Genomic DNA, 144,179 nt, shown 5'->3' on the forward strand with positions numbered 1-144,179 from the left:
TCTATGTCACGACAACTTCTGTATAGCTCCTATACGCCTATAGCTTCTCTCTACATAGCTTCTCCGTGGTGAGGACACTACACTTGCCTCCCCTCACACAGTTTGACAGTGTTTATTTTGTTCCACTCAAGATCCTAGAACTACAGCATCTTGGACAACTTTGAAGGGCCACTAATAGTATGTAATAGTTTCCTGGAGTTGCCGCAACAAATGAATGTACACTCAGTGTCTTAAAACAACAGAAATTTATTCTCTCTCAGTTCTGGATTTCAGAAGTCTGGTATGCAAGGCTCTAGGAGAAGATCCTTCCTTGACACTTCCAGCTTTGGGTGATTCTAGGCATTCTGTGGTTTGCACCACTCCAATCTCTTCTACTGTCTTCATGTAGCTCCTCTGCCGGTCTCCCTCTGCCTTTCCCTTGCAAGGCAGCTTGTCATTAGATTTAGGGCTCACCTAGTTAATCAGGATAATCTCATCTCAAGATTCTTAATTTAATTATACCCGAGAAGGTGCTTTTTCCATAGTAAGGTCATTTTCACAGTTCTAGGGATTAGGGTGTGGACATATCTTCTGGGGGCCACCATTAAATTCACAGCACAGGGCCTGACGCTCCAGACAGAGGGAAAGAGGAGCCAGTAGCTCTGGGGGGCTGAACTTCTCTTGTTTCACCTCGGGCCTGCTCACCTTTCACTGTGGTTGCAGAGTGGGCTGCGTGGCTCAGCACTGTCCCCTAGAAGACGAGCCACCTACGTCTATGAAGATTCACAGAGACCCAGGGATCAAGAGAAGTAAGTCCAGACTTCCTGGGCTGATGGCTGGGTCCCCATGAGGTAGTCTGTCTGTGCAAGGTCAAGATGAACGGTCTTAGCCCTTTTGAGGAACTCTGAAGATTTCTTGACAAGCCTGGATGCAGTCCAGGTGGCAAGGCCAGGAGCCATTCCACCCACAGCTTAATGGGCCCCAAAGAGGAGAAACAGTTGTATGATGGGACGTTCAGGGGAACAGAATATGGGTGCCGGCTTAGCTGTGGGTTCAGAGGAGTCGGTCAGACTAAGTCAGAGGGGACAACTGCACCAATGCTAGTGAAGACGGAGACTGCAATTGTGGGTGACAGCTAATCAAGCTCTCCCAGCAAGCCAGGTGGTGAGGCAGAGCAGAGCCAGGCCCAGGAACTTCAGGGTCATGGGAATAAAGACCTGCCTGGCAGGAGCCCGAGAGAAGTCATGAACCAGGGGTTGTGAAGAGACCGGAGCAGGGGACATGACAAATTTTACTGACAAGGGGAAAATTTTAGCTGCCTTTTAGTCCTGTTTTTGCCACTCAAAGAAGGGCCATGTTAGGTTTCTCACAGGGAAGTCAACATTTAATGGCAGGAGACCTTGATGTCAGCCCTTTGACAATCCAGCAAAGGAAAACAGGAGGCCTGGGCTCTCCAGCCTGAAGGGTGACCAGGAGTTCTCTTCTCTGTCATCCTCCAGGGACAGGGCAGCGCACTGTTCTGGTCAATACACTGGTGTCCCATGCCTGCCATGTAAGGCACACCCAGACTTTAGAAATATAGGGAAATACTGTGAACAGTTTTGAAATTTAGTGGGGTGTCTCTCCCAGCTAGCTCAACTCTCTGCCTTTGTCTTTGACTAGGCGATTTTACAACTCTGTAGAGATAGATGCTTGCCTGTTAGAAACTAATGGTAATAATCTTGTCTGCAGGAATGCAAATTGCGTCCAGTGGATGCAGCTGATCCTCACCCCGTGGACACTGAACAGCTGTGCAAGTTTTCATCCACTTGTCCATCATTTCAGCATTCCTAATCTGACCACAAAGGGGTATATTTTTGAGTTCCTTTTGGAACTCTTTTGTAATATTCATTGGTTCTCTTGTTAATGAGTTTAATAAAAATCTTTGACATGGGATCATTTTATATCTGTATGAGAGTAATGATTTTACCTTTTTTTTTTTTTTTTGAGACAGAGTCTCACTCTGTCGCCCTTGGTAGAGTGCTGTGGTGTCACAGCTCACAGCAACCTACAACTATTGGGCTTAAGTGATTCTCTTGCCTCAGCCTCCCAAGTAGCTGGGACTACAGGCGCCCACCACAACGTCTGGCTATTTTTTGTTGCAGTTGCCACTGCTGTTTTAGCTGGCTGGGGCCTGGTTCGAACCCACCACCCTTGGTATGGGGCCAGCACCTTACCCACTGAGCCACAGGAAGCTCCCAATTATTTTACCTTTTTATTAAAAGATATTCTTCCTTCTTAATTTAATTGTTTATGACAGGTTAATGTGAGAGTATAAACAACTAAGTTACATGTTTGCATTTGTTTGGGAGAGTTCCTCTTGTAGTTGTGTCCTGCGCCCCAGAGGTGTGCCCTCTGCTCTACATTATGCCCATTAAGTGACACAGGCACAGGCTTTCTACAGCCATACCACCCTGAATGAGCCTGATCTCAGAAAATTATTCCTTGACAGAGCCCAACCACTCTCAACCCGTACCCCAAATTAGACTACTTCATCTCATTTAATTTCCTCCACAACAAATACTGTATGTTAACAGATTATATGATCGAAGTTTCATATGTATGCAGAATGTGACTAAACCTTGCAAAGTAGAAAAATTTTCAAAAATTTCTTTCTTCCTTTATCTTAAAGGCAAAGTAGGCTCAGTGCCCGTAGCACAGTGGTTAGAGTGCCAGCCACATACACCGAGGCTGCTGGGTTTGAATCTGTCTCAGGCCCGCTAAACAACAATGACAACTGTAACAAAAAGTAGCTGGGCATGGTGGTGGGCACCTGTAGTTCCTGTTACTTGGGAGGCTGAGGCAAGAGGATCGCTTGAACCCAAGAGTTTGAGGTTGCTGTAAGCTAAGATGGCACAGCACTCTACTGAGGCCGAGTTGAGACTCTGTCTCAAAAATGAAATAAAATAGGATAAAATAAAGGCAAAGTATTGGCTGGGCATGGTGGCTCAAACCTGTAATCCCAGCACTCTTGGAGGCCAAGGCAGGTGGATTTCTTGAGCTCAGGAGTTAGACCAGCCTGAGCAAGAGTGAGACCCTGTCTGTACTAAAAATAGAAAAACTAGCCAGGTGTGGTAGCAGGTGTCTATAGTCCCAGCTACCAGAGAAGCTGAAGCAAGAGGATCTCTTGACTTCAAGAGTTTGAAGTTTCTGTGAGCTCTGATGATGCCGCAGCAGTCTACCCAGGGTGATAGCATGAGATTCTGCCTAAATAAATAAATACATAATTAAAGGCAGAGTATTGAGAAGGACCAGACACATGCATAAAAACTTGCCTTTCCTGTTCTTCAGTAATGCTCAGTTGTTCTCAAATTTAAAGCATGTAAAAAGTACTGTATAGAATTTTATTTTATTAATTCATTTTTAGAGGTGGGGTCTTGCTATATTGTCCAGGCTGGTCTAGAACTCCTGGGCTCAGTGAACCTCCGACCTTAGCCTCTAGAGTAGCTGGGTGCATACCACTGTCCCAGGCTTAGAGTTTTATACTTATGACTGGGAATACTGTTAATAAAGAGATTTAAGATTGAGATTGTGGAGAAGGGGGATATGAAAGGTGAGGTCTATCCATTTGGCATAGTTGGGATGGCCAACAAAGGGGATTGCCTGCAGAAAGGGGAGAGTGTCAAGTTCCAGTTGTGTGTCATGGGCCAAAATGCACAGACTATGGCCTACAACATCACACTCCTGCGTAGGGCCACAGTGGAGTGTGTGAAAGGTCAGTTTGGCTTCATTAACTATGAAGTAGCAGATAACAAGAAACTCTTTTTCCATGTGAAAGAAATTCAGGATGGCATTGAGCTACAGGCAGGAGATGAGGTGGAGTTCTCAGTGATTCTAAATCAGCGCACTGGCAAGTGCAGCAGCGCCTGTAATGTTTGGCAAGTCTGTGAAGGCCCCAAAGCTGTTGCAGCTCCCAGACCTGATAGGCTGGTCAATCGCTTGAAGAACATTACCCTGGACGATGCCAGTGCTCCTCGCTTAATGGTTCTTTGTCAGCCAAAGACGTTTCAAAACATTTTCATCACCCCCAGAGAAAACCCAATAGCCATTAAGCAGTCCCTCCCCATTCTGCCTTCCTCGGTGACCACCAATCTGCCTTCTGTCACTGTGCCTCCACCTGTTCTGGAATCATACTGCGTGTGACGGAATCATGCCACGTGACCTAGCAATTCCGCACCTGGATAGAGACCCTAAAGAATTGAAAACAGGTGTTCAAACAGATACTTCTACACAAATGTTCACAGTGGCTGTACCCATGACAGTAGAACCTCTGTAAGTTGACCACCCAAAGGACAGTAACGAACTGGTCAACTTATGAAGGTGGTCAACATAAGGACCTAGGCCTGCTATAGTGATACACAGATGTGGTACATGTCTGGTCTATGAACTTAAGGAGGTGGTCAATGCAGGGAGGTGGGAGACTATGGAGGTTCCACTGTGTTGCATTTTCCCTGGCCTTTCCTAGGCACTCTGCCCAGTTCTTTGTCATCCGACAGATTAATCTTTTTTCATCTGGGCCGGATAGGCAAAAGCCAAAGTGCAGATGGGGGTGGGAGGATGGCAGGAGCAGCTTGCAGTTATCACCATGGGGTCCTGCTCCCTGAGCGTGACAGCTCCAGTGATTGGCGGATATTGTCCACTTAGGGGTACTGGACAATGATGAATCAAACATACCCAGAAAGGAGAGGCGTAGGGGACACTCTGCCAGGTGGTTCTCGGAATTTGCAAAAAGCTGGGTGTGCCTGTGCGGAAGCCACAGAAATGACACTTGTCCAGAGTCCCTCCAGCTTGGAGATGAGTGTTGCCTGGAAGCAGGTTACATAAGGCAGCTAGATTTCCAGCCTCAGGCAAAAAAATGTGCATGAGAACCTGCCTAGGGATGGGGCATGGTTCCTGTGATCATCCTGGTCACTGCCAGTAATGAGACCAAGGTTGGCAGACCCCACAGTAATGCAGACCTCTTTCTAAATCTGTTCCCAGCCCATTAATTGTGAGGCGTTTTTATTCTAGCCTTGTGTGGGCTCCGGGCCTCTGTTAGCACTGCAGTCCTGGTTTGCAAATGCAGCCGAAGCTGAGGCCTTTTCCAATGTTTTCTTCCCTGCTCTCATTTCCGGGCAATTATTATAAAGTGCACTCATTATCCTTACAACAGTTTGGAGATTAAAGCTTAATTTGGTTTGTTATTTCTGTGGCTTTGCCTAATAACATTTGTACCTGTACCAGCCCCACTAGGCCATGCAGCCAACAGCTCTGTAAATCAACAGCAGCTGTACTTTGCATCCTCAACTTTTTTCCTATGGTTTAGCCAGAAGCAGTTTTCGTTTTCTTTTTCTTCTTTTTTAATTTTTTAAATTTATTTTTTATTAAGTCTTTTGTACATAGATCATAAATACGTTTATGCCATTTTCAATGTGTTGATTATTTGTACAAATTGGAGTGCTTACATCATACTAATCAACATAGCTTTCACCTCATTTACCCAATTATAGCATTAGGACATTTGTGTTCTACACATGATAGGTCCAACTTGTACTTGCAATGTGCTCCATAGGTGTGGTCTCCCTACTATCCCCTGAAGCAGTTTTCATGACAACATTTTAATGGGTCACCACAGTTTGCTGCGGGGACAACTGTCTCTGTACCAGGAAAAATGGGGGACATTCTTAAGAGAAAAGCTGGCCTACAGGAAAGATCAGGCTTGAGTTGTAAAATGCACTAGCTTGAATTGTTTGTTTCCTTTGTTGAAAGCAAATTCAAATGGAGCTGGGCTCCTCTTCAGGTGAGTCCTGAATGAATACCATAGTGAGTTGGAAACTGAGCAGATGTGGGTTCAAATGCTGACTCTGCTAGTGTTCCATGCGGACAAGTCTACAAATCTCTCTGAACTTCAGTGTACTCAACTGGGGCGGGTAGATAAAACTAGACTTACTGCGAAATTGAATGAGATCATTTATGGAAGTGCCTAACCCATAATAACAGGTGCTCAACTATGATAACATTATTATTCATTAGTACTAATAGCTGCCCCTAGGCTGAGTTTGGCCAAAAAGGGTAAGGCAATTTGGGGATTATTTTAATTTTAGAAGATAAGTTTTATGGGAACTAATAAGACTTAATAGACCTTTCCAGACTCTACTGCAATAGAGTCCAGATAGGACTGGTAGGTAGGTAGTCCTCCACTCGTCCAGGTAGGTGGCCTATTTAATCATTTAGCCAAGTCAAAGCAGTAGTTTTAGATCCACAATTTGTCGGTGGGGTGGGGGTGGGTGCTGAGAGGCAATGTGCAGAGGAGCCGAGGGAGGCTGGAGTAGGATAGGACAGTGCCGTGAGAACGAGCTGTGTCTTCCCGTGTGCATTCGGACTCTTTGGATGCCATGCGAGTTATCCAGATTCTTTTCTGTATTTCAGTCATTCAACAGATGCCAGCGGAGCACCTGCTCTGTGACTGGCTGCTAATCCGGTCCCTCACTCGCATTCCTACCTCCTTTCTGCCTGCTGTCCTAGGAAGGTCACCGTAAAATAACACTCTATTTTCTCCCTCAGAAGAGAGAAGGGCACTGAAGATGGCTAGAGGACCACGTGAACAAAGAGAGTATCTAAAAAGGGAAAGACAGTCAAGTTAGGAAAGGAGAGAGAATAGAAAGAGACGGCCTCTGTTTAGCAAAATGCCTTTTACCATGGGCACACTCCGCTTAAGCCTGTGTTGCTGAAAATCACCCCAGACAGGCAAAGGTGGGGAAGTCTAGCTGAATAACTCTGGCCAGAATTTCCCAAGGAGTTAGGAGATTGCACATTGTGTGTGTGTTGCAATGTTCCTCCGTTCTCTAATAGAAGAAATGCTTCCCTTTTGCCCAACTACACTCAGGCTTCCTTTGTACAAACAGTCCCTCAGTCAGGCTCAGGGGACTCTGGAGAGATATGGGACTGCCACAGAGCACAGCTAGGGGCTCACTGGGCAGGATGGCGAAGGCAGTGGGCAGAGGGGAGCTGGCGCCTTCAGCCTGGCTTGCTTCTTGCTGCAGCCTGGGAAGGAGGGACATGGCAGAAACCATGTTGGTCAGCTTCCCCCGCCCCCACCTTTCCCTGTCTTTTCAGCATTTCTCTCCTTTAATTCCCCAATATTCAAAGACAAATTCCAACTACCAGCAGTGCCCTTATATTCTCAGCATGTGAGAAGAGTGTTGCTGGATACCCTCTGGGTAATTTGTTTAATTAAAACTCAGGACATATGTTGGTTCCTGGTATAGACAAAGAAATGGAAAAAAAAAAAAGACAGGTCAAGGGAGATAATTACCCATGTCCAGATCCATAAGCTCTGCTGATTTCTTGTGTTCTTTATTAGCTAAAGAAAAAGTGGCTAGATTGTTAGTTCATTCAGTAGCTTACAGGCAAAAGGTATGGATTGAACATGGTGCAAAATGTTCAGCAAAATGTATGACATATCTTTTTATATGCTGGGTCCCTATTTGATTAAAATGGAAATTTAATTTATACTGTCTTGGTTGGTTTTGCAACTTAGATACACCAGCCACTAGAAAACAAGCTTCTGAGACTTTGGAAGTGAGCCCCACTGTTACGCTATGACTATTTTTATGCTTAGTTGGCAAGGAATTGGTGATACAGTTGGGTACAATATTTAGTATTGTGTTTAATATTATTCATCTATGTCTTCTGACGTTCAAGTGAAATGGCTGTGCAAACTATACAATATTCCCAACATTTCCCCACCCCCCCAGCAAGACAACCTGTAATCTGCTGGTTTTGAAATTTCTATCTACTAGATCCATTGTGTATGACTTTTTCCTATCCTATTTATAAATACCCACTTCAAAGCCTTCATTTACTCACTCAGTAAACGTATCTCGAATGGCTGTTACATGCAGATATTGCTATTGGTGTAGGAGTCACAAAGTTATGTCCTTCAGGTGATTCCCCCTTCCTTCTTTAGCCAGTCAGCCACCTGGTAACACTCTGTACCTTATTTAGTATTTTAACAAATTAAGGTTTCCTAGAACACCCTGAACCTTGATATTTAATTAGAGAAACCTAATAGAAAAGCAGCCCCTCATTGGGTACAGGGGTGTGCACCTGTAGTCCCAAATACTCAGAAGGCTAAGGCAGGAGGATCACTTGAGTCCAAGAGTTCCAGGCTGCAGAGCACTGTGCCCGTGACTAGCCACTGCAAAAGAGCCACTGTCGCGTGGGCAACAGCAAGATCTTATCTTTAAAGCAAAGAAAGAAAAGTGGCCCCTGTACACTCTAGATTTTCATTTACCAGCTTGTCAACCCCATGGAAATAGACTGTCTTCTCCCTAAGGGGTCCAATATGATCTTGGGTATGCTTTTTATTGACTAGGCGTCTGGGTTGCATGACCGTACTTGACCCTGTCTCTGTGGCTGGGGGTTGCTGGGCTCTGCTTGGATGTGCTTGTAGACACATGCCAGCAATGTCTACTCACAGAGGTGAGGGGATGAGGTTCTCACAACCACATGTTTTCCTAAAGGGTAGTTCACCCAAAACAAGATACGTAGGACAGTCAAAACAAAAGCATCAGATGGCCACTAACTAGTCTAAACCTCCCTCATGGTACCAGGGGTGGGATACCTAATTGCTTACTCAACATCTCCACTGGGATGTCCCACCACATTCCAAGTCACCATAGAGAAAACCCATCTCACTGTCCTTCCCCCACAAAATTACATTTTTCTCTGCATGCCCCACCTTACTGAAGCATGCAACAGTTTACCAACTGCTCGAATCAGGACCTGGTCATTGACTTATGGGCCTCAAACCTCCTCTTTTCCATGGTCAATGTCATCAGGTCTAAAACATTTCTTGTCTCTCTGTTCCTCTTTCTTAGCCTTACTGCAATCTCCTTGGTTCAGATCCTCATTATCTGTTTCCAGATGACTACAATGGTCTCCTAACTGGCTTTCTTCCCTTTAACCTTGCCCTTCTCCAATCCAAGTCGGTCTTTCTGTAATTAAAATACAACCACGTCACTCACCTGTTTTAAATCATTCAATAATTGATTACCATCCCCTCACCTCTGTGAGTAGACATTGAGCCCAACCAAGCATATCCAAGCAGAGCCCACCAACCCCCAGCCACAGAGACAGGGCCAACTACTCAGTGCCTTCAACATAAAGTGCAAGCTTTTAACACTTGGCATACCACACTTTACCTCTTACACAAAGCCCCCTCCTCTGGCTCAGGAACTGTTCCTCTGGCTTTTACAGCCCACCTGCACTACTCTGATAATAGACTGTAATGATTGCTTGCTTGCCTGACTTTTTCCCTTTATCGGAGTCCTTCGAGGCTGGAATATTGCAGGTTGGCTCATTCAACGCCCATCCCAACCCTTCATAGCTTGCTTTCCTATTTGAGCTGAAAAGTTAAAAATTGCATTTACAAAACTCCCTTGCAGCCTGGTTATAGAAATGTGATGTAGATTCCATCAATCTATATGAGACTTCAATTAGAAGAGAGCAGTGCAGACTGAATCTTCTGGTAAGCTTGCTACCAGAATATCTGGCTCTTCTGGGGCAGGTAAGAGTTGAGTTTCTAGGGTCCAGCCCCTGCAGTGGCCATGACAATGGCACTTTCACATCTCCTTGATGTGGTTGGTCATTTGCCTTAGTCTGCATGGTTCTTTTTTTTTTTATTATTGTTAAATCATAGCTGTGTACATTAGTGCAATCAAGGGGTACAATGTGCTGGTTTCATATACAATCTAAAATATTTTCATCAAACTGTTCAACGTAGCCTTCATGGCATTTTCTTAGTTATTGTAGAATAGATATTTGTATTCTGCCTTTAGTAAGTTTCACCTGTACCCATTCTAAGATGCACCGTAGGTGTGGCCCCACCCATTACCCTCCCTCCACCCAAACCTCCCCCCAGTCTGCATGGTTCTGAGCTACCTGTATGGTCACCCAGCCTGGCCCTGGCCCTGCCTGAGATTCTGTGAGCCACCCAATTTTTATTTTTTTTTTTATTTTTATTTTTTTTTAATTTTTTTATTAAATCATAACTGTATACAATGATATGATTATGGGGCATCATACACTCACTTCATAAACCATTTGACACATTTTTATCACAGTGGTTAACATAGCCTTTCCGGCATTATCTCAGTTACTGTGCCAAAACATTTATATTCTACATTTACCAAGTTTCGCAAATACCCCTGTAATATGCACCACAGGTGTGATCCCACCGATTCCCCTCCCTCTACCCACCCCCCCCTTTCCCACTTCCCCCTGTTGTTAAGTTGTAGCTGGGTTATAGCTTTCATGTGAGAGTCCCAAATTAGTTTCATAGTAGGGCTGTGTACATTGGGTATTTTTTCTTCCATTCTTGGGATACTTTACTAAGAAGAATATGTTCCAGCTCCATCCATGTAAACATGAAAGAGGTAAAGTCTCCATCTTTCTTTAAGGCTGCATAGTATTCCATGGTATACATATACCACAATTTATTAATCCATTCGTGGATCGATGGGCACTTCGGCTTTTTCCATGACTTAGCAATTATGAATTGGGCTGCAATAAACATTCTGGTACAAATATCTTTGTTATGTTGTGATTTTTGGTCTTCTGGGTATATGCCCAGCAGAGAAATTACAGGATTGAATGGCAGATCTATTTTTAGATCTCTGAGTGTTCTCCATGTATCTTTCCAAAAGGAATGTATTAATTTGCATTCCCACCAGCAGTGCAGAAGTGTCCCCTTTTCTCCGCATCCACCCAATTTTTAAATAATGTGTTCTTTATGCTTATGTAAACTAGTTAGAAAGGATGCTGTTGCCTGCAACTACGCATCTTGATTGATATAGATGATGTCAAAAACATCTTTGTGTTTGTTGTACCCAGCACAATGTCTGAGTCTTAATAGATACCACATGCCTGTTTCTTGATGAATGCTTGTATTGATACCTTTTTTTCTTATTTGGGGGTATTTGCTGTTTGATAAGGGAAGCACACATGAAAATAAATATTTCAAGGCAACAATTCTAATAGTTATGCATGGAGTCTATGCAAATGCAAAGATGGGAGTACTGGGGATCCCCGGGAAGGTCACACTTGAGATGGGCCTTTAGGAATGAGGAGCAGTTTGGTAGCTGGACAAGGAGATGAAGGTCATTCAAGGCAGGAGAATGGCTTCTGCAAACACAAAGATGTGAGGTGGCAGGACATGTTTTGGGAATGGGTGTGCTTACACAGAATTTTCCAGAGAGGTAAGAGATGAAGATGGAAGGAAGGGAAGCCAGGGTCTGAACAGCAGCAACAACTCTGAAGGTGAGCATGGTAGTGCTTTCTAGATGCCTGATACCGAAACTATGCCACTTATGTACATTATCTCATTAAATCCTCCTCATCATCATTTTTATAGGTAAATAAAATAATTTTAATTACTTATTTATTTTTTTTTTTTGTAGAGACAGAGTCTCACTTTATGGTCCTCGGTAGAGTGCCGTGGCATCACACAGCTCACAGCAACCTCCAACTCCTGGGCTTCAGCGATTCTCTTGCCTCAGCCTCCCGAGTAGCTGGGACTACAGGCACCGGCCACAATGCCCGGCTATTTTTTGGTTGCAGTTCAGCCGGGGCCGGGTTTGAACCTGCCACCCTTGGTATATGGGGCCGGCGCCTTACCAACTGAGCCACAGGCGCCGCCCAATTTTTTCGTTTTTCATGTCAATGTGAAAATCTGTATGAGTAAGTAGCTTTGATTGGCAAAAGATGGAAAAGTCCTTGAAATTAGTTGTAATTCCAACTTTTTTGCTTTTGTTTGATGCGGATTAAGTTTTAATTTTATTGTTCTAATTAAAAATGACTATTTAGTTTCTTAAGAACAGAGACACTACTTATTAAAACACTAGACACAAGGGAACTCATCCAATTGCTTTGCAGTTTCCACCGTTGAATATTTTGAAAGTAAAGTAATTTTTCCAATTTGGAAATATAGTATGAAACAAAAGTGCTTTATAAAAAATTAGATTATTCAAAACACACAGTATGCACTATAATAATATTGATTCTCCTTACTGGTATTACTCTCATTTTACAGGTGAAGAGATTTGCCCAGGGTCATGGAGTTGCCAGTGAAAGAATTCATGTTCAAACTGAGCACTCTCTAATAGACTGCTAAAAATAGACTTTATCTCCTAATTAATGAAACCAATGAAGATTGGACAAAAATATGATTAGACTGCCGTGGCCAAAGAATTAGAGAAGGGGAGCTTGACTGGAGGGACTTGTTAAGAATCTAGAGGAGAGATGATGTCAGCCCCAGCAAGTCTGGGGTAGTGAGAATAGGGAGGATTGGGTCTATCTGAGAAATAGCTGTACAACAGACAAAACTTAGAGACTGTGCACATGGTGCATAGCTAAGAGTGAGGCCAAGGCGGGGGGCTTGGGCAGCTGGGAGATGGTGGCACCAGCAGTGAAAAGAGGAAAAACAGGTGAAGAAGCTGGTTAGGGGCTGAGTCATAATTTGGGTTTTAGATGACTTAACAACACTAGCTCGGAGATCATCAAGATGTCCCTTTGCCCAAATCTGAAGTCCCCAGGACCCCAAGGCCTGGTGTCCTGGGTGCCTTGGCAGGCATTCAGGCATGCCTGGAATCTGGCTCAGCGTTGGGCCAAGTGCTCACACTGCCTCATGCTGCTGCATATTTAAAATCACTTGTCAGGCAAAGGAGCTGCGGAGAAGAAAGGCTGGGCGAGCATCTGCACCATTCAATAATTCAACGCAGAGCTGGTCTTGGCTGCAGACTTACCATCACAAGGAACGTTTTTAAAGTCAAACCCAATTTCCGTGCTAAGTCATGCCTGAGCAAGCTGGACAGATGCCAAAAGGCAAGAGAAGATTCCAGACCTCTTTATGCCAGGCCCTGAGAGATGCGGGGTACTGCATGATAAAGCTGTCAGTCTGGTCAGAGCAGCCAGGCGTGTGACTCATTTACATATGTCACTTCCTTCATCATAATTTGGTCCATGGGCCCCTAACTCCGAATCCTGTGGGCATACAAAGCTGTCCAGCACAGACTGCTACTACCAGCTTCAGGCTGTGTCTATGGGAAGGGTGTCTGGCCCTATGTCCTCCACGCTTGCACTGCTCTGGTCCGCTCACAGCCCCTCCATCTGGGACCCAGCTCTTCTAAGAAAGGGGCATTTCCAAGGAAAGCCACAGGGCTAGCTCTTCTGTGGGGCTGGGCTGGGCAGTGGAGGGGGTGGGCTGCAGGTGGGGAGAGGGGAGCTGCGGGAGCTCTGAGGGGACTGGCGCAGCCATTTTCCAGCATGTTTCTGTTCCTGGGGTGTGCTCCTCTGTAGCCACCCCATGGACAGGCCTTGTGTGGGGCTGCCTTTTCCTTGCTCCCCTCTTGCCCTGCTTCTGGGCCTCCTGGGTTAGCCTAGCACTTGTCCTACCCAGGCTTGGGGTCAATTAATAAGCCAGGGCACAGAAGGAAACCTCCATTGGGTGCTTATGAGCCTACCCACCCTGCCCAAGTTAGGGTATTGGTGTTTGTTGAGCAGTGAACTGCCTGGTTAGGCTGGATTCAGACTTTCATCCTTTAGCTTTATTTATTTATTTTTTTTACTTTTGAGTTGGTCACTGGGCAAAGCTGTTCCCCACAGGAGGAGTCTGGCCTGGGTGCTCCAGCTGCTTTAGACTGCTGGCCTCCCCAATGGCCAGAGGGCTCCTTATCTCAACTTGTCTATAACCCGTTAGCAGAGCCAGCAGCTAGAAGAAACTAGGAATAACATAAATGTGCCCTTTCCTTGCTAGCTGGTGCAGCTCTGCATCAGATCCAGGCTTAGTGGCCAGGATGCAGAGTAGACTTCAGCCCCACCGGCCCTTCCTGCCAGCTTCTTTGTGCAGGGCACCAGCTATGTGGCTGTAGGCGGGGCCCTGCCCATGAACAGCGCACCAGTGTGCTGTGATGTGCCAGGCGGTAGGCTGGGCTTTAGAGACTCTTCTGCAATCCTCACTCCCACCATCACTAGTACTTCAAACTTACACAAATGCTGATATTAAGATGATTTCACCTGAGAATTTGGTGAAATTTCACCTCAGTTCTCACTGAAGCTCAGTATTTTTCAGTTCTTTGGGAGGTGCCGACTGGGCCGGGCTGGATTTCCAAATGCATGTTTCAGCAGCCCTTTGGGCAACTTTGCACCTGGGTCCCATACCTGCTTCCCTGCCCATGCAAGCCAGTCTCTGGGTGCTGGCGTCCCAGGCCCTGTGGCTAGACCTCCCTACCATTGCCTGTGTCCCAGGCCCAACCCAGTCCTTCTCAGGAAACTCCTCGGACATTGGCTAACAGCCAGTGTCTGCCTTCTTTCCCCTCATGTTGGTTCCCTGAGTTTGGACTTACCTGAGAGTCCCATCCAGGGAGTAACACAGTCTCACCTGTGCTTTCAGGACCAAACCTCTAATTTTTCCTGACTCTGTCTGAATTTCAAATCCAGTCTTGCCACGTGGGCCTCCTCATGTGATTACATCTGGATCCAGAGTAATCCTTGACATCTGGAGGGTCAAAACAGTGGTGGAAGTTTAAGAAACCTGGCTTCCTTCATGCCCTTTGGTAATTTTGAAGCAAGTCCACACATTATTTGATACATCTCTCCTTGAGTATAAGCTAGATTTAGGAAGTTGCTTCTTAAGAACACAATATGGCTTTTCCTTGCTTTCTTTCTTTGATCATTCATTCCGGAGGAAGCCAGCTGCCATCCTGTAAGGACACTCAAGTAGCCCTACGAAGAGGTCCATGTGATAAGGAGCTATGGCCTCCTGCTCGTAAAAGTCACTGGGTAAGCCACCTTGGAGTGGACCCTCAGATGAATGCAGCCCAGTCAATGTTCTGAGTGCAACCTAATGAGAGACCCTGAGCTAAAACCACTAGCTAAGCCACTTCATAAATTCTAGCTCTGTGGGATAATAAATGTTTATTATTTTAAGCTGTTCAATTGGGAGGTAATTTGTTACACCGCAATAGATAACCAGTACACATGCTCAAGATGGAACTGGAAGGAGATGTGGTAGGGGTCCCCCCAAATGATTTTCGATACAAGGAGCTTCCATATCATTTAATAGCCCTTTCTTAAGGGTATCACATCCTAATGGCTTTTTTACTTCCCTGTCTCTCAGAATAACCATAAGCTCTTCAGAGCAGGAATTGTGACTTAGTCTTGATTTAGCCAAGTTATAAGGATATAAGATTAAAGGAGCAAGTAACGTAAAATGCTTTATTTTTCTGCAACTTACCTTAATATCTATTTGGGGTATCTGTTCTGAAAATGGCAGAAATGGCCCACTGGCTTTCTACCTCTCAGATCCTGTAGCTCTTTGGGGCCCTGGGAAGCACTCCATTTACTCTGCACCTTATAGGACCAGTGTGTGCCATGAAAAATTTTAAAGACCACTCATTAAATTATCTTCCAGAGAAATTCAAAGTATAGTAAGTATATTCTTTTTTTCCTCTTTTTTTTTCTTTGATTAAAATCATTTAAGTGTGATGTGAAGTTTAACTGTAGGTTCCAATGTAGTATGGGATAAAAAATGTAAAAATCAGGGTAGCGCCTGTTGCTCAAAGGGATAGGGCACTGGCCCCATATACTGGAGGTGGCGGGTTGGCCCCTGCTGAAAACTGCAAAAAAAAAAAAAAAAAAGAAGTAAAAATCACTGCTGTAGGATGTGGAAAATTCTGCTGGGTGTTCTCAGGCCTGCTGGGGCTTTAGAAGGTTTGTCACTTCGGGGGCTCATTTCTGGAAAGGAGGCTCACATCTACTCCCCAATCCCCTAAAAATTTAGGATTTACCCCAAGGGCTAATTCTCTTGCTTTCATTTTTGCTTTTAGATACTTACCTCTGACTTCCCAAATCTGTTGTTTAGGACTAGAGACATTCAGGGGTCTGTGTGTGTGTGTGTATGTGTGTGTGTGTGTGTGTGTGTGTGTATGGTTTTTAAACTTCAAAAAAAAAATAACATTTTAACCTACAGAAAAATCAGAAATCAGCAAAAATTTTGTGTACAGAAAAAAATTAAAAATAAAAAAATTAGAGACTTGGCACCCGTGTAGCACAGTGGTTATGACGCCAGCCACATGCACTGAGGCTGGCGGGTTTGAACCCAGCCTGGCCCAGCTAAACAACAATGACAACTGCAACAAAAAATAGCCAGGCATTGTGGCAGGCACCTATAGTCTTAGCTACCTGGGAGGCTGAGGCAAGAGAATCGCTTAGCTCAAGAGTTTGAGGTTGCTGTGAGCTCTGATGCCACAGCTCTTTACCAAAGGCGACAGAGTGAGACTCTTTCTCAGAAAATAATATGACACCTTTAGTATCCTCTACCGAGGTTAGATAGGTGTTCACATTTTCCATGTGTACCTTACATCCTTCTCTTTTTAAAATCAAGTAAATCACTGGAGAGAGAGCCAAATACCCCTAGTCTCCTCAGCTCTTTGGAAGTAATGACTTTGCCGAAGCCCATGTTTTGTTACTACCTGTTTATGCATTTAAAAAGAGTTCATTGGGCGGCGCCTGTGGCTCAGTGAGCAGGGTGCCGGCCCCTATACTGAGGGTGGCGGGTTCAGACCCGGCCTCAGCCAAACTGCAACCAAAATATGGCCGGGCAGTTGTGGCGGGCGCCTGTAGTCCCAGCTGCTCGGGAGGCTGAGGCAGGAGAATCGCTTAAGCCCAGGAGTTGGAGGTTGCTGTGAGCTGTGTGACGTCATTGCACTCTGCCGAGGGCGGTAAACTGAGACTCTGTCTCTACAAAAAAAAAAAAAGTAAAAAGAGTTCGTTCTATTGTTACATACATTAAAAAGTTTTACTTACATAGTATCATATTGTACGTATTTATTTGTCACTTGTTTCTATTCCATATTATGTTTATTTTCCTTATTTTTAAGGTATAATTTACGAATACATAAACTCCTGCATGTTTTGAAAAATGTATCCAATCATGTAATTACCACTAAATCAAGGTATAGAACAGATTCTTCACCTGAAAAAGTCACCACTAGGACCTTGATATTCTTTTCTTTTCTCCTTTTTTTCTTTTAGAGGCAGGGTCTCACTCTGTTGCCCAGGTTGGTGTGCTGTGGCACATTCATAGCTCACTGCAGTCTCCAACTCCTGGGCATAAGCAATCCTTCTGCCTCAGCCTCCCAAGCCACTGGAACTACAAGTATGAATCACCACGCCTGGCTCATTTTTAAACTTTTTTGTAGAGATGGGGCATCATTATGTTGCTCAGGCTGGTCTCAAACTCTTGGCCTCAAGCAATTCCCCCTACTCAGCCTCCCAAACTCTGGGATCACAGTGTGAGCCATCACACCCAGCCAGGACCTTGATTGTGGCACACATATATTAGGGTGTATAAAATGGAAAGCCTACCCTTGCTTTTGAATCTTGGGTATTTTGTCTGTCTTTTCTGTGATGTTATTTTCTGCATGGAGCAAGGGATGCCTGAGAACCAAGTATTGGAGGACAGCTAGGAAATTCACAAGCAGAAATCTCAGTAATGCCCCCAAATTGAAGTCCTAGGGCATAGCCAAAGACAGAGCCACAAGAAATGTTGGTCAACTAGTGAATAAATAAGTGAATAAATGAAGCAACTTATGAGTAGAATGGCAGATAGGGAATCGTTCTTTTCTCCATTTTTCCTGGGTACCAGGAGTCACCAAGAAGCCCTCAAGGCCAGGCGGCTGTTCCTCTATGCTCCTCTTTTGGGCTGTAGCCCTGCTCCTTTGGTCTCCAGCTGCTGGGGGAGATGGGGACTGCCTTGAGCCCCAGAAGCAAGGTGTGTTCCTGTTCTCCTATCTACGGTATTGCTCAGTGAAGTCCAGCAGACCCTTCCTGGTTTGTGAGGGGGTCTCTTTCTAGGCCCACCCCTGACCTTGCCCGCTATCGTTCTCCCAGCCAACCAGCAGCCCAGTGCTTTTTCTCCTCATGAGAAGTAATGAATGCCCTTGAGCTCTTGAGTATAAAAGTGTCACTGAAGGTCTCTTTTAAGCTCTGTGAACTATCAACTTAGCTTTTCCAGAAAGACATCAATGCTCCCTCTTTACCTCCTCTGCAGCCCAAGGATCTTTGTCAGCAGCTAAGGTTCCCAGTATGGTACATGTTTTCAGAAGGCAAAAGGGCCCTGATCGCTTAGTGCACGAGAGGTGGACGGAGTGAGTGAGTAAAAATAACCAGCTGTACTTACCAACCTGACCTGGCTGTGACGCTGCCATGTGACTTCTCAAAGCTGTTAGAGGAACAAGCCCTCTTGTGGGAGAAAGCCTCCTTGCCCTTCTCCGAGGCCCATATTTTTATGGTGTCCTACAGCTAACTGACCTAGCGAGGCTCTGTCTGCATGTGGCCATGGTGGTGACATTCTCCTTGCAGCTAGGCCGGGAAGACAAGATGACAGCAACAGAGTTGGCCCAGTATTCTCCGAGACCCGCTGTGCTGGAGGCAAATCAATGTAGATGTCTGAACTGGCCTTCATTTCCCATCGCAGATCTTGCCAGCGAGTCTCAGGGGATTCTCACGATGTAACTTCCGGACTGAGGTGTGCTCTTGTGTGAGGGAATGAGGCATATGGGTTCCTCCATCTCATTGCTTCCCCTGATGAAAAAGAATACACAGCCTGGTCTTGGGAATTCTAATTTGCAGAGGGAAAGGAACAGGTCTACTCATGGCATTCACTTTCAGGTTGCATGTACTGGCTCTGCTCAGGCGGGCTGTCCATGGAGGGTTTGTTGGCTTTTTGCTTCTGCTAACTGGTTACAGTAAAAAAAATCAAGACAGAATCTCTGGGCTTTATTTATTTGTTTATTTTAGTGATGAGTTCTCTGCACTCTGTCACCCGGACTGGAGTGCAGTGGCTTGATCATAGCTCACGGCAGCCTCCAACTCCTGGCTCAAGAGATCCTCCCCCCTCTGCCTCCCAAAGTAGCTGTGTCTATAGGCAGGCACCACCACACCTGCTAATTTTTTTTAACTTTTTTTTTTTTTGTAGTTTTTGGCTGGGGCTGGGTTTGAACCCACCACCTCTGGCATATAGGGCCAGCACCCCACTCCTTTGAGCCACAGGCACTGCCCTTTTTAAACTTTTTATAGACATGGGGTCTCACTGTGTTGTCCAGGCTGGTCTGGAACTCCTGGCCTCAATTGATCCCCCCATCTCAACCTCCCAAAGAGCTGGGATTACAGGCATGAGTCACCATGCCGGGCCAGAATCTCTGGGTTTGAAAAAATGCTTAGCTAAAATATGAAGCAGGGCCTTTCTTCTGCCCCATGAGAGGCTGGCAAATCTCTACCAATGCTCAGTGGAAGCAAAGCCTCTGCAGAAAGAAAGGCCACCGTTTAGGGCTCCCCGGGGGAGGGGCAAATGTGCAGAACTGCAGCCCGCAGAACATTGCTGAGGGCCGAGCTTTGGTGATTTCCAGTCCTTATGTGCTGCAGAGCAAAGAAGACTTGCTGTGTCCAGACTGTATAAATATTGAATAAGGCTGCTTGGCAGATCAGAAATCCTTAAAGAGTTGGAAAAAGGAAAAAGAGTTAGAACAGAAGATGGTATCAGCAAATTCTGACTCTCAGCTAAGAGTTAATACAAAAGTCAGCAACAGAAGGAGAATGGATGGGATCAGGCGTGGCGTCTATGCTTGGCTTGGAATTTGTACATGCATCACTTTTAAGGTGTAAGTTGTGCAGGAATTTAACTGTCTGGGTCAGAACAATTAGGAGGAAGGAAGCGTTTGTCTCTTGGTTTGGTTTTTCTAAGATTTCCTTCTTCATTTGGAAGTCCAGCGTGTGAACTGGAGGCTGCTGGTCTTGTTTCAACCTTGCTCACTCACGGCAGGAGAGTTCTCTACTGCCCTCCTGGCTCAAACACTCTTGGGGACCTTCCATGGGTAGGCCATTCTCCAAGGGATCCCAGTCAGCTTAGGAGTCATGTTTTCTAGGAACCCGTTCCTGACACCCTAAATGTGGACCAGGCCCCTCTCTCTGCACCTCCACAAGGCCTGATGTTTGCTCCCATCCAAGCACACTGTCTATGGGTCCTTCTCTCCCGCTGGACTAGAGCAGGGGGTGCAGATTCCACTCCTTACTCACCAGGATATCTCAGTCCCTAGCACAGTGCCAGGCAGGAAGCAGATACTCAAGAAGTGGGTATTGAATAAATACATGAGAAAGGATGTATAGGGGACCTCAGAGGAGGGTTTGTTGAACAGCTGCCCCCAGGGCCAGCCCTCAACTAGAAGGTTCCTCTGAGCTCTTAGGACTTCTCTGGGTAGTTGCTGGTATCACTCAGGAGATTAGACCAGGATACTCCTCTGTAAAAGCTAAACCCTGGGTTTTAGCCTCTGCCCTCTCCTTTCCTAGTAGTACCCACTGATCTCATAACTTGTTTGTCTGGAATGTAGCACACTCAGAAGGCCACCAGAAAAGGCATGCAATGCTCTTCCTACACTGTGGTGAGCCTGGGGACACACCTTTTTGGCACAAGTGGTAGGCCCACTGTGTGGTTTAGGGCATCTCATGAAGCTCTTTGCAGGCTTTTCAATTTCTCTCACCATCTCTGGCTGCTCTAAGCCCAGATTCTTGGTGTTTTCTGTCTTTCTTCCTATTTTACCTTATTATTTCCTTGTCAAAGGCTGAGATATCGCTCACTCTTTCTCTCCTGGACGAGCAGGGAATTTTGAGGTCAGGGTCCCTAGGTTTCCAGTTGAAATCCTTTCCTTATAACCCCTGAAAAATGCTATAGGCCAAATCCTGAGTCTCCTCTTCTCATATCCTGTCCTTTTTAGTGCTCTATTCTCTGTCCTCTGGTCCCCACTGAATGCATTCACCCAGGCCTCTAGTCCCCTCTGAATGCATTCACCCAGGCCTCGCATCCCATCCAAATTTGCAGCCCCTAGGCCATCCCTTACAACTTCTTCCTGCAGAGGTTCCCTCACTCAGTCTCACCTTCCCCCAGGCTTTACATCTGCTCCCTGCAAGGTCTCCCACTGAACCCCCCACCCCAACTTCTCAACGTCCACTGCTTCACAGTTACTTGGCTAGCCTGGATTTCTCTCGCTGTAATTTGGAGAAAAGACTCACAGTTTTAAATGGTCACTCTCCTCTGTCCTCACTTGCTCTTTCTAATGAGAAGATGCCATAGGCTTGAAGAAAGTGAACAGGAATTTACCAGGAGGCGAAAGGGAAAACCTCATTCCAGGAAGAGGAAAGAGCCAACACAAAGGCCCCAAGGAAGAGAATGAATGAAAAAGGGACAGCCAGAAACCTGGTGTGACCTGGGATGGGGTGGGGCCCTGGGGGGTGGGGTAGAAAGGCCTTGTCTTACAAAGAATTTTATGGGGAGTCATCAAAAAACATCTTTGGACAAGAGAGTTACTCATTAGCTCTGTGTTTATATTAACTGTTCCTCTGATCCCAAAGAACTAGTCTTGTAATTGATAAGAAAGTTGATGAGAAATATTAACAAGAAATTGATTGTTATAACCCCGTAGAAGAATGAACAAAAAGTATGATTAGTCATCCACAGAAAAGAAAATACAACAGACTCAAATATATAAAAGATACTTGACCTCACTCAAATAAGAGAATAACAAATCAATTCTCTACTGAGCTACCATTTTAACTTATTATATTGACAAAAATCCATGAATATGTAACACATTGTCACTCTCAGACATTGCTAGTAGAAGCGTAAATAAGCACAACTCCCATGGAAAGCAATTTGGCAGCATCAACTCAAACTGTAAATGCTTGTCCAGCAATCCCACTCTTCTTTTTCTGAGATGTGCTCTAGAGACAGACTGTATATATGTGAAAGAGTGTATACTCAAGATCATTAATTACAGCATTGTTATAAGGGTAAAAGGAAGCAGCTAAGTATCCATCCATAGGATACCATTGAATAGATTCTGGTCCAATCATATAATAAAATACTGTGCAGCTATAAAAAAGAATGGAGCTGTGCTCTGTACCAACAAGGGAAGCATTCCAAGACTTCCCCGACATGTCATTAAACGAGTAGGAACCAGGCAGATAGGGGATGGGAAATGAGGAGACTTTTCACCGTGAACCTTTTCATACACATTCCCTTGGGTTTAAATTGTGCACCTATGGACTCTATTCAAAACATTACATTCAAAGTTTATTTATTTGTTTGAGACAGAGTCTCACTCTGTGCCCGGGGTAGAGTGCCGTGGCATCATAGCTCACAACCTCAAACTCTTGGGCTCAAGTGATCCTCTTGCTTTAGCCTCCCACCACAACTCCTGACTAACTTTTCTATTTTTAGTAGAGATGGGGTCTCACTCTTGCTCAGCCTGGTCTTAAACTCCTGAGCTCAGGCAATCCACTTGCCTTGGCCTACATCAAAAAAATTAATTACTTGCTCCCATAGCATTTCTTTCAGAGTAGTTCTTCCATAGCCTGACTGCCCGGAAGAGCCCAGCACCTGGCCTTATGACTTATAAATCATGTCCAGAGACCCACAGGTGTTAAAAAACATCCTCCCAAACAAATTCATGAACGTCTTCAGAGGGCAGCAGCTGCGTATCGCCCAACTGTAAGTCGTTATGATGCTCACAAGGTTGAAAATTGCCCCTGGTCTTCCAGGGGACCCTGGTGTCTGCATTTTTCTATGTGCTTCTTTCTTGTGCCAGTCATCTTGTTCAGGTGGCGTCTCTATGCTGGGTTTTTTTTTTTTGTATCTTCCTTACCGGGGCATCCGCCACATTAGATGACCTGGCTGAGGAATTCTGTGAGAGCTGGACATCCTCTTCTGCTTTGTGATCCCTTTTCCAGACTCCGAACATCCCGCATATCAGATGTAGTTGACCAATTTAAACACCTTCTAGAAACATTTAAAATGACTCAGTAAAAATCCTTCAGACATGGAGCAGCTGTGCCGGAGAAGGAGCCAGCTAGTTGCTCACCACTTTCTCAGAAGTGTGGTGGAAAGCACAGTGTCCCAGAGTTCCAGGAGGTGAATGGCAAAATCTGCCTAGCAGGCCCTGGGGTTGGGATGTGATCACCCCAGAAGAGGGCCAATTCTGTGCACAAAATTGGTGCACAAAAGTGGTGTGCACAAAATTACCCCTTGAGCACACTCAACCAGAAATTCTCCTAGGAGAGGTTGGGTCTGGGCTGCCCTTCTTTCGGCCTTGTTGCTCTGTGTCTGTGACATCTGTCCCTCAAGTCTAAGCTAACTTACCGTCCATACTTCTTCAAGCACATGCCAAATGGACAATGAATAAGTTCAAGTCCAGCGAGACTGACTCAGTTCGCTACTCTGCTTCCCTGAAGCTGACCTTTTATAAGAGTCTGTTGTGTGTAGCTTGTTTTATTTCCAAAATGAGAGAGCTCTGTACCTTTGATTACACATATGAAGTCCCAGCCAGTTACAAAGTCCTAGAAGACAGGAACACCTGTTTGCCACCTTTGTTCAACTGCAGTCACCAACACATGGCCTACTCTCCATAAATACTTGTTGAATAAATGAATGAATGTGTGGTTGAGTGGATCTCTATATATGTAGATCACCTCTGTCCAATAGAAATTTCTGCAGTGATGAAGATGTCTGATACAACAGCCACCAGCCGTGTGGCTACTGAGCTTTGGAAATGTCCATGGTGCTGGAGGATAATTTTAAATTTTAATTAATGTGGCTAGTGGCAACCATTTTGAGCGGCATTATTGTAGACTATTGGCTTCCTAATTTGATCATCTGCATTGATAAACTGTGTATCCTTCTCAAATTAATTCTTGTTTCATGAGGTTCAGAAACTTCTAGCAGTAGTTTTAGAAGCAGTGATCCCATGATCACCACAGGCTTATAAATGGAAGTCAAGAGGAGGAAGAACAAATAGAAATTTATTCCACCTTGCTTTCTTCTGAGAAAGCCTTGGGTCCCTTAGGAGTATAAACAGTCAGCCTCCGGGTTTATGATTCACTCAAGAGCCACCCCTGTGATTGACTGGTTTAAGCTCCTGCCGGTAGGCCAGACACGGAATCAGGGCTGAGTCGGAGGGAAGAGTGCCACTTGGTGAGTCATCTACACCATTTCTCAGAACAGGTGTTCCTTGGCGAGCCTCCTGGGAGGGCGCCCCACCCACCCTGCCTTTTCCTGCAGGGGGGACTGCAGCTCATGGACTGGCATGTTCCATTCCTGTTCAGGATTGTCTGAGGTGGTGTGGAGTCACCAGGAAGCTGATGAGGAATGAGATCCAGGGGTAGGTCTTGTGCTGCCTGGCGGGGGCTGGGTTCCCCGGGTGCACACCAAATGGCACCCCAATAATGCTAAATGAGCTCCCTTTCTTCAGCACTTGTAGGGCTGGCCACATCCATTATTGCCACTGGCAGAAAGTGGGGTATTTTCTGACATGGGGTACCTGGTGTTTGGCAGTCACCAGCAGGGGTTGGGTGGAGAGAAGGTGTCTAGGGTGTATATGTCTGCCCTAGGTGCCACTGTCCTCTAACGGGGGAACAGGACAGAATCTCTACATCCAAGGTGAGCAGTGTTGGCATCTGCCTGCCGAATGGAGGCAGTTCCCCAATTCCCCTGTTCATGACAGAGCAAGTCATGAACGCCCTGGTAATGCCGGGTCACTGAGCCAGAGAGCCAGGAGCTGCCGCATACTTGGCTCTCACCCCTCAAAGATACAAGCAAAAAAGTGCATACCACCTGGCGTGTCCCAATCCCATGCCACACCATCCTCTCTGGGCAGCCCTGCCCGCTTGCCACCTCTCCTGGGGTCCCTGACATAGCAGAACTCCCAATGTGCCTAAGGCCAGGGCAGCATCTGGGCGCAGTCTGCTGTTGGTGTGAGCCATCTTCTGGAGCCCAGCATTGTTTCAACATATTGTACACACCCCACAGGCCCAGCAGGCAGGGCAGGGGAAGCCCAAACGGTATGTGACAGTGAGAAGCGCTGATTACCAGTTGCAGAAACAATGCCTCATTCGGGGACTGAGGAGGTGCAGAGGTAGCTTGTGACTCCGCACTCATGGACCCCACCCTCCTCTCACTCGGCCTCTTCTTCCAACAGCATCTTCAAAATCTGTGGGGCCAGGACAAGCCTAGGTTTGGAGAACAACTGGTGTCCCAATTGTTGCAAGAATAATGTGCTGACAGCATGGCAGTCTAGTGTCAGCTTGTCATCGGGGCCTTTGGTTCTTGAAATTCCCTCCAGCTGTGCCTAACAGTGCTGCGTTCCAATTACCCTGCCTTTTTGGAGCAATTCATCCTTGAGAATGGTGTGGCTATTTCTGGGTTAAGTGTAACTGAAGAGGCTGGTGTGAGTGGATCGCCCTGGCCATTCTAGAAGACTCCTTTCAGATTTCCTGGAGAACGATTGTCTCTGCCTACAGTTTGTGGCTCTGTGTATTTCTTGAAAGTTAATGCCTACAAAATTATTCCCTAAATAATTTAATTGAGGGCAAGTCTATCTTTGCAGCATAGCCACAGAGTTTTAGATTTAAATAGCAAGAGGAGAACCTAGGGATCACAGCTCATTTTAAGGGTGAGCGAAACAGCACCAAAGGTTAAACAATTTGGCCAATGTCACTCAGATTATAGACAGAGCTACTGGAATCTTGAGGAGAATGCATAAGTCAGTGAGTTGACATTGGCTTCAAATGGAAACAGGGGGCTTCCTCTGAACTCCTCACTTAGAAGAAAGGGTATGGATTCAAAATTATTTTGATTAATATTTTCCTTTGCTTCAGTATCAGATACCCTAAGTCTTATCATCTAGTTAGCAGGATAATAATCTGTTCTCACCATAAAATGTTTAGCTTTCCCTACCCGCATAGATTTCATGAACTGCATTTCCATAATTTGGAATTCATGTGATTGGCTGAACATGATTGCAGGGAAGGCTCAGATCCATTATACCATTGTGTACAAAGACGCTGAGACCTCTTGGGAGGACAACGTTCAAGGTTGTATTAAGGACACAACTCGCTCTTTCCTCTCTCTCTATTAATGTGCCTGTTACCTACCGGGAAATGTGAACTGTACAGTGTCGAGATGAGAATGAGAGGTAGACACCCTCTTGTGATTTATGTGAGTTTTGACCTGGTGAGAGATGTTCAGAGCCTCACTGCCATGGCATGGGACACGTTGTGAGATGAGCGAAGCTTCTGCATTTTCTGTGAGCCAGATGTCTCTCTCTGTCATCTTATGCTGGAAATGCAGGGGCCAGAGCCTCTCAACGTAGGGTCTGGTAAAAGGATCAGTTAATGTTTTCCACAAGATTCTTTAAAGTTTTTTAAAGTGTCCTGCTGGAGCTCATTCTAGCCCTGTTTCTGAAATAGTTGCCAGTTAAGAATCTGGCTGCCATGACCTTCAAAGGCAGGCCAGTTCTTTGGCAGGAACCCTAGTTTTGGAGATATCAGGGTTATAAACAGGTGCGTGGGCTGATAATGTACGCCACTCATCTAATACTGAATTCAACGCTCTTTAGTAAAATTCTCTCAACAAGAGTTTACATTACTTGAGCCTAATAATGCAGTGTTTATCTTCTTTGATTTCCCTTCTAATACATAGCCTGAACACATTATAGATCATAATAAACAACTTAATTTGAGTTTTTGAAGGCTGAAATTAGGCAGAAACATATACTTATGGCAAAATACATTATGTGTTGGATATGGAATACAAATTCATAGTAAAAGTACAATGTTACTTATTCAAGTTGACAGTGAGAAATAGAATAAATTTTTTACAAAAATCATCTCAGACCTGGGCATGGTGGCTCATGCCCGTAATCCCAGCACTTTGGGAGGCCGAGGTGGGAGGACTGCTTGAGGCCAGGAATTTGAAACAAGCCTGGGCAACTCAGTTAGACCCCTGTCTCTACAAAAAAATGGAAAAATTAGCCAGGGATGGTGGCACATGCCTGTAGTCTAAGCTACTCAGGAGATTGAGGTGGGAAGATGGCTTGAGTGCAGGAGTTTGAGGTTGCCGCTGAGTGATGGTGACACCGCTGCACTCCAGCCTGGGCAACAGAGGGGGACCCTGTTCTGCTTCTCCCAGATTATCTTGGTAAAAGACTTCAATTCAAAAGTCCAAAAGTTCAATCATGTCCCTCAAAAAAATGCGATGGTAAACGTTGCTGAGGAAGAGAAGTTAGCTTGGAAGGTGGAAACTTCACATTCACATGTGTGAAGAAGGCAAATAACACCTCTGAAAACTTAAAACAAAAAAAAAGTTGAGAAATGCCGCAGATATTGAATTCATCCCCGAGAATAGATGGCTCATCACCCTAACACATGTCGGAAGGATAAATGGGGCACACCTGCCAGGTGTATACACAGAGGAGGGGAAAGTGTGTCTTGAGAATGCTCTCCCAGGGCCGAGAGCCACCACACAAGGTGCTTTTGAGGGCTGCTCACATACCTGAGGCCTGACGCTCAGGGAAGCTCAGCCCTCTACAGGCACTTGCAGCCTGAGTCACCTGGACGTCAAAGAGCACCTGGCTCCTGTCGCCCTAGCTGAGTCAAAGGCAGAGTGGTGCCTGACTGCGTTAGTTTAATTTCTAACAACATGAGTGGTTCGCACCGTCTCTGCTACACGTCATGCTCTGCAGCTGGCAGGGTGGAGAGTGGGGGGCTGCAGCTCTGGAAAGTGGCATTTTCCTGGGAGACGATGGGGAATAGCTATCATTTTTAAGTCTAAATTGCTCAGCTCTGGATGATTCTGTCAGGGGAGGAGGCCGAGGAAAGTCGAAAGGAGGAATTGTTTTGCTCTCTTGGCCACTGGTAGCAGATTGGATATTAACAATAGCATGTGCACTTAAATCCTTCCACTATGCTGGAGATGTTGTCGCCCAAGGTCACTTATTTCCACTTTGAAGTAAAATGATCTAAGTGGTTGCCTTAAAATTTCAAATGCATTTTTGTGTTGGACTTTGGCTACACTGTCAGGCAAGCTCTTGGAGATGTCGTTAACTTTGGAAACTGCTCTTTTTGCAAGGACCCGCATGGCTTAGAGAAGTTAACTGATTTCTTGAGGTTCCTCTTCTGGATGCCAGACCTCAGCGTCCCTCTGACTGGCTTGTGTCCTGATTCCTGGTTGAAGCCCAAGCAAATCTTTCTCCTTTCTTTTTCTGAAGAACTCTCCCAAAATCTGGAAAAAACAATAAATAAAACCCAAACAAAAAAACACATGGGGTTAGAGTTCTGAGTGCAGATGCTGCTTTGACTGCAGTAATTTGTTTCTTAAAAATGCACCAGTGCCTTTTATTTCAGTGGTCACAGCCATCAGATCTGATGTCTGAAATACTGGATGTTTTCAGGCTGGGGCTGTCTCAGGCCAAGAGCGATGAGGACAGCCCCACAAGAAGGTGTGCTCATGGGCATGACTCCCTAGATTACCACCCGTCCCATGGGAATAGACTTCCACCCTCCTTTCTTTGTTGGGGATAATCCACAAGCAAATGAAGGGTGACTGAAAGGTGAAGGGTGCTCTCCCCAAACCCTTCTTCCCTGTCCTGGATAAGGCAGGCCTGGAGGGAGGAATTGCTTCATTTCTGAGTCAGTTAGCACACACTTGCTCTTTGTCTTGAGCTGAGCTACATAAGATCAAAAGCAGAGGAGACTTTTTTTCTTGCCCATGGGGAGCTCCACGTACCTAGATGGAGCCCAGAGGTCCCTGGTGTACATTAAGAAGGACTCGACCAAAGCCCATGACTTTTGGCAGCGTCTTTTGCTAGGCTCAGACATCTGGTGGGCACTAGACAGATGCTCACTCCAAAGGTAGTATGAGAATGTCCCCTTTGGGCCCAGAGATGAACTTTGAACTTGGAAAGGAATTTCTAAAATGTATATATTTAATTGTATTATTTGCCAATTTTAGTATTGTAAATACTCTCACCATATCTGATTTGAACCTAACAACATGATGTCAGCTGGCTTGCAAAATTCCTGAAAATTATTATAACAATAGGTGTTTGTAAATAAAACTCCAGCTCACCGCTGGCTCTAGCTCAACATAGAATTACTGAAACTGACCTAAAGACACAGAGCACTGGCTTTGGAGCCAGACAGACCTGGAGAGGATTCTATACATATCCTAATCTCTTCTTTGTGTCTCTCTCACCAGACTCTTGAATAAAACCCAGCCAGACATTGGAAGCTTCCTCATGGAGGGCCAGGCTTCCTTCACTGAGGATAAATGGCTTGGCTCAGTGGAAGGGACAGAGGCAAGTGGGAATCCCACTGCACATGTCGTTGTCAAGCATTTTCTGTGCACCGGAGTCTGTGTCAGGAGGAATATGACCTGCCCTCATGGAGCTCCTGGCCCAGGTGGAGGGACAGACAGAATAATCACTGAGTGTAGAAATAAGCAACGTGAAAAATATCCCGTAGCATTTGATCTGACAGAGAAGATCTAGTAGATTCAAGATGAGTTATAGCTACAGTTACGTGCAAAATAGAAGCCTAAAATCCAAAAGTCTGTTTTTAGCTGGGTTACCAAACCGGTGGGGCTCTGCCTGGCAGTGCGTGGATTAGCTATCCTTGCTGCCCCCAAATGGTGCGTGGTTCCCTGCTATCCATCTCGCTTGAGCTGGTGGACATGACATCTCAATCCCAGATACTGGGGGCAGGGGTTGGAATGGGGGGCCATGGTGCAATCCTACCTATCTGGGAAATACAGTGGCATTTTCAGTGCCCACCTCTGTGCCTTTGCAGATGTGCTTCCTGCTTTCTGGTGCCCCCCTGAAGGGATGTCCCCGAGGACAGGCTCCTGCAGGGAGGACTCAGGCATCAGGCAGATTGGTGAAGCTCTCTGTCCTATTTATGGGGGAGAGAGTATATGGTGGGATCTGATGGTGAGATACTATTTCTAGGGTATTTGAGGGGGTGGGAAGGAGAGAGGAAAGAGAACATCTGATTATTTGAGCCCAAGTCCAGGACCACCAAGTGAAGCCCTGAAAGGCAGCACGAGACATCCTTATCTGGAGATTTAGGGGAGCACTTACAGCTTGCACCCCGGGAATTCTCTTCCACCCTCCCACACAGCCAGAAGGATGCTTGGCAATGTGTGTGTGCCTGCCTGTCTGCTGCCTGGGAGGGGCTCCCCCCGCTAGCAACTCCGCCAGAGTATGGAGCTGTAGATGGTGTGTGGGAGTGGAGTGGGGAGGAGGCCAGGGAGGGCCTTTGCCGTTCTAAGTGGCTGAGGCATGACAGGCAAAGTGAGAGGGTACTTGAACTGTTAGCCCACTCAGAGGAGGCCAGGAAGCAATGATTTGTAAGCTCTGGGTGTGTACATGTGTGTATATTATGTGTGTGTGTGTGTGTGTGTGTGTGTGTGAGAGAGAGAGAGACAGAGGCAGACAAAAATCATGAGAAAGCAACTTGGGATATATTCATCTTTAGGAACCTTTACGCTAATCAAAATTCATTTCATAAATGTATTTATTTGTCAAATCTGACTTGCTTATAAATTGGATCATTGGTCTTGTGGCTGTTGTTATAGTGTTTGTAGATTTATTTAGAGATGTTAAAAAATAAAAACACATGCTGGAACAATCGGGACCCCTTCTCCCCATTTTTTACCCAGAAAACAAAAAGTCTTGTCTTTAGAAAAAATTGCTCTCTCTCTCTTTCCTGCTATCCTCTCGCCATTGCCATTACTTTCTCTCCTTAAATTTGATGCTCCTTTCCAGTTGACTCTATTTCATCATTACTTTGTTCATTCATCCAGCCAGCCAGTTGGTCAGTCAACTGAGGTATCGTAGGCACATATGCCATTCGTGTCTATAGGTGGGCGCTATGAAATAGGTCAACTTTCATTGTCATTTAGTCTAAGAGTTTCCTGACAGTTAATTTCACTCACAAAAGAAGTGCATTCTTCCATCAGGCAAAATGTCTGATTATTTGAGCCAGCAAAAGCCAGCTGGGATGTGCGTAGAGGACTCTCGCCTCACACTGTGCTTAGCCAAGATGACACCTGAAATTCTTCACGATGCCGCGATGCCACGATTTTCTTGCTGTAATTTTTAGTGCAATTGAAAGACACAAAGGAAATAGTGTGGTCTATAAATTAGATTGTTTCCCCCTTAACTTCCAAGTGATTGATGCCAACAAAGCAAAGGTCAGACTGGCTCCCAGATCCACACTGAGCTCTGCCTTCACGGTAACATTTGATTGCCTGAAAGCCGTCTAGACTGAGCTGGAGGAATTAAGAAAAGGGTGACGTGAATTATCCAGCGTGGAGAAGACTTCGTGAAGAGGAGTCAGGGCCTATGGCAATGCTCCTTCTACTATTTCCAGGACTTGGCACTACTGAACATGAAAAAGGCAAGGGTCCTCACCCAGAACTAGAGGTGATGATTGAAAGGTAAGGACAGGACAAAGAGACAGAAAACCCAACACAAGGCAATTTTGTAACTGGAGATCCAGCAGCCTCTCCAGATCACACTGCACAGAGTGAAGCTGCAGTTTCTCTGCGGGCCGGCTTGATTCTCTCTGATAAGCACATTTTGTACATTCCCACCACAGGTACCTTGCACTCTGGGGTCCTTGAAGCGGGAGCTGCATGCCGTCTACCCTGCTTCCCTCAACCTTTTACCCCCAGCCCCAGCTGCATGTGGGCTGCCGGGAGAAAGGCTGCATTTGGGGATGTGCAGAGGCCGGGGCTCCCTGAAGCCTGGTGACCATTTTTTGCAGAGAGAGCAGGATTCTTGCCTTAAGGCCTGCTGATTCACACGGAGAATAATAAGTCTGACTTTAATAATTCTTCCAAAAATGAAGAAATTTTCTGCTGAGGCCACCCTCCTCTTGACTTCCGCTCGAACATTAAGTATAAATTGAAATCTCTTCCCTTTTCCCCGTCAGAGGCTGCTCTGCGAAGCTGCCGAGTATCAGGAAGAATTGGCAGTGCAGTGTCTGTCAAAAGGGCTGATTTTACAATTGGGACCTGCCTGTTGTGGGTCATGAGGTAATTTCTTCTTAAGCTTCTGGTATCCAAGGAGGAAAAGGAACAGCAAAATAAGGTCTGTTAATAAAGGTGTGAGAGCCTCAGGGTGTTTGCTGTTGTTAAAGAGACCTTAAGGAAACCTGCTCCTGGGCTGAAAGCAAATCTTTGTCAAGGGTTTCATTTCAGAAGGTTCAAAAGACCCCAGGGAGAGAGAGAACAAGAGGCAGGAAGAGGCAGCCACAGGCAGGGAAGAGATGAAGAGAGGGAGAAGGCGGGAGAGCCGTGCCTTGCTGGGATGTCGCCTGAGAGTCACAAACACAGTCTCCAGCAGTTTGATCACTGGAAAAATGTTTTCAGTTAAGGGTTGGAGCCATGGAAGAGAGAAATCTCTAGATAATTTTTTAAAAGATGTGCCTTTGCTCCCGCTGCTTTGTTCACCTGGAATGCCCTTCTCTGCCCATCTTTAGCCCATCTGTTCTACATGGTTCAGTTCAAATGCCCCCTCCTCTGTGAAGCCTTCTTCCATGCCCCCAGTGAGACAGACGAGTGCTTCACCTTCTGCAGGTCAATAGTAGTAAAAAAAATTATTTTTAATTGTGGTAAAATCCACATAACAGAAAACTTACCACCTTAAACGTTTTAAAACCTATAGTTCAGTAGCGTTAAGTATGGTCACCTTGTTGTGCAACCAATCTCCAAAATTTTTTCATCTCGCAAAACTGAAACTCCATTTCCATCAACAGCAATTCCCCATTTCCCTCTCCCTTCAGACCCGGTCAACCACCATGTAATTTTCTGTTTCTATAAATTTGACTCCTCTCGGGACCTCCTAAGAGGAGTGATCCAGTGTTTGTCTTTTTGTGACCGGCTCATGGCACCTAGCATAATGTCCTCAAGGTTTATCCATGTTGTAGCACGTGCTAGAATTTCCTTCCCTTTCAGGAAATAGTAATTGGGTTTAATCTTTGTAGTGGTATTTTTAGGATGTATGTGCATATTATATCTCCCCTATAGAATTTGAAATCCATTGAGGGCAAGATCTGTCTTTCTCCCTTTTGAGTCTCCTTGTACCTATTAGGCCAGGGCTTGGCAGAGAGTTTGTGCTAACTAAATATTTGTTGAGAGGGTCAAAGGCAAATGCTACCCTATTGTCTTGAGCAGGATCTTCCAGACCTACTCTCTGTCCCTCAATCATCATGCCCCTGAAAGGCTCATCAGCAATTTAAACCAGTCCTCGTCATCCAGGTGAGATGAACAGAAAGCAACTGACATTGATAGTTTTAGGCTCGTCTTTTTACCCAGCAGCCTTGAGTCAGTCCCTCATCTTCTCCTGGCTTGAGCCTTCTGTTTCCTTTTGGGAAACATCTCCCTTGAGACAGGAAAGCCAACCCAATCATAAAAGAACAGAACGAGAGGAGAGAGGGAGACAGTTCATGCAAGAATGGAAGCTGGTGTTTAGACCTGCTGTCCTGTTTGTTTTCTGATTGTGTCATCACTTTTGATAGGTTTCTCCTCATGCGGGCGTGGATGGTAGTGGGGGCAGGCAACTGTCTTGTTATTGATCATACTAAGCATCTTTTTCACCCTCCCCCCAAGTTGTCACTAGGGGAGGTTTGCTTATTATGCAACTCAGGAACAAAAAGCCTTGCTAAAATTTGGCTTAAGATCTTGGAGAACTAAATGTAACTTCATGCTTGGTCTGTAATAGCTATTTTTGGAGTTACTTTAGTTAGCTTGGCTCTTAACCCTGCCCTTCGCCTTTGTTCTCCCACAATCATTTATAAAGGGGATCACTGAATGAGTCGAGAGGCCCTGGGTTGTCCTGGCGATGTGACCAGGGATGGGCCATTTCACCTCGCCATCCTCAGTTTCCTCATCTGTCAAATGTAGAAAACGCCACCTTCCTCCGCAGGCTTTTCTGAGGATTCACGAGGTCACGTGTATTCAGAGAGTGGACGATACATGTGGACTTTCCCCCTTCTCCTGGGGCAACTTGATGCCCCTGTACTGGAGACCGTGGCTGACTTGGCTCAATTTGGACCCAACACACGGCATCCACATTCACTGCGCTGGCCTCGTTGCTTCCCTAGCTGCCCACGACCCCACGGACACCCTATGGTAGTTCATCTTTTGGGGGGAAACTGGACTCATTAGAGAACAGTATTCTGGTGTGGAATAATGCCCTTTTCAAGCCCAGGGGAGCCTTGTTGGAAGATGGAATTTTCAAACCCACAGGAGAATTCATAGAAGAACTACCACCCACAGTTAGCTTTCTCTTGCAAGTGATTTATCTCGGTGTCAGGCAGATGGTTCTTTGTCTGCATGTGTTATTGGAGCTATTGGATCCCTGCCTTCAAAAGAGCCCTCGTTTTTTCATTCATGTCACCTTTATTAGAGAAACCTAGTCCTAAAAGGTTAGTAAACGGATGGGCTCAGTCAGCCCAGAACAAGCAGAGCTATGAAGGCAGTTTCTCCAGCCCTCTAACAGCGCCGGTGCCCTCATCAACCTAGGATGCCGAAAACCAATAGCCTGGTTGCCACTTTCTATGATTAAACTCTTCCCTCTTGGACATCAGAGAAGGAAGGGACTACTTCCTACAAAGGGGTGATTTGCAAAGGCTTCATGGACGTGTCACTTGAGCCAGGCCTTAAAAGATGGGTAGATTGGGAAATGCGGATACGTGGTGGAAGGCATTCTTGGAAGAACAGCAGCAGTGAGACACCGAAGCAGGAACTAGGACTGGCATTAATGGAGAGTAATTTGGGGAATAAGATACACAATGGCATAATAAAAATAGGTAGCATTAATTAAACACTGTGGTAGGCATTCTCTAAGTTGGGCCCCAGTGATCTCTGCCTCCTGGTCTTTACACCCTATGTAACCCCCTCCCTGAGTGCAACCTAGATTTATTGACCTACTTCTAATGAATAGAATATACTAGACATTATGGGATGTCCCTTCTGAGATCCGATTATTAAAAGACTATGGCTTCCTTCTTGAGCACTTTCTGTTGTTCTTATTCTCTCTGTGTGCTCCGAAGAAAGCCAGCCGCCATGCTGTGAGGCAACCCTGTGTAGAGGACCACACGGCAAGAGAGGGAGGCCTGCCAACACCGAGTGGTGAGGTGGGACACCTTCCTGTGGTTGTGGAAGCCAGAGCTAGTGGTGCTACCACTCGGTAGAGGAACGGTGCCCTTTCTCTAGCCCCGGGCTGGAGGTTGCTTCCTTGGTGACCATGTCATATTCTCCAAGAACCCCCAAATACAACTTTTTCACTTACTTATATTATAGGGCTGTTCTGCTCCCACTCTGGGAGATGGAGAACTCTAACCCTGTAGGTCCTCCCTTGGTCTCTGACAGGAAAGTGGAAACTCCACCCAGCCTGACTCTGCTTCTTCCACAGTTTACTTGGAGAGTGCTTTGTTTTGGGGCAATCTCAGGAGGCTCGAATTTGCCACTGCTCTTTAGTCAGGTGAGATAGTCCCTCCTTGGGCCTTTGCAGGGAGGCAGAGGGTACAGATGGGTGGGATGCTACCTGCTCAGGCCTGGGTGACTGTGGTATTCCTCCCGGTCACAGCATCTGTTGGCAATCGCAGCAAGAACTTTGACACACTAGCTGAGTCTCAAGAGGCCTATTAATAAATGCTCTGACTAAAATGAAAAACAAAGAAACATGCTAATTAAACAGAACCTTAAGAGTTAGATGTGACCTTTACATCTCAGTTCTCTGTTAACCCAGGGAATGAGCAATGCCCTAAGGCACAGAAAGAACTTATGATGGCTGAATCATGGTCCAAAGGCAACTGCTCCCTGGTGGCAGGAGGACTGGGCACTTGTCCCAGCTTTACCACCTGCTGTGTGGATGACCCTGGTAGGCTCACCTCACTCCCTGAACCCACTTTCTTGTATGTTGAACCAGGAAGCTGGTGAAGGATCATCACCACTAAGATCCTTCTAATCTTGACTTGTAGATTTATGGGACTTTGTAATTGTTTCTAGGCTGGCCTGTGAGCAGGGTACCTCCCTTTCCTGTGCTCACACAGACTCCGGAGTCCTGATGCCTCTTCTTGAAGCAGTACTGGTTTATCTGAAGCAGAGTTTCACAAAGAAGTGCTCTGTGGGTCAGAGATTAAAGCAGTCAGGGCCCAGCACACCGGGTAAAAGGGCAAAGTCTTCGAGCTATCCAGATCATTCTTAACAAGCCAGGAGTTTCCTTTCACCAGCATACACAGTGTCCTGGTCTTTAAACACACACAACAGTCCATGCAACACCCACTGGGAGGTGGGAAAAGGGTGGAACAGTGACTAACTTCTAGCCAGCTCTCTCCTTCCAGGAATAAGGCACACACTGGGGACCCACAGGACAACCCTATGAGTAGGCTCCATTTTCCAGAAGTAGAAATTCAGAAAGTGCTAGAATCAGGACTCAAAGCTCAGCTTTTCATTAATACCACAAACATTTATTAGAGTTATAGGGCCCTTGATAGATCAACTGAGTTGGCTTCAAGGTGATTTTTGAAGCAGAGAAGTAAAATGATTTACTCAGTCACATGGCTAGAGAATGTATTCAATTTGTATTATGTATTTAAACACCTTTCTCTTGTAGGAATGACTCAGGGCTCATTTTTTAAAAGTTAAAAAAAATGTAAGTTGGTGACAGGTTAGTCTGCCTTCCCTCTGGTTTCTAATAGGAACCTCCTCTTCTTTTCCAAAGGATGCTCTTTGACCCCTGTAACAGCAGGTAACAGTGGCCTGCTTGGTACTGAAGTGCCGATGTGTAAACAACCTTCCTTCTGTCTCAGGGTGGCTGGATTTATCAGAGGTGACTCACTCCTGGGGCCCCTCACAAGGACCTGGGCTGGGATTGTAGGGCTGAACAGGAACCAGTTCTGTGCCTGCTTCAGGGAAGGGCCTTGGACCCTCCACTTGACCCTATCTTCCCACCTGGAAGCTTGTCCACCTGCCTTTGGGGGAGCTTGGCCCCAGGAGTGGCTCTGTGTCTTCCTCACAGCCCTTTCCCTACAGGTGGCCGTCAGGAGCACATGACTCTGAGGAAATCAGACAGCTGGGTAGACACAGGAACCAGGGCTAGTGGTTGTGGGAAAGAAAGCAAAGGCTCTGAAATGTGAGCCAGATGGCAGGTAACCCATGACAAGGCAGGGGCCTCAAAAATCACTTGCTTTCATGCTATAAGTATTAGCAGCTCCTACCTTCAACATAGACATTTTTTTGAGAGTCACCCTGGGTAGAGTGGTGTCATAGCTCACAGCAGCCTCAAACTCTTGGGCTCAAGAGATCCTCTTGCCTCAGCCTCCCGAGTAGGTGGAACTACAGGTGCCCACCACAACGCTGGCTATTTTTTAGAGATGAGGGTCTTGCTCTTGTTTAGGCTGGTCTCCAAATCCTGAGCTCAGGCTGTCTACCCCCTTCAGCCTTCCATAGTGCTAGGATTACAGCTGTAATTCACTGCACCCAGCCTCAAGATACACATTTTTAAAAGGACAAACGATCATTTTATTCAAGAGCTCAAAGCCCTAATACTCAGTATTTTCACCATAGCCTGGCTTGGGCTCAGATGGAGGAACAGCAGGCGCCAGGAACATCAGCGCTGCTTCTCCAGGCAGGGCAAATGCCGGCCTGCCTTGGCTCCCTCCTTCTCTTCTGCCCCCTCCTGCGTTACCTCCCTTTCTTCTCAGCTGCCTCTCTCCCTACCCCCTTCTTCCTCCCACCTTTTCTGCCTCCCTCCCTTCCTCCTTCCTGTCCTACATTTTTTGAGTGAGGACCTCCTGCCAGACATGGTGCCAGGTGCAAGGGATCTAACAGAAGCAGAGACCACCCTGGCCCATGCTTTCCAGACCCTTCCAGTCCAGAAGAGAGGAATTCTGTCAAGACACGTGACGGTGAAGAGTGCTACAAAGCAAAGGCTCTAGGGGTCTGCAGGGGGGACCTGCTGCCTGACTTTCCTAGGAGGGTGGTGTGCCGGCTGATGCCTGAAAGTGAAAGGGCAGAAAGTGAGCTGAGAGCCAAGGCTTCCCAGGCAGAGGCGAGGGCTCTTGCAAAGGCCAGGAGGAAGAGCCCAGGGGCAGGGAAGGGGGCCCAAGGGCAGAGAGGGAAGGGGGCCCAGGCAGAACTCAGGATCCGAGGGGAGGCCAGGGCGCAGCACCACATGGGCCCATTGGCCACTGTCAGTTTCATCCTTATTCTGGGAGCAACAGACAGCCTATGAAGGGACTGGGGCAGGAGCGACCCTCAGGCCACACTGGGCACGTGAGGGACACCAAGCACCGTGGAAGCCATGTCAAGCAGAGTCTACGGACGGGGCATCCGAGGCGCAGGGACAGAAGTCAGGAGAGTCGGTCCTCGGTGTCCACTCCCCACCCTGTCCCAGCGATGCGCCACCGACACAGTCCCGGCACTGCACGCCCCTCTGGAGGCCTCGCACCCAGCGGGAGCTTCCCGAGCCGCCTCCGCCGGCTGACACGGCAGGTGCTGTGAGTCACCCACCTGCGCCTTGAGTCAGCGGAGGCGGCCGGCGGCGGGGGGCGGCGCCCCGGGTGGGGGCGGGGTGGGTGGCGAGTCCCTCCCCGTAGCTGCGGCGCAGAGCAGCGTTCGCGGGTCCCCTGCAGGCTGCCGCCGCCTCTCCCGCTCGCCCTCGGCGCTCCCCCCGCGCTGCAGTCCGCCGACTGCCACCGTCACCATGGCTACGCAGCTCCTCGCAAATTCCACAGTCAGCGGGTGTCAGAGCAGGGGAGGGCGCCTGCCTCTTTAGTCATCCTGTTGAACTAGGTTCTTTGAAAATCAGCTCATGGCTGCGCGTTGCAGATGCCAGGCCTAGCCCCTTCCTTACCTGCAGGGCTCCTCTGAGACACAGGACCGCATACATATCAAGGGGGCTTATCTGCAGAAAGGATGCGCCCAGGCTACCTTTTTTAAGCACTGATGCATAATAGTGTGTTAGACGTGCCTGATTAACCAAGATTTGTTAAAGGCCACCCACTGGGTGACTTGGGGTAGGCTTGTAAGGCTGTCACAGGCAACTTGGGGCCAGACATACTGGGTTCAAATCCGGACTCTGCCACTTACCAAAGGGATGAACTGGGTCAAATTATTTAACCTTGTTGGGCCTCAATTTCCTCATCTGTAAAATGGGGATAATATCCACTTTGTAGGTTGTGGTGAAGACTGAAGATAATTTATGCAAAGTGTTTGGCACATGGTAGGTGCTGAGAAATATTTCTTGGCTTGGCACCCATAGCACAATGGTTACGGCAACGGCCACATGCACTGAGGGTGGCGGGTTGGAGCCCAGCCCCGGCCTGCTAAAGAACAATGACAACTGCAACAACAACAAAAAATAGCCGAGCGTGTGGTGGGCGCCCATAGTCCCTGCTACTTGGGAGGCTGAAGCAAGAGAATCCCTTAAGCCCAAGAGTTTGCACAGCACTCTACCAAGGTGAGTAATTTTGCACTCTAGCAAAAAAAAGAAAGAAAGAAAGAGAGAGAAAGAAAGAAAGAAAGAAAGAAAGAAAGAAAGAAAGAAAGAAAGAAAGAAAGAAAGAAAGAAAAGAAAGACTTCTTGTTTGTTATCATTACAGAGTGCAAACCTTTTGAGATGCTCCACGTGTTTGCCTATTTGAGGGCAGAACAGAGAGTTTTCCCCAACACTGACTTAAAGGCTGCTGGGACTGCACATTTCAAGATGGTGGGGTACAGCAGTTTCCACTCTCTTGTCAAGATTCTCTTCCCAGCTAGGAGACATACGTGACCGGGAGTTACCTGTATAAGATGGTGAAGAGGTAAAGGAATTAGCAGAGAGGAGGAAAGTCCAAGTTGAGTGCCTGGGGGCAGGGATGGCCTTCCTCAAAGAAATTGTTATGGCTCTTAGAACCTTGGGAAGTCTGGGAAACTGGTGCTGTGGAGAGGAGTAATCCCCCCAAACAGTGGAATTATTTATAAGTATTCTGAACAGGCAGACAGACTTGCAGGTCCCGAAAGCCACTCCTCATCTTGTAGGAGAAATGTTTTCTAGAGAAATGGAACCAGATAGATGTGGTGCTAGTGACATCAGGTTTAGGGGGAAGCTGAGGTGGGGTAAAAGTGCACACTTGCTGGACCCTTCCCCCACCAAACACCAGAACAGCAGAGGCAGGAGGCTGAAGGATTTTTTCCTGCAGAAACTGACCAACTTTCAAAAAAGACCTATATATATTGATATTTGGAGACTCCTCATGAAAAAGCCCATTAACTACCTCATCACCCTGAACTAAGTCCTTGTACACAGAACTTCCAATCAGCTCTCAGCTCTTCAGGGCCTCCTTCGTAAATCTGAGAGGTAATCAAGGACCATCACTGAGGAAAGTGCCCATAAAGCCAGAATAAAATAGTCAACAAAAATAACCACAATGATCTGTGAAGGCAGCAGAAAGAATAAAAAAAGCAGGAGAAACTGAAAATAAATTATCATTAATATCATTAGAGGTATTAAGAGAAGGTCATGCTGGGCAGCGCCTGTGGCTCAGTGAGTAGGGCACTGGCCCAATTTACCCAGAGTGGCGGGTTCAAACCCAGCCCCGGCCAAACTGCAACAAAAAATAGCCAGTCTATATGGCGGGCGCCTGTAGTCCCAGCTACTCAGGAGGCAGAGGCAAGAGAATGGCCTAAGCCCAAGAGCTGGGGGTTGCTGTGAACTGCGATGCCACAGCACTCTACCCAGGGTGACAAAGTGAGAAAGAGTGAAGGAGAGAAAAAAAAAGAGAGAGAAGGTGGTGCATGCACAGGATGCGATGAAAAAGGAACACGTAGAGGGCACGAAAGAGTTAAAAATAGCAGTGTTGGAAGACAAAATTAAGGAAATTTGTCTGAAAGTAAAATAAAGGATAATAGGAGGGGGAAAAAAGGTAAGAAAATCACAAGGGCAATTCAGTAGGTTCAACATCTAAAAGGTAGTTTTAGAAAGAGAGAGCAGAGAAAATGGTGGTAAGAAAATTATCAAAGAAACAATACAAGTCTTCGCGCCCATTGCTCAGTGGTTAGGGCGCCAGCCACATACACTGGAGATGGTGGGTTCAAACCCAGCCAGGGCTTGCTAAACAACAATGACAACAATAACAACAACAACAAAAATAGCCGAGCATTGTGGTGGCTGCCTGTAATCCCAGCTACTTGGGAGGCTGAGGCAAGAGAATCGCTTAAGCCCAAGAGTTTGAGGTTGCTGTGAGCTGTGACACCATCGCACTCTACCGAGGGTGACATAGTAAGACTCTGTCTCAAAGAAGAAAAAGAAAAGAAAAGAAACAATACAAGAAAATGTCTTAAAAATGAAGAACATAAATCTTAACTAAAATGCTCCAAATGCCAAGGATAATAGTTGACAGTGACCCCATACCAAGGTACACCATTGGGGTATTGTAAAACTCTTAGAAATAGAGAGATTGTAAGAGTTTTCAAAGAAAGAGCTAAAAAGTTTATGTATCAAGAACCAGAACGGCACTGGACTTCTCCATGGCAACACGGGAAGCTGTAAGACATTGGGAAAATGATTTCAAAATACCAAGGGCAAATTATCTTTGGTTTAAAATTCTATTCCTAGCCATACTACATATCAAATGTGGTAAGCAGTATCAATAACTATCAATCAATAAAGATATTATCAAATACGCAAATACAAAAAAATTTATATCCAACGTGCTTTTTCTGGGGAGGCTACTGGGGGATGCCCCCCCACAAATGCAGAAGGTTTCTTTCCAATCTTAGCAAAAAGGGAGGGGCAGAGAGAGGTCCCAGGATGACAGGTCTAGGCAGGTCCGAGGACCAGCCAGTCCAGATGAGAGCAGAGAATCAAAAACTCTGGGAAGAATTTCCCCCAGAAGACAATGTGATGATTATGAACAAGTTCGAGATGTCAAATATTACACAAAGTGTCAACTCGCAGGGTTGTAAGAAATACGGCAAGATTTAGATGTTTGGAGAAAACAAAGCAAAGGCAAAATATAGAGGAATTATCAACCCAGGATGAAGAAAATGTTGAGAAAAAGAAATACATTTTCCGTTCACTACTTAGCTAAGCAGGGAACGTTTACTTCACATAATCATAATAATGAAAATGCTACATGTGGATTTAACCAAAAATCAATAAACAATTACATTGGAAGGACAGAAAGCACAGGAAGGGGTGGGTGATCTAAATACTCACTTATTATAGTGGAAAATATTTAAAATAAGTGAATCAAGAGAGAGCTGTATATGCTTCATATCTAAAAATATGAAGGTCAGTATTTAAAAATAGCTGGAATGTTGCAATGGTCATTTCTGGGGGACAAAAGAGAATGAGGTAAAGAAATCTGGCCAAGGGATGATTACATGTATTTCTATAGAATATAAGTAAAAATTAGTTTAAAATGTGTGGTGCCTGTGGCTCAGTCGGTAGGGCACCAGCCCCATATACCAAGGGTGACGGGTTCAAACCCGGCCCCGGCCAAACTGCAACCAAAAAATAGCCGGGCGTTGTGGCAGGCGCCTGTAGTCCCAGCTACTCGGGAGGCTGAGGCAAGAGAATCGCTTAAGCCCAGGACTTGGAGGTTGCTGTGAGCTGTGTGAGGCCATGGCACTCTACCGAGGGCCATAAAGTGAGACTCTGTCTCTACAAAAAAAAAAAAAAAAATTACTTTAAAATACAGTGAAGACAAGAGGGTTTCCCTCCCCAATACGCCTCTGGGGTGCTTTTCAGATTGATCATCATCAAGTCAGTGAATAAAAAGTGGCAGACTCATGCAGAGTGTTAGGAGAATTTCCAGAACTGGGCCTGCTATTCCTACCATAGGAAAACACCAACAGCAACAATTCAGAATGGTTCCACAGGCTTTCAAGGCACCTCAGCAAGGTAGGCACCATGCCATTCCCTGTTTTCAAAGGCAAACAATAGGACTTAGAGAGGCTCAGCACCGGATAGAAACCTCTAAGGTAGTAAGTGGTAGAGGCAGGACCTGACATCAAGTCCTTACTGGCAGATTATATTTTCTAAGATGGAATCATCCCTCATGCTCTTTTTCTATCTTTCCATCCAAGGACGGAGTCTCCTTCTCCACCTTTTGGAATATGGACACGTCTTGTGACAGTGTTGACCAGTATAATACAGTGGAAGGCATGCTGGGTGACTTCTAAGGCTAGGTCATATAGAAGCCATGCAGTGTTTGCTTTGGTCTGTGGGATGTTCCCTCTGGGAAAATCCCTTTTGGGAACCAGTTACTATCCTGGGAGGAGCTGGGGAGAAGCCTAAGCCACATGTAGAAGCCCCATAGGTGCTTCAGTCAGCATCCTCGCTGAATCAATGTCAACTGCCAGCCATGTGAGTGAGCCACCATCTTGGACATCCTTCCCATGGAGCCTTCTTCAGCTGACTCCAGCCTTAGTCACTGACTACAATTAACAAGAGAGACCAAAGTAGGACCACCCAGCTGAGCTGTCAACCAACAGAACTGCGGGAGAGATAGCAAGATTGTTTGAAGTCAATGTTTTGGGTGATTTGTTATGCAGTTGCAGATAACCAGAATGCTGTCTGATACCAAGGTCCATATTCTTTCTTCAATACCACCCTCTAAATGTTTCTCAGCAGACACATTATTAGAATTTGGATGGTTGGATGGGACAGTTTTTCTTTTGCAGCACTTCCTTGCACACCAGAGGGACTTTTAGCATCCTTGACCCTTGCCCTCAAATCTGTTACCTTTTTCCTTATACCATTGTGATCATTACGTGTAATAATGCCTTCATCTTTTTCCAAATGTCTCTTAAAGATAACATCCCCAGGTGAGATCCGCAGGTAGATGAAACCACCATGAGATAGTTTAAAACTGGATTCCAAACATACCCATGGAGAAGACAGAAAGGTTCTGTTAGCGGGAAAGGGTAGAAAGGAAAGCACACAGGGCATACTTACCAATACCCAAGCGCAAGGCGTCTCCTCTGCCTTGCTCTGACCTCTGCATTCTGATTGAGACCTCTTTGGTCCTGGTCTCTGTAAGCTTTGCAAAGACCAAACCGTGGTAACTGTGGTAATTGTGCCACAGTGGGGAAGGGTGTGGAGTACTGATGTGGGAGGGAGCCCCGGCATCATCTAGTCTAATGCTCTCATTTTACACTACACTGAACCTGGGGTGGTGTGGGGTGCCAGGCCTGCAGCTTAGGACCTTCCAATCCAGGCCCCACGTTCTTTCCACTAGGAAAATAAGGAAAGGGTTATGACTGAGATTATTCTCGCGGTAAATTGGCAAATTTACCTTTGGCATACAGCATACAGTTGTCCAAGTTGCCTAACATGATTACTAATTGCATTAGTTTACTGGGGCTGCCATAACAAAGTGCCACAAACTAAGTGGCTTAAATGACAGAGTTGTGGTCTTACTTCTAGAGGCTGGGAGTAGCTAATCAAGGTGCGAGCAGGCTTGGTTCCTTCTGGGGGCTGTGAGAGAGACCCTTACCCTCTCTGTCCTCTCTTCTGGGGGCTCGCTGGTAACCTGTGACTTCCTTGGCTTGCAGCTGCCTGAGCTCTGCTTTGGCAACTACAGAGAATCTCTGACGGTCCTCTAATCTGTTTCAGTGGACACACCTGTGACAGCTGTGACTTACCTGCTGTCACATTTTGCTTTGAAGGATCCCAGAGTATATTAGCTGATGAACAGCACCGGGAAGTATAGCTACCTGGCGGGATGATGACCTTCCGACTTTAGAAACGCAAGGTATTTAGGGAGAGGCAATGGGATTCAAGAGAATATGGGAAAAGGTTGAAATCGCTAGAAATCCTGGGAGAAGGATTCCATCATTTATTTACTTATACATTCTCTGAGCAGGTTCTTATTGAACACTACAGATGAGCCAGACACTGTGAAACAGACAAGCGATTTCTGATTGTGACAAATGGTAGGACAGCAGTCTGCTGCAATCAGGTTCAATAAGGGAGGTGACTGGGAAAGGCGGTTGAGGAGCCCTCTGCAATGGGGCACAGTGAAGCTGAGACCCGAAGGATCAGACATGGGCTGTCCAGGTGGCAGGGACAGCTTGTGCAAAGGCCTAAATCAGGGATGAATGTGTTCTGCTCAAAGGAAAAGAGCATGTGCAAGGGGTGAGGCTGGAGAGCAAGGTGGGGGCCAGGACAGGGAAATGGACGCCTGATGGGTACCATGACAAGCCCTTAAGGAATTTCAAGCGAGAAAGTAACGTGATTTAATTTCTGTTTAAAAAACAGTCATTCTCCTTGATCATCAGGATGGCAAAAATTAAAGTTTGAAACCATATGGTGTATACGAAATAGACTCTTATATTGCTGATAGAACTATAAATTAGCATAAACTCTAAGGGGAGAAATGTGACAATATTTCTTAGAATAAAAATGCACATAACTTTTGTCCCAGCAACTTTTCTTCTGTGAATTTATCCTACACACACACCCATTTTGAGACAGGGTCTTGCTTTGTCACCCAGGCTGGAGTGGAGTGGCCTCATCACAGCTCACGGCAAACTCAGACTCTTGGGCTCAAGTGACCCTTCTGCCTCAGCCTCCCAAGTAGCTGGGACTACATGCCGTGCCACCATGCCCAGCTAAATTTTGTTTTTCATAGAGAGAGGATCTCACTCTTGCTCAGGCTGAGGTATATATGTTTTAAAATCAACATATACAAAGTTATTTATTGCAGCCTTGTAAGAATTGTATGTAATTGCAAAAAAGTTGGGAAAGGGACTAAATCCAGCAATATCAACAAATGAGGATTTGGATAAGCAAATGGTTATCTACCTGGTGCACAGCTGTGCAGCTGTAGGGATTGAAGGAGTTCTTTATGTGCCGACATAGGTCAGTCTCAAGATATATATGTAGTTAGGGCGGCGCCTGCGGCTCAGTGGGTAGGGTGCCAGCCCCATATCCCGAGGGTGGTGGGTTGGAAGCCAGCCCCCCGCCAAATTGCAACAAAAAAGTAGCTGGGTATTGTGGTGGGCGCCTGTAGTCCCAGCTACTCGGGAAGCTGAGGCCAGAGAATCTCAAGGCCAGGAGTTGGAGGTTGCTGTGAGCTGTGATGCCGTAGCACTCTAGCGAGGGCAATAAAGTGAGACTCTGTCTCTAAAAAAACTAAAAATAATAATAATAATAATAAAAATAAAAGCAAGGTACAGAGAGGAGTGCAAAAGGCTTATTAAAAAATATTAAAAAGCAAGATACAGAACCAGGTGTATAGTGTACATATCATTTGTGTAAGTATCGGGGGGCGTACGTGTTTGCTTGTCTGTCAATCTGGCTCTTCCAGGAAGCAAACACCGAGATGGAATTGGAAATGCAAAAGATTTATTGGAGTAAAGGAGGACGAAGATGACAGGGAGCAGGAATAAGGCTGAGCTGCTAGACCCCAGTGCTGTTTAGTCGCCTGGAAAAGGAGAGGGAGATGGAAGGAGGATGGGATAGGAAGAGCCGCAAACTGCAGTGCAGAGCCTGTGTCAGGCAGAGCTGATCCTGCCCAGGTCCCCTGCTTGCTTTGTCATTGGCTGGGAGCAACCTGGGAAGAATCCAGCCTCAGAGTGACCACTGCAGTGGGTCCCAAGGTACACTGTCAGCTGACGCCACTCCTCGCAGTAGGCTTCCTCTTTAAGCCAGGTCTGAGCTGTACGCTCCATGGCTGCCCCAGATTTGCATGTGTGGGATAGCTCAGGAAGGATGTAAGGGCCGACAATGCAACACTGGTTACCCCCAGGGAGAGGAAAAGGAAAGCCGGGGCATGGAAGTGAGGGGCAGACTTTTTACCATATACTCTTTCCCACCATTTGAAATGCTTTTGACTCTTAATTCTGTGGCATTTAGTGTACTTAACAATATGATGCAACCATCACCTCTCCCCAGTTCCAAACATTTCATCACCCTGAAAGGAAACCCTATACTCCTTAAGCAATTACTCCTCACCTCTCTCCCTGATCCCTTCCTCAAACTTTGATAACCACCAATCTATTTTCCATCTCTATGGATTTACCTGTTTGGGATATTTAATATAGACAAAATTATATGATATGTGACCTTTCATCTATTCTTTAATTTAGCTTAATGCTTTCAAGATTCATCCATGTTGTAGCATGCTATCAGTTTCTTTTTATGACTGAATAATATTACGTTGCACAAACATACCACAGTTTGTTTTCTTTTCATTCATCATTGATGCTGTTTGGGTGATTTCCACCTTTTTGGCTATCGGGAGTAGTGTCGCTATGAACCTTTGCTGGAGTGCTCATTTTCAGTTCTTCTTGCTGTACACTTAGGAGTAGAATTAAGGGGTCATATGGTAATTGCATGTTTAATGAGGAAATGCCAGACTATTTTCCAAAGAGTCGGTATCATTTTCCTCTCCTAACAAATTGTACAAGGGTTCCAATTTCTCCACATCCTCACCAACACTTGCTATTTTTCTTCTCCCCTTTTTGGATAGTAGACATTCTACTGGGTAGACAATCTAATGACTTTGATTTGCATTTCCCTAACGATCAGTGGCATTGAGCATCTTTTCTTGTGTTTATTGTACATTTATATATCTTCCTTGGAGAAATGTCTCTTCAAGTTCTCTGCCCATTTTTTAGGTAGGTTGCCTGTCATTTTGTTGGTGAGGTGTCAGATTTCTTTACATAATCTAGATATTAGACCCTTCTTATCATTTCAATTTATTCCATGTAAATATATTACCTCCTCAAAAAATGAATAAAATTAAAAATGCAGAGGACTAGAAAGATTCTTAGCTAGGGTGTGGACAGACAATAAGTGTAAGTAGAAGCCAGTGGAATAGTCCCAAAGCTACCCCAGGGTCCTGGCTAGAGCTGGCTTGGACACTGGTGAGGACAGTGGGGATGGAGAGAATTGGGCAATATGAAATGGGAAAGATGGTGTGGGTGTGAAGAGAGAAAGGCAGGGATCAAGGTTCTTGCTTAACCTCCTGGGTGGGGGTGCCATTTACCTGGAGGAGGGGCACCCTTGGGACCAGGTGTGGAGAAGGAATTAGGGCTCGCCTTTGGACACGCTGAGTCTGATTGCCTGTGAGTCTTGTAAGTTGCTACACTGCACGGGAAGTGTTGTCTGTGAGTCTGCAATTTGGACTTCCTAAGTGATCCTTTCCCCTAAAAATACTGCCAGAATCTGTAAAGGACACCCAGACATTCCAGCTGAGGGGAGGAGGCACACTCCTAGCACGAGGAGGAAGGAGGGGAAAGGCACGGTACGGGGGGCGGGGGGGTTGAGTCGATGCCACAGAGGGTTTGGGCCTGAGAATAGAGTGACGTGGTCTGCGTCACAGAAAAGTATCTGATGGCAACACGACAAGACAGGTGAGGGGGGAGGGAAGGGCTGACGGGGTACAGGCCATTGGGGTTGGGAAGAGGAATGGCCCAGCTGTGAGCGGCAGTGGGTGGTGAGGGGTGGACTAGCCTAGAATAACTCCCAGTTTTATGGTCAAGTGACTGTGTGGGTGACAAGGCCAAGTCCCAAAAGCAATGGAGGAGGAAAAGCAGGCTGTGCTGGGGGAGGAAGGAGAAAGCGAATCCCTAATTAACCTTAACTTGACTCCCTACCCAGCGCCAGGGCCTGTGTTTTGAGGAACTTTTCTTGAGGCTGTGTCTCACCACACAGCAGCTCTGTGCTGGGAGCTCGAGAGGGTCTCGTTCTGCGATTGTGAGCGACTCTTCCCTCCCTCCACCCCCACATCAGACCTAGCACTGAGGCCTGAGGCTGTCATCATGCCAGCGGGCTCTGCCTGCCTTTCTGCCCTTGTTCCTACAGCCTTACCATGTCCTCCGGACCCTGCCTTCGGTCCCCCTTCTCTGCCATGCCGCTTTCCCTGAGCTCCGCTGTCAGTGGTCACTATCTTTTCCCCACCCTCCTGGCAGAACCAGTGGCTTCCTGCTGCCTGGGAGTTAAAGCCCAACTCCACACCCAGGCTCCCGAGTCCTCACATTCCAGATTCTCCTCTCCTTTCACCTATTAAAACATTTCTCTTCATTCAGGCCGGACAAAAGTCTTCCCCTCTCCCAGCCTGCTCGGCCGGGCTTTGTCACACACACAGTTCTGCAACAGTCTCCGGGCTGTCCTCCCTTCCAGGTAGGCACCAAGTGCCCTCCCCAGAGAGGCCAGGCACCTCCCCTGTCACCAGCCACAGCTGTGTTTGCTGGGACCCCCGCCCATCCTTCTTCCATGCTTCGTTTGACAGGCAGGAAAGACTGGGAGCACCAGACCCTGACCCGGCTCTGCAGCTCCTCTGTCCCTAGGCAAGCCACCCTGAGCAGCTCTCATTGCTGGGGGCAGGTCTGGAGGGCCGGCCTGCAGAGATCTCCCCAGACGCACCTGGGAGATTGCCCTTGTGGCATGTTGGGGGCGCTGGGGTGTCTGAGGCCACCCTTCCCTCCCTTCCTGCACCTTCTCACCTCCCTTCCTCACAGCTGGAGCCCCTGGCTCTGAACTGCAGCAAGGCAAGCGCTGGTTTGGTGCTAACACCTAAGACGGCTTGTATTTCGTTGTGTTTTTCTTTTTTTTTTGTACAGACAGAGTCTCACTTTATGGCCCTTGGTAGAGTGCCATGGCATCACACGGGTCACAGCAACTTCCAACTCCTGGGCTTAAATGATTCTCTTGCCTCAGCCTCCCGAGTAGCTGGGACTACAGGCGCCCGCCACAACGCCTGGCTATTTTTTTTTTTTGGTTGCAGTTCAGCCGGGGCTGAGTTTGAACCCGCCACTCTCGGTATATGGGGCCGGCGCCTTACCAACTGAGCCACAGGCGCCGCCCTCGTTGTGTTTTTCTAAATACCAGTTGGTGGAACTTAGGCTCAAGAGTTATGAGAAAATTGTTACTTTCTTAAATGAATCTAAAGCTCAGATCTTCCAAGGTCAGCTACAAAGGTAAATTTTCTACAGAGGAGGGCCATTTTTACCTTAAATCTCTGACTCTTGTCCTTGGGAATCAATTTTCACTAGGACCACACAAGAAGGGTGTTTAGGGAGGTGCCCTTAGCTTAGTGGGTAGGGTGTCGGCCACATACATGGCGGCTGTCAGGTTCGAACCCAGCCCGGGCCTGCTAAAACAACGACAACTGCAACCAAAAAATAGCCAGGTGTTGTGGCAGGCGCCTGTAGTCGCAGCTACTTGGGAGCCTGGGGCAAGAGAATTGTTTAAGCCCAAGAGTTGGAGGTTGCTATGAGCTATGATGCCATGGTGCTCTACTCAGGGTGACATAGTGAGACTCTGTCTCAAAGAAAAAAAAAGTGCATTTAAACAAGAAGCCACTAGTAGCATCTAAGGGTTATATCTGTTTACAGAGAGCAAGATAGCCCAGCCTGGTTGATGGATGTCCCCTACTTATAGCCCTTGGCCAAGACTTAGTCTCGAATCCCCCAGCTCGCCTCTTTGACTGTGTCTGGCCCTGGTCTCCTGGAGGAGGGGCCCACAGTGCACTAACCGCTTTGTCCTGGGTTTAGTGGGCTAGGGAGTTGGGCAGGATTCAAAATGAGGTAGGATCACCTCTGTGCCAGTTTTAACAGAGGATGAGTCTGCAGGTGTGATGTGGGCATCATTATACAGACCCTCCTGCCCTCAAATCATCTCCCCCGTCCCTTCTCAAGGTGCCTAAAATGGCTCCATCACAGATTCACCTCTTTGGGGCTCAATGACTTTTTGCCCTCCAAAAATTCCCCGTGGTCTAATAACACTTTCCCTTTGATTGAGGGTGAGACAGAGAAGAATAGAGAGTTTTAACCATTTTATTTTATTTATTTACTTTTTATTTTATTTTTTTTTTTTTGAGACAGAGTCTTAAGCTGTTGCTCTGGGTAGAGTGCCGTGGTGTCATCATAGCTCACAGCAACCTTCTACTCTTGGGCTCAAGGGATCCTCTTGCCTCAGTTTTTTTCTATTGTTTTTTTCTTTTTTTGTTTTTGAGACAGAGTCTCACTATGTCACTCTCAGTAGCGTGCCTTGCTGTCACAGCGCACAGCAACCTCCAACTCTTGGACTTAAGTGATTCTCTTGCCTCAACCTCCCAAGTAGCTGGGACTATGGGTGCCTGCCACAATGCCCGGCTATTTTTTTGTAATAGTTGTCATTGTTGTTTAGCAGGCTCTGGCTGGCTTGAAACACGTCGGCCCTGGTGTATGTGGCTGGTGCCCTAACCACTGAGCTACGGGCACCAAGCCACTATTTTTTTTCTTAGTAGAGATGGAGGTCTCACTCTTGCTCAGGCTGGTCTCCAACTCATGAACTCAAGCAATCCACCTGCCTTGGCCTCCCAGAGTGCTAGGATTACAGGCGTGAGCCTCCGCTCCTGGCTGAGTTTTAACCATTTTAAAATGTACAATTAAACGACCTCTAGTACATTCACAATGTCTTACAGTCGTCACTTTCACTTTTAACTCCAGAATGTTCATCACCCCCAAAAGAAAGCCTGTGTCCAGTGAGCAGAAACTATCTATGCACCCCGCTCCAAAACTCCTGGTGTCCACAAATCTACCTTCTGTCTCTGTGGATTTGCCTATTCTGGACATTTCATGTAAGTAGAATCAAATAAGATGTGACCTCTGTGTCTTGCTTCTTTCACACTTTCACAGTCCATCTATGTTGTAGCACATACACTGCGTTCCCTTTCTATGGCTGAATAATATTCCACTGTATGGAGTACAACATAGCACATTAGCTTATGCATTCATCAGTTGATGGACATTTGGGTAGTCTCCACTTCAGGGCTATTATGAATAGAACTGCCATGAACTTCTCTGTAAAAGTTTTTGTCTGAACACCTGTTTCCTCTTTTTTTTAGCTCAAGACTCTGAACAACTGTGAAATGAACACCTGTTTTTAATTCTTTTGGGTATATACAGTACTTCAGAATGGAATTGCTGGTCATATGGTAGCCCTATCTTTGATCTTTGGAGGAGCTACCAGACTACTTTTCAGGAACAGTTTTTTTCAAGAACAAAATTTTTTTGAGAGGGGAGAGGAAGACCAGGCATTGGGGCTACAAGAGGCTGAATGATTGCTGTAGTCAGCAGCCGCCTTTCTCCCCAGATTCTTCCCCGTCCTGTCCCCACCACCAGTGCCTGGCTCACAGAGGCCCCTGGTCACACTGGTTGAATGCACGGCCGTGGCAGAGTACCAAGCCCGCCAGTGGCAGAGACCTTCCATCTTCTCTTCCATCTTCTCAGGCCTTGCTTGGCCTCTGTCTCCTCTGGCTCTAAGCAGTGCTTTGTTCCAACGTCCCAGTCTTGGGTGTATAATGCAGCAGGTGGGGACCTCCTTACCCTTTCCAGAGCACAGTGCATGTGGAGGCTGGGCACGTAGAAGGTTAAGGCAATGGAAACGGATCAGAGCAATGCACTTGGAGACAGAGGAAGGAGACTGCTGAGCACAGTCACTCACAGGAGTAGTGCAGAGGGTGGTGACCTTGGCAGAGTGAGAGGCCTGATTGCTTTGCAGGAGCTTAGCCACTGTCCTCCTCTGCCTCTCCCTGTCCTACCCGTCTAACGACAGTCCCAGCTCCATCCTGGGAAAAGCTGATGGTGCCAATCCACCAGAAACCCAGGAGGCAAGTCTAGGGGATGAAGCAGCCCTCAGAGACAGGGAGTAGGGGAAGAGGGGAGCAGGGAGGCTTGAGAGACTTAGGGAAGAGTGAGGAGAGAGGGAGCCCTCAGGAGAAGGATGGCATCTTCATGATGGGGCCACGTATTGGGACACTTGAATGGTCTCTCCATACTTCCTGGGTCATTGTTCCCTACTGTCTGTTTTCTCAGAATAGTCAAAAGTTATTCTCCTAAAACTGGACCCAGATCATGACGCATCTGTGCTTAAAACCTTTCTGTGGTTCCCTGTATTACTCAAATTAAAAGCCAAAATCTATAAAATGGCCATATGGCCCAGCCCTCCATGATCTGGCCTCCCACCCAGACCCTTAGCTCTTTCTCATTTGCTCAGCTCTAACCTTCCTGATCTTCTTGCTATTCCCTAGACCTGCCCCAGGGCCTTTGCATAGTCTTTCCTCTGCCAATGAACTCTTCCCCTGGTGCCCACATGGCCAGTGGCCTCACCTTCGACAGGTCTCTGCTCAAATGCTACTTTCTGGGTGAAGCTTCCCTTTACCGCTATTTATAAAATAGCAACACTTCACCCACCCTCTGGTTGTCCTAATTCTCCTTTCTCTGCAGTATTTTTTCTCTATAGAACTTACAATCTGGCATACTTATATTTACTTGCCGTCTTTTTTTTTTTTTCCTTATTATGTAACTCTGGAAAGGCAAAGACCTTATTTTGTTCTCTAATGTATCCCCAACCTGTCATCCAATGCTGGGCACGTAGTAGGCATTCAATATATATCTGTTAAATGAATGAGTGAGTAAACATCCATTATTGAAAACATTTTTTCCTAAGAAATCAATATATTTTTATATGAGAAGTCTCAAAGCTCCCTTGAATTTTTGATACTTTGTTTTGTTTCATAACTCATCATTGAAAAATAATTTTATTTTCGTGGTCAGAGACTACAAAGGCAGCAGGTGGCTGGAATCTCTGAGACCCTATTGCTGTGCCCTCCTCCAATGTCTTAGCCCCTTGCTACAATAGGGGCTACTGTGGCTGCAATGATACTCTTGCAAACTGCACGTCAAATCTATTATTAGGAACTTTCCTCATGATAGCATGATGATGAGCTATCATCTTCTCATAGATAACGCTGCCTAAATTAGAAGTCAGAATTCAGTGGAAATTCTTCTGAAGTTTTGGAACTGGAGAAGGCCTTTGATAAATGGCTAACTACCACCCATGTAATGCTGACTCTAGAGAGATCCCTGACTCTGGAACACTGAATGACACACTGGGCCTTTTTGGCTCCGGAGGACCTCCTGCCCTGGGCAGGTGAGGACTGAACTGCAACTTAGCTCCCTGCTTTACATTTAGGGAGAATATGAGGCTTGCATCAAGTTGGCCAAGATACTTAGTGTTACGAGCCCAGGTAAGAAGAGTTAAGAGTGTGTGTGTGTACAGGGGCTCATGCACACGTGTACACATGCCCGTGTACCCAGAGCACTTGTATTCTGTGTGGCCAATTGGCTGTGGGTGGTGATTGTTTAGGAAGAGCAGGTGCATGCTGGTTTGGGAGTCAGTGAGACCTGGGTTCAAGCCTGTCAGACCACATGTGGGTCATGTGACTATGGGAAGGTCATTTCCCTTCTACAAGTGCCACATTTGACAAATGGAAGGGGTTTGACCAGATGTTTCTGAGACTTTCTAGTTTAAAAAGAGGGAAAAAAGAACAAAATTCTTCATTCTCCATGATCCAAAGCTGTATTCAAGTCACTGTGTTGTTACACATCGTTGAGATGTGAAGCTGCGAATTTCCACTGTCTCTGTAATGGAGGTGGCATTTTGGTGAGCTGAAGGTTGACAGGAGAGGCTTTTCCCTTCCAGCTCACCCTGTCTGGGTCCATTTACGCCTGATTATAAAGTAAAAGGCATGAGTGTGTGTGAGTGTGTGTGTGTGTGTGTGTGTGTATGTCTGACAGTGTGGGTGAGTTTGTGTGTGAGTGTGTGTGTGTCTGAGAGTGTGGGTGAGTTTGTGTCTGAGGGTGTGTGTGTGACTGAGAGTATGTGTGTGAGTGTGAGTGTGTGAAGGTGTGCATCTGAGAGGATATGAGTGTGTCTAAGAGTATACGTGAGTATGTATGAGTGTCTGAACATGAGTGTGTGAGTGGCAGTGGAGGCTGGCAGCGTGCCAGGCTCCCAGCAGGGGCGGGCAGAGAGTGTGCACAGAGGACTGTGGGGGGCGGCTGCGGCCCTGGCAGCAGACATGGGCTGTGCTTCCCGTGTGCAAAGGATGCTCCTCTGTGCTGGCAGCTTTGGGAAGTGGGGCGGGTGGTCTAACCTGTTTCTCAGACTCGCAGCGGGGTGGTCCGGAAGGTGGGGGGAGAAGGGAGTAGCTTTGTTTGCCTCCTCTTCTGACTCACTCACGGCTGGAACTTGTCAGCACACTGACAGGGCTTTTGTTTTTCAGTCACATGAAGCTGTTGTTGGATGTTTGAGTGAAAGGCACAGAACACTCACATAATCGAAACCCTGCCTCGGGGTGGGGAGAGTGTGGAATCAGTCTTGTTGTGTGAGCAATTGTATATTCCCGAAAGCCAGAAAGTATAATTTGAGGCACAGAATCTAAATAGACTTGGTATTGTATTAGACCACGCGAATGCACCTTCCGTGAGAGAGGGAGGCTGCTCCCGCTCCTCTTCATCCGCCCTCCGAGATGGGCAGCAGCTCACCTTGCAGGGGACAGTGTACAGGCACAGAGGGGCCAGGTGGTGTGGGCCTGGGACCTTCCAGGGCAGGGGCTAGGTCTTCCTCTTCTACCCTTGAGCGTCCAGCGCCATTTGGGCACAAGCTGGGTGCTCTGGAGGGGGAGCTGAAGGAGTAACAGAAAGGGCTGCCGGAGTGACCACGGGTGTGTGCTTATCTGGGGCCCCAACAAGCTCTAGGGCAGCTGCGACTCTAGCTGATAAAGGTGAGCTTTCTCACCCCAGGGCTGGATCCATCAGGTTGGACTACAAAGCTTATTGACCTTAAACCTACAGAGCTAAAGCCCCTGCCCTTGGACCACACATAGGGGCAGCCATCCACTTAGTGTCACCCCCTTGCTCCTTCAAGATTGACCTCTGTTTCCCCTCACAACCGCCCTGATTGCAAATCTTCGGTATCTTTGATGACTTCAATACCCCTGGAGATGATCCTTTCACACCCTGTCCCCTTATTCCTTGGTTTTCTCTCTCTCGGGGATGCCTTCCTGTCACTAAGAACTGCAGAGCCTTCCTAACTTCTTCACCCACCTTCTAACTTCTCAGCTCTGCTCACTTCTCCCAGAATCCCAACTCTCTCTATTCCCTGACTCGATCATGACCTAAAATCACTGACCCTAGCACATCCTAAGTGTCTCTCATCACCCTCGTGTCCTCTGTTTCCTTCCCAATTCAACGTAAAGTCCACGGTCAACTGTTATAACGACTACCCCACGCACATTATCTCCCCTCGCCTTCTCCTGCCTGCTGCCCTCACAAAACTGCATCTCTGGTTGAACCCAACCCTTTATCTACTCCATACCTGTCTGAGCCCCATGTCTGGCTCAGTCGAACATGTATGGAGAGAAGAATTATAAGCATGCTGATGGGTTTTATTTTAAATTCACAAGAGTCCTGAGAGCCAACCCACTCTCCTCGGTGACTAGTTTTTCACTTTCTGCCCTCTAGTCTCCAGCATCTGCATCCTTATACTCACTCTTGGTGACCTTGCTTCTGATTTCTCCTAGGAAATAGGAAAATCGAAGAGAATCTAAATTTTAAATCAAATCATTCCTTGTTGTCATAATCTATTTACCTAATGGCAACCAAACCCACATATGCTTCTTTCCCTTCTGTGGCCATGGATGAACTTCTGTGCTCCTTGCTAGGATTAGGTTCCCCCAGAACCTGGTGATACGTTAGTTTACAAGACAAAAGGATTTGCAGATATGAGTTAAGGTAAAGGTTTTGAGATGGTGAGATTATCCTAGATTATCTGGGTGGGTCCATTGTAATTATGAGAGTCCTTATAAAAAGGAGGTAGGGTCCAAGTCAGCAAAGCTGATATGCTGATGGAAGCCAAGAGGGTAACTGGGAAACACTATAATATATTCCCGGATTTGAAGATGAAGGAAGGGGCCAGGAACCAGGGGATGCAGGCAGCCTCTAGAAACTGCAAAAGGTAAGGAAGTGGATTCTCCCCGAGTCCACATCTGAATCAGGCTTCTGACCTCTAGAACTGTAAAATAAAAGAATTTGTGTTTGTTTTAAGCTACTAAACTTCTGGAAATCTGTTACAGCAGCAGAAGGAAACTGATACATCATTAAATCTCTGGCCAATTCTCATCAAATTTTCCTCTCTTTTGGACAATCTCATTAACACATAAATGTGTTGGGGTTTTCTTTCATCTTTAAAAGGTAGTAACACAAAACCTCTCTTACTTACACACTCTGCTTTAGCTACAAGCCCATTTCTCTGCTACCCATTGCAGCAAACTTCTGAAGAGTCTGTCTGTTCTCTCCTGCTCTGTCAAACCCACCCTAATCAGGCTTCCTACCCTCCACCCCTGCTTTTCTTAAGTTGCTCCTGCCAAGATCACAGACTTGCACCCCTTCCTTCATGGCGTCTGTGACACTCTCTTAGTTCTCCTCCTACCTCTGGGCCCTTTTTCTGTCTCCTCTTTGGGTTCTCCCATCTTTTGGACCTCTAAAGGTTGGGGTGCCACAGGCTCTGTCCTCAGACCACTCTTCTCTACTGATACTTAGGCTTGTGATTGCCAAGTTCATGCCTCCAGCCCTCCATCCAACCCAAGAACTGCACATCCAGGGACACTCTCCACATGCCCACTGAGTGTGTGACTGATGTCTTTTTAGACCTCTCTGAAACTGAGCTCCTTAGGCTATGTCTGCTCCTCCCCCAGGCTCTCCCGTCTCAGTTAATGCCCTTCTCATTTCTCAGGTGAAACTATTAGAGTCATCCTTTGCTCTCACCCAAACCCACCTCATTGGCCAATCCTTTTGACTCTACCTTCAAAACACATTCAGAATTTGACATCTTCATTAGTTCTGCCCTACTGCCACATGTCCTGTTATCTTTTGCTTGGATTAAAACAATGGTCAGATCATGTCACTCTTCCAGTTATTCCCATGAGTATAGGCCGGAAGCCTTGGGAGCCCTACCCAGGCTCTTTCTGACCTGGCTCCTGTCACCCTCTGACTTCCTCCCCTACCATCTGCCTGACTGCAGCCTCCCACCCCCCAGCGCATCCCTCGGACAGCCACACTCCCAAGCACACTTCCTTCTCAGGGCTATTCAACTTGCCGTCCCCTTTTCTTAGTTTCCTATTGCAGCTGTAATAAATTACCACAAATGTAAAGGCTTGAAACAGCATAAATTTATAATTTTATAGTTCTGGAGGTCAGAGTCCTAAAATCAAGGTGTCTGAAGGGCTGCATTTTCTCTGGAGGCTCTGGAGGTGAATCTGTTTCCGTGCCTCATCCAGATCACCGGATGCCACCAACAGTTGGCTCGTGGCCCCTTCCTCCATCATCAAAGCCAGCACTGTCACATTTCTAATCTCTCTGACTCCATCATCAAATTACTTTTTCTGACTTTGAGCCTCTAACCTCTCTCTTATCAGGACTTTTGTGCGTACATGGAGACATCCAGATAATCCAAGATGATTGCAGCATCTAAAGACCCTTATCGCATGTGCAAAGTCTTTTGCCATGCAAACTAACATATTCATAGGTTTTGGGGACCAGGACATGAACATTTTGGGGACTATTATTCAGCCCATCACATTTCTCTACCTTGAATATTCTTCCTCTAATTATTCATACATCTTCCTTGCTTCCCTCAGGTCAACTCTAATGTCACCTTAACATCAAGATCCCTTGGCTGTGCTGGGTGTGGTGGCTTACACCTGTAATCCAATACTGTGGGAGGCCGAGGCAGGAGGATCACTTGAGTTCATCACTCTGGGAGGCCGAGGCAGGAGGATCACTTGAACTCAGGAGCTTGATACCAGCCTGAGCAAGAGCAAGACCCTGTCTCTACTACAAACAGAAAAATTAGCCAGGCATTGAAGTAGGTTCCTATATACCCACCTACTTGGAAGGCTGAGGCAGGAGTATCACTTCAGCCCAGGAGTTTGAGGTTTCTGTGAGCAATGACACCATGGCACTCTATCCAAGGTGACAGAGTGAGACTCTGTTTCATAAAGAAAAGAAATAAAAGAGCTCCCTTGACCATCCCACCTGAAACAGCTACCTCCCACCTTACTCGGGCCCCCCTCCTCCCCACCCTCTGCTATTTTTGTGGCATTTGTCACACACTCACTGACATACCATGTATTGTCTTGTCTGTCTCTCCCAAGGAGAATTCAAGCTATATGAGAGCAGGGATGTTTTACTGCTAGATCCCAGCCGCTGGACTATGCGTGGCACGCTATATGAGTCAGTAAATATTTGCTGAAAGAATGAATGGCTCACAGCAATGCCAAGATCCCAGTACCTGGATATTGGGTACTCAGCTGGGCTGTGAGACCGATAAACACCAGCAATGAACTTGTATTGTAAGGCAAAGCCCCAAAAGCAGAGAGGGAGAACTGTATAGACCACTTTAAGTGGGTTCTTCATCCCAGTTGCCATGTAATGGACACTTACTCTGTCTGCCTCCCTCAGCCGACACTGTGCCTGTGTTGTCCCACTGATCCTCCTACCACCAAATGGATATGGGGCGGGGTTTCTTGTTTTTTTTTTTTTTTTTTCTTTGTAGAGACAGAGTCTTACTTTGTCACCCTTGGTAGAGTGCCGCAGCATCACAGCTCACAGCAACCTCCAGCTCTTGGGCTTAGGTGATTCTCTTGCCTCAGCCTCCCGAGTAGCTGGGACTACAGGTGCCCACCACAACGCGCCTGCGTATTTTTTTTGTTGCAGTTTGGCCGGAGCCGGGTTTGAACCCACCACCCTTGGGTACAAGGGGCCAGCGCCCTACCCACTGAGCCACAGGCACTGCCCACGGGGCAGGGTTTCCATGTTGCAGAGGGGCCTCCGGGAGTTACAGCATGAAGGGCTTGCCCTACGCACAGACTCACCTCTGCTGAGTCCAGAGCTCGCATCCTAAAGCAGATGGCACTGTCTGTCCATTCAGAATAAAAGCAGCCTCCTCTCTAACCCTGGACACAGATGCAGTGGTGCTAACATTCCTAATTCTTGCCATTACCCCGGGAAAATGAGCTGGTCAGATGCTCATGCTAAAATCAGGTGATGAATTTATTCCACTGCTCCTGTCCTCACAGAACACCTGCTGCCTGCGCTCCCTCCAGAAAGCCAGCCCCCTTCCCTAGCACACGGGGTGAGAGCCTTAGCTCCACCCCCTCAGTAAAGGTTTGTGACAGATCAAACCCCCTGCGGTATAGCGCTGTATTTCACTTTTAAATAGCTTTGATTTTTCAATCAATTCCCTAAATGCCACCAGAATACAAAGAAATAATGGGATTCCAGGAAGGTCAAATGATTTGTTGGTAATGATTGCCTGCCTCTGCATTTGGAAGCAGATGGCTTTCTTCTCTTAGGTTCTTTTTTTTTTTTTTCTTTTGAGGCAGAGTTTTACTTTGTCGCCCTTGTTTGAGTGCTGTGCTGTCATAGCTCACAGCAACCTCTAACTCTTGGGCCCAAGCAATCCTCCTGAGTAGCTAGGACTACAGGCCCAGGCCATCACACCTGGCTATTTTTAGCAACAGGGTCTCGCTTTTGCTCAGGCTGGTCTCAAACTCCTGAGCTCAAGCAATCCTCTTGCCTGGGCCTCCCAGAGTTCTCTTGGGTTCTTTCCAGGGCAGGCCTGGGAGACGTGGGCATCTTCTCTCCCTCCCTCTCTCCTACCAGGTCTCAGCCTTTCTGGCCTTCAGGTCCCTATTGCTTCTTTGTCCCAGTCCTACCCAGGAAGGACTGCCACAGTGTTTTAAACCCAAGGAGGAGTACAGCCTCAAGGCAACCATCAAAGTTTATCAAGCACTGCTTTCTGTGCATAAATTAAACTGAGTCCAGCAGCACCGAGCTCTTAAATTAGGAAGGGCAATAAGAAGAAAACAATTTCCTTGGACCCTTTTATATTTTTCCAAATTCCTCTTAATTTTTCACTTCATTCTGGTGTTGGGGGATTTTCTTTCTTTCTTTCTTCATAATGATTTTATTTCCCATAATTTCTTAGGGATGGACAGAGTCTCCAGTGCTTGTTTATTTGTTTCTCAGACCTATAAACTTGCTCTGCTCCTAACCTGGCTACCTAGAGGCAGAAGCCCAGACACTAACGATCAATTAACACAGGAGCAGCAGCTGCAGTGGCCAGCCCCACTGACACACAAATTATAGACGATCACTTTCTTTCAGGCTTGAGGCTGCTTCTCTTCCTTCAGGAGGCCTCAAAGAATCAATCACTTTTCTTATGAACTCATTCATCATTACAATGAAGGTGCTTCTCTTCACCTACAAAATCATTCAGGCTGCAGCTTCAGCCGGTTTCCTTCATATCCTTCTATCTCCCAGATTAGCCTTTCTTAGTTAGAGTTTGATTATTTTCTCTTGATTTTTCTATACTTTTGTTACATAAAATGCTCTCTTCAACACCATTTTTTGATCCCCTCTCCAATTTTCCTCTTTTTTCTAATCAGAGCTCCAAATATACTGTAGATACCAAATAAATGTTTCACATTAATAAATTCTGCATCACATGTCCTGTACCTAACAGCTTATATTTATTGAGCATTTTCCATATGCCATCTTGGTGCCAGGCACCTCCACTGCTTTTTTTCTGCTGAATACTCACCATGTGAAGTTGTTAGGGGGGCTGGGGCTAGGTGGGGGCCCAGGACACAAAATGTAAGATTTTCACTCTCAGGGTTACCCAAGTACAAGCAACAGCACCTGACAGTGCCTTACCTTGGTCCCAGCTCTGGTCATTCCTCTTATCTCCATCTCCATTTTAACATATGAGGAAATGAGGCTTACAGAGGGCCAGTCACCTACCCAAGGTCACGGAGCTAAAGAACAAAGCAGAATATGAACAAAGGACTGTTTGACTCCAGGGCCAAGCTATAAAAATTATAAAGTGTACCCAGAGTGGCCAAACAACTTCTTTTAAAGGGCGAAGTTCTTAAATATGAAGAGATAGCCAGGCACCTTCAGACCTTTGAGGAAAGTCTCTAACACAAGTGCCAGAGATCCAATTAAACAAACAGAGAAAGAAACTCAGAGAACCCTAAAGCTGAAATAATGCAGAAAGCAGAAGAAAACTTCAAATAAACTAAACTCAGTATCCTTAAAGAACTGGAAGATAGGCTCGGTACCCATAGCACAATGGTTATGGTGCCGGCCACATGCACTGAGGCTGGCGGATTCCAACCCAGCCCAGGCCAGCTAAGCAACAATGACAACTGCAACAGAAAAATAGCCGGGCATTGTGGCAGGCGCCTGTAGTCCTAGCTACTCAGGAGGCTGAGGCAAGAGAATTGCTTAGCCCAAGAGTTTGAGGTTGCTGTGAGCTGTGATGCTATGGCACTCTACCAAGGGCAACCTAGTGAGACTTTGTCTCAAAAGAAAAAAAAAAAAAAGAATTGGAAGATATTGCATCCATGAGATACGAACAGGCTAAGACAGGAGCATCCAGAGACTAAGAAAACATTTGTACAAACTAAGAAGTTCATAATAGAAAAATGAAAAAAAAAAAATTTTTTTTTTTCTGAGACAGAATCTCACTCCATGGCCCTGGGTAGAGTGCCGTGGTGTCATGATAGCTCACAGCAACCTCAAACTCTTGGACTTAAGCCATCATCCTGCCTCAGTTTTCTATTTTTAGTAGAGACAGGATCTTGCTCTTGCTCCAGCTGGTCTCTCTGGCTGGCAGATGCTTGATGCTCTCCTGAGCTCAAGCATCGGCCTCCCAGAGTGCTAGGATTACAGGTGTGAACCACTGCACCTGACCCTGACATGAGTATTTTAATAGAAGAGTTGGATAGTAAGATTGGAGAAATCACCCAGGAAATAGAATAAGACAATGAAGAGGTGAACAATAGGGGAGAAAACATAAAACCAGAGAACAAATTCAAAGAAGTCTAACCTCAAATTCACAGGAGTTCCATTCATAAATTATTAGAATTTAAAAAAAAAAAAAAAATTCACAGGAGTTCCAGAAAGAAAAGAGAGCAAAAATGGGGAGTAGGAAATTATTAAAGAAATAATACAAGAATATTTGCACAAAGTGCCTGGAGTATTGGCTAAAACAAATGTAAAATTTTAGAGCCCCAGAGATCAAAAGATGATCATAAAAACATCAGAAAACACTAAGGATCAGGAATCAGAATGGTATTCAGACTTCTCACCGTTTCACCAAAACCACTGGAAACTAGAAGACAACAGAACAATGCTTTCAAAATTCTGAAAGAAAATGACTTCCAAACTGCCAGTTAAATGTGAGGATGGATTATAAAGACATTTTTCTGACAAGCAAAGTCTAAAGAAATCCACTATCTGTGGACCCCTTTTCAAGATGTTGCTCACGGGTGTGCTTCAACAAAACAAGGGAGTAAGCCTATAAAAAGAGGCCCAGGAAACAGCTACTCCAATGAAAGAGAGAAGTGAAGAGAATTTTCAGTCAACACTGTGCAGAAGGTCTAGAGATCTCTTAGTTCAGAGTGGAGCCACCATGAAGGTCACCAGACACCTGGACTCAAGCAATAACAAGGAAAAAGACCTGATGGCTTACCTCATGTGTTTGTTTATGTGAAGTAGAATTTTAGAAGAGGTTGGGAGAATTAGTGAGAGGCACTTAAAAATCTGAGCAAATATAAACAAGGTGATTATTAACTCTGGGAAAAACAAAACATTGCACAAGAGAGGAAACGTAATTATAGTAAACTCTGAGACTTATCTATAAACAATATTTAACAATATTTGCAGAAGTATGTCAATATCAATTCTGAATATTAATTTATCCCAAACAAGTAAAATACCATACTGAAGAATGATTGTGAGTATGTAGGCACGTGTGTTTATATAATGTAAAAGTTAAGTTCTCCTCTTCCATAGTAGGAAGTTAACACATGTCTAGAATGAAAAGAATCAAGAAGTATATCACTTAAACCTGGAGAGGAAAATATGAGAAACATGTCTAAAAGAGTTGTGAGGGGCTGGGCCTGGTGACTCATGCCTGTAAAGCTAGCATCTTAGGAGGCTAAAGTGGGAGGATCACTTGAGGATGAACTTGAGGTCAGGAGTTCAAGACCAGCCTGGGCAAAACAGTGAGACCCCGTCTCTACCAAAAATGGAAGTAAAAAAAAACCTAGCTGGGAGTGGTGATGCACACCTATAGTCCCAGCCTCTTAGGAGACTAAGAGAGATGGATGGCTTCAGCCCAGGAGTGTGAGTTTGCTGTGAGCTATGATCAGGCCACTGCACTCTAGCCTGGGTGACAGAACTAGAATCCCCTCACCCCCCAAAAAGAGTTGAAAGTTCTTGCCTCTGAAAAGGGGGATTCAAGGGTGGCAACATCTTGGGGTAAGGAATCTCTGCTTTGCATTATAAAACATGTAGCACCTATTGATGTTTAAAAAGATATACTGATTTTTCAATATTAGCCTATTCAAATGCCTTTTTTTCCCCCTCATAAAACAAGAACCTAGAAAGGAAAAATATCCCCTCTTTGGGGCTTTTTGCTCTTTGAACAAAATATACTGACTCTCTCCTCTCTTCCTTTACTATAGAACAGAGCAGTAACATTAATAATCCCAAATGGCATATCATCTTCCACCCAATATTCAGCTTTAAAATTAATTTTACAGCTATGTTTGACCACATGCAGGTCATAAATTATATCGTGAAAAGCCAGTTCATGACAAATTCAAACACTGTCCACCTATCCACAGGCCCCTCTCCTTTAGGTTGAAGTTTCCCACCTTGGGTTTGGTGCCCATAGCTCAGGGGTTAGGGTGCTGGCCACATGCACGAGCTAGTGGGTTCGAACCCAGCCTGGGCCTGCTAAACAATGACAACAACAACAAAATAGCCTGACGTTGTGGCGGGCACCTATAGTCCCAGCTACTTGGGAGGCTGAAGTAGGAGAATCACTTAAGTCCCAGAGTCTGAGGTTGCTGGTAAGCTGTGACACCACGGCACTCTACCGAGGGCAATATAGTGAAACTTGGTCTCAAAAAAAAAAAAAAAAAAAGTTTCCCACCTTGCTTGGAACCAGCTGTCCAATTCAGAGGCCCCAACCTCCAATTGCCTTTTAGTCACTAACTCAAGAAATGTCCATTACACTTTCCACAATGCTCAACAGTGACTCAGCTGTCTAGAAATCGTCACTGTCTCCAAGGAATCTAAAATTCAGTTAAGAGAGTAGGCCCTGAGCAAAACCAAAAAGCAAAATAACAACAAATGACCAGTCACTGGTGAGCAAAGCAAGACAGAATTGTCTGCAGAATTCAGTGTGCAACAGGAGAAGAGAAATGTTTGAATTGCAGAGGTGGGCAGACCAGGGCACGGCCAGTGAACTCCGGAGAGGAGGAGACACCTGGCCAGTGTGCTCAGAAGTCACCCCCTGTTTCAGATGGTCTTTCTGGAGTGCCCTGACGTGGCACTCCTCCCAGCCCTCCTTACTCCCCCTGCACTAACACTGTATTTTGAATATGCTTCTGATGCTGCAGTCCTCACGCTGCATGGCGACTTGTAACCGTTCATGAGTTAGCTCACGGGCTGTGTATCTCCCTAGCCCCAGCCCCCATCTCAGCCCAAGAGCTGAATGAAAGAGGAATATTGTTAAATGCCAAGAATAACATGACATCTATGGCATAGCATGTGACACCAGAAGTGGGCCCCCTGCCCCACGCTGCTTCCCTTTCTGACCTCTGGGAGAGGGACCTGAGCTCCAGCTGGGTCTGGTACATGGTGGATCCCCAGAGCACTCTCAAGCCACCTCCCAGGCCTGGAGGGTTGGCGGCCCACATCCACGGCACTCAGAAGGCCCCTCAGGGTGATAGTCCTCCTCTTATTTCTCCCAGACACAGAGCAAGCCAGCAGTGGAGGCTGGCCTTGGTGGGGAGCGAAGCTCTGTGTGGGGCCTGCATGCTTCCCCAGATCTGGGGCTCACCTGAGTACATTCTGTTAGAGGAGACAAGACCACCCAGGAGACCGCGGCCCAGCACACCCATGCTGAAGCTGCTCACTCTGTCCTGCCTCTGACTTCCAGCCCCCTGCCAGGTGTTTAAGGGTAGCCCCCTCTATGACAGGGCCCTGATAACACACCTCCCTCCCAGGTGCCCATAGGCCAGGCTGAGGTGATGCAAGCATGTGGCCAGCACAGCACCTGGCATGCCATGCAGCTCTGGTGGGTAAATGGCACTGTGGCTGCTGTCGCCCTTATCTCCAGCCCCCTCACTGCACTACCGGCTCTCACACATAGGAGACAGAGCACGGCAGCAGCCTGAAAGCTGACAGCAGCTCTAACCATGACTTGCACTTTTCATAACTCTGTTTTTTTCTTGACCCAATTTAAAATAAAAAAGAAAGGTTTTGGTCGCTTTTCTCTTGGGCCCAGAGATTGTGCTAGTTTGCCTGGCTGCAGGTGGAATGTGTGAACTAGACAGTGTGCAGGAGGGACCCTCTCAGTAGCTGGGAAGGCCATGCTATGCCAAGGTCAGGGCCAAGGCAGCCTTCCTGGGCTCTGCTCCTGCGCTCTGGGAGGGTGTGGGGAGCACTGTGGCAGAGACAGCCTGTCTTCCTCCCACATTTCCCCTACTTCCTGACCACCCAGCTGTCCTGGGACCACCTAAGACATTTTTAGAAAATGTTCCTGTCCAGACCCATCTCTGAGGATTCTGATCTTGGTTTAGGATGTGGCTCAGTCACTCGTATTTATAAAAAGATCCCTTCTCACGCCTGTAATCCTACCACTCTAGATGGCTAAAGTGGATTGCCTGAGCTCAGAAGTTTGAGATCAGCCTGAGCAAAGGAAGATCCTGCCTCTACTAAAAACAGAAAAAACTAGTGGGGCATGTGGTGGGTGCCTATAGTCCCAGCTACTTGGGAGGCTGAGATAGGAAGATTGCTCAAACCCAGGAGATTACGATTGCTGTGAGCTATCACACCATAGCATTCTACTCAGGGCGACAGAGTAAGACTCTGTCTCAAAAAAAGAAAGAAAATAAGACCCCTTCATGGTAGTAACATGCAGCCAGAGTTGAGATGGTGCCACCTAATGGGACTTGGCTGCCGAGTTAACCACTTCCTGCAAAGTTGCACTTGGACAAGTCACTCTGCACGTGGTGGGCATGTGTGCTCAAAGTCAAGTGACTCAGGTTTGTTTCTGGCTTTGTCACTCTAGGCTGTGTGTGACCTTGGGCAAATCATCTAGCATTTTTGAACCTTAGTTGATTTATCTATAAAATGAACACAAAACAATAGTCTCTCTTTCACAGCCTTGTAGTGAGAACTAAATGAAATCGAGCATTGCATTATGGCTTTGCAGAGAAACAGAACCAATAGCTCTGGTCCAAAGGCCAGAAAAGACCATGTGCCACCTCAAAGCAGCCAAGCTTCCTCACTGGAGGAAGGGCTGGGCTTTTCCATTCAGCCTTCAACTGATTGGAGAGGCCCATCCACGTTAGGGAGATGATCTCTTGTGCTCAGTCCATGGACTCACATATAACTCTCATCCAGAAACCCCCTCTCAGTCACAACCAGAATGATGTTTGGCCACTTGTCTGGGCATCCTGTGGCTCAGTCAGGCTGACACAAAAAATAAACCATCATAGGCATGTAAAGTGGTTAGTACAATACTTGACAGGTAATTACCGTTAATTGCTATTATTAATAATTATTGTTATCACTTGGAGATGACGCTCATTTCCTGCCTAATCTTCCAAGTGGAGAGAGATTTAGGATTATTCAAGCCCCTTGGCTAATGGATTCTGCAAATTACCACATGAACAGTGTCACCCCAGGTCATTTCTTTTCTCTATACTCTCCCCAGTCCTCTCCCATGCAGGCCTTTTTTCCTCACTCGTGACAGCAATTTAGCCCCTTCATATACTGCCTTTTTTTTGAAACAGAGCCTTGCTCTGTTGTCCAGGCCAGAGTGCTGTGGCATCAGCCTAGCTCACAGCAACCTCAGACTCCTGGATTCAAGCAGTCCTCCTGCCTCAGCCTGCTGAGTAGCTGGGACTGGCTCATTTTTCTATTTTTAGTAGAGACAGGGTCTCATTCTTGCTCAGGCTAGACTCAAACTCCTGAGCTTAGGCAATCCACCAGCCTTTGCCTAGGGTTACAGGCGTGAGCCACTGCAACCAGTCCATATGCTGTTTCTGAAGTATTTTCCAGGGACTACGTCACTTCATACTGGCCTCTGCCCTCAGGAGAATCCCACAGCTGCTTCTCAGCCCGAGTGGCAAGGGGATCCATTTCTCTGGGCACAACAGGCATGCAGCTTGGGCCCTGGCGAATGCTTTGTGAGGCATAAATCCCAGACATATGTGGACATGCTGGACAATCACTCTTGCTGACACCTAGCACCTGTGTGGTCATTGGGCTTAAAAAGCCACCCTTATTTCCTTTAGGGGAAGGTACTGTGCTTTGGCTGGAGCTGCCTCCTTTCAGCCCATGGGCTGGGACCCCGTGTGGCCGTGGACTTGAGCTCACCAGCTCTCCTCCTGACATCTGCCCTGTAAAGGAAGACCTGGTGCTGAGGAGCCTGGGTTCCAAGAGATAACATGAAACAGAGGCCCGCTGAGGAGACCAGGAGGTGGCAGGAACAGGCAGGAGACTGTAAGGCTTCCCGCCTCTCAGGGCCACCTCTCCCCAGGTGTCTCTACCCGCTGAGCTGTGGATCCTGACAGCAGGGTGCTGACTGGACAGCTCTCCCCTGGGTTCTACAGAAATGGGTGAGAGGGATCCAGGAAAAGTCAGAGGCCACTTTCTGAGGAGGTGAACCATGACCTGTCATATGAAGGCTGAGTAGGCCCTGACTAGGTGAAGGGAAGAGTAGTAGAGGGAATGAACAGTGTGTGCAAAGGTCCTGGGACAGGAAGAACTTGCAAGAACTGAAGTAAGGCCTTGTGGCTGGCGAGAGGGAGTGAGAGTGAGTGTGGATCCCAGATGCTCACGTGGTGGGTGCATGGGCTTTTGAGCTGTGGTGGACCTCCCTTTGCTCCTAAGACAATTGGAAGCCACTGAGGGCCCTGGCAGCAGGAGATGCTATGGCCAGATTTCTATTTTCTGCTTAAAATCCTGTATTCTTTCTAATAAAAGCTTCCTCTCCTAACCTCGTCAGCACCACAGCCAACATGTGTCAGCATGTCTCTGTGCCAGGCAGGTGCTAAGTACTCTGCCTGAATTAGCTCCCTCTTCCAAAGAGCCCTGCTGTGTGTCCAGGGCCCCATTTGTCCTGGTCTTTTCTAGGTTCCCTCTTGCTTCTTTGCAAAGGAGTGAGGAGTGATTTCTAGCTCCTGAGATATTAGCATGGTGAGCCAGACTCACCCCTCATGATCTCACATCTCATATACTTAGAGCTGGGATTCTCACTGGGCCGGTGGCTTGGGCCTATAATCTCAGCTGCTCAGGAGGCTGAGGTGAGAGGATCACTTGAAGTCAGGAATTCAAGACCAGCCTGGACAATAGAGTGAGACCCCATCTCTTTAATAAAAGAGAGAGAATCAAGGATTCTTAGGACCAGAAGTACCCCAAACATTCATCTTGTTCAAACTCTGGTCTGCTACGTGAACCTACCCCTTTAAAAGCCACTACTTGGTGGTGAAGGCCAGCTGAAAAGATCCTTCCAGATTGAGAGCTTACGTTCAGGGCCACGAGAGGCTTCCTAATTCTTCACCCCCTAAGTGAACTACCCCAAATGGTTGGCCTTCCTCCCATTGTTGGGACTGAAGCTGCCTGGACAGCTGACCCCAAGTGCAATGTTGTCTAAAACAAGGGACTGAGCCAGGATGTGCAAATTCATCTATTATCAAGTCACCCCCTGCATTTGGTGAGCAGTTAACGAGGAGTAGGGAGCACAAGCTCCTCCTCCCTTGTTTCACAAAGTGCAGAAAGACCTACTTATGAGCCAGGCAGGAAGGCTAGAGGCTGGGGAATGGTGTCCCCTAATAACCACCAAGCACCTGGCACTTGATACACATAGTCCGTATCCTAATACTGATCCATTTTACAGATGGGGACACTGAGGCTCCATGGTTATCCAGTCCTGGTCACATGCCTCTCAAGTGACAGAATTGGGGTTTGAACCTGGAGTCATCCCTGTTCCAGAGCCTCTTTATGTGACAGTATCATCCCTTCCACTGGTACAGAGTGGTCTAAGCCTCTCTGGGCAGAGGAGCTGAGCAGAGGTGTTGTTTCCACTGCTTAGGTTAGCCTGCTTTTACAATCTAGCAGTGAGCCCCAACTGACTACTGAGATAGCACCGTGGGTATTGAGAAGCAGTCCCTACCCTGCTAATACCCAAATAAAAACCTATGTTAGCGACCCCCAAGTCCTATAGAGGCAGACAAGACAAACCTCGCCAGTGCCAAGTTATGGGGTATGCAGGGCCCTAAGCTGCAGGCTGTTATAAAAACGACTTATGGGGTGGTGCCTGTGGCTCAAGCGACTAAGGCGCCAGTCACATACACCAGAGTTGGTGGGTTCGAATTCGGCCCGGGCCTGCCAAACAATGACAACTACAACCAAAAAATAGCCGGGCGTTGTGGCGGGCGCCTGTAGTCCCAGCTACTCGGGAGGCTGAGGCAAGAGAATCGCCTAAGCCCAGGAGTTGGAGGTTGCTGTGAGCTGTGACGCCACAGCACTCTACCCAGGGCAATAGCTTGAGGCTCTGTCTCAAAAAAAAAAAACAAACAAAAAACAAAAACAAACAAACAAAAAAAAGAAAAGAAAACAACAAAACAACAAAAACGACTTATGTAATTTCTTGGTTTTCAGAATACATATTGAACACCCTTAACCTGAAAATCCAAAATCTATAATGCTCCGAAATTCAGATCTTTTTGAGTACTGACGTGATGATCAGAGGAAGTACTTATTGGTACTAGCGGGAGGTGAGTTAGCTGGGCCTCGGACAGCAAAACAGCAGCTGCATTTTCTTTTTTTTTTTTTTTTTGTAGAGACAGAGTCTCACTTTATGGCCCTTGGTAGAGTGCCGTGGCCTCACACAGCTCACAGCAACCTCCAACTCCTGGGCTTAAGGAGACCTCCAACTCCTGGGCTTAAGCGATTCTCTTGCCTCAGCGTCCCGAGTAGCTGAGACTACAGGCACCCGCCACAACGCCCGGCTATTTGCAGCTGCATTTTCACATCTAGATCTTGATGAAGAGCTCTGAGATCTAGATAGAAAATTGAGACTTCAATATGTAAATGGCATTTAAAGCTACATGAATGGTGTGGTGCCTGTGGCTCAGTGAGTAGGGCGCTGGCCCCATATACTGTGGGTGGCGGGTTTGAACCCGGCCCTGGACAAACTACAACAAAAAATTGCTGGGTGCACATTACTGGGCATCTACCCAGAAGGAAAGAAATCCTTTTATCATAAGGACACTTGTACTAGACTGTTTATTGCAGCTCATTTTACCGTTGCCAAAATGTGGAAACAGCCTAAATGCCCACCAACCCAGGAATGGATTAACAAGCTGTGGTATATGTATACCATGGAATACTATTCAGCCATTAAAAAAAATGGAGACTTTACATCCTTCGTATTAACCTGGATGGAAGTGGAAGACATTATTCTTAGTAAAGCATCACAAGAATGGAGAAGCATGAATCCTATGTACTCAATTTTGATATGAGGACAATTAATGACAATTATGGTTATGGGGGGTGGAACAGAAAGAGGGAAGGAGGGAGGCGGGTGGGGCCTTGGTGTGTGTCACACTTTATGGGGACAAGACATGATTGCAAGAGGGACTTTACCTAACAATTGCAATCAGTGTAACCTGGCTTATTGTACCCTCAATGAATCCCCAACAATAAAAAAAAAAAAAAAAGAAAAAAAAAAATAGCTGGGTGCTGTGGTGGGCGCCTGTAGTCCCAGCTACTCAGGAGGCTGAGGCAAGAGAATCGCCTAAGCCCAAGAGCTGGAGGTTGCTGTGAGATGTGACTCCACAGCACTCTACCAAGGGTGACAAAGTGAGACTCTGTCTCTAAAAAAAAATAAGAATAAAAAATAAAAAGCTACATAAATGGAAGAGACTCCCCTGGGAGGAAAACAGTAGCTAGAAAAAGGCAAAGGGCCCAGGAATGAGCCCTAAGAAAACCCAGTATTGAGCTGAGGCAGCAAAGAAGCAATAAAGTGGGTATGTGTGAGCAGGCAGCGGGATTAAAGGGTCTCAGAGAAAGAGAGAAAGTTCTAGATTCAGATTTGTGAGTCTCCAGCATCTAAGATGTGATAAAAACAAACAATGGCAGTGGATGGGAGTGAGAACAGTGAGCCTTAGAGACATCAACCTGTCAGGGGGTGAAGAAGACCTAGAAAGAGATGGTGAAGGATCAACTAGAGAAGTAAAAAGAAAATGAAGACAGAATAGTCTCAGGAGCTGATCAGTCAGGATATTTTGACTGCAAGTAATGGAATAACTGACTAAAATTGGTTTAACTGTTAATAACAGGAACATATATTCTCTTACAAGACCTCTAAAAGTATGCAATTGCAGGGTTGGTTCAGTGACTTAATAAAGCAGGCTTCACTCGGATTTTTTCTCTTGTTTGCAAAATGGCTGCAGCAGCTCCAAACATCACATTTTCACCTATAATGTGTTTTCTCCTTGTGTCCCTCGTTCCCCTTTATTAGGAAAGTAAATCTTTCTTGGAAGCTCTCCCAGGAAGACTTTCTCTCAGATTCCATTACCCCGTCCTACTATAAGGAGACTGGGAAAGTGACCGACATTTCATTCTCTATCCTCTCAAACTGATCCTCCCACTGACAGATGAAGGTAGGAGAAAGTCTGGCAATTGAGAGAGCCACTAACAGGGCTTGTATCTAAAGTCCTTAGAACTGAGAGGTTCCAGAGGAGGGGTGGTAAATAGTGTGGCTTAGTGACATGAACATAAATGCTATAACAATATAGGGTGTAGGGAACATTTCCTAAAGCAGTTCCAGGAGATTGGGGGAGGAACAGAAACTGAATTACAAGTGACTTGAGAGGGAAGAGGAGGAAGAGTGGAGGGGAAGGGGGAAGGTGATTGGTAGGAGGAGGGAGGGCATCTGGTGGGATCTTGCCTAATGTGCACAATGCAAGGGCATATTTCAAAATAACCAAGGTAAATTGTAAATGTCTTACCACAAAAAAAAAGTGAGGTGATGGTTATATTAATCAGTTTGATTTAAGCATTCCACATTGTATATGAAATCACCATATTGTACCCCCTAAATGTATACAGTTATAATTTAATTAAAAATTAAATAAAAAAAGAAAAAAAATACAAGTGACTTGAGGAATGAACGTAGATGAGGAAGTGGAATAGGTGTAGAGCAGTGGTTCTCCATGGTGTGAGATTTTGTCCCCCAGGGGATATTTTGGGTTGGTTGTCACAACTGGGGATTGTCAACAACTATCACAATTGTGGATGCTATCACAACTGTCATTATAGGGGAGTTCTCACAATTGTCACCAACGGCATCTATGTCCTTGGGCATGCCTCCCAGAAGAGAAAGAAGCACCTCTAGTGGGAAGAGGCCAGGAGTGCTACCAAATGTCCTGCACACAACAGCCCCACCACCAAGAATGACCTGGTGCAAGCTGTGTTTGACAAAGGCTGGTCTAGAAGATCCTTCCAACAGGTCGGTTTGGGAGGGAAGTAGTGTGGGAGAGGCAGTGTCAAGGAAGGTGGGCGAGACAGCAGGGTGTGTCTGAGGCCCAGAGCCGAGGAAAGGGCTAGTGATGCTGCTAAGTCGGGTGGTGGGTGATGTGGAACTGGAGAGTCAGGAGCCAGGGGGCTGAGTCAGTGTGGGGGGAGGGGCCTCAAACAGGAAGAAGGACACCTGCCACCCCAGGACAGGACGGAAGAGTGGGGCGGAGCAGGTGTGCGTCTGGAGAAAGACAAGGTGAGGGGACGGGGGAGGGCAGGGACACTGGGGCCACAAGTGGGAAAGGCCTGTGGGAGGCCTGGCTGAGGCTGGAGGCTGGGTGGGTGCTGGCTGCAGTTCTCATGGCCCATTTCTGAGCTTTATGAACCTAATCATTCTGCGTGTTAGTTTCTCCATCTGAGAAATGGGAGTAACACCTTCTAGGGCTGAGGTGAAGGTTAAGGAGATTAATATACTTAAACCACTCAGAACAGTGCTTGGCCTCAATAAATGCTCACAGGTGCCAGCAGATGCCAAGTTCAATGGAGCATGACTCCTGCCCTTGAGACACTCACAATTCGGTGAGGGAGTCAGGGCTGCTCTGCTGACCCCAACTACCAGCCAGGACAAGGACAGGATGAGGGCAGATCGCCCTCGCCTCTCCAGGGATTTGGGGGAGGGGGGGTTGGAGCACAGAAGGGCAGCCTGTACCCGCTCTACCCTCGGGAGTCATCTCCAGCCCCCGGGCACGAGAGCCTGTCTGAGGCCGGGCAGCAGTAGGTATTCCTCTGACTAGGCTCTTCTTCCTTGAGCTCATAAACATCTGTCTGGGTAGGGTAGGAGAGGCTTTTAGGATGCAAGGGGTTGGCTCTAACGAGGGCTCCTCTCCCCAGGGAGGCTGGCTGAGAAAGATCAAGCCTCAGCACTCAAGGCTGACCCCAGGCACCTCACAGCAGAAGGCAGAGCCCAATAAGAAAAGTCGCAGCCGTAAGTAGGGCACTGGCCTGGGCTTTGTTGTCTGCTAAAGACATCCGCTGCCCCCAGCGCTTTGTGCCTTTGGATCTGGCTGCTGCTCCATTGAGGCGGCAGCCTGTGATCTCCTCCTTTTGCTGGAGCTCAAGCAGAACAAGGACGGAGTCTCATTTGTCTGTCTGAGATGGAGACTTTCAGAGCTTGGAAAAATGAAGTGACAAAAGAAGCCAGCCAGCAATTAGGTAATGCCAGCCTGCCTGCCAGGCACCCAGCAAGGAGCCTGTCCTGGAGCTCACTGGTGAGCTGGGGGAGGGGGACACGTGAGTCCTGGGGCTGGAGAGGTAGTCAGGCACTAGGGGAACCACTGGGGTGTGTCGGGAAAGAGGGGCCCTGGGAAACAGCTGGGCACCTCACCTCTCTGAACTTCACCCCAGAAGACCAGAAAATGCCAATTTTGCCAGGAGGGGGTAAAAGGCCTTCACTCAGTCCTACTGCAATCACAGGTGGTGACACGTGGCCAGTGATACCAGTCCCTTCCTTTTCTGGTGTGGCTCCAGGAAGTGTCTCCAGGACAGCAGCTTGCACACCCAGGATCCCTAGCCATCCAGTCCCTCCTCTATCAATCCCTGAGAGCTGGGAAGCCCTCCGCAGCCCTCAGAGGTGCCGAGGGACCCTCCCACACAGCTGCCTCCTCCCCCAGCTTCCCTCTCAGATCCTCTACTGCAGATGAACAAATACATTGCTTATTCAGCTCTGAATTTTCTCCCACATTATTCCTCCTATCAAAAAATCTTTACCAAAGCTCTGGATGTCTTCTCTAAGTACCCACATCCCCTTTCTACAACCAGGCATTTGTTTTGGGGGGTTGGGTTTCTTTTCAGCCCATGAATTCTCTGGTTGTGAGTTTAAGTTCTGGCTTCACTATTTGCTGACTGTGTGGGAAAGTCACTTAACCTCTCTAAACCTTAATTATCTTGTCACACAATAAGTTATAGACATGTTTCCCCCATCTGTTGTCTCAGCACCTTCAGAATAGACCTTTAGCCAAGGAATCATAGAAAGTCTTGTTTTCCAAATAAAGAAACAGAGAAGTTACACTCCTGCTCTGGAACACACAGCGAGGGGCAGCACTAAACTCAAAATCCCCCCTCATTCTACAGGATCAGCATGGGTAAGAATCTTCTTTCGGTTTGCTTCTCAGAGCTGTTGTGAAGCTCAAAGGGCATCTTCATTTGCTTATTTAACAAACACTGGCTGAGGCCACAGTGCACCAGCCTTGGTCTCCTGAAGCAAAGGGTCCCAGCAGCTGAAAGGAGCTGGGCAGACGTGAGCCACCAGTTGGGGCACTGTCCCCTGGCAGGGAGCCTGTCCTTTGGCCCTGCTAGAGCATGGCCGGCATGTGACACAGGGCAGGAGCTGCCTTAGTCCAGCAATGAGCTGTCTTCTTCCCTCTTCCCAGGTCTCTCTTCCAACCCCCCCTTCCCCCAACACACACACACACACACACACACACACACACACACACACACACACACACACACGCACTTCATCCTCATCCTCACAACCACCCTGCCTAGGAGGTATCATTAGTCCCATTTTATACAGGAAAGGAATGTGGCTCCCTGGGAGCAGCAGAGCATAGTCTGGGCTGTGTGTTAGAATCACCTGGAAAGCTATAAAAGTCCAGGCCCAGGCTGAATCTGAGCCCATTAAGGGAGGAACTCCGAGGGCCGAGGAGGGGCCAGGTTCCAGTGTTCTTATGCAGCTGCCCAGCCAATCCCAAGTGCAGCCATGGAGGGCAGTGCTGTCTCAGGCCTGGGCACCTACAGGGACTTCTAACAAATGCAGGGGATGCTCATGGTCTAGAAGTTGAGTAGCCAATTTGAGAATTTTCTAGGCCCTTTGATTTCTCTCCCCTTCCTTTTTTTTTTTTCTTTTTTAACAGAATCTCACTTTATTGCCCTTGGTAGAGTGCCATGGTGTCACATCTCACAGCAACCTCAAACTCTTGGGCTCAAGCGACTCTTTTCCCTCAGCCTCTCAAGTACTGGGACTATAGGTGCCCACCACAGCACCTGGCTATTTTTTAGAGATGAGGTCTTGTTCTTGCTTGGGCTGATCTCGAACCTGTGAGTGATTTCTCCTTCTTAAAGAAAGTATGGTGTGGGAGAGGGATGTGCATTTGAGGTGGCCTGGAGCTCCCCTAGCCCTTTCTAGCTGGGTGATCTTGAGGAGTGCCTTACCTCTTGCAGCCTCTTTGCACAGAGGCTGGTAAGGCAGTGGGGGAGAGGGGTTTGCTGTGCTTCTCAGGCAAAGCAACTGGTACTTATCAGAGGCTGCGTAAATATTCATCACCTCCCTTCATTCTTCCCCCTTCTGCTGCTCAAGTTTGGGCCAATTTTCTGTTAATTCACATCTCCTCCAAAGGAGGAAAAACTTAGCTCTGTTCTCCCCTGTTCCTGGCAGCACTGATGGACCCTGGGAACAGGCAGGGAGAAGCTTTGCAATGCAGATGAGTCCTGGAGTCCGCAGTATGCAGCCTCCAGGACTTCTCTGAGCCCAGAGTCTGGGTGTGGAGAGTTACATGAAGGAGAGCCAGTCTGCTCTGGGCTGCAGATGTCTTCACAGCTTGCTGAGTGCTGGGGCTTCTTTAATGGGGTTAGCGGTGGGGGAGTGGTTTTTCTTCTCTGTCCACGAAGGTTAAGTTTGAGAAACAAGGACGAAAGGCCACCTGCAGGGCCAGTTGGCCAAAGGCAGCCAGAAACAACACCTCTATCGCACTAGGTATCAGTGGGGCTACAGTTAGTGTAACCACAAGGTTAAGCTTAGCGTAGTGCCTGCTATGTGGTAGAAGCTCACCCTGCCTGCCCCCAAACGGTATTCTTTGTGCTCTTCTTTCCTTTCCACCCTATCTCCTAACTCTGTGCAGGGCTTAATCCCAAGTCTGTTAGAGGTATCTTCACTGCCTCAAGAAGTTCAGTGTTTTTAAGGGTTCAAAACAGGCCTTTGAGAATTGTCTTACCGAACTTGGTTTTCCATAGCAAAATATAGACTGGGTGCTTTAAACAACAAGAACTTATTTTCTGGAGGCTATGGAGACTAGAAAGTCCAGGGCTCTCCACTTGGGAGAGTTCTCTGTTCTCACATGGCCTAAGTGGGGGGTAGGGGGTGAGGAGGAGAGAGGGAAAGATCTCTGATCTCTTCTTATAAGGGCACTAATCCCATGATGAGGGCCCCATCCTCATGATTTTATCTAACCCTAATTACCTCACAAACACCCTCACAGTGGAAATTAGGGCTTATATATATGAATTGTAGGATTGGGGGAAGGAGGGCACAATTCAGTCCACAGGAACAATCAAAAGAGAAGACTTGAAGGATACATGGTTTAGCATTTCCACCCTAACAATAACCTAGAAAGAGAAGAGACAAAAATGAGACTTTACCCCCACCCTATCACCACTACTGCTGTTGCCACAGATACACAAGCCTCACAGGCAAAGATGGTCACCTGGAAGGTTGGAGTAGGAAAGAGACAGTCTGGGGCTTGACCTCCTTGGAGAAGGATAGGGACAGAAGACCTGAGTAAAGGATGGAAGAGAAAAGGCAACGGAGAAGAGGTGAGGAGGAACAAGTAGCATGAGAAGAGTTTCTGCACAAGTGGGGCCAGTACCAGACTGCCAGCTAGACACCAGACAACTGTGGAGGCTGAGCCTGTGGGTGGGAGCTGAGCCAAGGCTTGCAAACCATCTCCTGCACCCGGGGCCACCACTGATTCCCTGGGGGAGGAGCCACATCCCTGGCTCTGAATGTATGTCTGTTGAAGGCTGCCTGTATGTCACCTGTGGATTGGATGCTTATTTGTACTGAAGGCTTTCCAAAGTCCCCCCGCCCCCCCAACTGTCCCTTATAAAGACCAATTTTCAAGGGCCAGAAGAGTTATAAGCCCCCCCAAATAAGGAGAAGGCAGACTTTGCTCCCAGAGACAGGGTATTGATGAGAAGGAAATATCCCAGCCTCAGTGCTCCAATGGGTCAGGAAAGTGGGGGGCCCCAACTCCTTTGTTCTGTGATATGTGTGATTATATAATATTAGCTGCACAGCACAGCATTAGGTACCAGGGCCTGGGACCCAGACTGCCACGTGAAAGTTCTTGCTCTGTCCTTTCCCAGCAGTGAGATCTTGGGTAAGTTTCTCGGTATCTCTGTGCTCCCATTTCTTCCTGAGAGCTAGAGATGAAAATAGTAATTCCTGCCTCATGGGGTGATAGTATGAATTAAATAAATTAATTCAAGCAAAGTATTTACACCAGTTCATGGTACACACAATCACTGCACAAAAAAATGTTAGTCATTATGGCCTGACACTGTGGCACACACACCTGTAATCTCAGCTACTTGTGAGACTGAGGTCGGAAGACTGTCTGAGCACCAGGAACTGAAGACCTGGGCACGAAGGGAGAACAGGGCTCAAAAACAAACAAACAAACAAATAACCCCAAAATGTCTGCCAGCCAATGAGTAGAGAGGACAGGGAAGAACAGGCCTGGACAGACTGAGATGGGCAACATTGCTACCTAGCCCTTCCCAGCCTCAGTTTCCTTCTTTGTCAAGTGGGGATTCTATAAAATAACAATTGAGGGTCTCTTCATATAATACCTGACACTGATCACCTACATTTTTCAGATAGGAAAACTGAGGCACACAGGTTACAAACCTGCTCAGGGTCACACAAGCTGGGAAGCTGAAAACACTGAGATTTGGACCAAGGCAATCTGCCCCAGAGACATCTGCGCCCACAGTTCCAACGAATTGTTGAAAATGTAATTTACTTTCTGTTAACTTTTTTCATTGTAGGCTGTTAACAGGATGACATTTGCCAAGCAAAGGGATAAATCTGTCTTAAACCTAATTTTCGGTGAATTTTTTCTCTGTCTCCTTTTGATAGACTAGCAGCCTTTAAACTAGCGATTACATAAAAATCCATTCAAGTTGACATCTATCTAGACATACCAGACTCTTCTGGGTCTTTACGTCTGTTAGTGATTGATAGGCTTAAGTTATAATATATCCAAATCCACACAGCCTACCCTAACAACATCCCCATAAAATCAAAAGGCATAAAAGTGTCAGCTGCACTGCTTAGGCCAGGTGGTAGTCAACACCACAAAGATACTAATGTAAAGGAAGGGTTTAGAAGCTCCTTGGGCATCGCTGTAAGGTGCCACTGGCCTGTGCTTATAAACACACACTTGGGGGCCTGGTGACCCTGGCTTGACTCCCACCTCTACCAGGGCAAACGCCTCAACTTATGCTCATATACATATAGTTAACACATACACGTTCACAGGATTTTCTACAAAATCAGGGACTCTCGAAGTGGTGTGTACCAGCCATCTGCTTAAAAAACACCCAAAGGCACTAATTAAATGCAGACTTCAAGGCTCTACCCATTTCTACTGAATCTCATCCTGTACCCCACACCACAGGCAGGTGTCGGGGCAAGGAGCATCAGAGGAAGCTTCCTGGCCCACGCTGCTACCGGTCTGTCGTGGAGCTCTGCCTCGAGCCTCTGGATGGGTGTTTTAAAGTCGTGATCCCCTTGCGGGTGGCATCCTCGGGGGCAGCTCACCAGCTGGCTGTCTGCCTGAGTGCGGAGGGAGGGGCGGGAGAGATGGTGACCATGCTGGACTCACACCGGGTGAAGATGGCCCGCCTCCCCGCCTCCCTAAAGGGCCGTGTAGGACAGCCGCCTTTCCCTGGCTTTGTCCCTTTCACCGCATGGACGCGCCAGCTTCAGGAAAGGGCCGCATCCTCTCGGGTGGGGCCACGCGGCCACGCGCGCGGCTCTCAGCTGTGACTCAGCGCACAGGCCGGGACGGCGCGGCGCAGGGAACGGAACAAAGCGGCGCTGGAACGCGCCCTCCCCGCGCCCGGCACCTGCAGGGCCCGCGCGGGCTGCGGCGGGGCAGGCCGGGGCAGGCTGGGGCAGGCTGGGCCGGGCGCCCCCGCCGCCCGCGCGGTGAGTCAGCCCCCGCCGGCGTCCCGCCCGCGTTACTCTCTGCGCCTGCGCCAGGCGGGCCACGCCCCGCGTGCTCCGCTGGGTTCTTCCAGCCCGCAGAGACCCTGCAGTAACTCGGCAGCCAGGGGTCCTGAGGGCGGTCTCCCTTGTGCCCTGTCCTTCCGCAGTGGTGTCTGTCCAATTCAGACCGCTGCTGCCATGTCACTATGTATCCCGGCCTCCCTGAAGCCGGTCACATCCTCCTGCGCTGCCTGGGGACGCTCCCCGTCAAGTCGCGGGTGGCTACCACCCCCTCGCTGCCCTCAGCTATCCCCTTTCTCCTGTCAGAGGTTGCTGCCCACTCGAGTCACCTGGGCAGCTGTAAAAGTATCCCGATGTCCCCGCTGCACTCAGACCTGCACCCAGACCCGCTGAGTGGGATCCAGACACCTGCATTTTCTAAAGATCCCCAGGGGGCGAACCACCGACCCAGACCTGGACTTGCCAAACTTCTATGGGTTTTGAAATCCCCTGAGCTCTTGTTAAAACGCAGGTTCCTGTTTAGCAGGTCTGGGAGGGGCCTGAGAGTCTGCATTTTAACGAGCTCCCCGCTGATGCTAAAGCTGCTGGTCTGGGCGTTACATTGGAGCTGCAAGACACTCAAGGTTCCTCGTCCTTGACTACCTCTGGTTTGAAGTACAGAAGGCAGGGGCTGGGAGCAGACAGGCTCTGAATCCCACCTTTGCCACTTCCTGGCTTGGGAAATTAGATGCAGTTCTTTGTGTATAAAATGGCGATGGGATGAGAGGAGTGCTCACTGCAGGTCAGCTGTTTGGGGGTAGCTTTGGCTCCCCAGTGGTCCTCTTGGTTGAGTCGATCAGGGAATGACAGGAACAAAGGAAGGAACCTTCCAGGACCCTCCTCTCTGCTCTACTCTCTCATAGGAAAGCTGAGCTGAAGCCATAACACTCTGCTGTCTCCTCCGGAAATGTAAGGGAAGGGGGGACTGGGATGTGGGAGCTGAAGGGATGTGGGGGTGCAGGAGCCCTGAGGAGGATGGTGGAACCCAGGGAGGGCTGAGTTCCTGGGAGAACAGATTTTCTGGAGGCAGCCACTGAGGGTTGCAGGAAGGGTGACAAGAGTAGACGTTGACAGCCACAGAAGGCTAGAGAGCAGGGGCTACTGTTCAGGATCCCAGGAGACAGATACAAGGAAGGGGGATGGAACCAGGAGAGGGGACTCTGTGTGGGGAGTCTCATATTCCCCTCAGAAATGGTGTAGCAGAGAGTGAAGTGTGCAGGCTTTCTGGGGAGGCTGCCTGGGGTTGAATCCCACCCCTGTCCATTGCTAGTTGTATTACTTTGGGCGTGGTGACTTAAGGTTTCTAAGCCCCAGTTTTTTCATCTGTAAAATGGAGTTATTATCAACTCTAACTCGTGGGGTCATTGTGCAGGCTAAAAAAGGCATTCCTCTAAAGCCCTCAAGTAAATGGCTGATGCACAGTTAGCTTTCCATGGGTGCTGACTATTCTTTTATTATTCCCATTGGACAGATGAGCCACCTGAGACTGGGAGGGCTTAAGTGACACCAAGGCCTGTGCTTTCTTCTCTGTCATGCAGGTTGAAAGTGCCTTTGGGGATCCCATTCTGTTTAAACACCCTTTTTAACCTTATTATGCATAGGGCTTGACATAGGGCTGGCCTTGCATACTGGCAGTGGACTCCACTCCTGGTCTGGCTCTCCCAGTGCTCCAGCCAGAATATATCTTATTTAGTGCCAGTCAAGGGGTTGGAAGTCAGAGGCTGGTTTAAAGCTGGCCACCTCCCTTAGGGCTGGTGGTGGGGCCTCAGGCCGTGAGATTGTGTTGTGTTAATGAGATGTACAAATGCTCTGTTAGGATCTGCCCAAATGCAAGACACATTTAAGATTTTTCTCTTCTCAGTGCACAGAAGATTGCAAGATTTCACTTTCTTTTAAATCACAGGGTTGCAATATGGCTCTGAAGCATAGCTCAGCAGCAGGATTTTTAAAAAATAAGCCTTCCACATGGAGCCCATGGACATCAGCTCTGCATTGTTCTGTAATCATGGCTTTTCCTTTCCCTCTCCCTGTGGACAGTCAGTTTTTTGGAAGCAAGGACAGTGTTCTACTTCATCCTGCATTCTTATCACCAAGCAAAATCCCTGACACCTAATCTAGTCCGTGCTTACTAAGTGCTCGTCGTCATTGCAAGAATAACGGAGAGCTGGGGAACCTGGGCAGGTGCCTCCCTTCTCTGGACCTCAGTCTTTTCATGCATAAAATGGGGGTTGTACTTACTTTGGTCTCTCAGGCTGCCTCAGACTCTGACAGCCCCTACAGTTGAATTATTCTTCATCTGGGTGTAATCTACTTTATTTGCCCACCCCAGCTGTATATTCCTACATCTGACCTTGAATTTGTGTTTGCTCCTTACTCAGGTGAGGGGATGAGCTTTGTAAAATAATTGTAGATGTTATGCTGGTTGAAGCTTGAAATTCCTTTATTTTCTCACTGGATTGCTCATGACTGGGCCGTTAGTCTGTTTTTCATTAGAAGCACATTAGTCTGATCATATTAGGCCGATGAAGCTAAATTTCTTTTCCCCACTCACCTTGGCAGCCTCTGCAACATCTTTAAGCACACTGCCTTTGTGCGCTCAGCAGAGTGACTACCCCCTTTTCCTTGCCTGGGGTTCTCCTCTTTTTTTTGAGACAATCTCACTTTGTCACCTTTGGTAAAGTGCCACGGCTTGATAGCTCACAGCAACCTCAAGCTTGCCTCAGCCTCCCCAGTAGCTGGTACTACAGGCACCTGCCACAGTGCTTAGTTATTGGATATATATATTTTTTTTTTGGTTGCAGTTCAGCCGGGGCCGGGCCTGAACCTGCCACCCTCGGCATATGGGGCTGGCGCCCTACCGACTGAGCCACAAGTGCCACCCTGTTATTGGATATTTTTTAGAGACGGGGGTCTTGCTCTTGCTCAGGCTGGTCTCTAACTCCTGAGCTCAAGCAATCCACCATTTCAGCCTCCCAGAGTGCTAGGATTATAGGTGTGAGCCCCTGCACTCCGGCCTGAGGTTCTCCTCTTGATCGAGGGAAGGTATCCCCTTCTGCTGGACTCAACAGGTCATAGGCCCACGAGACTATCACCACCCAGAGAAAATACCTCCCACATTTACTCATTAGGTTGAAAGAGTCAGAACACAGCAACATTTCTAAAGGCAATCTTTTCCCTTTCAGGAAAGCTGCCATGACAGTGGGATTTTCTGAAATATTAGCCTAACTTTTGGATATCTGCCACTAACACATCATTATGTGTTATAGATTGCCTGGAGAGATGCCCACAAACAGGCCATCCCTGGGTACATATGCTCTTCCCCTCCCCTTGAATCTAGGCTGCCTTGTAACCAGCTTTGCCTAATACAATAAGACAGAAGGGTCACTGTTCCAGTACTAGGCCAAGGGCTGGGGCTCAGGGGCTTGACAGCTTTCACTTTTGCTCTCTTGCCACTCTGAGCCACCGTATAAAGTCCTGCTGGGCAGAGAGCCAGCAGCTAACCCATGGCTCCAAGTATGTGAGAGAGACCTGGTCAGACCAGCCTGGCCAACACCACGTGGAGTCACCCTGAGACAGCACTGCTGAGCTCGGCCCAAAGTCCTGGCCCACAGAAATTGGGAGCACTAAAAATGTTTTTGTGGTTTAAGCCACCAAATTTAAGGGTGGTTTGGGGCACAGCAATAAGTAATGGAAACACTATGCTCTAATTTCTTCATTTGTGAAATGCTGGGTCTACCTTCCATGTTTGAGGTCAGGCCAGTGCCTCCATAACTCATGTCCAGCTCTCCTTCCACAAATGAGCCTTTCAACATCTGGCCCCCAAACAAGAATTTGAAATTAGGGAAAATGCCCCTAACCATCAGAGGCTACCACTGATCCAACTGGAATTCATCAGGAATACGGAAGAATATACTAAGCATGGACTTCAGAGGGGGACTCTCTGGCATTGAGTTCCAGTTCTGTCGTTTCTTGGCCATCAGATCTTGAACGAGTTTCTAAGTCTCCATCTCCTCATCTGTAAAATGGGGTAATAATAGGGCTTACTTATAGGATTAATGTGCAGTTACATAAGACGATGACACTGCTTAGCATGATGCCTGCATGTTGAAGGTTTTCAACAATAAGTAAATTCTATTTGTATATTAAATATATATATTTTATAAATAATAAAATAAATTATATTCTCTTTGTTGGCCTCTATATTAATTTTTGCTTTTACATTTGTCTAGAGGTAAAAATTAATCAAAAAACAATAACCCAGCCCTGCTAGCCAATAAGAAAATGAAATCACACATGACCAGAGTATTCATAACATTGATGTATATCATCTCTGTAGGTTCAGAGAAAATTCAAAAGATTCTTCAGTGTAAGACCAAAAAAAAGGGGGAGAGGGATGCATGGAAAAGGCAAAGGGAAGAATCTGGATAATGATTTGCTTTTGTTTCTTTTTCTTTTTGAGACAAGAGTTTCAAGCTATCGCTCTGGGTAGAGTGCTATGGCATCATAGCTCACAGCAACCTCCGACTCTTGGGCTCGAGCGATCCTCTTGCCTCAGTTTTTTTTTTGTTTATAGTAGAGACAGGAAGAGGGGAGAAGGAAGGGAGTCCCACTTTTTGCTCAGGCTGATCTTGAACCTGTGAGTTCAAGCTATCTACCTGCCTTGGCCTCCCAGAGTGCTAGGATTACAGGCGTGAGCCACTGTGCAGGCCTGCTTTTGTTTCTGAAAGGATAATCCTCCTTGAATTTATGATTAGAGGAAGGTCAGATAAAAAAGATTAAAAAGTTAATTTGTGGTTTTGTCAAAATGAAGCACAAGAAAGCAACACTTCGGTTAGCACATTTTTTGAGAAAAACAATAGTGGAACTAGAGAAATGAAAATCTAACCTTCTACCATCTGCCACAGAAGATTCTGTAGCTCTCTACAAGAATCCCATTAGCATGAAGATGGGGCACCCACACCCCCAACACATACACTCACAGAACTTCGCCCTGCTCTGGCAGTGACATGGCTAGCTGGGAACTTGGTCCTCTCTCCCAATTCCCTCATTTCTATACAGAAATTCCATAGTCAGACAAAAGCTGTCGGTTTCAGCAAGGAGAGAGTTATTTGTCAGAAAGTATCTGCTCCAGGCACGGAGAAGAGTGAGGAGAGACTGGCCTAGAGCAGACCAGAATAACACTTCAAACCCACATTTGCTTCTCATCGTGGGCCTCCTGCGTTTCCTCTCTCCTGGCCTAATCAAGGGCTGTGTTTTTCTGGAACCTTTAAAACCTGGGCCTCCCAGATCTGAAGTGCAGGGAAAAATGTACCCTCCCCTCTTCCAACTCCTCAAATCACCTTCCCACTTGGCTCGCCAAGGGAAAGCAAGACAATACAAGACTGTTCTCAAATGCTTTCACCTACTCAGGGGCTATGAAAAGAATTTAGAGCTTTGAGATGAAAATGTCACAGGAGAAAATGAGGTGAAGGCCAGGAGAGGATTCCTAAAGCAGTTTTAAGGAATTCTGAATTCTTTTCTCCATTTCTCTAATTCTTTTTTTTCTGGAGGAGTGTGTGTGAGCACATAGACACAGTGCATACATATATACACGGACACACACACACATACCTGTATACGCACGTGAATGTGAATGAAGCAAATGCCAGCCAGTGGTTTACTCTCTCTAGGAAGACTGAACTTTATGAGCTAGAAATCCACGAAACCTCTCTGGCACTCTTGATTCAACTAGAATTGGAGCCAGAAGTGTAGGAACCTGAGCCCAAAGGATAGGTTGATCTCTTCCACTGTGATTTTAATTCACAGTCCCTGACTTGTTTGTCTTGATTTCCCTGTCTAGACACATTCTAGCTCCTCAAGCAAAATATTGCCCATTTGATGTCCCCTTGGCTCCAAACACTCTGTCCCCATGAGCTGGAGGCTTTTCTTTTAGAGCATGCTCTGAGGACTTTAGAAGCCACCTGTGCAGATAGGTAGGTCTATCTACGGAGAGGGTGATGAAGTCAACATAAACCTGGTGGTCGGGCATTTCAGTGCCATGAGCCCTCGGACTGGAACTTGTAACCTACTGGGTTTACCATTCATGACCCTAAGTGACAACATTGAATTTCCTTCAGGAGAGTCTTAGCTACGGCTGGGAAAATCAGCAGGAGTGAGACCTAACATGGTCGGTTAGTCAGACCTCTAAGGCTGTGAGGGACCCCAATGCCAACTTGCCTAAGCGGATAGCAGGCAGCATATCCACTCCCACCCTGCTGAGTGGGCCCAGACGGCTGTGAGCTGGGCTCAGATGAAGCCCCCGAGCTCTCCATCTCTGTGCTTTTATCTCCCTCCATTGGCTTTGTTCTCTCACTATGACAGGTGGGCAAAGGAGGGGAGGATGCAGACACTTCCATGCCCATGTCACAGCTTAGCAACCCCTGAGAAAACAAAGCATGTTCTCTCAGTATCTGTAGAACCTAGGACATTTGGGGTTGGTGCAGCTTGGATCATCCTTCTATCCTGTGGCCAACCACTGAGGACAGGGGCTTGAGGTCTGTGAAGCCCCCACAGGGTTGGGGTAGGGCGGTAACTCTAAGGAAGGGAGGGAATATCATTACCAAAAGTAGCAGGCTGGGGAAACTGCCAAAAACCAGGCATAGGGCCTCTAGCTGAGATCGCCACTTGGCCTTCTAATTGGACTCCCTGTCTCCACCCTTTCCGTAAATTAGATCACTTTCATGTCTCTGCCTAAAACCCTTCTGTGGCTTCCCACTGCTCTAGGGGAAAATCCAAACTCCTTTCAATGGTGCTTATGGTCCTACTTCACCTGACCTCCTCCCACTCCTCCAAGCCCTCCTGCCTGTCTTTTGCTTCTTGTGCTGTGATGGGAAGATGTTCATCTGTTTTTGATCATGGCTAGATCCTCAGAGCCTAGAACAGTGCCTACACAGTAGAAACTCAATACAAACTTATTTGTTGAAGTAGTGAGTGAGTGACTGCGTACCCGCCTGTTACATGTTTATAACTTGGGGACTTCCTGTAATAGCCCCTAGTTGTAAGTGCAAGTTATATGCAAGTCAAAATTGGGGACGTCTATACTCCATCACACCTCTCTGGTTTCCGTGTCAGGTCCTAAACTACTTTTTTTCATCCTTGGGGTTAAAGGGCCCATCTCCTCCCATGAGGATATGCTGTAATGACAGGGACCTTGATCGTCTTATTCACTGCCCCGTCCCAGCACGTGAAACAGTGCTTGGCACTTGGCAGGTGGTTAGTAAGCAATTGTGAGCTGACTGACATACACTGATGAACAAACTTGTTTGTTCAGACAAGGTAATATTGCTCAGCGGTTAGAAGGACTTAATACTGACACACACGACAACGTGGGTAAATTTCACAGGCATTGTGTTCACCTAAAGCAGCCGCACACAAAAAAGACATACTGTGTGATTCTATTTATATGAAGTTCAAGAATAGAAGACTTTAATCCTGGCTGTGCCCAGCGATCCCTTCCCTGTGCCACTCTCAGGCCAAGAGTGACGCATACAGCTTTTTGATACACGGAAGTGAGACAAACTCGTGAGAAGGGGGAAGGATTCGTGTTAACAAATGGTGGAGGGGTCAGTGCAGATACAGTGGGTGGAAAGAATGTCTGTAATTTTGGAAAGCTATGTGCAAGGCTGCCCCAGCCAACAAAGGTTTGAGGAACAGCTGGAAAAACACGGGACTTTCAAAGAACACCAAAAAGGATGCTGTGGCTTCACATAGGAATCAGATCTCAAATCAGATCCCAGCCGTGACCGTTGCTGTGGCAGGTGGTGGCTTCCAGCTCGGGAAGGGAGTGGTGGCCGGAGGGACAGCAAATCTTTTCCTGTGCTGAGGGCCCTTGTCCTCAGGGCTGTGCGGGCCACAGTTCCTCCCTCTAGTGGTAGGCAAAGCCCCTGTGGGGGCCCTTTTCACTTCATCTGAAACTATGAAAAAAGTGAACAAAACAGGAAGAGGCCTGTAAGGTGTCTGCTTAATAACTGAAACCTCAAGATCCTCGCAGAGCATAGGATGGCAGGAGCCCTTCCCCAGCTCGCCCACCAATCCTGCGGCTTTAGGTGATTGGGAGACACAGACATCAAAATTAACAGCGCAGTGTGTAACCAGAACCTCCTGAGTCCTACAGTAAGGCGAATTCAGAAACTGCGCAGTGACAGGACCACAGCAGTCGCCAGCAGGGAGCGAGTCTCAGAGACCCGTCTGTGCTCAGGAGGGACTGTCTGATTCATGCTACGCAGGTATTTACCATGGTTTCCCTCTTCATATGCATGTCCCTCAAAATGATGAAAAGATTCTCTATTTTCTGGAAGGCTGGATGTTTTATTTATTCATGAACTTTTTCGACAGATCTCAATAGGCTTTATTTGCTATTCTAGAGTTGGGCAACATTTCATTCCATAAAATCAAATAAATATTCCCAGTCATGTATTTTATTGTTCTAAATAAGTCTCAGTTAAAAAAAAAAAAAAAAAGCAAGAGGCCTGATGCAGTGGCTCACACTTGTAATCCTAGCAGTCTGGGGATCGCTTGAGCTCAGGAGTTTGAGATCCGCCTGAGCAAGAGCCAGACCCTGTCTCTACCCAAAATAGAAAAACTAGCTAGTTGTGGTGGTGCACATCTCTAGGCCCAGCTACTTGGGAGGCTGAGGCAAGAGGATTGCTCAGCCCCAAGAGTATGAGGTTGCCTGAGCTATGAAGCCAGGGCATTCTATCCAGGGTGACAGGGTAAGACTCTGTCTCAAAAACGAAACAAAACAAAAGTGAGAGAGAACTCATTACATACTATTCAGACCAAGTGGGTAAGTATAATTGAGGATGCTGTGAGTAATTCAAATCATCTTTTGGTTTTAAAAAAAGTTAGGGCAACTCCAACTTGAAGATCACCAAGTAAAGGGGATGAGAGAGATCAAAAGTTTGAGAAAATGGAAACGTGGGTTGCAGCTTGAATTGACATACTAAGTATAGTGACACCTAAGGGTGATAGCATCTTTGGACGGTTATCCCCAAGTGAAATGTAGAGGAATCACAAGGGTAGCATGCAAGATCAGCCATCTGTGAGTGTGACCAAGAGTCAGTGAATAAAAGGTTTCAGAGAATCAAGAGCCTGAGATTCCATCAAGACAGTCAAGAGACAGATCCACGTATCATCCAGCAAAGCCATAACTTGCAGTGGATAAAAGGCTTGAAGATAAGACATTATCAAGCCAAGATCTTATCATTTACTAAAAATAGCTGAAGCTAATTATGCTGACAGCATAATTATTATATCAACCAAGGTGAAGTCTAACTACTTTTCTTTTGCTGACATGATGTATCTGGATTTTTCCTGTTCAACTATCTTAGCTCTGTGAGGGAGTCGCCCTTTCTCCATCCTAAGTGATTCTGGTGAGTTATCAGTCAAGATTCCTAGCCACAGGGCTGGGTTCATTCCCTGGGCTCCAGCGACAGTGATGGGAATAAAAAGGATGAGCACAGGACCCAACAACCCAAATCCATTGATGTGTGGAAGGAGATTTTTTGGTTTTTCTACTGAGATCTTTATACTGAGAGAATAGGCCTCTGGGGCTGTGGTGGGAAGAGCTGTCTGTGGAATCTGTGGAATGAAATGAACCACAAAGTAGCAGAAAGGAGAGACAGTTAGAGAGAGGTTCTGCAGCAGTGGCTCTGGACCTTGGCTGGACACTGGAATCACCCGGGGAACTAAAAAAGTACTGGTACCTGGGTCCCAGTCCCAGACATGGTTATTTGGTTGGTCTGGAGTGCTGCCTGGACCTTGGAGCTTTTAGAAGGTATCTGAGTATTTTTAGGAGCATCTGAGGATATACACCACTTGCCTGGATGCATGAGGTCACCTTCCATCCCCAAGGCCTGGATTCTAGCAATTCTGACAATTAAAGTCATGAACTCGCCATTGTGTGCTTATGTGGACAGCACTGTACCAACATCTCAGTAAGGTTTCACAACCTTGATATATGAGTGTCTCACAGCTGTGTTTATGTTGACATGTGGCAGTGTGTTGCTGAGTGGTGTTCATTATCGTTGCATATTTTGCATGCTGTTGCAAGAAAGTTGGAGTCTGAATTAGAGCAATGAACAAACATTCGTAAATTTTTTGTTAAATTTGGCAATAGTGAAAGTGAAATCAGGGCCGTGTTAGTCTAAGTTTATAAGGATAATTCCATGAAGAAAATGGTAGTGTACAAATGGATTAAATGTTTTTCTGAGGGGAGAGAAAGCATCACTGATAAGAGAGGTCAAGGCAGCAGTAACAAGCAGAACTGACAAAAACATTGCAAAAATTCTTTGGATTGTGTGTCAAAATCATTGGATGATGGTGAGAACCATAGCGGACCAAGTAAACATTGATAGAGAAACAGGGAAATCTTCAATGAAAATCTTGGCCGACGACTCCTGGTTCTTGCGTCATGACAATGCATCAGCTCACACAGCGCTGTCTAGAGGGAGTTTTTAGCCAGTAAACAAATAATTGTATTGGAATACCCTACTTTCCCATCTGATCTGGTCCCCAATGACTTTTTTTTTTTTTACCTGAAGACTAAAAAAATTGAAAGGAAGACATGTTGATGATATTCAAGACATCAAGGGTAATATGACAATGGCTCTGATGGCTATTCCAGAGAAAGAGTTCCAAAACTGCTTTGAAGGTAGACTTACCACTGGCTTTGGTGCCTGGCTTCTCAAGGGGAGTACTTCAAAGGTGACCATAGTGATATTCAGCAATAAGGTACAGAGCACTTTGTCTAGGATAAGTTCATGAACTTAATTTTCAGACCCCGTATAAACCTAATTCATTTTTAAAATGCACTGTATTTTTCAGTGCAGGAAAGCGATTGCTGTGTGCATCAAAAGAAGACTGAACTTTGTTTTGTTCAGAACTTTTCCAAGAGTAGTTCATCGCTTTGGAAATTCATATTAGCAAGGTCAATAACACTCATGGAATTCAAGCCTCTAATATGGTAAACATGGAGGGGCCTGCACTGGCAGCTGCCACGTTCACAGGGATTCTGGGCTGTGGACCTGAGGCCTGCAGCTTGGTTACTTCTTCTAGTGTGGCTCTGCAGATCATTTGCATGTAAATATACATGCTGTTTTGCTGTGCATTATTTCCATTTTGATTTTACTTTTCAATACAGGTATTTAATATTTGGAAGTTACATGTACAGATAGATTACATTATCTTTAAATTTGTATTTCAATAAGAAAAGGGAAGTTATAAAGATGTTTGTTATAAAAAGAGGTTGTTGCGTCTGACAGAGATGACAGCCACTGTTTGGACCAGTGAAGATTTACCTGCTGGGGCTGAGAACAGAACTCACATCCCAAAGCCTATACCCAGGCCAAGGAGGGCAGCTAGCAGGACAAAGTCAGGGTTCTTTGGAGAAGGAAGAAGTGGGAGTCAGCCATGTGTAGCAGGAACATTGTCTGTGTCATCCGGAAGAGGGAGAAAGGCCCTGCTTCCCAGGCAGGAAAGAGGAGGGGTTTTTTTGTTGAGAAAGACACAAATCCTTAGCTCCATCATGGCCTGGATAAGGTAATATTAACAGAATTCACCTTCCTTGCTTTTGATTCCAGTTACATGGAACAGTCTTCTGATTACTGATGTGGCTGCCTAGCTACTTTGATACTGGGACTAATTGGCAGATTGGCTCTCAGTCTGGTCACTAGCATTCTGGTCCCTGAAAAGGAGCACTCTCAGTTGCAAATAGATACACTGGCCTTCTGATTCATGCATCATTCTCTGTGAATTTGGTTGAATCAATCCAGAACCTTTAAACCAACCTATTCTGGGTGTCCAGAAGAACCAGGTGGAGTTCTGGGGCATGAAAAACCAAGGGGAAAGGACAACCTCTAGGTGCTGCCACTTTGCGAGGTCCTTTCTGAGTAACCAGTGGCTTCTTTGGATGACAGAAGCTTCCAAAATTCTTCCAGCTGTACAACCTCTGAGCTAATGAAATGCCATACAGATGCCCCATGTGCACAGCCAAGTAAAGGAGTCTGTTCTACCTGGGGGCTGGGGAGGGTAGGCCTGGAGAGCTCCACTGTGCTGTCCCACAAGTCTCTCCCTGCAGTGGGGGCTCCTGGAACATCTCCAGGCTCTGACAGCTTTTGTCATCTCTCTTAGTCACAAGACGCAATCTCAGCCTCGGCCATCCCCAGTCCCTCCCTGGGGGTGGGAGAGAGAGCCAACCCCATAGACCATCCTGCTCAATGACTCTGTCCCCACCCCCCACCCCTAGGGACCTGGGTGCATTCAGGTTGGGCTGGGAGCAGAGTTTGTGGCTAGGCTCCTTCCTAAACATTTTTCTTTCATATCTTAATAGATGGAGAGGATCAAACTTCTCAGGCTAAGCTATAGTGAAATAGTCATTAGCGGGAGCAGGTCTCTACAGGCCTCTTTTGCTGTGGTTAAAACAACAGGTACCAAAATATTAAAGACATACAAGACTTTCACTAAAATCCAGTCATGGATAGGTGAGGCCACCAGGCTTTTACCCTTCATGACAGAAGGGAAAGTCAGTTTTTTCTCTAGTCCTGAAGGGTGCATGGTACATCTTTGCATGGAAAACTCAGAAAACCAGGTTTCTTATGCTCAGAGATAGTCTGTGGCCCCCACATACTCCCAGACATAGGACCCCAAATGCAGAAGAAATGTCTGTAGCTGCAGGACACGGAAGTGCGAGCAGGCCTGGGAGCAGATTGATAGCTCCTGGGACCATGGCAGCCTCGAGGGCATGCCCAGGAGCTGGGGGTCAGGGGTGCTTGGCAGCCCCAGGGAGGCTCCTGAGAAGTAGCTGGGACCAGGGAGACCAGGTGCTTACTCATGATCGTGCATCTGTGAGACCCTGATTTCAGGGTGTCTGCTACATGCCAAGATGGGCCTGGCTGTGATCAGGACAGAAAGCCCTGACCTGATGGAGTGGAATGACCTCAGTAAATACCTCTTATAGGTAGGAACGTTTTATTTATACCTTTCGGTATATAAATGGACTTGCATTACTTTTAAAATCAGAAAAAAACTCATTGAAGAAAGTTATTAGGAATTTTTAAAATAAATATCCATCAGGAAATAAAAATGTGAAAAGGAAATACTCACATTCCGGAACAGTAGACTGCGGACTCTGAGAGGGCCTTAGGAGGTATGGTCAGAAAATCAACACCAGATGGTTCTAGACAAGTTGATTTTGAACTGTTACTGTCAAAGAAATCTTAGAATCATTGCTTTAGTCAATCTGGTAATGTTTCATTCATTCACTTCATTATTCATTTAAGAAACTTTTTTGTTCTAGATTCTGGGAATAAAGAGATGAGTAGGTTACCATCCTATCTCCTAGGATCCCACAGTCCTGTGGTGGGGCAGATATGTTAACAGTTACAAATAAGGAAATGTTGCAGGTGTCATGTAGAATTAGGGACAGAGTGTACAAGGGACCGCAGAGAGGGGTCGCCATTGTGTCTTGGCCCATGACACAGAATCTAAGATGCAGCAGGCTCTCACCCCACAGTTGAACAGATAATGTCAGGCAAGGGGTGTGGTAACTGGGCAACCTAAGCCTTGGAAGATGATGTCTTTTGTTCTGTTCCAGTTGCTCCTGTCCCTTCCTTGGTATCATCAATAATTTTTACGTGTTCTCTACCCCGCTGCTAGCTTTGCTCTCATTATGTGCCATATGTCTTTGCATTTTTTATTTTCCCCACAATAGTTCTTTATTTAATTCTGCTCTCACTTCATGTCATCCTGATCTGTCCTCAAATTTTTGCTCCTAATTCATAAAGGCCATGTCTTCTTATGTTCTAACAAAGATGCAAAACAGCATTTTAGAATTCTCTTCCGGTTCCTGAAGTGTATCATTCTCAAAAATGTGTCCTTCCTCTAGGCTTCTGGATGACATTCTATTTCCTTTAATCTGCAGTATTCTAGAACTTAGGCTGTAGGAAGAGAAATCTATTCAAACCTACTGCTTTCCAAAAGACACAGCATGGCTTTCCCTTGAAAGCCACAGCATGGCTTTCCCATGGTAACCCTTCATTGTCTCATTGGATGTTGGTGGAATCCCGTTCTCAGACACAAAACTGGAAGACAGGGTATGTGTGGAGCTCAGAGCAATTTCCTGCATCTGAGAAGTATGTATTCCTTTAGTGTAGCCTTGTAGGGTTGAGGCAGAGCCTTCTCCCACATCTAGTGCCTAGCTAGTTGACATTCTGAATAGATAAAATGTACACACACACACACACACACTGTATTCTGGGGACAGATGTGTATACACACACATTGTCCCCAAAATATACTGTATCTGATGTCAACAAAAGCATCCCTTTGGTTGTAACTATGCTTCCCAATACAATCCACCTACCATCAGCCTATGCTGATCATTGCTCTCCACCATGCACGTATGGATCCACCTTTCTGCACTATTGTTTTCCAGGAATTCATTTGTGAAACTGGGACTTGCAATTTCTAAGTGAATGCAGAAAAAGGGGAACTGTGATGAGGTCAGGAAGGGCAGAATGGGGTGCTGCCTTGAAGCACAGACCCCAAGCAATCGAGGGATGGAGTCCCAGGTTTTTGATTGATCCAGGCCCTATGCTTCTAAGCCAGAGGTCAAAAATCTGGAGAGAAGGAAAATGTTGAGTTTCCCTCTTTGGCAGTAGAGTCTTGCTGTAGTTGAGGTGATGGAGCACACACTGCTACTGAGTTTGATTCCCATGCTGGTCTTTTAGGACTTAGAATTACTCTACATTTCTTCCAGATTTGGGCGGTGGCTTTTCCCATTGACTTAGCTTCTCGTGGGGTTTTAAGTTTTAACCATTTTGTGCATCCTAAGTAGGTATTTTAGTAGAAAGTTAATAAAGGTTATGTTGGGTAGTTATAAGCAAATCCCATGATTTACTACATCTTTATTCATTCATTGATCCATCCAACTAATATTTATTGGGTACAAATCACATGTCTGGCCCTACCTATGGTAGACACTGATAGCAAAAACATGGCCCCTGTCTTCATGAAGCTTATAGTCCAGTGGGTGTTTCAGACTCCAGGGAATCACACACAATATGATAAATGCTTCACAATTCCATACAAGGAGCCCCTTCCCTACCCTACACTCTGGGCCATGGACCAGACATGGTGGGAGAAAACACTGGAATGATAGCTTGGGACTCAGTATTGAAGGGTCTTGAATACCATGTTAGTAAGTTTAGATCTTTTTTTCTTCTTGAGACAAAGTCTCACTTTGTGGCCCTGGTAGAGGGCCATGGCATCATAGCTCACAGCAACTTTAGACTCTTGGGCTCAAGTGATTCTCTTGCCTCAGCCTCCCTAGTAGCTGGGACTACCCAAGTAGCAAAAAAATAATACGCCACAACGTTGGCTATTTTTTTAGAGATGGGGGTCTTGCTCTAGCTCAGGCTGGTATTGAGCTCATGAGCTCAGGTGATCCACCCAGCTCAGTCTACCAGAGTGCTAGGATTACAGGTATGAGCCCAGCCTATAAGTTTAGGTTTTGATGAGGGATGCACTAAGGAATTTAGTGGAAGGAAGGAAGTGACTTGTTTAAAGCTGTGATTTTGAAGTTTACTCCAGTAGCCAAATAAGGGGTGGACCAAGATGGAAAGGGGGAAGCGGGAAGGCTGGTCAGGGAGGCTGTCCTGTATCCCAGGGCAGAGGCACTGAGAACTTGAATAAGAGTATGAGAAGTGGAAAGAGAGAAGTGAGGCATGTTAAAGAATCTGGCCAGAAACTGCATGTAGGTGATAAACAGCAGAAACATTGGGGATGACACGAAGGTTCTAGGTATCTGGAAACTGGTGGTGCCATGCACCCAGGTGGCAGAGAGATGGTGATGGTGGCTTTGGACATGTTGAAAGGACAGTACCCATCTATTTATGCTTTCCTTCTCTTAATTTTATTGAGTATATTAACTCCAATCTTAGGTTCTAATACATGGGGTGTATTAAATGCTAATGGTTCTAATACATGGGGTGTATTAGATGCTAATGCTGCACAAAGCAATGCCCCACAAAGAAAGACCCAAATGAACCCCCTTAAAGAAGATGTCAAGGCTGAATTGACAGTACTGATGCCAATCCTATCACTTGATTTCACATGCATTGGGGTCACATGGAGCTCGCTGGTGCTTCTCCTCATCAAAATGCTCTTCCCAAGCAATCAACTTTCTCTGTCTTCCCAAAGGCTAGGTATTGGTTGTCATTTTCCACATGGAGCCAGTGGAGAAGAAAGCCTTTGCCCAAACCACAAAAAGTGTCAACTGTCAGGACAGAAACAGTGTTCCAGAAATCTGATCATTCACTCTGAAATAGTCAAAAACTGTCACTAATTTGAAGAGAAAGAGTAAGAATAAACTTGTCTCTGCTTTAGATGCATCAAAATCTGGTTCTATTCTTCAGTATGCAGATCCCAGTAAAATTCCACTGTCATCAGCCAATCCCCTAGGTCTGTGGGTAAAGTAAAAGAGAAGGAACAGATTAGTTCTGATTAATTGCCATCATGAGAGTCGACTCTTGCTTTTCGGGGAGGGATTAGGGAAGGGAAGACATGGATAATTAGAATCTACAGATAGCACAAACACCCAACGTAACCAGCAATTTCACATCCTCCCCCACTAAAATTTTCTTTTTTATTAGAGGTGCCAAGTAGAGAGGCTCAGCCCACCTTCGGGGGCTGAATCCAACAAAATGTGAGCACATCAGAAGGCAGGCAGAGGGGGGCACAACCAAGCACAATGAGAAGCCGGGGGTTGTTGGCCTTTGTGAGATTGAAAGTCGGCTACTCTTGCCCACTCTCTGATCGTTTCATTTAGAAGAATCACAACATCAGCACTGTTGGTTTACACTGTGGGCTGCCGGCAAAATTTTCAGAAAGGCCAGCTTACTCTTTGCTCCTACTGAAGAGCAGCCCACTGCTGGAGCCCATCCTTGTAGAGGTGGTCTGCAGGGACTGCAGGCAGAAGGAAGTACAGGGCAGAAGCTGACCTTTAAGAGCCTGGGCCCAACCAGCCGGCAGCTGCCACCATCTAAGTCTTAGGCCCAGCCCTTCCCAGCAACCTCTGTGTGGCCTCCAATTTGCCTGCCACTCAAGGCTGTGCATTACCAAACCCAGAACACAGCTGATGTCTCGTTACTCTCCAAACCACATGCAACCCCTGGCCAGATTCACAGATTGGTGCTGGAACATGTCTGCATTTCCCACCCCCTTGTCTAGCCCCTGTCATTCCCTAACCTCTGCCAATTCCCCACCCACTTCTCTTGTTGGAGATGTAACTGCTTTTCAAGGTCTAGCCCTCTCTTTATAACCTTCCCCGTTTGCCTCAACTCAAAGTGATCATTCCCTCCTACGACAGAACTTTATTAGGAAGTCTTTAGTTTCCACATTACGCTTTCTATCATATCACAGTACCTTACAGCCACTATAACTTTAATGTTCTCCAAAATGTGGGTCATGATCCATTAGTGAGCTTTGAAATCACTTTAGTGGGTCATGACCTGAATTTTTTTAAAAAATGAAATAGAATAGAATAGAACATTTCAGAGTTCATTACACATAAACATTTCTCACTTTGGTTTGTGATCAAAAGCTTGAAAGTCACTACCTCATGTAGGAGTGATGTTTTCAGCTTTTATGTAACAGAAAGCCTTGATCCAACCATCTTATATAATAAAAAATGTATTATCTTGTATGAGAAGTCTAGAGATAGGGAAGTGCTAGGTTTGGATTATCAGTAACTTATCAACAACATCAAGAACCCAGATTTTTGTCATCTCTGTCATCTTTCCAGATTCCTCCCCTCATATTTGCAAAATGGCTGCAGGAGTTCCTTGCATCATCATAACATCCAGAAGCAGAAAAAAAGGAGTTATTTATTCTTTGGGTCTCCATTTATCAGCAAAGATACCTTTCATAGATCTCTCCCTACTCCCAGATCTCCTTCCATTGCTCTTTAAAATAAAGTGAAATAAATTATATGCCTACTCAGGAGTGGCAAGGAAAACAAAAATCAGTTTAGATGAAGATGAGAGCAACTTACCTGATTCTACTGGTCAGAAAGAAGAGCAGATTGATGAATTTGGGGTAGGCACCTGCCACACGCAAGGTGTATCACCAGAAGGTCACAGTCCCTTTCTCTTTATGTTCTTTGCAACATTTTCATGTACCAAAGTCTAGACAGTCACCTCAATTGCCAGTGATAAATTAAATCAATCACTTTGCCTCAAAGTATAAATATTCATGGGATGCAGAGACCAAATATCCAATTCGAGATGCTGGAGGCATTCTGCACACACGGCTCACGATTTGCTGCTATATAACTCGGAGGCTAGGAATTTTTCCAAGTCTTAATTTTTCTATTGCATTATTAAACGTGAAGGGCTAGATTAGCAATGTTGCACATTGTAATACCATTTAAGTAATAATACACATATTTGTCACAATGCAGATGGCAACTGAAGGTCTGCAGATGGAATTGTGGCTCTCGAGAGGAGATGGTGACTGTGTGGCAGTGGGTGTGGAGGGAGGCGGCAGCAGAGGTGGAGAGACATTACGTCATCCAGATAGGGGGGTTTCTTTGGGAACCCTGGCAGGGTTGCTGCTGAATCATTCTGTGCGGCAAATTATTGGCATGTTAGCTGGACAGAAGTCACTATAGTTAAGCCCTTACGTGTTCTTCCTCTCTTCTTGGCAGCCCTCTGCGTACGTTGCCACTTAAGGCCAGACTGGAAAACACGGGCACATAACATATCACATCCGTGAAAGTCAGAGAGGGTGAGGCTGGTGCTGCTCCTCCTCTCCTGAGTGCACACACACGGGGACATGTATGTGTGCCTAGACAGACAGACAGACACACACACACACACACACACACACACACACACGCACGCGCGCCCCTTACCGAAGAAACTACGGGTTCAGAGGACTTTGAATTGAAGAAAAGCTTTTGTCTTTGAGATAATTAGAATCTTTCTGTTTGCTCCTATTATAGATGCAAGATCCTCCCATCTGACCAGTAGACAAAACTTGAGTGCAAGTGCCCTGCAGTTCCTTGAAAGGCAGCCTCGTGCTCCCGAGTAACTTGCAGACTGTCTCTGGCCAGCCAGCCTGCTGGAGGCACCAGCTGGCCTATGGGGCCAGGACTGGACCAGAAACAGGAGTCTGCTGTGCTGCTGCTGCTGACTAGGACCTGGTGGTTAGGCTGTGATGAGTCAGTAGCCTCAGGCATAGTCTCTGCTCTGCCAGAGCCTGTTTAAAGTTCCACTTTCAGTTTCGGGGGCCTCATTTTAAGAAGGACCTTGGCAAACTGGGCAGTGTTCTTGCTAGACAGCCAACATGCGGGGGCTCCAGAAACTATGAAGAAACAGTAGTAATAACTGGCACTGTTTAGGGCAGGGGTCCTCAAACGTTTTAAACAGGGGGCCAGTTCACTGTCCCTCAGACCATTGGAGGGCCAGACTATAGTTTAAAAAAAAACAACTATGAACAAATTCCTATGCACACTGCACATATCTTATTTTGAAGTGAAAAATCAAAACGGGAACAAATACAATATTTAAAATGAAGAACAAGTAAAGTTAAATCAACAAACTTTCCAGTATCTCAATGGGAACTATGGGCCTGCTTTTGGCTAATGAGATGGTCAATTTCTGGTTCCATATTTGTCACTGCTAGTTGTAACAAGTGATGCAAGTGTGCATCAGTTAGTCTAGATCTGGTTGGAGATTTCAGATGTTTCATTCTGGAAAAAGTCTGTTCACAGACATAAGTGCTGCCAAAGATGGTTGCCATTTTGAGTGCATGGTTCCTGAGATTAGGATATGTCTCAGAGGGGAGAGATGCATGGAAATTAGGAAGGCTGCTTGACTTGAATGCGTCTTTCAGAGAGTCACAATTCTGCAGTTCGGCCAGTTCCATTTGGTAAATTGTATCCACATTTTCAATGTCAATAGGAAATGGGTTACAGAAAAGCTGTATGTCCTGTTTATGGAGATGAAGCTCTTTAAATCTAAATTGGAACTCCTTTTGCAACTTTTCCAGTGAATCCACACATGTTTTGTTTGGGAATGCAACCAATGGATTTTCCGCTAGCAAATTTTGAGTTGTGGGGAGATGGCAGAAATTTTCCTCCTTCACTTGTTGATGAGGAGGCCTAATTTTACTTCAAGTGCTTTCACATGTGATTGCATATCACAGATGAGCTTCCCCTTTCCTTGAAGTTGCACATTGAAACTGTTGAGTAGCTCTGTTACATCTGTCAGAAAGGCAAGGTGCCATTTCCATTCTGCATCATTGAGCTCTGGTACTTCTTTGTTTTTTGAAAGCAAAAAAGCTGTAATCCGTGGAAGTAAGTCACAGAAATGTTTCAAAACTCTCCCTCGACTCAGCCAATGGACTTCTTTTTTTTTTTATTGTTAAGTCATAGCTGTGTACATTAGTGTAATCAAGGGGTACAATGTACTGGTTTCATATACAATTGAAATATTCTCATCAAACTGTTCAACGTAGCCTTCATGGCATTTTCTTAGTTATTGTATGTAGACATTTGTATTCTGCCTTTAGTAAGTTTCGCCTGTACCCATTCTAAGATGCACCATAGGTGTGGCCCCACCCAAGCCAATGGACTTCTAATGTGGTACAGAACATCTTCATAGGCAACATTTAGCTCAGACAGAAATTCCTGAAGTTGTCTGTGGTTTAGTGCATTACCTCTAATGAAGTTAACACAAGATACCACAATTTTCATAACAGAGTCCCACTTCAGTTATTTACTACACAGCGCTTGTTGGTGGATGAGGCAGTGTATGGCTGTTGGATGAGAATGGTTATGTTTGTCCATCTCTTGGTTAATGCGAGTGATTACTCCTTTCTTAGACCCCACCATGCTAGGAGCACCATCAGTTGTCACACTGGCTACTTTAGCCCAGTCCAGCTCTAAATCATTCACAGTTTGGCAAACTTTTTCATAGATATCCTGTCCCGTAGTTGTTCCTTTGATGCTTTGCAGTGCAGCAAGCTCTTCTATGACTTTGAAATAGTCATTCATGCCACGAATAAAAATTAGAAGTTGTGCAGAATCACGAACATCATTACTTTCGTCGAGTGCCAAGGAAAAATAGAAAAGTTTTTTTGCGGAGTTTTGCAAATGCTGATGCAAATTGTCTCCTGTATCTTCAATCCTTTGTGTAATTGTAGGTCCTGAAAGACTCACTGTACTAAATAAATTGGCCTTCTCTGGACACATCTCTTTGGCAGCAGAAAGAAGGCATTCTTTAAAAAATTCTCCCTCCACGAATGGTCTGCCAGTCCATGCTATTAGCTTGGCAACTTGAAAACTTGCTTGCAGTGATGAAATATTTAGCTGCGTCTGCTTCACAAAAGTATTTTGCTGAGTTGTCAATGTATTTTTCAGTTTTAATATTTTATCTTTTCTCACTTCTCTGACCAAACAATCATATTTATCTTTATGTGGAGTTTGATAGTGTTGACACTAATTGTATTCTTTAAACACAGACACTATATTCTGGCATATCAAACACACAGCTTTTTCCTTGCACTGCATGAAAAAGTAATCATAAGTCCACTGTTTTTTGAATATCCTACACTCCGACTCAATTTTTCTCTTTCTTGATATCATTGCTTCCTAAGGATTCCAAATCTCTATTAGTAAAATACCAATACATACACAGCGCTACAAAAACAATATACCAGCAATAACTTTGCCCACACAGAGAAATGTAGACTGCACTGCCCATCAATGCAGTCTGATCCATGTCCATCAATGCAGCCTTGGCAGTCCACATCATTTTAGCCTCACCAGTGCCCATGTGGTGGAAGTCTGCTTTTACCTTAGGCTCTCACTGGTGTGGTGTGGGAACAGGCAGGATTACAGAGCCGGTTCCTCCACCACCTTTCCAGTTCACACTACCCTGTGCAAACCATACTGCCATCTGTGAACTCACACAGGAATCTGATCGCATGGGTGAGAAGACCCATGTGATCAGATTCTACTGCAGGAAAAAAGAAGGCATGTATGCCTTTTTTCTTCCGAATCTAATGCGAGTTCAGCCATACAAACATACCACTGAACTCTCACTGCTCAGAGACCGCAACAGTGTGAACCGGGGCTTACACAGCACACAACAGACAACATCATACACAACTGAGTAGCAATCAGAATATAAATGCAGGGGAGTTCGAGAGTTGGCTCACATTCCACACATGTGCACTGCGGGCCTGGGATGAGTTGGCTGCTAAGCAGGACAGGCAGCGGCCGCAAAAACACCCAGTGGGCCGGATAAATGGCCTCATCAGTAGGCCGCATGTGGCATGCGGGCCGTAGTTTGAGGACCCGTGGTTTAGGGCTTTCCGCTGCATTATCCCAATGGGCTTGCTCCCCCATTAACCTTATAAGGTAATTTACCTTCATTGTCAGGAGATTCTAGAGACCTTAGACCAGAGTGGTGGAGGCTGGTGCCCAGGAACATTCTTGAATGGATTATCCAACAGATGGCTTGGGAGACCTTGAGAGAGGAAGCAGGAATTCCAGAGGGCTGGTACGGCTTCATCCTCATTCCCTTTCTGCAGCATGACCCTATAAGTGATAATAAGAGCTAAAATACACCAAGTGCCAGGCACTGTGCTAAGTGGCTCGATGCATTTAGGCATCACAGCAGACTGTGCAGTAGGCGCTATTATTATTTCTGCTCACAGATGAGGAAACTAAGCCTTACAAAGAGAAGCTTTTGCTTTTCTGTTCATGCCTATTGCCTATTTTTCTTGTTCCTTAAAAGCCTGGCTCATTTTGCTGATCGGGACTTAGCTCAAATGTCCCAGGTAAGGCCTTCTCTGCCCATCCACCTAAAGTAGCCCGGTTCTGACCCCAAGACCTCTGCAATGCTCCCTGTTGCTCATTCCCTTCATGGGACATTTTAGAATCTACAGAGATTGTATTCACTTCCTCAGTCCCCTGTTTAGTTTCAGTCTCAACTATTCAGACACTGGCATGGTGAGGGCAGGAACATTGTCCCTTCTGTTTATGCAATGCTGATATTTAGCAGGATGCCTGGAATATAACAGGGACTCGGTAACATATTTGACTGAATGAACGAATGTGTGGATGGATGAACAACTGTGTGCATGCATGCTTGAATAAATGTAGCTGATTAGGCCAGGCGCAGTGGCTCATGCCTGTAATCCTAGCACTCTGGGAGACCAAGATGGGTAGATTGCTTGAGCTCAGGAGTTCAGAGACCAGTCTGAGCCAGAGTGAGAGCCCATCTCTACTAAAAATAGAAAGACTAGCTGGGTGTTGTGGTGGGCTCTTATAGTCCAGCTATTTGGGAGGTTGATGCAAGAGGATCACTTGAGCCCAGGAGTTTGAGGTTGCTGTGAGCTATGATGATACGGCACTCACTCTAGGACAATAGAGTAGAGTGCCATATCATCTCAATATCTCAAAAAAAAAAGAGAGAGAGAGAATATAGTTGATTAATGGGATTTGGAGCTGAGTTTTTGTCTCATGCCAGAGACCAACTTGTGAGCCCCTCTGTCCTGCTCAGTTTCATCCATTCACTAAGCTTCATTAATTTATCAACAAGAGCCAGGTACTGAGGTAGGTGCTACAGAATCAAATGAGTAAGACACAGTCTCTGCCCTTGAAAATCTCACCTGGGAGGGGTGAAGGTGGTAGTTGAAAGGGGAAGTGGAGCAGGGGTTATACAAAAGCACAAACAAAAGTATAATGTTGACATGTTTTATGTGGTGTAACAGAGAGTTCAGTACAAGTGCCATCGCAACAAGAAGAGATGGCCTGCCTGCCCTGCCAGACTGGGAAGGCTTCTGCAAAGCAGATGACCTTGAACTTGACCTTGAAAGAGGACTCTGAGCTGTAGGAAAGAGGCAGCGAGGAGAGAACGTGTGCATGTCAAGTCACCTGCACGGGACTCCTCCCCATCCTGCACCGTTGAGTCACATTTTGATCCCAGGAGTGCCCCTGACCAACTGACCACTTAGTGGAAACGTCATGAAGGGAAACTCTGTCTGGGGTGGGGTAGAGAGCACCAGGAGGGGTGTCCGAGTGGTACCTAAACGTCTTCCAGCTCTGAGAATGGTATAACTAGGAGGACTGTCTTGAGAAGGGAGCCACTTAAAGGCAGAACCAGAGTACAGGGGCATATTCTTGAGAATGGAATTAAGATATGTATATATTCAGAGTGTCGATATAGACAATTTCCTAACCAGAAGAATAACTATAACCAAAATATACATATTGGCCTGTAGTTCCCAAAACATCTCAAACGCAATCTCATTTGCTCCTCCACTAGACTGCTAGAGGTTCTGTAGCTCAGAAAGATCATTTATTATTCATTCATTATTTTTGGTCAATGTCTAGCATGTGCCAAAGTGTGGGCCAGACCTGGGCAGTGCAAGGGGAAATGGCACAGCCTGGGCCCAAAGCAAGTAGGCACAGAGAAAAAATGCTAGCACAGCTCAGAGGGCCTGACTTTGCTTGGCTTGTAGGAAAGGCACTTAGCCCAAGCATGCATGAGCAGAAGCCTGCATGCGGTGGCGAGCAGCACGGGCCCCTGAGTCAGTGTTGTTCTGCACCCACCTTGGGTAATTAAATGAGATTATTAATAATGTGTGTACTAGTTAGGTTATCAACTGGTTGCTAAAACAAAGGCCCGTAAGTAGCTAGGATTTTAAACAAGGTAGAAATTGGTTTCTTGAGCAGGTCCATCCTTTATGTGTTCTCAGCTTTATGTCCAGCATCTCCTCTCTAAGAGTAGGGGGGCTTGACTCCCCCTAACTTGCAGAAATCACAGTGGCCAGCGGCAGGAGAAGTTGTTACCTCCCACTACTTAAGAGCTCTCCTCACCCCAATTCCACCCTAGCAGCTACACGGCTAAGAGTGGGGGAGGAGCCTCCACACTGCTTACCAGGAGAATGAACAAATATAGGGTGAATTTTAAAAATCTCATATTCCTTCCTTCATTCAATTACACGTGCTTCTAGAATTATGATACAGGAATGGATTTCAAACTCCACCCACAAAATCCCAATTTTGCCTGTATCCCCAGCGTGTACATTTATTTCTTTGTGCATATGTGCTATTCCACTAATGTATTATCATGGTCCAGACTACCAGTGACACCCGCCGTCCTTTCCTGCTTCATAGTATGGCATTTCCTGAGGGGTACACGGCATCTCAGAATGGACTACATTTCCCAGGGCCTGTTGCAGGTAGGTATAGGCTTATAACTAAATTCTAGCCAATGAAAGGTCAGAAGTGTGGGGTGCCATTTCCAGGAAACGTCCTTAATCGGAACACACGCAGTTCTTCCCTTCTTTTTTCCTTCCTGCTGTCTAGAATGTGGCTGTGATGGCTGGACCACGAGTAACAGCTTCAGATAATGAAGCTGATGCCACGTGTTGAAGATGTCAGAGCAACCAGAGAAGGCACCTCCCTCACCAGCTCTGGGCAGCATGCCAGCAGACTCTGTTTACATGAGAGAAATACTGTTCTCTCTTGTTTAAGATAAGGTTGTTTGGGATATTCTCTTAATCTCACCCAAATCTAATCCCACTGATATAATTATATATATTACTCTACAAGTACCAAAATGTAAAAAGAAGAGATAAAATAAAATAACCATAAAGTTATATTAGATAACTTTGGAAGTTCTAATATTTTTATACCCCACTGGATAGAGTTTCATAACCCCCTGCTGTCTGGGGTGCATCCCTTCCCCCCAGCCCCCATTTTAGTCAGAGACCTCTGGTCTCCCTGGCCCTGCATGCCCAACAGGATTAGCTGCACTTGTGTGGCTCTTTGCCTCCTCTGCCCTGAATACAGCTTGTTCTTTGAAATGGGGGTCCTGAAGGAAGTTCTCTGAACCACCCTGCATAGCCAGGCAGAATCCCTCCCAGTTCTCCCTTTTGCTGACTCTTCTGGGTCTTTTTTTGTCATCCAGACTTTTGCTGTTGCCGTGGAGAAAGGAGACGAGAAAATCTGAAGGAATTGAAAAGATGAAATAGGATCTGAGCCTCAAGAAGTGGGCACCTTGCAATCGTCAGAACAATAGACGTGCACTTGGAGCCTCGCTGCAGGCGCTAAGGTGCCCCACTCACAAATCAACTTCCCCACGCACACGACCACTCGGCAACTGTGCCCATGCCGCCTGGTTTGCAGGGAAGAAGCCGGGGGAGGGAGAGGGCCTTGCTGTCTGAAAGTTTTCTCCAGACCTCACCATGCTCATCCCTGGAAGGCACTGCCAATGAGGTCATGCCCATCACACCTTGTCAGGGATTGTCAGGGTGGTCCCAGTCCCATCACTCTGAGACTGGGGGTCTGCACATCCTCACTGAGGCTGAACCTGGGAAACTAGACCCTGCTGGGTCCTTTTGGCTGGGTGAGTCCATGTTTCTCCCTCCCCTGTGAGGCATCAGTGTCCTGATTGTATCACAGCTTCAGAATTCCCTGACTCATGCCATCCTCAGGTTCTAGAAAAGCGCTTATTCAAGTGGTGTAGGCTGCACGATCCGCCCCCTCCTACCCAGTTCAGCTGTTTGCTCGCAGTGCTTGCTGGTGTGCGGCAGAGGGGCCGGGGAAGGAAGGGCCTGGGAGGGGAGAGGGCCCGGAACCAGACGGAGAAGCCCTGGAGGAAAACTTGGGATGATCTCATTATGAAAGGAATGTATTGGTGCGAAAGAACAGCTGGCCCTGACCCCCAAGTGTGGGCAGGTCAGAAATGAGGAAGACCTCTGAGGTCGACCAAGCCTGCCAAGGCAAAGTGACAGCTGGGAAGGGAGGTGTCCTCTGTCCCCCGTCACTATCTGATCCAGCATAGGGCTGTTCTACATTTTTAGGTAGCCAGGCTGTCATGTGATTTGCTAGTAACCATGACAACAAACCTTGTTCCGTGAAGTATATGGAGAGAAATCCCACAGAAAGAGATCAGCGCTGTGCTGTACCCAAGGGCAGCTTGCCTCTACTCAGTCTGTTCTCCATGACTGCGGTGGCAGTTGTCGAGGAAACAGCAGTGATTTGCTCTCTTTTGAGCTGGAGACACTGGCTACTTTCTCATCCTCCTCCTGATACTTGTCTCCCCTATTTTGGAGCACAGACTCTGAAGACGAAGGACAAAAATAGTTCTCTCCAAAGGAGAGGATGCTAACGCATTTTCTGTGCTTTCAAAGATGGGCTTCTTATTGTAAAACATCCACCTTTGGTAACTTAAGCTGGAGAACTTGGTGGCAAGTTCTCTTCTCCATCTCACGGGAAAGCACTCACAAGAGCTAGCGAGGATAACACGTTGTCCTCTGCCAGAGGAGCCACACGGAAGTGGTCTGTGTTCCAGACGACAGAACAAGGGCGAGCAGGGGTGCACACCCCCTCAACTGCGGGCTCTGCCGCTCCAGAGCTAGAGGAAGTGGCTCAGATACTCAATTGTTGCAAGTGAAGGACATGATATAATTTGGTGAAACACATGTTAAGTGGTCCGGCATCCTGCAGTCCAGTGGCTGCTGCAGAGTAACGTCTGCGCACACTGCGGGCCCCTCTAGGCTACACTGCCATCTGTTTTTATGGTGGCCGCTAGTCAGATGCTGCCTTTTTAGTGGGGTGTCATTACTAAGTCAGCCAGGCACCTCCTGCGTGACCTTGGACAAGCCACTTAGTCTTTTGGGGTATCAGTTTCTCTGTCTTTAGAACAGAGTAGTATTTGTATAGCCTTTCTTTCTGGGTTTTGATAACAATTATATTTGATAATATGGAAAAAGTACTTCAAAACATAAATTAAAAAAGGAAAGTATTTCAAAACCCTTAGTCTTTACAGGGTATCATGATTCTTCATCTTAATTGTGGAAGTATCCATTTTTAAAGAACTCAAAAAGTTGGGATAAATAAGTAAGTCAGAAGTTAACGGTATGGACGGCGCCTGTGGCTCACTGTGTAGGGCACTAGCCCCTATACCGAAGGTGCAGGTTTGAACCCAATCCCAGCCAAACTGCAACAACAAAATAGCTGGGCGCTGTGGCGGGCGCTTGTAGTCCCAGCTACTCGGGAGGCTGAGGCAAGAGAATCGCCTAAGCCCAAGAGCTGGAGGTTGCTGTGAGCTGTGATGCCACGGAACCCTACCAAAGACGACAAAAAAGACTGTCTCTAAAGAACAAACAAACAAAACCCCCCCACAAAAGTTATGGTAGTTCAAAGCTACAGAAGTTACAACAATGTAGGTTTCAGCTAATGTTTAATGAGTCCAAAGCAAATTATGTATTTCCCTTCATCTTAACATCCCATTAGTATTATATTTTCTTTTTTTTCTTTGCAGATGAGGTCCAAGTCCACATGGTCAGTGACAGAGTCAGGATCTAAGTCCTGGCCCATCTGATCTCCCTGGGATTGTATTGAGGCCATTGCATTTGCAACATTCTCTGTGCTATTACCAGGTGGTTTCCTGGGAGCTCACAGGGCATCACAGTGTGTGTGTGTGTGTGTGTGTGTGTGTGTTTATAAAGAGGGAGCTGCTTTGTTTCTTATCTTGGGGTCACCGATTTTCCCATGCTGACATGACCATCTGCTGGGGTCCTCATGGAAAACTCCTAGCTCAGCTTAGAATTCTGCATCTCAGCCTGGCTTCAATGGTGAGGACAGAAGTGCTATTTTGAGCATGCACAGCCAGAGAAAGGGAGCCATGTGATGCTGTTGTTGAGGCAGAGGAGCAGAGTCACCTGGTTCCCATCCCCCTGGACTATCTAACCTACTGTGGTGGTCATGTTTGCTCTTCTAGAGTCACTCTGGACTCCTCAACCTCTCTGCAGCCTGGGAGGCCCACCCTGGGACACACCCACAGGCTTCTGCATTTGGCCAATAGGGAGCCCTGGCAGGGGAAGAGTGGTGAGGTCTGAGTATTATTCTCCTGGCTGCTTCCTTCCTGGGGCTGGGGAGTGGCTGCTCCTCAACCCTCAGTGACCAGGTCCCCAGCTGTTGCCAGCCGCTTGGTATCCTGCTATTCCTTGCAAAGCTCCTTACCTTGTTATATTTTTATAAAAGTCCCTTCACTAGACTCTCTGCAGTTACCTACCTGACTGAGCTAATCTGTCCCCTGTGGGGACACCACCTGATAGGGCAGGACACAGTACTTACCTCCTGGACTATCATGAGAATGAAATGAGCTAGTCTGTGTGAAGCACAGACAAACTGCAGGAGTAGGGGGATCTGTCCCTTTCTTGGGGCATTTGCAGGTGCCCTCTCTAGAGCTGCAGCATGGTCAGAAAACACTCCAAGTGCTTGGCAGGGTGCCTGTCCAGTGGCCTAGACTCTGTTCTCCTCCAAGCTCTGGCTGACTTGCAAAGGGAAACAATGCATTGAAGTTGGTGATTTATGTGATGGGGAAAAGAAAAAGAATCTCATAAAGCTCATTGAAGGTGTATATGAAAGATCAAATAAGGACATATAGAAGTTACTCATTTAGTCTAAAAATATATATTAAGCACCCACCATGTGCAAATGGTTTGGCAATAAATAATATAGACCTGGCTCCATACTCTCACAGAGCTTCTGCTCCAGCAGGAGAGACACACAGTAGAACAGAGGGTACTGAGCAATCTTTCCCCTTTTAATTAAAAGTGTTGCAGGATGAATGATGGTGAGGGGAGTGGCTTTTAATAGAGCTTTTACTATGTGCAAGGGATTTCATTTATATTACCTCATTCAACTTCACAGCACGGAGCTGTAGTATCTCCTTTTTGCTATGAGGAGGCTTAAACCCAGAGAGTTTATATGATTTACCAAAGTCAGTAACCATTCAAAAACCATTTATTGAGCTCCTGCTATATATCTTGCCCTGTCCCTGTTTGTTAAGAATTTACTGATAGGAGAGATGAGTAGATAAACAGACGTTTATCAAAAGTGGGGTATGTGCAGTGACATCAATGTGTTCAAGGCATTATGGGGGCACTCGACCCAACATGAGGTGTCAGAGGACACTATAGGGAAGGCAGCCTGGGGGAAGTATGGTCTTAACTGACTTCTGAAGGTGAGTTGGTAATAGCCAGATTGGGGATAGGGTGGTAGGGAGAGAAGGGGGCCAGAAGAACTTGTCTGCAGAGTAACCAGTGGCGCAGGGAGTGTGGACTGTGAGCTCTAGGCAGGGCTTACGTTCAGGTACAGAGTTTACACAGGGGAGGAACATGGTCAGATTGGGGTTTTCAGTGGATCACTCTGAAGACAAATTTGAAGAAGACTGGAGACAGACTTTTTAGGAGGCCTAATAGCCATCAAGGCAAGAGACAATAAGGTCCCAAACCTGGTCAAAGGTTCAAGTGACATCCCCCAGTATAGGTGCTGGGGTAGATGGATGTATGGCCGGACACCAACTGCGATGGAGAACGTAGGAGAAAAAGCAGATAGGGGAAGCCTGGTAGCTCTTGGCTTGTCCTGTCTAGCACCTTTTGCACCTCTGGGCCCACTTTACTCTGATCACAGAGTAAATCCCAAGCATCTGGGATTACAGGCCCCTACTACCACTGCTGGCTAGTTTTTCTATTTTTAGTAGAGATGAGGTCTCACTCTTGCTCAGGCTGAACTCAAAGTCCTGAGCTCAGGCAATCTACCCACCTCAGCCTCCCCAAATGCTAGGATTATAGGTGTGAGCCACCACACCTGGCAGTCTAGAAAAGCATTTCTGGAGAGGCTTGAGGCACGGACACCAGTTAAGAGACCATTTCCACAGTCAGGGTCAAGATGGCGGAGCAGTGGAAGTAGAAAGAGGGTGAGCTGTGGGAGAGGGCTGGGCTGCTGTGTGCTGGGAGGAAGGAGGCGAGGGAAAGATGGCTTGACTTTTAGGGCTGGGAGACAGGAAGGACAGCAGTGAGATGAGACGAGGATGAGAAACAAGTACCATTTGGGGTGGGGCCCGTTTTAAGAAAAGGCACTGAAACACAAGGGTCCAGAAGAGGGCAACGGGAAGGTGAAGCACAGGAAGGAGGGAAGGAACTGCTCTGTGTAGAGAAGCCTAAATCACTGCAAAGTGAGGGGCTGGGAAGATTTTAGGGGAGAAATGGCAACCAGCTTCAGACCTCTGGGGGCTTTTACAGAGCAACACTAAGTTGCCTCCTAACCAGAGTTAGCGTGACAGCAGCGAAGGCTTTGCTGCAGGGAGGCCATGCGCAACTGTGGAAGGGGGAGGGCCAGCTGAGTCGAGGCAGATGATCTCTCTGGGAAGCAATGGAGTGGACGGAGCATAGACTTGAATCACACAGAACTGGGTTCCAGTCTCAGCCGACGATTACCAGCTGTGTGGCTGTGGGCGAGCTGCTGAACGTCTTTGTGCCTCAATTTCCACATATACAAAATGAGGAGCCCATCTAGACACAAATCCCTTGGTTCTAAAAGGTAGCTTACATGCATAATAAGATAAATGGCTGGAGATCTTAGGATTTTTCTTATTTGGATTTTGCTCCTGGATCTGCTCTCATGTCGGTGACTAAGCAGGCACAGCCAGCTTGCTTCTGCTGCACTTCCTGGTGGCAACAGAGCTGACATGTTCACAAAGGCATTTTCTTTGTGGGTAGGAGTGGAAAATAGTCCCCTTTAGTTGATATCACTAATTTTTAAAGAAAGCCATATGAGCTAAAGAGAACTGAAGATGAATGTGGGAGCTATGAGTCAACCACTCACTTTCAAGTGCATTAATTTTACATTATAAATGACACAGTTTTAAAGTTTCTTAGATTTTATAAAACTTGGAATTTTTCTTCTAAAAAGCTCATCCAGATACATGCGGATAAATGTTAAAAAGATTGAACATTTACTTCCATTCTAAAGCATCTTTAAAACAATGACTATGCTCTAGCTATTTTAATATAAAATATATTTTCTAGGCTCAGCGCCTGTAGCTCAGCGGCTAGGGCGCCAACCACATACTTGGGAGCTGGTGGGTTTGAATCCAGCCCAGGCCTGCCAAACAACAATGGCAACTACAACCAAAAAATAAAAATAGCCAGGCATTGTGGCAGCCACCTAAGCTGCCTGGGAGGCTGAGGCAAGAGAATTGCTTAAACCCAAGAGTTTTGAGATGGCTGTGAGCTGTGACATAGTGAGACTTTGTCTCAAAACAAACAAACAAATAAAATATATATATATGTATTTTCTAGCATTCTTATGAAATGCTTTTTGTGAAGATTGGCTAATTCCTACAAAAAAATAGTTCTTGTTATCTTTGTGGAATTTTTTTTTCCTTTTCCAATTGTTTTGTAATGGAAAAATGTTGCTTACAGACATCCAGCATTTCTATTAGAAATGAAATATTCAGGCTTGCAGATCAGCAATGTTTATATACAGTTCCTTTATTCTTAAATATCTAACTTTCACATAGCATACACGAGAAACTTTTCCTTTACTGTGGTAGATTCAAAGTGGTTTTACACATTTTCAGGTAGGGAACTAAAATATAAGGTCTAGTGATTATATAAGAAGGATCCACCAAAAAAAAAAAAAAAAAGGATCCACACTTGCCATCCTTACTTCAAAGCAGAGCAAGACCCAGAGGTAGAAAAAAATTTCAATACCTGACTTAGAGGATTGTGGCAAATAATTCTATCAAATCAAAGTTTAGAACAATCTTGGACTATGGAAAGAAGAATAGAACATTTAGCATAATGTTAAAATAGATTCTCATTCTCTTTTAACTATAGACAGTTCTTTAACATCTTACATTAGCAAGGCAGGGACAGATTGGACCCACTTTTAATTCATTCTCTGTCAACCATTCCACGCCTCAATTTTTTCATCACCAAAATGAGGGTGCTATTATTTATTTCCTAGAAGGGTGTGTGGTTGACATGAGAAAATGCTTTGTGAATCAGATAGCACTGCAGACACAGAGTCTCACTGTTACGGGCCGAGTCTGTCAGCAGAGCTGGTGGCTGATGATGAGGACCTGAAAACGCCTAGTAGCTGTTGTCTGGTACACACACTCTCAGTACCAAAACTGCAAGCGGGATTCAGTTTGAAAAGGCATTATTAAGAGAAAAAACCTGCTCTGCAGATCGCAACTGTGATATGGTGCCCTGTTTCTTGGCATAGACCTCCCACATAAACTAAGTAAACTTCCACACAGGTAGAAAAAGAATGCTGGACTTGAGAGCTGCCATGTGGACCTGAAGGACGGAATTGTCTCTGGCTCTTTTTTTTTCTTAACAGAAAGCAGCATTCTCTTTGTTTAAAAAAGAAAAGTAGGGGGAGGGGAATGCATGTGGGTTTGTTCAAATCTAGAGAAAATTGTTTAAAGCAGCTGGAGGAATAAAAGGGAGGAGCACTAAGGCAAGAATGTGCTAAATTGAAAGACAGAAGAACAACACCCAGGAGCTGATTGAAAGCGCTTTGGTGACAAGTGAGGCATGTAATGACAAGAAAGCAGAGTGTGTGCATGTAACAGAGTTGTATGTGGAAAACAGGTTTCTCTTTTTAAATGGCTTTGCCACTGAGAGGACCTCTCCCTCCACTTTCTGACCAGCTCTTCCAGGCCAGAATCTTGTGACGTGCTAATGAGGTTTCAGGCGAGCCCTGCCTCGGGGTGCGTCAGTAACACCAGTCACCGCCACCTAGAGAAGTGTTCTCTCCTGCTTGACAGATGCCCTCTAAAGGAAAACCTGGAAGAGCACAAGCCTTTCTGCTGGAGGCTTAGATACTTGAAGCCTGATGTCATTTTTTGGATGAGGTAATGATTCTTCTTTTCCTGGCTCACCTACAGTCTCTTCTGAAATTTTACATTTTCCAGGAATATGCTGGAAAGACTTCTTTTTGTTCCCCCAATATCTGTCCTCTTTCTATTCTCTTAATAGAATCTCAGTTTTTATTGGTTGTCCAGAAAAAAGACATTTCCCAGCAGCTGGGCTGTGTGGACTTGGGTAAGGGGACACGTGTATCTTGGGTAAGGGGAAGCACTGGGTGCAGCCACTGGGGAGGGTATATCTCCTTCCTCCTCTTTCCTGCCTGGGCCGAGGATGTGGTTGCTCTGAGCCATCTGGACCATGCAGATGAGGGCTATTCCCTAGAGATGATGAAGCAATAAGACAGGAAAAGCCTGGGTTCCTGACACTGTGGAGATACCTGTTATGTAAGAGAAATAAACCTTGATATTACATCATTGGTACCTCAGGTCTGGGCAGTGCACAGCTGAACCTACTTTATTGACTACATTTTTCCTTCTCACACATGATTTATATTCAGAGAAAAGACTTAATCTTCGTCTACACCTGGGGTAAAGACCTTTTAAAGGCCTCAGCAGCTCATCAATAAGTCTGGTTCTCTCCAAAAATTTTCCAGAAAATTCATATGATTAGAAAATTGGGCTCATTAGTAGGAGCTTTTCATGGGGGATTCTTTGGAAAGCAAACATCTCCGAATCTTCATCTATGTCTGCAGAATGAACTTAGTGCATGTCTGGTCAATTCAAAGTTGATAAACTCGGCCAGCAGAGCTTGCAGAAACAGAATATGGACACACACTGCATGATAGTACAATGAGCTTTGGACATCAACAGGAGAATAAAAATCAGTTTGATTCTTGCGAAAATGGTTCTCCATTGTCTGAATCAGAACTGAGCCCACATGAATCACCAACGTTAAAGCTGAAAAATGGCTGAGATTGGATTAAGACACAACAAACCAAAGCCAAGTCTGTTACATAGCAGTCTATGGTATTATGGGGAGAGGAAGAGGTTTTGGAAAGGAGTAATGTGGAAGAATCTATATTGGGCTATTCCTATTACACACACGCACATACATACATATACATACACATACCTATGTGTGTGTGTGTGTGTGTTTATTTCTGGGCTAGAGTATAACATCGCTTTGGAAAAAATTCACTTCCACAATAAAGAGATTCAGAATTCTAGCTTTCAAAGAATCTCAGAACTATGATGAGAACTAGAAATCTCTCTCTCTAGGTTAAACATCATTCCATTATCAATGGGGTTTTGATGTGGTTGTTTGAGTAGCTGTAAATTCACCTAAACTATTAATCTAGTCTATATTTCTCCGTCATATAACGTGAGAGTATTTTGAGTGATTTTTATCAGATGTGGGAATAACTTCCATTGCCAGTGATACAGGGTTTCCCCATTCAGGGCTATATGCCAGGCCCCCCATTTTCTAGGCCTGGGTAAGCTCGAGTATCAGTTTCATCACAGACCCCATCTTTGGGCACAAATAGGCCTTTTCCAGGCTGAATTCTCTGTGCTCCAGCAAGGTCACGAAAAAAGTAGCAGCCTGATTGCTATCTCTTCTGGAGTAGACAGCAATATACCCTCCTGCCTTGCCTGGGGCAAGGACACCAAGGACTACATTCCTTTACTAATTGTAGGATTATTTTCTGCCTGCAGCCTCCTGGCCAACTGTGACATGTTCCTGACATACATTTTCAAAATCCCCTGAACGGGCTTGGCACCTGTAGCTCAGCGGTTATGGCGCTGACCACATACACTGGGCTAGTGGGTTTAAATCCAGCCCAGGCCTGCTAAACAACAATGACAACTGCAACCAAAAATAGCTGGGCATTGTGGTGGGTACCTGTAGTCCCAGCTACTTGGGAGGCTGAGGCAAGAGAATTGCTTAAGCCCAAAAAGAGTTTGAGGTTGCTGTGAGCTGTGACAACACAGCACTCTACCAAGGGCAACAAAGTAAGACTTTGTCTCAAAAAAAAAAAAAAAAAAATCCCCTGCTCACAGGATAGGAAAAACAGTATATGAACCCCTAGACAGAAGGCCCACAGGGGCTTCCCACTTGGGATCCCCCCCTCCATTGCTGGAGGCTCTGTTCCCCTCTTCCTCTTATCTACGTCTTGATCAATAAACACTGTCCTTTTGTTTACCTGCGTGGTCTGTGCTTTCATTTGTTTTCCAACAAAGAGAAATTCTGGCTAGACCAGCAACCCCTAATATACCCAAACAGGAACAGTCTATCCTCCTTTACTGATTCCTGTTTAAAGTCTCACAAATTATCTTTTTAATTAAGCATGCTACGATTTTTCCAGGAAACAGATTCAAATGTATTGGTTTATATTGTCCTTGAGTCACCTTTAGGAGAACTGAGTTGACATTCCCTTGATCCCTATCTTTTGGCCACTCTCATTTATCATAAGCTTTAAGTACTTAAGGCTATTCAGTTATATCTTCAAGTTTTTTGAGTATTTTGAAAGCTGACTTTTTAGGGCCTAAAGACAAAAAATATATTTTGTGCAGCTACTATATAAGGGTGTTCTCTTTGACCCATGTTTGTTTCACCCTTTCTCACTTTGAGAACCCTGTCACTGATGGGAAAAAAAACAAAAACTGAAAAGTAGGAGTTGATGTGAAAAGAAAATTTGTATCACGTAGGATAGAAGCTTTCTAAAAGTGTTATACTTTTCTAAAGTTAAAACAGCAGTGGTTTTTGAGAAGGGACATTAAGAAAGGGTGTTTAGGGTGGCGCCTGTGGCTCAGTGAGTAGGGCACCGGCCCCATATGCCGAGGGTGGCGGGTTCAAACCCAGCCCCGGCTGAACTGCAACCAAAAAATAGCCGGGCGTTGTGGCGGGCGCCTGTAGTCCCAGCTGCTCGGGAGGCTGAGGCAGGAGAATGGCGGAAGCCCAGGAGCTAGAGATTGCTGTGAGTCCTGTGACATCATGGCACTCTACCGAGGGTGGTTAAGTGAGACTCTGTCTCTACAAAAAAAAAAAAAAAGAAAGGGTGTTTAAGGGGGTGGGAGGAAAGCCTGGCCTGCAGAGCAAGGAAGTCTGGAGGGCCCCCAACAAAGTGGGTGTGAGGTGACTTAGGTAACAAATGACCAATAGAAAGAGACAATAATCAATGACCAATAGAAAAAGGCAATACGGCCTAGAGGCTCAGAGGCCAATGGAAGAGTTGCAACCAATTTCAAACTGAGAGGAAGAGACATTTCTACCTCTGCCTAGCCTTTACATCTGTTTCTCTCACCTTCTCTCCATCATGAGAGGGACTCACTTCACTCTCTTTGGAAGTACTCTAAACTTTCCCTTTGTTATTCCTAAATTAAATTTCTCTTTGTTACACTGAAACTTGGCGCTGGTTACTTTTAGTTTCTATTCACACTGACTGTGTTGCTCCAGTTTTATTTTTTGTTTCCATTTATTTTTGCTTTCAATTAACATTATGCCTGTTGAAATTTCTAACTCAGCTGAGTAATCAAACCAGGTCAACTGGGTTCAGGAAACTAGGACCCCTAATCTCCAAGGTTTCAACCCTGGACATATGTTGGAACCACCGGGAAAGCTTAAAAGAAAACGAACACCTATGACTGTTCTCATTCCAGAGATCCTTATTTAACTGGTCTAGGGTGGGATATGGGCATCTGTATTTTTTAAAAGTTCTCCAGGTGATTCCAACATGTAGAGTTGAGCATTACTACAAATGTAATCATTAGAAAAGTACATCTCCTTCTTAAATTTAAAAAGGCCTGATTCCGTAGAAAATGTTTTTTTTTTGAAGGAAAATGCCAGATGGCAGTTTTTATGGTTTTATTTAAATACAAATAGAATGTGCACGTGAGCTGTCTATTCATTTTCTTCGCTGCACAGCCTGGCACTGGGATTGGTGACTCTGATGGCCAGCTGGGCTGCTCTTTCCACAATGGCTTTGCGGTTCTCGGAAGAAACGTTGTGCGCAATCTATAAGACAAATAAGATTGGTTGCACAGCAGCAGCACTTCCAGTTCCTTGATGTTGTAGACAAGTAACTTCTAGAAACCACTGGGCAGCATAGGCTTTGTATTCTTGTTGCTCCTGTAACCAATGTTGGGCATCAAGACCTGGCCCTTGAATCTTCTCTGAACCCTGTTGTCGATACCTCTGGGTTTCTGCCAGTTACACTTAATTTTGACATATTGGTCTGACTGGTGCTGGATAAATTTCTCTTTTTGACGATCTTCGGCTTTACAAGGGGTCTGCGGGCGGCCATGAGGCCCAATAGGAGATGGCTGCCACCTCTGCAGGCAGCGCCGAGGAAGAGTTCCATAGAAAATCTTATCTGTTCTTTCATAAGCTAGATTGCAGCAAATCTTTCTTAAAAAGGGATTTTCAGGCTGTAAGCCCATACCTTCATGGGGGCTTACATTCATGATTAGCAACAATAGGTGCTAGCTAACTTGGGTCAGTAGATCTGAAAGTCTAATTTTGGACAAAGCACTGAGGAATGCATTTAATATGCAGATGCCTAGACCTCTGTCATTCCCCTCCCTTCTGAATTGCTTGGGAACAGAAGGGGTGTAAGGGGAACCCATAATCTGCATTTGTATCATGCCAGCCAAGCAATTCTGATGCTGCTGTCCAGATCTGATGGCACACACAGATCTTCGAGCTCAGGGAACTACACCTTGAACAAGGTTCATCATGGCCAAAGCAGAGCTTGTCAGTCTCATGTGGACACCCGAGAACCTCACACACCATGGCTGGCTTAAGAGTTCAGATCTATACCTGATTAGCAGATCTAACAGGAAAAGCCCTATCCTGGATCAGACAAAGATGCTGGCAAAGCTGTGTTTTCTGGAAGGTTTCCACCACTTTTTGGGTCTTTCTCTACCTATCCCTCCCTAATAGCGTTCTGTTCATTTATCAGCTATTTTTACATTGCTCTTTCCTAACTCTTTGATCTCCAAACATGATTTCCCTTCGAGTACTGACTAGCTCTAGTTTTGATAGGTAGGTAGTTAGGAACAGCTCTCCTGGGAAGAAGAGCAAGGGTGGGGCCCCCACCTTGGTGCTTCCCACCTTAATTCTGTCCCAAATGATCGCTCATACCTGGGGAGGGATCACCGTACCAATCTACCAATCAGAACTTAGTGTGCCAACAACAAAAGGATATAGAAGACTCTCTAACAACAGGTACAATAGTCTTGAAGGTGACCTAAGACAGCCTTAAGACTAATTACCATGTCCACCTACCCCATGGGTTCTCAGAGAGGCTCATGGGAGACCCACATGTGCAGTAAGACTCTGCTTCCCAGGTGACCCATGAACCACAAGGTAGGTCTGACCCAGGCGATAGAAAAGAGAACCACCGGCCGTAACCCTTTGCCTCTTTGCCAACTTGCCCTGAGAGTGGAGGTCCATTCATTGCCTATGGTGAACGTCTCTTGCTCTGGAAACCTGTATCTTGCTCTTACTCTGTAAACCTACCTGTCTATCCTCAATGAACTTTACTTTGGGGTGTCTGGTCATTTTTTGACCAAGAACACTCCATGAATTGAGGACCCAGGCAGCTGCCTGAAACTCTGACATTTTAGGAGACAGGCAACTGCCTTGAAACCTGACAGTCTGAAAGCATCAGCTTTACAGGCTTTGGCCTTCCTGTGGGCTCTCACCAGTCTAGCTGTCCAGGCCCCGCCTAGCACCTCTCATCCATTAGAGAGCTGGATGCAGTCCCAGGGGCTCCTGAGGTGCACGAGTTGCTTCTCTAGGCAATCATATAGGACTGTGAGACAAAACTGTCTCTGCTAGGGTTCCATCCCTCTTGTACCACTATTGCCTTTTAGTTTCTGGCCATGGGATCATACTGCAGTCAGAGGCGTTTCCTGTGCAGCTCCCCCTCACAGAAGTAGGAACCACATCTCTGTACGAAGGCTGTCCTGGTTTACCTCTGCTCTCTCCTGCTTTATCTTTCACAGGTGTGTCCTCTGATCTGTTATACTTCTAATCTGGTTTGGGCATCAGCTTCCCAGGGGCTGCTTTAGAGCCTTGGAATATTCCAGACAGGATCTTCAAATAGAAGAGATTAAAAAAGATACCACCTTGTGCGCAGGAACCTTTGGTTTACCATTCAAGGGTCTGATCACCAGAGACACATTCTAGAACTCATTTGCTCCCAGTGAAGTCGGCAGAATGGGTAACCAGCGGCAGACAGAGCAAATGCTGGCACATCTCAGGTCCATGCTCCAGAAAGGCAGTCTTCAGTTAACACTCAGGGTTCTACAAATAGCCAGTCATCAACCACACCACTTGTTTTGATACTAGTAACATAATCTTGGAGCTGCTGGTGACTAGTAAGTCTCATTAATTCTGTGAAGAATATTCATAACCACCAAAGATGAGTCAAGAAATTTTTGTGGAGAATAAAACCTTTCATCAAAGAAAGAATTGCATTTTAATTCCATAATTTGTATGATGTGGCATTTCTTCTCCTTCTCCGACTGAAAATCAATATGTATTTATTCCAACTCTGTAGAAGTCCCATGAATACCAAAACTGTTGTCTATTCTGTCTACTGTTGTATTCTACAGAAGGCACTCTGTAATTATTTGTTGAGCAAACTATCCTACAGATGCTTTCATATTATCTCATTTAAGCCTCAAAACAACCCTGGGAGGTATGTATTATCTTTATTTTACTGAAACTCAGAAAAATCACTGCTATTCTCCAATAACTCAAATATCAAATATTCAAGCAGGATCATAAAATTGGGCAGCTTGGTGTGTTTGGCTAACGTTTACTGAATACTCTAAATAACGTTTTTATCACATTTAAGTAGTTAACTATTATTACCATCCCTACTTTACAGATGATGAAACTGAGGTTTGGGTAGAGTGGCTTACGGCACAGGGCTGAAATTCAAACACACGTGGGGTTCAGAACTCATGCTCTACATCCTTACTATATACAGCTTCATTCCAGTGACAAGAAACAATCATCCTTCCCCAAATGATCAGATGATCATTAAAAGAGCAACAGTGTTACATCTTTGGAAAACTAATGAAAAGTCAATAAAACAAATCTGGTAGAAGTACTGAATCACAGGGCAGAATCACATTCTGCCTTTCTTTAAAAGAAAAAAAATGTCAGTGTTCTGAAAATAGCTCAGAAAGGAGATCAACATTGACGGACATGTCAGTGACACTGTTCTGTTAACACTATTACTGAAGACTTAAGGCACTTTCTTACTTTACGGTATGATGACAAAAGGATAAAACGATACGGAGAGTGTCCTCTGCAGCTGCAATCTGAGAAAATCTGTGTGCATGAGAAAGAGAAGGCAGGATGACACATAAGAAAGCAAGAGAGGTTTTTCTTTCTTTCTTTCTTTTTTTTTTGGAGACAGAGTCTCACTGTGTCACCCTCGGTAGAGTGCCGTGGTGTCACAGCACACAGCAACCTCAAACTATTGGGCTCAAGCGATTCTCTTGCCTCAGCCTCCCGAGTAGCTGGGACCACAGGCGCTGGCCACAACGCCCGGCTATTTTTTTGTTGCAGTTGTTATCTAGCAGGCCCAGGCCAGGCTTGAACCTGCCACCTTTGGTGTATGTGGCTGGCGCCCTACTCACTGAGCTACGGGCGCCGAGCCAAGAAATGTTTTTCCTGAGGGCTGGTGTTCCTAACAACTTTACATCCAGCCATTTAAATCATACCATGCTGGCTGGGCATGGTGGCTCATGCCTGTAATCCTAGCACTCTGGGAGGCCAAGGTGGGTGGACTGGATTGCCTGAGCTCACAGGTTTGAGACCAGCCTGAGTAAGATTGAGACACTATCTCTAAAAAAATAGCCAGGCATTATGGTGGGCACCTATAGTCCTAGCTACTTGGGAGGCTGAGGCAAGAGAATAGCTTAAGCCAAAGAGTTGGAGGTTGCTGTGAGCTATGATGCCATCACACTCTATGGAGGACCACAAAGTGAGACTCTGTCTCAAAAAAAAAAAAGAGAGCGAGTGAGAAGGTGGCTCCTGTGGCTCACAGGAGTAGGGCAGCCGGCCCCATATGCTGCAGGTGGTGGGTTTAAACCCAGACCCGGCCAAAAACCACAAAAAAAATGAGAGATTTTTGGGTGGCACCTGGGTGGCTCAGTGGGTAGGGCGCCGGTCCCATATACCGAGGGGGGCAGGTTTGAACCCACCTCTGGCCAGCTAAAACAGCACTGGCAACTGCAACCAAAAAATAGCCGGGCGTTGTGGCAGGCGCTATAGTCCTAGGTACTCGGGAGGCTGAGGCAAGAGAATCGCTTAAGCCCAAGAGTTGGAGGTTGCTGTGAGCGGTGATGTCACAGCACTCTACTGAGGGTGACAGCTTGAGACTCTGTCTCAAAAAAAAAAAAAAAAAGAGACTTAACAACCAGCAGGGCCCAGGCTAATCTGAGAAGCCCTTGGGCCATAGTGTGGGTTCAAGGCCCAGCAAGCCTCACCCCTTTAGTTGCTGGATCACAAAGAGGTAGGCAGGGGACAGAGAGGCTGAGGCAGTGGAAGAAGTTAATCCCAGCTAGATAGATGGATTTCAATATGGCCACTGGCACAGTCCTAGAGGTTGGAGATAAACATCAGCTCTGGACACAGGTTAACTGGGTACTGACTAATTTCAGTCCATTAAATGAAAACGCTTGACATTGAACTTTTTCTTCATTTTACTTTAGATAATATTTCAATAAATAACTAGCTTACGGGGCGGTGCCTGTGGCTCAGTCGGTAAGGTGCCGGCCCCATATACCGAGGGTGGCGGGTTCAAACCCGGCCCCGGCCAAACTGCAACCAAAAAATAGCCGGGTGTTGTGGCGGGCGCCTGTAGTCCCAGCTACTCGGGAGGCTGAGGCAAGAGAATCGCTTAAGCCCAGGAGTTGGAGGTTGCTGTGAGCTGTGTGAGGCCTCGGCACTCTACCGAGGGCCGTAAAGTGAGACTCTGTCTCTACAAAAAAAAAAAAAAAAAAAAAAATAACTAGCTTAGAATCTACAAGAAGAAATAAACTTCTATATTTTAACTTATTGTCTTGGTGCATTGAAGCATTTTCTTTGAAACTCAAATTTTTCCTTTTAATCTATGTTTTTGCCGGAATCTGATGATAGCACAACCCCAAATAGGTAGATTTACTCTCTTAGATTTAGTTAGACTTTCAAGAACTAAACAAGAAAACACTAGTAAATCTCACTTTATACATATATAATCATGTAATCAAATACTCTTTATGTAAACAAAGTTAGAAAGTTGAGTTGTGACATCAGCTGCAGGCCTGCCTCCCTTATACAAGGAGCTTCTGCATATACCAGTGGGCTGTGACATTTCCTTAAAGTGGCAAGGTCTATTATCAGACCTTTTAATAACACAAGTCAATTAAAACCTTGCTTTATATTGCGTTGATGAGTTGTATAGTTAGCACTTGTAAGTTATTTTAAATCACAGTTTAGTTCAGAAGCCCTTTTTGTCAGTAGGATGACCATTGGTTATAGAACTTTTTCTATTTAGATACTGCAAGAAATCATTGAAGAAAAAATGTTGCATTTAGAGCTTGAAACCCAGTGTCTAAATTAATTGATCCAGTAGTAAAGAAACCAATTAGAATTAAAACAAAAGGCAAACCAGTTTTTTTTTTTTAGAGAGTCTTGTTTTGTCACCTTTGGTAGAGTGCTATGGCGTCACAGCTCACAGCAACCTCCAGCTCTTGGGCTCAGGTGATTCTCTTGCCTCAGCATCCTGAGTAGCTGGGACTACAGGCGTCTACCACAATGCCAGGCTATTTTTTTTATTGTTGTTGCAATTTGGCTGAGACCAGGTTCAAACCAGCCACCCTCAGTATATGGGGCCGGTGCCTGAGCCACAGGCACCGCCCATGATCCACGTTTTTAAAAAAATTTCTGCCACGTGCCAGCTATAGAGGTAAATGCTCACAACTACTTAGTAAAGCAGGTGGTTATTCTCATTTTAGATGTGAGGACAGGGCAATTCAGGAATGCCATGTTGAGTTTACTACTCAAGGTCTCTAAATGGCTGAGAAAGCATATACTATTTCCTCCGACTCTGTTATTCTACAATAATTTCTTCCTACTATAACACACATGCCATTTGACATTCCAAGGGTCATACATGATTCTTGACCTGCTGACTGTAACTTGAGTTCTTTTTTGCCCTCTCAAAACACTGAAATGCTGAGTGATAATTCTTATGGATAAAACTGTGAATCCATTCTGATCTATAAAATGGGCTACAAATGTTGTAACTTTAAAATAATCTTTTCTATAGTTGGAAACCAAACACCAGTACCCTGCACACCAGAGACTATTGCAACATACCCCAAAGGGCTTTACACATTACAAAAGCACTTTTCCATTCTTGGGGGAAAAAGGAATTCTCACAGTACTGTGAGAAGAGAGAAGACACTGCTTAAGAGCTCAGGAACTTGGGCCTTAGAGATATTATAGTCACTTGCCCACACCCAAATTGAGCCAATCTGGGCATGGCCAGCTCTCCTGTCCCTTCCCCACAGCCTTTTAACTGATGTCTAAGCACAGCCAGTGTAAAAGGTCTGAGGTACACTTTTAACCCACAAATTTCACTTCTAGGAATTTTCTCAAGAAAATAACCCCTATCATATTTTTTGACTGAAAAGAATATAATAGATCTCAAGGTTTAAGAGCTCTCACCAGTCAGTATTATTTACCTGCTAATCACAGTGAGTGGCTCAAGGTAAGTTCTGTTTTCATGTTACCAATAAAGTCCACTATATTTTTAACGTATACATAAAATAATTTATAATCACTTATGGCATTTATATAACTTAATTTTATAATTTAAAAATTATAATTATAAAATATGTAATCACTTTATTGTAATTTATATATTTGTAATTATATCAATAATCCATATATACAATTATATATAACTAGTCATGTGATAACACGTTGGTCAGTTACAGACCCTACAAACACACAAGATTACAACGGAGCTGACTCACTGCTGTAGCCATAGTAACGCTGTAGTGCAATGCATTACTTGTGTTAGTGGTAATGATATAAACATGCTCTGTTGCCAGTCATGTAACAGTAGAGCACATGAAATTACATATAGTACATAAAACTTGATAATGAAAATAAACATAACACTTGATAATGAAAATAAACTATGTCATTGGTTTATGTGTTTACTATACTTTCTTTTTTTTTTTTTTGTAGAGACAGAGTCTCACTGTACCGCCCTCGGGTAGAGTGCCGTGGCGTCACACGGCTCACAGCAACCTCTAACTCTTGGGCTTACGTGATTCTCTTGTCTCAGCCTCCCGAGCAGCTGGGACTACAGGCGCCCGCCACAACGCCCGGCTATTTTTTTTTTTTGTTGTTGCATTTTGGCCGGGGCTGGGTTTGAACCCGCCACCCTCGGCATATGGGGCCGGCGCCCTACTCACTGAGCCACAGGCGCCGCCCAGTGTTTACTATACTTTCAATTGTTTAGTGTATTCATTCGACTTAGACCTTTCAGTGGAGGTAGAAAAGAGTGATGTTAACAATCTTGACCCTGGGCAGGCCTAGGCTAATATGTGTGTTGCAGTTTTTAACAAAAACATTTAAAAAGTGAAAAAAGGTTATAGAATAAAGATATAAAGAAAATATTTTTGTAGAGCTATGCAATGTGTTTGTTTTTTAAAAAATTATTACAAAATGTTTTTTAAAAGTTCATGAGTTAAAAAAGTTATAGTAAGCTAAGGTTAATGTATAATTGAAGAAAGAAAAATATTTTAAAATAAATTTAGTGCATTCTAAGTATATAAAGTCTACAGTGGTGGAACATTAGACCTTCACATTCACTCACTATTCAATTACCCAGAATAACTTCCTGTCCTACAAGTTCCATTCAGACTAAGTGCCCTATACAGATATACCATTTTTTTTTACCTCTTATACTAATCTTTTACTGTATATTTTCTATGTTTAGGACATACTAATTAGCGTTATGTAACAACTGCCTACAGTATTTAGTATAGTCACACACAGGTATTTATAGCCGAGGGGCAATAGGCTATACCACAGACTAGGTGTGTAGTAGACTGTACCAGTCCAGATTTGTGTAGGTGCACACTATGATGTTTGCACAACAATGAAATCACTTGAAAATGCATTTCTCAAAACATACCCCTTCATTAAGCAATGCATGACTGTTATCTAAATATATACGAAAAATATTACAGATAAAATAATCACTTAAAATTAAAACCCTGAAGAACACAGGTTAAGATGTTATATTTAAATATGGCATACTAGGGCCAGCCGCGGTGGCTCATGCCTGTAATTCTAGCACCCTGGGAGGCGGAGGAGAGTGGATTGCTTCCTGAGTTCACAGATTTAAGACAAACCTGAGCCAGAGCAAGACCTAATCTCACACACACACACAAAAAAATAGCTGGGCATTGTCGTAGGCACTTATAGTCCCAGGTACTTGGGAGCCTGAGGGGGAGAAATCCCTTAAGCCCAAGAGTTTGAGGTTGCTGTGAGCTATGACAGCACAGCACTCTACCCAGGGCATCAAAGTGAGACTCTGTCTCAAAAAAAATAAAAAAAAATAGCATACTCATTTCTAAATAGTTTTCAATATTTTAAATATAAATTAAGCTTTTTATGCCTAAAAAATGAGCATTATCACAGTACCTTTTAAGCTATGAGCACTTCTGCCAAACAGTAGGTTTAATTGGCTGTCAGTGCTTTAGGCCTCTTGAAAGAAGCCTTGATGGCATACATATGGGATTCCCTTTGTGACACTATTTGTTGTCAAGCCACAGGTCTACATCTGCTCCTTGCTTGGTGCCTAGCTTCCAAAACCACACTCCTCTGACCTCAGGGAAGCATTTGGGATGTTGATCACTATTGCTGAGAATGTATTTAATCCACAAACTGGTACAGAGCAAGTGCTCAATGAATGCACGGTAGGTAGTTCATATCTCTGAATATCCATTTTACCCAAACTCTCTCTTCTTTTCTGAGAACCTTATTATCCTGGTACTCTTCCTACCCACTTCTGACTGCTTTGTCTGATATTTCTCCTTGCTTCTTTCTCTACCCATCCCCTAATAGGGAGGATCTTCCAAAGTCTTAATCTTGGCTTATTTCTTCTGATTATGTATCACCTTAAAGAAATAAAAACGTTCGGTTTGGTGCCTGTGGCTCAAGGGGCTCAGGTGCCAGCCACATACACCTGAGCTGGCGGGTTTGAATCCAGCCAGGCCTGCCCGCCAAACAACAATGATGGCTACAATCCCAAAATAGCCAGGCACTGTGGCGGGCGCCTGTAGTCCCAGCTACAGGCGCCCTCCCAGTCCCTGGGAGGCGGGGGCAGGAGACTCGCTTAAGCCCAGGAGTTGGAGGTTGCTGTGAGCTGTGATGCCACAGCACTCTACCCAGAGGGACAGCTTGAGGCTCTGTCTCAAAAAAATAAATAAATAAAAATAAATAAAAACGTTCGTCTTGATAGGAAATTTTTTCTTTCTTTTTTTTTTTTAGAGACAGAATCTCACTTTATCACCCTGGGTAGAGTGCTATGGTGTCACAGCTCACAGCAACCTCCAAATCCTGGGCTTAGGCGATCTCTTGCCTCAGCCTCCCGAGTATCTGGGACTACAGGCGCCCACCACAACGCCCGGCTATTTTTTTGTTTCAGTTTGGCCGTGGCCAGGTTCGAATCTGCTACCCTCAGTATACGGGGCCGGCACCCTACCCACTGAGCCACTGGCGCCACCCAATGATAGGAAATTTTTCATCTCATCCTGTGAATGCTTTATAATTACACCTAAAGTACATGCACACAATAAATGCTTACGCTGGCAGTATATAGTAAAAAAAAATTTTTTATAACTGACAGTATTTCGGAATTTCAGTGTAGAGTCCACTGATAAAGAATGGCCCTGATCGGGCAGCACCTCTGGCTCAGTGAGTAGAGCGCCAGCCCCATATACTGAGGGTGGCCGGTTCAAACCCAGCCCCAGCCAATTGCAAAAAATAACAAATAACAAAAAAATAACCAGGCACCTGTAGTCTGAGCTACTCAGGAGGATGAGGCAAGAGAATCGCCTACGACCAGGAGTTGGAGGTTGCTGTGAGCTGTGTGATGTCACGGCACTCTACCGAGGGTGATGGAGTGAGACTGTTTCTCCAAAAAAAAGAATGGCCCTGATCTAAACTATATTTATATTATTGTGATACCATTTGCCAGGTGATTAAAAAAGCAGTATTTCCTAAACTGTTTTACATCTAGTACCCTATTAAACTATGGAAAATAAATACACTATAAAAACAGGAGCATATCTTAAATTCAAGCATAATAAAGACATCTGGTTGCTTATTCTCACTCAATATTCTTCCCACTTAACATTTATAAGCAGGAGAAAATTAAGAACAAATACAGGTCTAGCAGTTGGTATGCTAAAATAAATCAACATAGGAGATCTTCTCACCTGACAAAAGCTGCTCAAAGTAGAGAACTATCTATGGGTTTCCAGCACTGAAATACTCAATGTCAGAGAATTGCTGCATGACAAGAGATCTCAGAACTTACCTATCTGACCTCCAACCCCAAATTAGAAAGCCCTGCTTCAATGTCCCAGACATACTCAAGCTGTCTATTTGTAAAGCTGTCTGTTCTGTAAAGCTAAAGACTTTACAGAACAGGCTCGGCACTTGTGGCTCAAGTGGCTAAGGCGCCAGCCACATACACCTGAGCTGGCAGGTTCGAATCCAGCCCGGGCCCGCCAAACAACAATGATGGCTATAACCAAGAAATAGCCAGGTGTTGTGGCAGGCGCCTGTAGTCCCAGCTACTTGGGAGGTGCAGGCATGAGACTCGCTTGAGCCCAGGAGTTGGAGGTTGCTGTGAGCTGTGATGCCACAGCACTCTACCCAGGGCAACAGCTTGAGGCTCTGTCTCAAGAAAAAAAAAAAAGACTTTACAGAACAAATGCTTATTCCATAAAGCAAGCCATTCTGGTACTGGATAGACCTAGATGTTATGTTTCTTACAGTGAGGTAATCACCCATGGCTTTCAGGTCCAAATATACAGCATTTCCTTCAAGTGTCCCCCTTACAAGCAGTTTATAGTTTATCCATGATCCTAGATCAGGGGTCCTCAAACTGTGGCCCACGGGCCACATGAGGTGGTGTGATTATATTTGTTCCCATTTTGTTTTTTTTCCTTCAAAACAGGATATGTGCCGTGTGCATAGGAATTTGTTCACAGTTTTTTTTTTTTAAACTATAGTCCGGCCCTTCAACGGTCTGAGGGACAGGGAATTGTCCCCCTGTTTAAAAAGTTTGAGGACGCCTGTCCTAGATCTTTTCCTGTCCCTGTGGAGAATCTACCCAAGCAGTGCTTCACTTATAAACAACAAAGACACAGAATCAAACATTAATTTCATAAAATAATTAGCGATCGATGAATGAAGATGTGTGCTCTCCTGGCTGGGTGTGGCAGCTCACACGTGTAGACCTAGCAATATGGAAGGCTGAGGTGGGAGGATCACTTGAACTCAGAAGTTCAAGACCAGCCTGAGCAAGAGATCTATTAAAAATAGAAAAAAATTAACTGGGCATTGTGGCGGGCGCCTGTAGTGCCAAGCTACTTGAGGGGCAGCTAAGGCAGGATAGCTTGAGCCCAGAAATTGGAAGCTGCTGTGAGCTAGACATGGCACTCTAGCCTGGACAAGAAAGGGAGCCTCTGTCAAAAAAATAAAAAAATAAATGGCTGAGGTGGGTGGATTGCTTGAGCTCAAGGAGTTCGAGACCAGCCTGAGCAAGAGTGAGACCATGTCTCTAAAAATAGTTGGGCTTAGTTCTATAATCCCAACTACTTGGGAGGCTGAGGTAAGAGAATCACTTGAGCCCAAGAGTTTGAGGTTCTTATGAGCTATGACACCATGGCACTCAACCCCAGGGTGTCAAAGACTGTCTCAAAAGAAAAAAAGAAAAATCCCAGTGTGCTCTCCTAAAATAAGGTTGCATTTTCATTTTCTGAAGTAGAGAAATCATGCCTGACTCACAGTAAGCCTGCAATAAACACACTGGCTCTTACATGAAAAAAAAAATACGAAGACAGATTGTGGCCCATATTTTGAACTTGTAAAATGCAATTTTTTATAAATCCTAAATAGATTTACATTTATTCCATCTAAACTGTTTCTTGTTGGTTTGGTTTTATTTTTAGCATTTCAGCTTCAAAGTTTTCAGAATTGTAATTCCCTATTAACTTTCCCTCCATACTTTGTGCCATCTGTAAACTGGTAGCACACAACACATACGTACTTAAAGTGTACATGATATGGAACTTAATAGATTGATACTATCTATTAAACATCTCAGTACAGAATTCAAAATAAGTTTAAGTTCACTCACATGTACTATTGCCTGTACAGAATCTTGCTAACAAAATTACCATAAGTTACTCTGCCTTGCTAAAATTGGGATGCATTACCAAGCTGTCCCTTGATTTCTTTATGCATATTTTTATCTGCAATTCAAAAAATAAAAAATACTTTGTAAATATAAAGTGTTCTACACGTATAGTATTGCCTATATGAACATTCTTCTTTTGGCTTTAGTAATCTAAAAGAAGCAAATATAAGAAAGTTTATTAAAAAGCAATCAATAGGGCGGCACCTGTGGCTCAGTCGGTAAGGCGCCGGCCCCATATACCGAGGGTGGCGGGTTCAAACCCGGCCCCTGCCAAAACTGCAACCAAAAAATAGCTGGGCGTTGTGGTGGGTGCCTGTAGTCCCAGCTACTCAGGAGGCTGAGGCAAGAGAATCGCTTAAGCCCAGGAGTTGGAGGTTGCTGTGAGCTGTGTGACGCCACGGCACTCTACCGAGGGCCATAAAGTGAGACTCTGTCTCTACAAAAAAAAAGCAATCAATAAAAGAATGAAAATGGTTTGTTGCAGTTTACAGAATGCTACATTTAAAGATAATTGTTTCAGGTTGAGTCATAAACATTCAAGTAGGCACATTCCTGTTCCCAAGGATCCCAAGGAAGAACCACATATATGATGGTGAAAAGATAAAAGATCACTCCATTACGCAGGGCACAGTGGCTCACACTTGTAATCCTAGCACTCTGGGAGGTCGAGGCAGGTGGACTGCCTGAGCTCACAGGTTCAAGACCAGCCTGAGCCAGAGCCAGAGCCTGTCTCTAAAAACAGCTGGGCATTGTAGCAGGGCCTGTGGTCCCAGCTACTTAGGAGGCTGAGGCAAGAGAATTGCATGAGCCCAGGAATCTGAGGTTGCTATGAGCTATGATGACACAGCCTCTACTGGGACGACAAAGTGAGACTCTGTCTCAAAATAAATAAATAAATGAATACAAATAAATCACTGCATTAGAAGGAGTGATCCTAGCAGATTGGGGAGCATTAGCAAGAAGCCTCAAAAGAATGGGGAGGAGGGAGATTGGAAAAGGAGAAAGAGGGCATCTTGATGAAGAGGCAGGAAGAGTGTATGGAGGTAAGAAAGGGATAATGAGTTACTGACAGAACAGTACTTCACCATGGCAGGAGCATGGGATTAAGTATGGCCGAAGGGTCTGGCTACACACACTGGGCCAGACCTTCATGAAGGACTTCTCAGTCACAGCCCAGAAATGTGTGTCTCCCTGGTAGGACAGAGTGTACCTAAGGGCTTCAGAGGAGGGGATGTAACTCACACTGTTTTAGGACAATTTCTTGTATTGCAATGAAAACAAATGTGATTAGGTAAAAAGACCAGAAATAAAACTATAAATGAAAATAGTCCCCTGATTAAGAAAAAAGGAGGATCACAGTAAAAGGATAACCTAACCACTAACCTGGAGACCCGAACAAACTTGCCATTTTTTACTTTCAATATTCTCTCTTGTGGGTTTTTGAAAATCAAGAAACAAATTACTCATCTCCAGTTTTCTGGATTGATTTGTCTTTATCACTTTCCTAGACTGACAGTGGTTCAGACTTAAATTTTACAAATTCCTTTAGCCTTCATCAAGGCCAAGTAAAAATTCAATAAAATCTTATGTCCTCTTAGTAATCTCACCATATTGGGTTCGTTTCATTTTTATGAGAGTTTACGAAACATAAAGCAAAGAGCTGCTAAGACAGCACTCATTCCTTGTTCTTGCAGCTTAACCAGCAAGAACATTTTGCTCTTCTAAAATTTAGTCTCCTGACACCTTCTTTGATAGTTTGCAGTCTTGTTTCATGTTTACTACTATGTACTCCTTTTACCCACATTCAATACATTTTTAAAGTGCTGAGCTTCCTGAAAAAAAAAAAAAAAAAAGCAGTATTTAGGTTGAGCCTTGCAGACTGGATAGTATTTCCAGAGGAAGAGACTGCAGTTGGGTGAAGAGAAACCTAATGGTAACTGAGCACTAGCAACTGCACAGGTACTTATTATTCCTTAAGTTATAACAATCCTTTGAGGCAGTTTTTAGTTTCTAAGTTTTATAAAGTGAAGATACTGTAGGTCAGAAAGGTGAGATAACCTGCACACACTCCTTAATGCTGATCTTCACTGCCATACACTCTAAAAGACTCTCTCTCTGACCAACACCAAACCAAAAAACTAGAAATTAAGTACAAATGAGCTAAGTGAAGCTGAGTAGTTTAAACATAGTATTTCAGTTGTATTTTGGACTATGGTTTAACCGCTGTATTACAGAAAAGTCTTTATATTAACTTCATTTTAAAATAGGTACAGTACGTTGTACTATATTAATAATTAGGGCGGCGCCTGTGGCTCAGTGAGTAGGGCGCCAGCCCCATATGCCGAGGGTGGCGGGTTCGAACCCAGCCCCGGCCAAACTGCAACAAAAAAAAAAAAAAATAGCCGGGCGTTGTGGCGGGCGCCTGTAGTCCCAGCTGCTCGGGAGGCTGAGGCAAGAGAATCGCGTAAGCCCAGGAGTTAGAGGTTGCTGTGAGCCGTGTGACGCCACGGCACTCTACCCGAGGGCTGTACAGTGAGAGTCTGTCTCTACAAAAAAAAAAAATAATAATAATTAAAGTTTTTTTTGTAAAATAGTAATATTGGTAAATTCTATCTTACTCATGCTACATCTCAGGTTTGAATTATGATGTGATTAATTATCTATACACTATCTTTAATATAAAGCTAAAAGTATTATCTGTATCTTAGTGAATGTCACTAAAAACATCCAATTATCTGACCTAAGCATTTTAGTATTTTTGCTAATAGCCACTTCCCCCAACAATTCACATTTATTCTAGATAGTAAGATTTCAAAATGACAAACATTTTCTATTTAATCTTAAGAAATATTCTATAGACCTGAAGCAGACCAAGACTGTGGGGAAAACATTGAGAAATGAAAGAAATGTCTTGCCACCCTTAGAATTACTGAACTACACTCAAAAGACAATTTTAAGTTCAGAAAAGGGGGAGTAAAAAGAGGTAATACAAAAACCTCTTGAATGTAGAAGAAATTAGACTAGTTTAGTTTTCTTTAATATCTTCTTTAATAAGACATTACAGCACACAACTGAGCCCCCAGTGTCAGTTAAACATGGGGATATATATCCATACGAAGAGAATGGAACAAGTTGAATCTTAACCCCATTCCTTTGGCAACTAATGGAAATACAGAATACAAATGGACTGATCCTTTCTCAGTCTATTTTATCAAGTCTTTGAAGACACCATAACAGTTTTATAATGAACTTTAGTTATGACCTGTTAAAGGATCTTCAAATTAAATAACAAGGATGTTTTTAAGACTTGACTTGTAATTTTCCCGATAGCAGATTTAACTCAACCATAATAAAAAAGGGATTGATTGTAATAACCCCCACGTCTTATGTAAGATCAATGCAGCTATTTATCCATCACTGAGATACTGAGTTAAAAATATGGTGTCTTCAGCTGCTTATTAAAAAAAAAACGGTTAAATACAGAAACAAAAACCTGATTCTGAATTAGTCAATAAAACAAATGAAGGAAATTAAACCAAAACTTGTGAATGATTTTAAGTGTTTGTTCCTAAACATAAACATACATATGCTCAATGCACTTTTAAAAATGTTTAAGTTGTAATTTAACCAGAACTTCTTTAATACTCACAGAAATTAGGTAAAAGTCTAACGTTCTGGTAACCAACATATTAGGAAACGACAGATGTTAATCTGAAACTTAAATACATGAGACAAAAGAACTGTATTTTAAAGTAAGGGTGTAAGAATAAGAGTTGCTAAGAAACTATCAGCACTGAAGTTTTTCCTTGGAAGTACTTGAAACTTACAGTGAAGACAAATGAGGTGGGAAGAATATGCAAAGCTACAAAACAAATGCAGTGATGAATTACAGCAGAAATAGAGAATGCATTTTATAATCCACAGGATCAGGTATGTAGCTCTAGGCAGTTACCAGTAAATATTTTAGAGTTCTTCCTATTATGTTAATTTTAAAATTTAAAATGAGGTGTAACAGTTTCATTTACACAAGAATTGACAAAAGCAAATAAGAAGAACCACAAAGTTAGTCTTCCTTAATAGGGTAGGATTTATCTTATTCATTTGAACAAACCCACTTCCTCATCCTTAAATACAAATAATGTGAATATTGGCATATCTTAATACTCTCTAGTTCATACTTAAGCCATATCATACAAAAGTCTTTGATTTTAGGAGCAAACACAATGTAAAACCCTAAAATCAACATCTCACTTAGACAGGAAAGGAAGGAGAGGGTGTTGGGAATTAACCCAGACACAGGTCATTCCAATCTTCCTATTAATGCTAAATTCATTTATAAAATTGCCCAAGTGGTTAATAACACTCAAAAAACTTCTTCAAAAATTATGTTTCCATTTCAAATGAAAGAACTTGAAGAATTTTCAAAGAGTCCAGTATAGATCTTTATCAGTTCACATTTGTTCCATCTTATTTTGTTTTAAACAATGGACTTAACCATTATTTCATATGGCATATACTCCAGAAGCTAATTTTTCAGAAGGGCTGACTGACAATCCAACTGCTTTTAGGAATTATAGCAGCATTAATAACCGCTTTCAGTTATTGCAAGGGACACCTGGCTGGAAGTTAGAGCCAGGTCATATAGTAAGTTTAAATATTCCAACAGCAAATACAGGAAATGATCAGAGGGGAGCAATGACAAGCAAATGCAATATTCTAAGGCAGCAGATTAAGTCACTCTTCACCTAGATCAACAGCTGCCAATAAATTTGTGTGCACAATTTTAATGAACGGGTCTGCTATAGTTTAACTAATGAACCTGCCACTTAGCTGAGAAAGGGAGATAAGAATTGCACTTGCAATTCTAGCTGATAAATTCATTAGATTTTTATAAGGCAAATAAAGTAGAAAGTTAAAACAGAACTTCTAGAACCATTTATCCTGTGATGTTGTAAAATCAAAGTACTACTTTATTAAATGAGTTATTTTACACAATATGAACATCAATATAATTACAATTGTAAAAAAATTTTTTATAACAAGGATGGACTGATTTTCAGATTTTCAAATCAGAGTCAACTGTACATTTACACAGAATTGTCTTTGCATGAAGCCCAAAAGGTAACAGCATAAAAATGAGTGCTTCTGTAGCCCCTTTATTTTTGCTGATCAACAGTTTGTTAGAAAAGCAGCTGCAGGTTTGTTACCTAAGGTCTGAGACAGTAGAAGAGTCAAAGGTGTCATGAATTCACCTGCAAAGATAAGCAAAATTTTCAATGAGTAAGCTGAAATCACAAATTATGCGCATTTCAAAGGTCTAAGACCATTAAGGTAATCTCTGATAGGATTTACTGATTAGATTTTATGAACAGATCTTTGATGAATTTACTTTAAAAACAAATAATTTTCATTTTCTTTTTTTTTTAAGAGAGTCTTATTTTGTCACCCTCAGTCAAGTGCCATAGTGTCATAGCTCACAGCAACCTCCAGCCTCCTGAGTAGCTAGGACTATAGCCACAAAGCCCAGCAATTTTTAGAGACCGGGTCTTGCTCTTTCAGGCTGGTTCTCAAACTCCTAGGCTTAAGCAATCCACCCACCTCGGCTTCCCAGAGTGCTAGGATAACACATGTGAGCCACTGGGCCTAGCCAAAAAAATAATTTTGAAACAACCACATAGACCCCAACCACCTATCCCACAATTTAGGGGAAAAAAACCCCAAAGTGTAAACTAATGATTTTCAATCAACTATCAAGTTTATACAGTGCATGACTACACTTTGCCCTATATTTTAATACTTAGCTCTGCTAAGCACTGTAAGTAAAATAACTGTAAAAAGATGATCAGGAACATTGTTCTGCATTATTTCAAGGAGGAAGATCCTCAAATTATCTCTATAATCCCTGTTTTCTTTAAACTGATACGTCTCTTCCATTCCTGTACTGAAATTGGCCACCATCTACTTATCTTGCCATTTTTATAGTAGTAAAAACTCAGGTGTTTCAAAGGTATTGAAAGCAAATGGTCTGGGAAAAAGAACTTTTAACAATTGTAAAGTACTCTGGTAAGTCGTAAGTAATGAAAGTTCTAGTAGTGAAATTAAGTTAAACATTAAAAGGGAGAAGCAATAAAGTCTCAAAGGCAGAAATTAATCTCACAATTACAGAAGGTAGTTTTGGTCGTATATACAACACTGACATTAACAAACCAACATAAAAAGAGGTCCATTACCTGTAAACAACTTTATGCCTGAACATCAGCCAATTCTGGAGGAAGTGGAGTCTTAGGATGCTTGCTCTCAAAGTGCTGCTTGAAGGTCTTAGGGTCTGGCATTTGTGTCTAATAAAAAAAAAATCGTGCAAGGAAGAATTAGACTTTATAAAATAAAAATGTGCTACCTTTTAAAATCCTGAACTTGTTTGTGATAGTTATCACAAAACCACAATTTAGCAGCTGGCATAGGAAGAGGGGTTCTGTGGCAAAGAAATTCCTAACATTCTCACATTTCACATATAAAGAAGAGATCAATCACAAAGAATGTATTTTATTCATCTGATTAACAGCAAACAATAGGTAGCATTTACTGAACCCTTATTATACTAAACTTGTTACCTTAATTCTCATAGAACCTTCTAAGCTATCTTGAACCCTTTCTATCATGTTCACTTAACATGATAAGGAAACTAAAACCTAGAGTTTAATTTGCCCAACCAACTCCTAGCACTATGTACTTCCGCTCTCAAATACTGCACTATTCTGACCTCCCTTGGCAAGGACCTTCAATTATTCTTTTTCAGCACATTCAACTTCACAAAACATGAAAAAGATATTTTCAGTTTTGAGTTTTATTTTCATTTATTATTATTATTATTATTTGCAGTTTTTTGGCTGGGGCTGAGTTTGAACCCGCCACCTCTGGCATATAGGGCTGGCGCCCTACTCTTTTGAGCCATGGGTGCCGCCCTTTATTATTTTTTTTTATTGAGATAAGAGTCTTACTTTGTCACCCTCAGTAGAATGCCATGGTGTCACAGCTCACAGCAACCTCAAACTCTTGGGTTCAAAAGATCCTCCTGCCTGCTTTTGCTCAGGCTGGTCTCAAATCCGCGAACTCAGGTAATCCACCCGCCTTGGCCTCCCAAAGTGGTAGGATTACAGGCCTGAGCCACCAAGCCCAGCCTTCAGTTTTTAAATATGTAAACTACCTTAGTACTTTTAGGTCAAGGATTTCTTCACCACTAATCTAGTAAAATTTTATTTTTATTCTGCCTCTTTCCAAACAGAATCAGAAACTACTCCCTTTCGTTATCTGATTGAATCAAAGCCTGCTATAAATAAGACATTCAACATAATAGATTCCCTCCCTTTTAAATTAGTAAGAACTGTCATGCAGTTAGCAACTTCTACTTCATTGATAGTGAGTTCAAAAGATGACAAACATCAGTCTAAGATTCATGTCTTACCAAGATTCTTCTCATTCATATCATTAATCCTAGTCAGGTATAGGACCTTAAAAATAATGCATATAGGCTCGGCGCCTGCAGCTTAAGTGGCTAAAGTGCCAGCCACCAGAGCTGGCAGGTTCAAATCTAGCCCGGGCCTGCCAAACGACGACAACTATAACCAAAAAAACGGCTGGGCGTTGTGGCAGGTGCCTGTAGTCCCAGCTACTTGGGAGGCTGAGGCAAGAGAATCGCTTGAGCCCACGAGTTGGGAGTTTGCTGTGAGCTGTGATGCCCTGGCACTCTACCCAGCTTGAGGCTCTGTCTCAAAAAAAAAAGATACATACATACCAGGCAGTACCTGTGGCTCAGTGAGTAGGATGCCAGCCCCATATACCTAGGGTGGCAGGTTCAAACCCAGCCTGGACCAAATTGCAACGAAAAATAGCCAGGCATTGTGGCCAGTGCCTGTGGTCCCAGCTACTTGGGAGGCTGAGGCAAGAGAATCACCTAAGCCCAAGAGCTGGAGGTTGCTGTGAGCTGTGATGCCACAGCACTCTACTGAGGGCAACCAAGTGAGACTGTCTCTTAAAAAAAAAAAAATATATATATATATAATACATACACATTATATATACCTATATTGGACTAAATCCACTAAGCTTGTTCCTTTGCCACTGCCATTCAGTAACTTCAAAGGTAATGAGGTGAAACAAACAGGTAAGGAGGCTCTGATTTGGGATTTCAGAAGCACTTCTCTGAAAGGCAATATACAGTGGTCCAGGGGGTGGCCTCTGAAGCTAGATTGCCTCAGTTCAGATTCCAGCTCTTCTTACTAGCTGGTGACCCTATGTAAGTTATTTAATTCTCATGACTCAGTTTACTATCCTATAAAATGAGAATAAAAGTACTTTATCTCATAGGGTTGTCAGGTGGATTAAGTGAATACATGTGTAACAACTTAACTGCTGTCTTACATGTGCCTAGCACATGGAAAGCACTCAATAGTAGCTATTATTACTAACACTCCTTAAATCTAGTAAGACACATCTATGCCAGTAAAAGCCCTTAGCATGAATAGGTTCTAGTTTTTTTGACCTCCTAATTATGTAGTGAAGAAAAGAAAAAGCCAATTATATAACCAGAGGTGTATTCACTAGTACCTTACACAGCTTTAAAGTAAGAATGTAGATATGACTTTCTTACAAAGTTCAAAGTGTATTATTATATGCCCTTATGAGGACATCTTTATTCTCCATGAGGGAAGGGACTTTGTTTTCTTCATTTCTTTTCTCTATTACCTATAAAATTGCGCCAGGCCACAGAAGTCATAAAAAAATATTTGAGGGCGGTGCCTGTGGCTCAGTGGGTAGGGCACCAGCCCCATATATGGAGGGTGGCGGGTTTGAACCCGGTCCTGGCTAAACTGCTACAATAACAACCAAAAAAAAAAAAAAATAGCCGGGCATTGTGGCAGGTGCCTGTAGTCACAGCTACTCGGGAGGCTGAGGCAAGAGAATCTCCTAAGTCCAGGAGTTGGAGGTTGTTGTGAACTGTGACGCCATGGCACTCTACTGAGGGTGATAAAGTGAGACTCTGTCTTTAAAAAAAAATAAAATATTTGAATGGGTGAATGAAGATGCATTCCTAAAATAACCAGCTCTCAAATCTATTTCAAGTAAGGCAAGTATTTTATTACAGTTTCAAAATTTTAATCTACATAAGCAAGCTTCTTTTTTTTTTTTGGAGACAGAGTCTTGTTTTGTCGCCCTTGGTAGAGTTTCATGGACTCTTGGACTCAAGCGGTTCTCTTGCCTCAGCCTCCCAAGTAGCTAGGACTACAGGTGCCCACCACAATGCTCAGCTATTTTTAGAGACGGGGCCTTGCTCTTCCTCAGGCTGGTCTCAAACCTGTGACCTTTGGCAATCCACCCACCTCAGCCTCCCAGAGTACTTGGATTACAGGCTTTAGCCACTGCACCTGGCCTCACAAACAAGTTTATAATGAAAGAATTGGGCTGGGCACCTGTTGCTCAGTGGTTAGGGAGCCGGCCACATACACTGGGGCTTGTGGGTTTGAATTCAGCCCGGGCACGCTAAACAACAATGACAACTTCAACAAGAAAAGTTGGGTGCTGTGGCAGGTGCCTATAGTCCCAGGTACTTGGGTGCCTGAGGCAAGAGAATCACTTAAGCCCAAGAGTTTGAGATTGCAATAAGCTGTGATGCCACAGGGCAACATAGTATGACTCTGTCCCAAAAAAAAAAAAAAATAAAAACACTTGGTTGTATCTCCATGTTGAGGAAAGAAGCTGTTACAAAGAATTTATATTATATAAAGTTAAAAAAAAAAAAGAATTGTCAGCTGGGCACCATGGCCTGTAATCCTAGCACTGTGGGAGGCCAAAGCAGGTAAATTGCTTGAGCTCAGAAGTTTGAGATCAGCCTAAGCAAGAGTGAGATGCTGTCTCTACTAAAAATAGAAAACTAGCTGGGCATTGTGGTGGGCACCTGTAGTCCCAGCTATAGTCTTGAGAGATTGAGGCAAAAGGATCACGTGGGCTCACGTTTGAAGTTGCTGTGAGCTATGACACCAAGGCACTCTACCCAGAGTGACAGAATGAGACTCTGTCTCAAAAAAAAAAAAAAGAATTGCTCATAGAAAAGCTAAGTCTTTCAAGTTCCCTTACCCTACAGACAGTGCAGGTATATATTAAGGCAGCTTTGGCAGCAGCCTTTTGGTCATGTCCTTGTTTCTTCTTTTGTCCAGCTTGCTTTTTGGCATTTTTCTGCTGAGACTGAATCTTCTGCTGTCCACGAGCCATATCTAAAAACAGCAAGTGAGACGTTTATAGAGTGATTTACTCTAATACACAGTAATCTAAGCATAACAGATTTCTCAGAGTTAAAGCCTTAAGTTTTATAGATATATCTGGCAATTCCAAATATGTGGATTATCAAATTTTCACATACAACGCTACTAAAGTATCTATTGGTACAGCCACTGTGGAAAACTGGTTGGTAGTTGTCTACTCTTATGATCCAGCAATTCCACTCTGGGTATATATCCAAAGAACTATATATCATATAGACCAAAACATGCACAAGAATGTTCAGAGTACCTGTTCCAAAACTATGAACAATGTAAACTCTCATTAATAGTAAAACGGGTATACAGCTTGTATACATACCTCTATAACATTTATACAATGAAATACACAGCATTAAAAAAAAAAATCCATTACAAATAAAAACTTGGTCATTGTGGGGGTGCCTCTAGTTTAGTGGGTACGGTGCTGGCCACATGTACTGGGGCTGGTGGATTTCAACCCAGCCCGGGCCTGCTAAACAACAACAAAAATAGCCAGGCATTGGTCCCTCCAGATTGTGCATCCCAGAATGGGGGGAGCTAGTATCGCCCATCCTGCCCTGGTTCAGCTGAGGGCACTTGGCAGAGGCAGCCTCTTCTCAGACTTTTCAATCCAGACTTTTAAAATAAAAGAAGTGGAATTCATGTTTTAAAAAAAAAAAAATAGCCAGGCATTGTGGCAGGCATCTGTAGTCCCAGCTACTAGGTAGGTTGAGGGAAGAGAATCACTTGAGCCCAAGAGTTTGAGGTTGCTGTGAGCTATGACACCACAGTACTCTACAGAGGGCGACAAAGTGAGACGCTGTCTCAATAAGAAAAAAAAAAAAAAAACCTTGGTTGTATCTCCATGTAGGGAAAGAAGCCAGTTACAAAGAATTTATATTGGGAGGGGGGAGGTTGGGGTAGAGGGAGGATAATGGGTGGGGCCACACCTACAGTGCATCTTAGAATGGGTATAAGCCAAACTTACTAAATGCAGAATTCAAATGTCTTCATACAATAACTAAGAAAATGCCATGAAGGCTATGTTAAACGGTTTGATGAAAGTATTTCAAATTATATATGAAACAAGCACGTTGTACTCCTTGACTGCACTAATGAACACAGCTATGATTTAATAAAAAAAAAAAAAGAATTTATATTATATAAAGTTCAAAAAAGATTAGCTTTCTTCACCAAGCTAATCTATTGTAAAAGAGGTCACCTTGGGGTTTATGGGGGTAATGACTAGGGAGAAAGCATGAAGGGGACTTATCCAGTGCCTAAATTATTCTATATCTTGAACCAGTTAATGGTTACAAAGGTATTTTTAATTATTAAAATTCATGTGCTCTACATCTAAGATTTGTGCATTTTATTGTATGTAATCTTCAACTTTACCAAAAAGGTTCAGTTCCCTCCATTATTTATTTGATTACTGTGCAAATGTACCTTCCCCTCCCAGTCACTGCTGTGACTTGAAATTTTTACAACTTTAAGAAAAATAAGAGCCTACCAGCTAATGCGTCTAAAGGAGACCATAGGAACCAATTGCTTTTTGGCATTTTTTTGGAACTGTTCTCTTAAATACTTAGATTTCATAAAACTGTTATTCTAAATTTTTTTAAAAAGTTAATCTTTGCTGGATTGTGACATGCATTATAAAATTAGATTAAATTAGTTCCCAGTTGAATCAATGAATCTGGTAAGAGGGTTCTTTTACAAAGTTATAAGATACCAGTTTTTTTACTGATGGTCTGAAGTAAGCCTAAATGGGTTAAAAATAATCAAGCCACTGAAAAAACAAACTTTTCCATTAAAATTAAAGGCTTCTATTACTCGATACAAGTTAAATCCATTCATAAAGGGTCTATAATGAGTCCCAAATGCTTTTTAAATTTATTAAAATTGGAACCTAAGTAGAATTCCTAGGTATAGTTTGACTAGCATTGTAATTAAAGTTCAAATCACTGCAGGACACAGAGACACAATGCATTTACATCAACTTCACAAGTAAAGAGCTTTCTCTGCCTGAACACTAATTAGTAAACGGATCTGATGTCAAAGCATTTCGTAGAAATGACAAAGTTCCTCCTACTCCCATCAAAAGGAAAACTAGAAAAATATACTGATTGGAAAAGTTAACAATAGCATTAAACACGGAACTGAAAACCATATAAAATGTGGAAAAGGATCGATGCTTCTCTAGGAAGTTGAATATTTTACTAATTACAAAAATGTCTACTATGGTAGCCCATCAAATAATGGTAAACATTACCAGCTGTGTCAGTCCTTTAAGACAAGCTTCCTCTCATCTTTGTCTTTTTAAGACCAAATCGTTACTAATTCTGAGACAAATGTAATGATTTTTTAAAGTATATTCAGGTCCATATGCTATGGCAAGCATACTTTCTATTCCCATGGAAACAGGTTTGGATATGTCTGTATTATTTGAATGACAGTAATCAGGTCTTCAATCTTTATGTATACCAATGTTTCATAACATTCTTAATGTCTCAGTGTCAGGACTTTATAGTAGGCTATTTCAGTCCTCTTTGTCATCTTAATTCTTCCACAATATAAATACTATTTATAGTAGTATTGTATATGCTAATATATTTAATTTGTGGGTAGCCTCTTAATTGCTTCACATTGAAAAGACTTACAAAATGGTAGGCCACTAATTCCAGAATTTTGTTATCTAAAAGTTATTAGTTATTTTGACAATATTTTCATGCAGTGACCTATAAAAGCAATGTTATTAAATATGCAAAATTATTTTTAACTTTTGCATTTAGGACTTTCCCTAAAATATAACATTACACAATAGATTTAACCCATTTTCCACTGACACCTAACAACAGTAACAAAAAAGCCAGAAGAGTCTTAAAGATAAAAGGCAGTAGTGGCTTAGTCTTAAAACAGAAAACTTAACACCAGATAAAGGAAACTGAATCACACAAGCTAAATACGTGGGGTAGGCCCCTAACTTCTGACAACACACTGCATTGATTTCCTTTCTGAAAGCAGAAATGCAAAAGAACAAACCACCTGCTTTTGGACAGCTCAAGTTAGGACTTGCTCTCAAGCCAACAGAATTTTCTACAAAATCGTAAGCATAACTGCTTCTTGATTAAATGCAACAAACTCAAGGGCAAGAAGTCATTTAGAAACATGTACATGCTGGTTTTCGATGTAACTCCT

At 45.2% G+C, this 144,179-nt stretch overlaps 2 protein-coding genes and 3 long non-coding RNA genes across 9 annotated transcripts in view; 3 read left to right on the top strand and 2 right to left on the bottom strand.

Moving 5' to 3' along the window:
• Positions 1-1,908: 1,908 nt before the first annotated feature.
• LOC128563412 (cold shock domain-containing protein E1-like) lies at positions 1,909-4,161 on the top strand. The gene is made up of 2 exons (XM_053558685.1): positions 1,909-1,935; positions 3,532-4,161. The coding sequence occupies exons 1-2, from the start codon at positions 1,909-1,911 to the stop codon at positions 4,159-4,161; spliced, it is 657 nt and encodes a 218-aa protein (XP_053414660.1).
• Positions 4,162-24,058: 19,897 nt separating this feature from the next.
• On the top strand, positions 24,059-75,584 carry LOC128563818 (uncharacterized). Of its 5 annotated transcripts, XR_008373897.1 has the most exons (7): positions 24,059-24,079; positions 24,167-24,266; positions 51,380-51,510; positions 72,393-72,534; positions 73,193-73,382; positions 74,282-74,602; positions 74,864-75,584. It is a non-coding gene; the product is annotated as an uncharacterized LOC128563818 (long non-coding RNA). The 5 variants fall into 5 exon arrangements; XR_008373899.1 differs by lacking the exon at positions 51,380-51,510 and having other exon boundaries at positions 24,063-24,079; XR_008373895.1 differs by lacking the exon at positions 24,059-24,079 and having other exon boundaries at positions 24,106-24,266; positions 74,282-74,658.
• On the bottom strand, positions 46,319-49,429 carry LOC128563820 (uncharacterized). The gene is made up of 3 exons (XR_008373901.1): positions 49,394-49,429; positions 47,118-47,243; positions 46,319-46,368 (listed from the first exon to the last, which is right to left on the bottom strand). It is a non-coding gene; the product is annotated as an uncharacterized LOC128563820 (long non-coding RNA).
• A 12,915-nt stretch (positions 75,585-88,499) lies between the features above and the next one.
• Positions 88,500-107,013, top strand: LOC128563819 (uncharacterized). Its single transcript, XR_008373900.1, has 3 exons — positions 88,500-88,705; positions 105,862-106,034; positions 106,466-107,013. It is a non-coding gene; the product is annotated as an uncharacterized LOC128563819 (long non-coding RNA).
• A 28,612-nt stretch (positions 107,014-135,625) lies between these two features.
• ZNF706 (zinc finger protein 706) overlaps positions 135,626-144,179 on the bottom strand; it is a 9,567-nt gene continuing 1,013 nt past the window's right edge. Inside the window, exons 2-4 of the mRNA XM_053559053.1 lie at positions 140,818-140,954; positions 136,917-137,024; positions 135,626-135,938 (exon numbers count right to left, since the gene is read on the bottom strand). Of these exons, the coding sequence (XP_053415028.1) occupies positions 136,929-137,024; positions 140,818-140,952 (231 nt within the window). The 5' untranslated portion in view covers positions 140,953-140,954 and the 3' untranslated portion in view covers positions 135,626-135,938; positions 136,917-136,928. The remainder of the gene's footprint in view (positions 135,939-136,916; positions 137,025-140,817; positions 140,955-144,179) is intronic.

This window comes from Nycticebus coucang, chromosome 13 (assembly GCF_027406575.1).
Source record: "Nycticebus coucang isolate mNycCou1 chromosome 13, mNycCou1.pri, whole genome shotgun sequence".
NCBI lineage: Eukaryota > Metazoa > Chordata > Mammalia > Primates > Lorisidae > Nycticebus > Nycticebus coucang.

Coding starts and splice junctions, on each gene's coding strand:
- LOC128563412 (XM_053558685.1), top strand. CDS start 1,909: ATGGGATCATTTTATATCTGTATGAGA. Junction 1,936..3,531: donor CATTTTATATCTGTATGAGA/GTAATGATTTTA, acceptor CTGTTAATAAAG/AGATTTAAGATTGAGATTGT.